The following is a 144,179-nucleotide window of genomic DNA, read 5'->3' as shown; positions in this document are numbered from 1 at the left end:
AGGTAATGATATGAACAATCGTATGCCAACAAATTAAGTGTGTAGATGAAATGGACAAATTTCTAGAAACAGAAAAACTACATAAATTTACTGAAGAAAAATAGAAAATCTGAACAGACCTGTAACAAGAGTTTGAAACAGTAATAAAAAACATTTCAATAAAAAAAGCCCAAGACCAGATGTTTTCAATGGTTAATAATACCAAACATTTAAAGAAAAATTAACACCAGTTATTCTCAAAGTCTTCCAAAAAATAAAAGAATCGGAACACTTCATAACTCATTCTATGAGGCCAGCATTAACCTGATAACAAAAAAGGATAAAGACGCTACAAGAAAACTACAGAGCAGTATGAATTATAGACACAAAATCCTCTATAAAATATTAGCAGATCATATCCAGAAGCATATTAAAAGATATATTGTGACTAAATGGGATTTATCCCAGGAATTAAAGAGTGGTTCAATATTCAAAAAGCAATATAATGCACCACATGACAAAAACAAATTAGGAATAGAAGGAAACTTTCTTAACATGATAAAGGGCAACCTACAGAACTCCCACAGCTAATATCAAATTTAATGATGAAAAACTGAAAGCTTAGCCCCCTAGGATGAGGAACGTGGTAATGATGCACTCTCGCCACTAGTATGCAACGTGGTGCTGGAGGGTGTAGCCAGAGCAATTAGGCCAGGAAAAAAAAAAGAATTCAAATTGGAAAGGAAGAACTAAAATTATCTCTATTTTCAAGTGACATTATAGAAAATCCTAGGATCCTAGGGAATCCACACAAACACAGAAAAAAGCTATTGGAGCTAGTAAATGAATTCAGCAAAGTTGTAGGCAACAAGATCAAGACACAGAAATCAGTTTCATTTCTATACAGTAGCAATGAACAATCCAAAAAGGAAATTTAGCAAACAATTCAATTTACAATAGCATCAAAAAGAATACATAGTGAAAAGTTTAACTAAGGAGATGTAAGACTTGTACACTGAAAACCAAAAAGCACGCTAAAGAAATTAAAGACTTGAATAAATAAAAAGACATCTTATGTTTATGAACTGGAAGACTTAATATTGTTAATATGTCAGAACTTTCCAAAGCAATCTACAGAGCCTGTGAAATCACTATCAAAATCCCATGGCAGTTTTAAAAAATTATTTATTTTTAGTTATAACTGACATAAACATAGTGCTTCAACATTTATATACCTTACAAAGTGATCACCACAGTAAGTTTAGTAACCATCTGTCACAGTATGTAGTTATTACAATGTTGTTGGCTCTATGCCCTATGTTATACATTACATCCCCATGATTCATTTTATAAGTAGAAGTTTGTACCCTCCCCTACCTCCCTCCCTTCTAGGGACCATCAATTTATTCTGTTTATCTATGATTTTATTTCTGTTTTGTTTTGTTTGTTTGTTTTGCTTTTTCAGATTCCACATATAGGTGAAATCATATGGTATTTGTCATTCTCTGCCTGACTTATTTCATTTAACATAATACTCTCTAGGGCCTTTCATATTGTTGCAAATGGCAAGATGTCATTCCTTTTTATGGCTGAGTATATATGTACATTCTTTATCCATTCATCTATCAAAGGACATCTAAGTTATTTTCATGTCTTGGTTATTGTAAACTGTTACAATGAACATAGGGGTGCATATATCTTTTCAAATTATTGTTTTTATTTCTTTGGATAAATACCAAGAAATAGAATTACCAGGTTGTATGGTAGTTCTATTTTTAATGTTTTGAGGAATCTCTATATTGTTTTTCACCACAGTTACACTAATTTACAATCCCACTAACAGTGCACAAGGGTTCCCATTTATCATTAATCTTGCCAACACTTGTTATTTGTTATCTTTTTTATAATAGCCATTCAGACAGGTGTGAGGTGATAGCTCACTGTGGTTTTGATTTGCATTTCCCTGATGATTACTGATGTTGAGCATCTTTTCATGTGTTTGTTGGTTGTCTGTATGTGTCTTTGGAGAAATGTCTACTCAGGTCCTTTGTCCATTTTTTAATTCAATTACTTTTTAATGCTGAGTTGTATGAGTTCTTTATATATTTTGGATATTAATCCCTTATCTTATATATCATCTGCAAATATCTTCTCCCATTCAACAGGTTGCCTTTTTATGTAGTTGATTATTTCCTTCACTGTGAAAAATCTTTTTAGTTTGATATAGTCCCATTTGTTTATTTTTGCTTTTGTTGTCATTGCCCAAGGAAACATCCAGAAAGATATTGCTAAGACCAATGTCAAAGTGTTCACTGCCTATGTTTTTTCTAGGAGTTTTATGGTTTCAGGTCTTATATTTAAGTCTTTAGTTCATTTTGAATTTAATTTTTCATATCATGTAAGGAAATGAAGTCTGACTTCATTTTTTTTTTGCATGTATCTGTCCAGTTTTCCCAATACAATTTATAAAAAAACTGTCTTTTTCCCCATTGCATATCCCTGCATCCTTTTTCATAGATTACTTAACCATATAAACATGGGTTTATTTCTGGGCTCTGTATTCTGTTCCATTTATGTGTCTGTTTTTGAGTCTGTTTTTGTGCCAGTACCATAGATTACTATAACTTTGTAGTGTAGTTTGAAACCAGGTAGTGTGACACCAACTTTGTTCTTTCTCAAGATTTCTTTGGTTGTTCAGGGTCTTTTGTGGTTTCGTGTAAAATTTAAGCTTATTTGTTCTTGCTTTGTGAAAAATGCCATTGGTTTATATATATATATATATATATGGATTGCATTGAATCTGTAGATAGCTTTGGGTAGTATAGCCATTTCAACTATATTAATTCTTCCAGTCCATAAGCAGGGTATATCCTTCCATTTATTTGTGTCCTCTTCAATTTCTTTCATCAATGTCATAGTTTTAAGGTCTTTTACCTCTTTAGCTAAATTTATTCCTAAGTATTTTATTCTTTTTGGTGCAATTATAAATGGGATTGTTTTCTTAATTTTTATTTCTGTTATTTTGCTATTTGTATATAGAAACATAACAGATTTCTGAGTATTAGTTTTGTACCCTGCAACTTTATAGAATTCATTTATTAGTTCTAATCATTTTTTTGGTGGAATCATTATCATTAGGTTTTCTATATATAGTATCATGTAATCTGCAAATAGTGACAATTTTAATTCTTCCTTTCCAGTTTGGATGCCTTTTTTTTCCTTGTCTGATTGCTGTGGCTAAGACTTCAAATACTGTGTTAAATAAAGGTGGTGAAGTGGGAATCCTTGTCTTGTTCCTGATCTTAGAGAAAAAGCTTTTAGCTTTTCACTACGGAGTAGGAGGTTAGCTGTGGGCTTGTCATATATGGTCTTTATAAGGTTGAGGTAAGTTCCTTCTATACTCACTTTGTTGAGAGTTTTTGTCATAAATGAATGTTGAATTTTGTCAAATGATTTTTAAGCATCTATTGAGATGATCATATAATTTTTATCCTTTATTTTGTTAAAGTGGTGCATCATATTGATTGATTTGTGGAGTTTTGAACCATCTTGCATTCCTGGATTAAATCCCACTTGGTCATGGTGTATGATTTTTTAATGCATTGCTGAATTCAGTTTGCTATGATTTTGTTGAGGATTTGTGCATCTTGCTCATCAGGGATGTTGGCCTGTAATTTTCTTTTTTTGTAGTGTCTTTGGTTTTGGTATCAGAGTAATACTGACCTTGTAGAATGAGTTTGGACCATGGCAATTTTTTAAAGAAATGGAAAAGCCAATTCTAAAGTCATATGGAATTGCGAGGGAACGTAAATGGACAAATAATCTTGAAGCAAAAAAAAAGTTGGAAGAGTCACACTTTCTGATTTCAAAACTTACTACAAAACAGCAGTAATCAAGACAGTGTGGTACTGACAGAAGGATAGATATAGAGATCAGTGAAATAGAATTTAGAGTCCAGAAAGGAACTCATGCACCTACGGTTCATTGATTTTCAACCTGGGTACCCAAGATAATTCAGTGGCAAAAAAAAAAAAAAAAAAAGTCTTTTCAACAAATGGTATTGAGACAACTAGATATCCAACATGTGAAAGAATTACATTGGATCCCAGTGTCACACAATAAATAAAAATGAATTCAAAATGGATCAAAGACCTAAATGTAAGAGCTAAAACTATAAAACTCAGAATAAAAGATATTGGTAAACCTTTGTGACTTTGGATTTAACTATGGCTTCTTAGATATGACATCTAAAGTATAAGAAACAAAGAAAAAATAAACTGGACTTAATCAAAATTAAAATTTTTTGTATTTCAAAGTATACTATCAAGAAAGTGAAAAGACAAGCCACAGAATGGGAAAAAATATTTGTAAATTATATATTTGATAAAGTTCTAGTATCCAGAATATATATTATAACTCCTACAAATCAATAACAAAAAGACAAACTACTCAATTAAAAAATGGGCAAGGGACATGAATAGACATTTTTCGAAAGAAGATACACAAATGGCCAACCAGCACATAAAAAGATGTTCAATGAGATTAATCATTTGGGAGATGCAAATCAAAACCACAATGAGAGTGACGTCATAGGAATGGCGGCAACGGGGCGCACTTTTTGAGTTCTCCGTCCGATCTTATCAGAAACGGGAAGCTTATAACCCATCAAAGGACTCTCTGCTCATCACGCAGAACAGCGAAGAGACTCGCGCAGGGATTACTTGCAGGGCCCAGCTTAAGAGGCACAAGATTCAACATACCCAGAGGCCAACTCCAGACCAAACCAGAGTACTACCGGGTTTGACCTACAAGTGACACACCCAGAGGGGATTCTTTACAGGCACATAGAGGCCAAACCACATCTAAGCAGTCAACCCTCACGTAGCAGAACACCCTGTGTGGGCAGAGCCAAGTCTCACAACTAGTCAGCCTAGGAGTTAACCCCACCTACTCACAAGCGAAAAGCAATTAAAGATCTTCTTTAACAGGACAATATACGCAACACAAGAGTCACTTTTGGAGCACACGCAGGGGAGAAGAACGAAGTAGTGCAAGTGAAATATAAAGGACATTTATTACATACTAATCCAGCAAGAACTAAGAACTCCAGGGCATCTACCTAATACATCGAAGCAAACACAGAGAGTCAGCCAGAATGAGGAAACAAAGAAACATATCCCAAATAAAAGAACAGAAGAAACCTCCAGAAATGGAACTAAATGAAGCAGAGGTAACCAAACTATCAGAGACAGAGTTCAGAATACTGATGATAAGAATGTTTAAGGAGCTTAGAGAGGACATCAAGAAGGATGTAGAAATCATAACGAACAACCAGTTAGAACTAAAGAACACAGTTACCGAAATAAAGAACTCACTTGAAGGAATTAACAGCAGGTTAGATGAAGCAGAGGATCGAATTAGCGACTTAGAAGACAAGTTAGCAGAGATCAACAGAACAACAGAAAGAAAAAGAAAAAAAAAAAAATGAATGAAGTTTAAGAGAGAGATGGATAACATCAAGCGCAAACAAACAACATGCATCATAGGAATACCAGAAGGTGAAGAGAAGAAACAAGGGATTGAGAACATATTTGAAGTAATAATGAAAAAAAATTTCCCCTGATGAAGGAAACCAACATACATACCCAGGAAGTGCAGAGAGTTCCAACCAGGATAAACCCAAACAAACAGGTCCCAAGACACATTATAGTTAAAATGGCAAAGATTAAAGACAAAGAGAGAATCCTAAAAGCAGCAAGAGAAAGACAGAGGGTTACATACAAGGGAACTCCCATAAGACTATCAAATGACTTTTCTGCAGAAACATTGAAGGCCAGGAGGAGTGGCAGGAGATACTCAAAGTGATGGAAAACAAAGGCCTACAACCTAGGTTGCTTTATCCAGCAAGGCTATCATTTAAAATTGACGGAGAGATAAAGAGCTTCCCACAAAAGAATAAGCTAAAGGAATTCATTACCACCAGGCCAGCATTGCAAGAAATAATAAAAGGCCTTCTGTAAATAGAAGAAAGATGAAAACAATCTAACCACAAATTTAAAATGGCAATAACTATGTACTTATCAATAATCACTTTAAATGTAAATGGTTTAAATGCTCCAATCAAGAGACATAGGGTGGCTGAATGGATAAGAAAGCAAGACCCTTGTATATGCTGTATACAAGAGACTCACCTCAGATCAAAAGACACACACAGGCTGAAAGTGAAGGGTTGGAGTAAGATATTCCATGCAAATGGAAATGAGAAAAAAGCTGGAGTTGCAATACTTATCTCTGACAAAATAGACTTTAAAATGAAGAAAATATTAAAAGACAAAGATGACACTATATAAATAATAAGGGATCAATTCGACAAGAGGGACATAACCTAGTAAACATCTATGCACCCAACATAGGAGCACCTAAATATATAAAACAGATATTGACTGACATAAAGACAGAGATCAACAGTAACACTATCATAGTAGGGGACTTCAACACACCTCTGACAACAAGGGACAGGTCTTCCAGACAGAAAATCAATACGGAAACAACAGCCTTAAATGACACATTGGACCACTTGGATTTAATCGATATTTTCAGAGCATTCCACCCCAATGCTGCAGAATACACGTTCTTCTCAAGCGCACATGGAACATTCTCCAAGATAGACCATATGTTAGGCCACAAAGCAAGTCTGGATAAATTTAAGAAAATTGAAATCATACCAATTGTCTTCTCTGACCACAGTGCTATGAAATTAGAAATGAACTACAGGGGAAAAAACTGGAAGACACACAAATTCATGGAGGCTGAATAATATGTTACTAAATAATGAATGGGTCAAACAGGAGATCAAGGAAGAAATCAAAAGATATCTCGAGACAAACGAAAATGAAAATACAACGACCCAAAATCTATGGGATGCCGTGAAAGCAGTCCTAAGAGGGAAGTTCATAGCACTGCAGGCCTACCTAAAGAAACAAGAAACATCACTAATCAACAGTTTATCTTCACACTTAAGGGATCTGGAAAAAGAACAACAAAATAAGCCCAAAGGGAGTACAAGGAAGGAGATAATAAAGATCAGAGCGGAAATAAATGAAATAGAAACCAGAAAAACAATACAAAAGATCAATGAATCCAAGAGTTGGTTCTTAGAGAAGATAAACAAAATTGACAAACCTTTAGCGAGACCCATTAAAAAAAGAGAGAGAGAGGGCCCAAATTAATAAAATCAGTAATGAAAGAGGAGAAGTGACAACAGACACCGCAGAGATACATAAAATTTTAAGAAATTACTATGAGCAACTGTATGCCAACAAATTTGACAACCTGGAAGAAATGGACAATTTCCTAGATGCATACAACCTTCCAAGGCTAACTCAAGAAGAGACAGAAAACCTGAATAGACTGATTACCACCAAGGAAATTGAATCAGTAATCAACAATCTCCCAACAAACAAAAGCCCTGGACCAGATGGCTTTACAGGTGAATTTTACAGAACGTTCAAAAAGAATTGTCACCTATTCTCCTCAAACTCTTCCAAAAATCCAGAGGAGGGAAGACTCCCAAACACTTTTACGAAGCCACTATCACCCTGATCCCAAAATCAGACAAAGACACCACAAAAAAAGAAAACTACAGGCCGATATCGCTAATGAACATAGATGCAAAAATCCTCAACAAAATACTAGCGAACAGAATTCAGCAATACATTAAAAAGATCATACACCATGATCAAGTGGGATTCATCCCTGGTATGCAAGGGTGGTTCAACATCCGCAAATCAATTAATGTGATACACCACATTAACAAAATGAAAAATAAAAATCATATGATCATATCAATTGACGCAGAAAAAGCATTTGATAAAATTCAGCAGCCATTCATGATAAAAACCCTTAAGAAAGTGGGAATAGAGGGATCATATCTCAACATAATAAAGGCCATATATGATAGACCCACAGCTAACATCATACTCAATGGGGAAAAGCTAAAACCATTTCCCTTAAAATCAGGAACAAGGCAAGGTTGCCCACTTTCTCCACTTCTATTCAACATAGTGCTGGAAGTTCTAGCCACAGCAATCAGACAAGAAAAAGAAATAAAAGGCATCCAAATCGGTAAGGAGGAAGTAAAACTGTCATTATATGCAGATGATATGATACTATATTTAGAGAACCCTAAAGACTCCACCAAGAAACTATTAGAGCTGATAGATGAATTTAGTAAAGTAGCAGGATACAAAATTAATATTCAGAAATCAGTTGCATTTGTATATACCAATAATAAAACATCAGAAGGAGAAATTAAAAAAGCAATTCCATTTACAATTGCTCCAAAGACTATAAAATACCTGGGAATAAATTTAACCAAAGAAGTAAAAGATCTGTACTCAGAAAATTATAAGACACTGAAGAAAGAAATGAAAGAAGATACAAATAGATGGAAACACATACCATGTTCATGGATAGGAAGAATTAATATAGTTAAAATGTCCATACTGCCTAAGGCAATATACATATTCAACGCAATTCCTATCAAACTACCAATGACATTTTTCACAGAAATAGAACATATAATCCTAAAATTTATATGGGATAACAAAAGACCCCGGATATCTTCAACAATCTTGAGAAATAAGAACAAAGTGGGAGGTATAACAATACCTGACTTCAAATTATACTACAAGGCTACAGTAATCAAAACAGCATGGTACTGGCATAAAAACAGACCCATAGATCAATGGAACAGAATAGAGAGTCCAGAAATAAATCCATGCCTATATGGCCATTTAATCTATGACAATGGAAGCAAGAATGTACGGTGGGGTAAAGACAGTCTATTCAATAAATGGTGCTGGGAAACTTGGACAGACACATGCAAAAAGATGAAGCTGGATCACCTCCTTACACCACATACAAAAATAAATTCAAAATGGCTTAAAGATTTAAATGTAAGATCTGAAACCATAAAATTCCTAGAAGAAAATATAGGAAGAAACTTCACAGACATTACCCGGAGTAAGATTTTTACTGATATATCCCTCGCAAGAGAAGTAAGAGAAAAAATAAACATGTGGGATTACATCAAACTAAAAAGCTTTTTCACAGCAAAGGAAACCATCAATAAAACAAAAAGGGATCCTACTGAATGGGAAAAGATATTTGCCAATGATATATCTGATAAGGGGTTAATATCACAAATTTATAAAAAACTCACTCAACTCAACTCCAAAAAAACAAACAACCCAATTAAAAAATGGGCAGAGGACATGAAGAGACATTTTTCTAAAAAGGACATACAGATGGCAAACAGACATATGAAGAAATGTTCAACCTCACTAACCATCAGAGAAATGCAAATAAAAACCACAATGAGATACCACCTCACCCCAGTCAAGATGGCTATCATCAATAAATCAACAAACAACAAGTGCTGGCGTGGATGTGGAGAAAAGGGAACGCTGGTGCACTGTTGGTGGGAATGCAGATTGGTGCAGCCACTATGGAAAACAGTTTGGAGGTATCTCAAAAATCTGAAAATGGAACTACCTTATGATCCAGCAATCCCACTCCTAGGTATCTATCCGGAGAAATCCAAAACTCCAATTCAAAAATCTTTATGCACTCCTATGTTTATTGCAGCACTATACACAATAGCCAAGACCTGGAAACAACCGAAATGCCCATCAGTAGATGACTGGATTAAGAAACTGTGGTACATTTATACAATGGAGTATTACGCAGCCATAAAGAAGAAAGAAATCTTACCATTTGCAACAACATGGATGGACCTAGAGAACATTATGTTAAGTGAAATAAGTCAGAAAGAGAAAGACAAATACCATATGATCTCACTTATATGCGGAATCTAAAGAAAAGAATAAGTGAATGAACTAATCAGAGACAGTTTTGGAAACATGGAGGAAAAACAGGGTTGCTAGAGGGGCGGGGGGGTGGGGATAAGGGGAAGGTGAGAGGTTTAGAAAATAGTCGGTAACCACAAGATGGTTGTGGGGTTTTGAAAATTAATTTGGGGAACGTACAGAGGGATAGTGGATGGGGGGAGGGGGGTTCACACAGTATGAGGGATATAAATGATAAACGTCTAAGTTTTGCTTTGTCTTGTGCACCTCAAACTAAAAAAAGAAAAAAAAAAGAAAAACCACAATGAGATTCCACTTCACATCCACTAGGATGGCCATAATCAACAAAACAAAAAATAAAAACTGTTGTCCAAGACATGGGGATTTTGGAGCTCCCGTTCATTGCAGGTAGGAATGTAAAATGGTGCAGTTGCTATGGAAAACAGTTTGGCAGTTCCTCAACAAATTAAGTTAGAATTACCATATGACACAGCAATTCCACTACTAAGTATGTATCATAAAAACTGAAAACAGGTACTAAACACATACCTGTACACACATGTTCATAGAAGCACTATTCACAACAGCCAGAAGGTGGAGACACCATAAACGTCCATCAACCAATGAATGGATAAGAAATATGTGGTCTGTTCACACAATGCAATATTATCCAGTCAAAAAAAGGAGTAGAGTGTTGACACAGGCTACACCATGGATCAACCTCAAAAACATCATGCTAAGTAAAAGAAGCCAGACACAAGAGCACATATTGTATGGTTTTATCTATACAAATGATATAGGTGAATTACAGAGACCAAAAGCAGATCTGTGGTTGCCAGGGGATAAAGAGGGGGGGAATGGGCTTGCCTGCATTATAAGTAAAGCATCTCCTTTTGGGAAGAAGAAAATGTTCTGAAACTAAATAGTGATAATGGTTGCACAACATTATAGAGTCCTAAATCCCACTAAACAGTATACTTTAAAACAGAATAGTAAACTTTGTTATGTGAATTCTACCTCAATAGAAAGGAACTAATTATTGTTACAATAATTTAGATGAATCTCAAAAGCATTGTGCTAAGTAAAAGAAGTCACTCCGAAAGGCAACCCACCTACTGCATGATTATATTTATACGATGTTCTGTAAAGGGCAAATCAGACTAGTTGTTGCCAGGGGTTGGGGCTGGGGGACAGCGTGAAGGAATTTTGGGGAGTGATGGAATTATTGTGTATCTTGATTATGGATTATGGTAGTTGATTCACCCATCTATGCATTTGACGAAAATTATGAAACTGTGAAACAGATTATTGTATTATAAGTAAATTTAAAACACATTTTTAAGTGGATACAGTATTAATCATGTCTTTCATTTTCTGGATTCTGACACTGTGACATCTGGGGCCTCGCTGACTCTGGAGGGACTGCCCTTGCCAGGGTCAGCCAATTCCTGGAGATAATAACCAACTAACCTGAGAGCGTGCCTTTCACGCAAACCACCTAATCCAGAGCCCCACCCCAACCACCTCCTTTACAGACTCTCACACTCCGGGCCTCTGCCCCTAATCACCCAGACACAGGTGCCAGAGGACCCCTATGCCCCAGAGCCCACTTGTCATGTCCAGCGCAACACGGGCAGTGAGGGTGCGAGAAGGGGCAGCGTTGGGTTAGGTTTTAAGAAAGAAACAGAGATTTAATGCAGTTAAATCTCAGAAGGCCAGGGGATCTCACAGTCATCAGAGACTGGAGCCTCGAATCGGGCCAACTGGTGGCTTTTATTGATAATCATGCAAGGAAGTAGCATTATCTTTTCCACAGTCTGTGAATCTCATATATCATATCACAAAACTGAATCAAACCAATTATCTTTGTCCCCAAGCAGCTGGAGCAGAAAGTCCTATGATGACTTAGGTGAGGTATGCACCTCCCTGGGGGGCAAGTCTCTCATGTTGGAACAGTTCCGTTGAGATAAGCGGAGAGAGCTGATCTTTATCGCTCTCATGACTTGTCTCACAATCAGGTGAGAGAGGAAAGCCAGAGTCAGCAATGGCTTTTCCCAGGCAGGGGGAAGGGGAGGCAAGGCCCCTTCCCAGATCTTCCAAGGCAGCTCACTGGGGTTCCCCACTCAGTTCCGCCTGGCTTAGGTTGTATCTCACGTGAGATCGCTTACCCATCTTTGGCTGCAAACCATCTTTTGGGGACCAAACAGAGAGACATAAGGTGTAAAACATTGAGATAAGCAAAGCCCCAAAAAGGCACAGTCTCACAGACTTTTCTTTCCTCAAGGGAAGACATAGGGGGACAGTCGGCTAGGCTGCTGTGTGACAACACCCACTGAAATCATTCTCACCGGCCAGTCCTAAGCCAGCTTACCCAGCCTCACCTGCTTCTTCCTGCAGAAACCACAGTAAAGGCTCTTGCCCACAGTTCCCCCTCTCCGTCTGCCTCTTGCCTGACCCTCATGCTTACCTGTATAACCCCTATAGTGGGGTAGCATTTTCCCTCCTCCTGGAATCTTTTCAATGGTAGTTGTCTCATCACCTGTTGGCCTAGCCATACCTAATAATAATAAAGCCTATAATAAAACAGACACGAAATTTACTTGGAATCACCAAGACATTTCCAAAAGAGAAAAATACAGAGGTGTGATTTGTTATACTAGGTATCAGGATTTATTCTGAAGCTGTAATAATTACGATAGTGTGGTACTGGCACAGAGGTAGATGAATAGACAAATGGAATAGAGCAGAGAACTCAGAAACAAACCTAGTTCAAATGCAACTCTAAAATATGTTGTAGGTGACAGAGCTTGACAGTTTCGAGGATCTGGGGGGCTACTCAATATATATGTTTTAAGTACTTGATACTTTTGGCAAAGAAATACCTTACTTAATTTCATGAGTGGATAAAATATTAATTGAAAATGAAGATACACTTTGTGAGACTCCTCTCTTTTCTTCCAATATAAAGGGAAGCTTGGCTTGTTTCACCAGCTGCTTTACAAGGGCTGAGCTCCCTGTTACCGGCCGAAGCAGAGGCCTCCTGAGGAGGGTGCTGTGCTAGGCTGGAGGGAAAGCTGGATCTCCTCTCAAGGCCCTTCCAGCTTAGTTTCCTCTCGGTAGCCCTAATGGGTTGGGCATATGTGTCTCCATGAGCTCCTTGCTTATACAGGACTCGTGTGTTCCTGCTGAGTGGGTGCATGCAAGGAACATCCTCAGATGATGGACGGATGCAGGTATCTCTAGCACGCCAGGAAGCGCTCCTAAATCTGCGGCCTTTCCTGCCCACATGATGCATCCCCCAAGAGATGGCTTCTACTGGGGACCACGGATGGCAGAGGCATCTCCAAATTATTGACCCAAGTCATACCATGTGGCAAGTTGGTTCACCGCTCCATGACTCAGTTTCCCAATATGAAAAGGGAGGACGGACATGGTACCTACCTCACAGGGTTGTGGTGAGGCCTTTAGATTATATAGGAGCAATAGCGCCTGCTCTTTCACTCTATATCCTGAGTGCCTGCCACGTGGTAGGAGTGCAAGAAATAACTGTTGAATGATTAAGTAAATAATTAAGTAAACGTATGGAGTGCTCAGCACAGAGGCTGGTCACAGTCAGTACCAGGTAAATATAACGACTATTACTATATCTGTCACTCGCTCTAAAGAGAGGTTTTCTTCTCTGGGCACAAGCCCCCCAGCACAAGAGAAAAGAGGAAAGACAGACCCTTTTGACTTACATTGTCTAAACAGCTCTTCCTCACAGTAGTTCAGCTCAAGTCTCTCCTGATATGTGAACTGGAAATTGCGTGCGAAAAATCATTCATAAAACTTCACCTTGTGCACAATTTTTGAAGATAATGTGAATCCCTCTAAATTAAAAAAATTAGGTGGGGCAGCAGATTTTAAAGATGATCGGTAGCACACCATGGCCACACGGTGGCGCCATTTAGGTAGTAACCAAATTGTTGCTGTGGTTGCTGGGTATCTTGTAACGGAGGCTGCACTCATCTCACCTGCAAGTGGTTTCTGTGACTGTGCTCTTTTAAAATTCTTGTCACAATGCAAACTTGTTATCCTTTAGGTGGCAGTATTAGTGCTAGAGCTGAGAAACACAAACAAGTATCCGAGCTTGAAATTACACGTGGTGAAACGTTAGGAAACAGACAAACTTCCAGCACCGTAAGCCATGCTGCAATCCAGGAGTGTCTGTGGGGTGGGAGGGACGACGTGGAGAAGAGGAAAGACACTGTATGTGTGGAAATGCACGACAGTAGCCACAGAGTGATGGGCCAAGAAATACACAGGTCAAAGGGGGAAATTAGTCTTCATAAATGTACGTTTTCAATTATGCACGGTCTTCAGAAGCACATTACTTCAAACAAAATGGAACCACTTGAAATTTTGACTGTGTTCCTAAACCTGTCCCCCAGAGAAAGACAGAAGGAATCAAATCCTGTTCCCACAATAGCCATTACATATTTGAGGACAGGGACTGTCGCCATGTGGGCCAGTCTTGAGGAAATGAAGTCGCAGTCATACCGTGCGCACTGGGAGGGAATGAGGACGAACAGGTCAGGTGGCCTGTGAGGGTGGGGTCAGCGCTGCTGGTGGTGGGCAGAGGCTTTGCCTGAGGGGTCTGGCTTATCCTCCGTTCAGATGGGCCCTGAGGCCTAGAGCAACAGAGCCTGAGTAAGACGCAGGGCCCAGCCGCAGGTCCCTTGACCTATTCCCCCTGTGTGCCTGTGTCCCGTCCTGCATTCCTTTCTTTTCACCTAACAATATCTTATGGGCATCTCTCCACATCAGTGCTTAAAAAGCAATCACTCCTTTTTAAAAACATATTTTAATTTTTCAATTACAGTTGACATTCAACATTATATTGGTTTCAGGTATACAGAGCAGTGGTTAGACATTTATATAATTTATGCAATCAGTGATCCCCCTGATTAGTCTAGTACCCACCTGACACCATACATAGTTTTTATGGTATTATTGACTATATTTCCCAAAGTGTGCTTTACATCCCCATGACTATTTTGTAATTGCCAATTTGTACTTCTTAACCCCTTCACCTTTTCCACCCAATCCCCCAACACCCCTCCCGTCAGTTTGTTCTCTGAATCTATGAGTTTGTTTCTGTTTTGTTTGTTGGTACTTTGTTTTTCAGATTCCACATATAAATGAAATTGTGTGGTATTTGTCTTCCTCTGTCCTACTGATTTCACTTAGCATAATATCTTCTATATAGGTCCATCCATGTTGTCACAAATGGTAAGATTTCATTCTTTCTTATGGCTGAGTAATATTCATTGTATATATGTACCACTTCTTTATCCATCTTTTGATTGGAGCATGTAATCTATTTACATTTAAAATAATTATGGGTAGGTATGTAGTCATTGATTTTTATTAATTGTTTTCTGATTGTTTTTGTAGTTCTTCTCTGTTCCTTTCTTATTCTCTTGCTCTCTTCTCTTGTATGTTGATGGCTTTCCATAGTGCTGTGTTTGGATCCCTTTCTCTTTATTTCTTTGTATATCTCTTATAGATTTTTGGTTTGTGGGTACCATGTGCTTCCTACATACCAAGCTATGGTTATGTCTATTTTACGTTGGTGGTTGCTTAAGTTCCAACACATTCTAAAATCATTACTATTTTTATTCACCCCCTCCACATTTATGTTTTTGTCATTATTTTTTACTTCTTTTGTGTGTATTTGTGTGTATCCCTTAATTTGCTGTAGTAATTACACATAATCGTCCTACTTTTGCTTTTTAGACTTTGTACTAGCTTTAGCATTGATTGATTCATTGCTTTTATTATGTGTTTGCCTTTTTTTCTTTGCAATAGTCTCTTATTCATAATTTTAAATTTTTTCCTCTTCTTGAAGAAGTCCCTCTAAGATTCCTTATAATTCTGCTTTGGCGGTGAACTCCTTTAACTTTTTCTTGTTTAGGAAGCTCTTTATCTGTTCTTTGATTCTAAAGGATAGCTTTGCTGTGTAGAGTAGTCTTTGTTGTAGTTCATTGCTTTTCATTACTTTGAATATTTCCTGTCAATCCCTTCTGGTCTGCAAAGTTTCTATTGAGAAATCAGTTGACAATCTTATGGGAGTTCTCTTGTAGGTAACTAACTGATTTTCTCTTGCTGCTCTTAAGACTCTTTGTCTTTAACCTTTGGCATTTTAATTATGATGTGTCTTGGTATGGCCCTCTTTGGGTTCATCTTGTTTGGGACTCTGCTTTTCCTGGTCTTGAATATCCATTTCCTTCGCCACATTAGGGAAGGAAATGGATATTCATTAGGGAAGTTTTCAGTCATTATTTCTTCAAATAGGCCTTCAGTCCTTTGCTCTCTCTCATCTCCTTCAGGCACCCCAATGATGCAAATATTGTTACACTTGATGTTGTCCTAGAGGCCCCTTAAACTATCCTCATTTTTTAACTTATTTTTTCTTTTTGCTGTTCCAATTGGATGTTTTCCACTACTTGTCTTCCAAACTGCTGATTGGATCCTCTGCTTTATCTAATCTGCTGTTGATTCCCTCTAATATGTTCTTCATTTCATTTATTGTATTCTTCATTTCTGACTGTTTTAATGTTTTCTCTTTCCTTTTTATGTTCTCTCTTTGTTGAAGTTCTCCCTGAGATCATTGAGCATCCTTATAACCAGTGTTTTGAATTCTCCATCTGGTAGATTGCTTGTTTCTATTTTGTTTAGGTCTTTTTCTGGAGTTTTGTTCTGTTTTTTTGGGGGACATGTTTCTTTGTCTCCTCATTTTGGCTGCCTCCCTGTGTTTGTTTCTATGTATTAGGTAGATCTGCTATGTCTTCCAGTCTTGGCAGAGTGGACTTATAGTAGGGGTCCTATGGGACCCACTGGCACAGCCTTCCTGGTCACCTGAGCCGGGTACTCCATGTGTGTCCCTTGGTGGGTTGTGCGTACCCTCCTGTTGTAGTTGAGCTTTGATTTCTGTTGGCATATCAGTGGGTAGGATCGGCCCTCAGGATGATTTGTTGTGAGGCTTGACCGTGACTTCAGCAAAAAAGCTTTTGTGTGAGGGCTGATCCCATGGAGCAGGATTCGCTTTAGTGGGGCTATGGAGCCTGCATAGTCTACCCTTTGTATATATAATTTGTGATGCTAATTGGGTGGTGCTCTGGTGTAGTCTGAAGCCAGCCACCAGGAGTTAGAGGGGCTCTGATTCAGGCCAAGTTCAGCTGCTGCCTATGCCCCACCTGAGGCCACCTGGTAGGAGATACAAAGTGATCTAAAGTTAGTTGCTGCCTGGGCCAGGAGGCACCTGGGAAAGGCTATGCTGGAACCAGTTGCCACTAGTTCTGGGCCTGGAGCTGCTTGGCAAGAAGTACAGGGCAGGCCAGAGTCTAGCCGCTGCTTGTTTAGGGTGGACCGTTGAGAGTTTTTAGGAAAAGTCTGCAGCCCAGGCCCAGGCCAGCCACTTGTGTGGATTAGCCTCTGAAAGAGGTTTGGCCCAGGCATATGAATTGGGATCTCAGAAAATCACCAGGGTGTGGCAAGCACAGAATCATTCTTTTAATGGCTGTCTGGGATTACACGCTGTGTAGCCACATCAATTTATTTAATCAAATCCCTTCTTGGGACTTTTCTCTCTCACACAAATGTGGAAGTTTTGACATACACACATTGTAACACAAAGGCACAGAAATAAATGTTCCTGAATCCAAAACTGAATGAAATTACTCTCAGGCACCATCCCCCAGTTCCATACGTGGTGTAAACAAAGAAACTTATGTCTACATATTTGTTTCACCTTTTCTAGATTGAATCTCAGATCCTCCCAAGCTAACTCAGGCTCCTTTGCGTAAACACTTGGTCTGTCATGGTTGCCCCCACTCTCCATGGTCTCTCTTCCTTCCTAAGGGTGACGTAATTTTGGATGTCTCCGAGGCTCCCCAAAGTTCACTCTCTACCCTCAACAGCTCCAGGCAGGGCTAGGATCTCTGCTGTCTTGAACCAGTGGTGTGTGGCTGGCTGACCTGGTGCAATGGCCCTGCTATGACCTCCCATGTGACTGTGGTTCCTCCAGGTCATACCTGCAGGGTGTGTGTTGTGGGAACCAGTTCTGGAACCTCTCTTCAGCCTTCCTGGTATGCACTTGTGCAGGGCCCTCTCTCAGAGGGTGCCTTGGCCTGTCACTCTGGCAACTCCCTCAGCCCTTGCTTGCTTATTTTCCACAGGCCAGGGGGCTCCACCACAGTGCTGGAAAGGGGCTTCTCTGTGGTGCCCAGGTTATTCCTGGGAACCCCCTAAGCAAACAAGGCACTGAGGTATCCCCCAACCATCATCACAAGATCCCCTTCCCTGGCCAAGGAAGACACCAAGTCCCTCTGACGGACTACTCGTGTCCCTACTCTTCTTCCTGTCTACCTATGACACACATGTTGTCACCAGGGGAAATGGGTCTTGTATTATGGTTACTTCCCTAATTTATGGCTTAATTTTATAAACTGAGTGATCTGAGTCCATCACACTTAGCCTTTTCTGGAGTTCAACCCAAAATCTCTTTCTATCACTTGCGAATAAAAAGCCCTCTAGGGGGCCGGCCCGGTGGCTCAGGGGGTTAGAGTTCCATGCTCCTAACTCTGAAGGCTGCCGATTCGATTCCCACATGGGCCAGTGGGATCCCAACCACAAGGTTGCCAGTTCAATTCCTCGACAACTGCAAGGGATGGTGGGCAGTGCCCCTTGCAACTAAGATTGAACACGGCACCTTGAGCTGAGCTGCCGCTGAGCTGCTGCTGAGCTGCCGCTGAGCTGCCGAGTGGCTCAGTTGGTTGGAGCGCATCCTCTCAACCACAAGGTTGCCAGTTCTATTCCTCAACTCCCGCAAGGGATGGTGGGTTGTGCCCCTTGCAACTAGCAACGGCAACTGGACCTGGAGCTGAGCTGCGCCCTCCACAACTAAGACTAAAAAGACAACAACTTGAAGCTGAATGGCACCCTCCACAACTAAGACTGAAAGGACAACAACTTGACTTGGAAAACAGTCCTGGAAGTACACACTGTTCCCCAATAAAGTCCTGTTCCCCTTCCCCAATAAAAAAAGAAAAAAAAAGCCCTCTACTTTTCAGACTGTTTTCTCTGCTCTGTGCATTAAAACATTTAATCTGAAAGTCTAAATAGAGTCATTACTTGTTGGTGATCCCTCTGCTTCCTGTCCTCCAGGAAGTTGCTCTGGGCATGTACCTGTGGTAGTGACAAGAGTGCAAAGGAACAAGGTCTTCACACTGTCACTTTTGCCAATTCTCTTGGCTAAAGGAACACAATAAATTATCTCATAATGAAGGGAAGAAGAAATCAACTTCAACTCTTGATAGGAGAAGGTGCAAAGTCATTTTATGTAAATGCATGGACATGGGGACAAGTAAGGGATGGTGGCCATCTTTGCAGTCTACTACATTAATAAAAGAGGAAAAAATGTAATAATAAAAAATGCTTAATCCAACTTGAGCTGTAGCTTCAATACAATCCAAATCAAACTTCCAGCAAATCATCTGTGGATATGGACAAACTGATTCTAAACTTTCAAGTGGAGAGGCAAAAGACTCAGACTAGCCAACCCAATACTGAAGGAAAAGAACAAAGTCAGAGGTCTGACACTACCTGTCTTCAAGACTTACTATAAAGACACAGTAATCAAGACAGGGTGGTATTGGCAAAAATAACAGACAAATAAGTCAATGGAACACAATAAAGAGCCCAGAAATAGGCTCACACAAATATAGTCAACTGATCTTTGACAAAATGTAAAAAGTGGAAAAAATCTTTTCAATAAACAGTGCTGGAATAATTGACATCCATATGCACATATAAATAAATTCAGACACAGACCTTACACCTTCACAAAAATTGACTCAAAATGGATTATAGACCTGAATGTAAAATGCAAAAGTATAAAACTCCTAGAAGATAACATAGAAGTAAACGTAGATGACCTTGGTTACCACAATGGCTTTTTAGATACAGCACCAAAGGCATGATCCATAAAAGAAATAACCAGACTTCATTAAAATTAAAAACTTCTGCTCTATGAAAGACAGTGTCAAAAGAACAATAAGACAAGCCATAGACTGGGAGACAATATTTGCAAAAGACACAAATGATAAATGACTGTTACCCAAAATACACAAAGAACACTTAAAACTCAACAATCAGAAAACAGCCCAATTTATAAATGGGCAAAAGACCTTAACAGAAAACTGACCCAAATTGATATGCAGATAGTAAATAAGCACATGAAAAGATGCTCTTAATCATATGTCATCAGGTAAATGCAAGTTAAAATGACATACCACTACACACCAATTAGAATGGCCCAAATCTGGAACACTGATACAGGAGATGATATGGAGCAACAGGAACTCTCATTCCTGCTGGCAAGTCACTTTAGAAGACAATTTGGTGGTTTCTTATAAACTAAACATACACTTGCCATCTGATCCAGCAAGGAGTTGAAAATTTATGTCCTCACAAAAACCTACACACGGATGTTTACAGCAGCTTTATTCATAATTGCCAAAACTTGGGAGTGACCAAGATGCTCCTCAGTAGGTGAATGAATAAACTGTGGGCCATCCAGACAATGGAATATCCTTTAGCACTAAAAATAAATTAGCTATTAAGCTATGAAAAGACATGGAGAAAACTTAAATGCATATTACTAAGTAAAAGAAGTCAATATGAAAAGGCTACATACTGTATGATTCCAGCTGTATGACTTTTTGGAAAAGGTAAAACTATGGAGACAGTAAAAGATCAGGCATGCAGAGAGAGGGAAGGAGGAATAAGTTGACCAAGCATAGAGGATTTTCAGAGCAGTGAAAATACGCTATATGATACTGTAAAGGTAGATATGTGTCAATCATTTGTCTAAACCTACAGCATGTACAACACCAAGAGTGAATCCTAATGTAAACTATGGACTCAGGGTGACTATAATGTGTCAGTGTATATTTGATGAGCAAATGTACTTGTCTGGTGGGGGACATTGATAATGGGGGTAGCTTTGCATGTGTGGGAGCAGGAGGTATACAGGAAATCTCTGTATCTTCTGCTCAATTTTGCTGTGAACTTAAAACTACTCTAAAAAATAAAGTCTACTGAAAAATACTTGATTGATCCATGAAACATAAGAAAGAATAAATAAATTAACAACAAAAAGATGAGACAAACAGCAAACAGCAATATGGTGGATGTAAACCCAAATGTCTTAGTAATTACATTAAATGTAAATGGACTAAAGTCAAAGATTGTCAGTTTAGTTAGTTGTTTGTTTTTTTAAGTCAACTATATGCTGTTTACCAGAGACATTTTAAATATAAGGAAAGAGCTATAGTCAGTTGTGCTATAATGATTGTTTTGAATATTTAAATTTTATCCAATGCAATTAATATATTAGAGAACATTTTGAACATAACATGGATTTGCATTTGTTCATGATGATTCCGTTTGCAAGAAACATGAGTGAATGCAGAAAATTGTACCCAGTTTCAGCTGATGAGTCATGAAGAAGTACACAGAAAGCACAAATGCACATACCTCCAACACCTACCAGCTACCTCATGTCACCATGGGTGTGTTATGAGCCATACCCATCCACATTTGGTATAACAACTTTTCATCCCATCTGACTTCAAATAACCTCCCTTCCACAATGACTGATAAGCTGCAACCCTTCCAACAACCATTTCCACAAGCAACGTTGAAGTTTTGTTCAGGATAAAACGCCATATTTATTTTAGTGTTTGTGTATTTCTTAACCATTTAACATCTGTAAAACTGTGCTACTAATTCATATGCCATACAATCCATCTATTTAAAGTGTATAATTCAGTGGTTCTTCATATAGTCAGATAGTTCAATCAGCACCACAATACATTTTAGAAAGTTTCATCACTTTAAAAAGAAACCTCTGAGAGGTCATCAAAATGGCGGCGTGAGGTGAGCCTCTGTAAAGCTCCCCTGGAATTTACAACCAATCGAACAACAATAACTCCACAAAGGACTCCCTGCACATCAGACAGGCAAGACGAAGAGGCCCATTACTGAATTCACCTACAGGTGGGAGATTCGCGCGAGTGGAGGGAGAAGTGCGCGGAGACGGAGCCGCGCAGGCGCGGGACGCAGACCTAGCTCAGTGCTCCAAGCTTGCTGCTTCCCGGAACTACCGCAGCTGCGGGAGAGGAAGAACTCAGACTGCTAGGGCTCCGCTTATGGCCCACAGGGCTGAGGGGGCAGCATATAACACGGCTGAACCCAGCACTCACGGCAGAGACCTCGGAGAAAAGACTGAGGGAAGAGGCTGAAAACGGTGGTTTAAGCCCTCACTGCCGAGCAGAGAACGGAAGCCTTAGGCACTGAGACTAGCCGCCCCCTCCCTACCCTCCCAGAGCTCGCCCACCCCCACCTGCCTGGTGCTAGAAGCAGAACAGTAGCAGTGTCAGATCAAAAGAACAGAATATTTGCTGTTCTGAGAACTGTGGTCTGCAGACACAGATTCGCAGCCCAACTAGTTCCGGCAAAGGGGAGGGAGCTGTGGAAGCAGGACCGGCTGTGGTGGTGGTCGCTGCCATTGCTCTTGACCACCTCTCACAACTCACCCCGCCCCTGGACCCATCTATCTGGGCGGATCCCTGCAGGAGTAAACAGAACTGCTGAGACATACGGCTCTGAATCTGGTGCAGGAAGAGTTTTGGAACTTCAAAAGCTCTCCGCATAACCGCACGGACACTGCGCCCTATGACCCAGGCGAACTATTAACAGAGGAGAAGCCCATCTTCCAGGGAATCCCCCCATTGTGTGAGAAGCTGGAATAGTGCAGAGAAAACATAGCACTACCATGTGAGAGAGAAAAAAAAGGCTGCAGTCGGAGAGAAAATAAAACATTCTACCAACAAGTACTGGAAAACAAAAGAAAGACCTCTTCCTATTAACCTGTTGCAGAAGCCACTCCTGTAGATGTCTAGGAAGAGAAATAATAAATCAGTAATTGCCATGAATAACCACTCTTTGCCGATGACATGATGCTATATATAGAAAACCCTAAAGACTCCAGCAAAAAGCTATTAGAAACAACAACGAATACAGTAAAGTTGCTGGCTACAAAATCAACGTACAAAAGTCCATTGCATTCCTATATACTAACAATGAAATCTCAGAGAAAGAAATACATAAAACAATTCCTTTTGCAATTGCAGCAGAAAGAATAAAATACCTAGGAATAAACTTAACCAAGGATGTGAAGGACCTATATGCTGAAAACTATAAGACATTTTTGAAAGAAATTGAAGAAGACACAAAGAAATGGAAAGACATTCCATGCTCATGGATTGGAAGAATCAACATAGTTAAAATGGCCATATTACCCAAAGCAATATACAGATTTAATGCAATCCCCATCAAAATCCCAATGGCATTTTTTAAAGAAATAGAACAAAAAATCATCAGATTTGTTTGGAACCACAAAAGACCCTGAATAGCCAAAGCAATCTTAAGAAAAAAGAACAATACTGGAGATGTCACACTCCCTGACGTTAGCTTGTACTACAGGGCTACAATAATCAAAATAGCATGGTATTGGCAGAAAAACAGACAAACAGACCAATGGAATAGAATTGAGAACCCAGAAATAAAACCACATAAATATGGACAGATAAGTTTTGATAAAGAAGCTAAAAACATACAATGGAGGAAAGACAGCCTCTTCAATAAATGGTGCTGGGAGAATTGGATATCCACGTGCAAAAGAATGAAACTGGATTGCTATCTGTCACCATGTACCAAAATTAATTCAAAATGGATCAAAGACTTAAGCATAAGACCTGACACAATAAACTGCATAGAAGAAAACATAGGTACTAAAGTTATGGACCTTGGGTTCAAAGAGCATTTTATGAATTTGACTCCAAAGGCAATGGAAGTAAAAGCTAAAATAAACAAATGGGACTATATGAAACTTAAAAGCTTCTGCACAGCAAAAGAAACCACGACAAAATAAAGAGGCAACCAACTGAATGGGAGAAGTTTTTTGCAAATAGTGCCTCCGATAAGGGACTAATATCCAAAATACACAAGGAACTCATGCAACTCAACAACAAAAAAACAAACAACCCAATTGAAAAATGGGCAGAGGACCTGAAGAGACATTTCTCCAAAGAGGACATACAAATGGCAAATAGACATATGAAAAAATGCTCAACATCACTAATCATCAGAGAAATGCAAATAAAAACCACAATGAGATATCACCTCACCCCAGTCAGAATGGCTATCATCAACAAGACAAATAATAACAAATGTTGGAGAGGCTGTGGAGAAAAAGGAACCCTCATACACTGTTGGTGGGAATGCAGACTGGTGCAGCCGTTATGGAAGGCAATGTGGAGGTTCCTCAAAAAATTACGACTAGAATTACCATATGACCCGGCAATCCCTCTCCTGGGTATCTACCCAAAAAATCTGAAAACATTTGTACATAAAGACACGTGTGCTCCAATGTTCATTGCAGCTTTGTTTACAGTGGCCAAGACATGGAAACAACCAAAATGTCCTTCGATAGATGAATGGATAAAGAAGTTGTGGTATATATACACAATGCAATACTATTCAGCGATAAGAAAAGATGATATAGGAACATTTGTGACAACATGGATGGATCTTGAGAGTATAATGCTAAGCGAAATAAGTCAGACTGAAAAAGCAGAGAACCATGTGATTTCACTGATATGTGGTATATAAACCAAAAACAACAAAAGAACAAGACAAACAAATGAGAAACAAAAACTCATAGACACAGACAATAGTTTAGTGGTTGCCAGAGGGTAAGGGGGGTGGGGGGTGGGAGATGAGGGTAAGGGGGATGAAATATATGGTGATGGAAGGAGAACTGACTCTGAGTGGCGAACACACAATGGGATTTATAGATGATGTAATACAGAATTGTACACCTGAAATCTACGTAATTTTACTAACAATTGTCACCCCAATAAATTTTTAAAAATAAATAAATAGTAAAAAATGAAAAAGAAACCTCATACTCTTTACCTATTACTGCCCTATGCTTTCATGTCCCCCAGTTCCAAGCAACCACTAATATACCTTCTGTTGCTATATATTTGTCTATGTTGGCTATTTCATATAAATGGAGTCATATAAAATATATGGTCTTTTGTGACTGATTTCTTTCATTTAGTATGTTTCAAGGTTCATCCAGGTATATCAGTGCTTCATTCCTTTCTATAGCAGAATAATATTCCATTGAAAGGATATACCACATTTTACTTATACATTATCAGTTGGTGGAAATTTGAGTTGTTTCTACCTTTGAGCTATTCTGAATATGCTTTTATGAACATCTGTATGCACATTTTTGTGTGAACATGTTTTCATTTATCTTGGAGATTTATAGATAGATAGATAGATAGATAGATAGATAGATAGATAGATAGATAGATAGATAGATCTCTATCTATATCTATCTATAGATCTAGGAGTGAAATTGCTGGGTCAAACAGTAAAAAGTTAACCATAGACCCAGTGAAATTGCTTTTCTTTTTGAGGAATTGTCAGACTGTTTCCAAAGTGACCGTGCCATTTAACATTTCCACCAGCAGTTTATGATGGTTCCTATTTTTCCACTTCCTCACCAAAACTTGTTATTTCCATTGTTTTGATTATGGCCATCCTAGTAGGCATGACATGGCATCTCATTGTGATTTTGAGTTGTATTACCTTAATGGCTTGTGACATTGAGCATCTTCTCATGTTCTTATTGGCCATTTGTAGCTCTTCTTTGAAGAAGTGTTTATTCAGCTCCTTTGCCCATGTTTAATTGGATTATTTATCTTTTTTATTGAGTTTTTAACAGATTCTAGATATAAAGATCTTTTCAGATATACGACTTGTAAATATTTTCTCACATTCTGTGTGCTCTTTTCACTCTCTTGATAGTACCTTCTGATGGCACAAAATTTCTAATTTGGATGAACTCAAATTTATCCATGTTTTTTTTTCTGTTGCTTGTGGGTTTTTTTGTTTTGTTGCTTTTTTAAAAAAGATTTTATTAGGGAACAGGACTTTTATTGGGCAACAGTGTATATTTCCAGGACTTTTTTTAAATTGGGGAACAGTAGTGTGTTTTTTCCCAGGACTCATCAGCTCCATCCAAGTCAAGTTGTTGTCCTTTCAGTCTTAGTTGTGGAGGGTGCATCTCGGCTCCAGGTCCAGTCACTGTTGTTAGTTGCAGTGGGCACAGCCCACCATCCCTTGCAGGAGGGAGTAAAACAGGCAGCCTTGTGGTTGAGAGCCTGCGCTCCAATCAACTGAGTCATTAGGGAGCTCAGCGGCAGCTCAGCTCAAGATGCCCTGTTCAATCTTAGTTGCAGGGGCACAGCCCACCATCCCTTGCAGCAGGAGTCAAACCAGCAACCTTGTGGTTGAGAGCTTATGCTCCAACCAACAGCCATTTTGGCCCCGCCCCTGGAGCTCAGCAGCAGCTCATTGATCTCATTCCAGTTGCAGAGGGTGCAGCTTGCTGGCCCATGTGGGAATCGAACCGGCAGCCCCGTTGCCCAGAGCTTGCACTCTAACCAACTGAGCCACCCCTCTGCCCCTGTTGCTTGTGTTTTTGGTGTCACATCTAAGAATCCATTGCCAAATCCAAGGTCACAAAGACCTACCCTTATGTTTTATCTTAAGAGTTTTGTAGTTTTGGGATCTTACATTTAGTTCTTGGTACATTTGAGTTAATTTTTGTATATGCTGTGAGGTATCCAACTTTATTTTTCTGTGTGTGGCTATCTGAACACCATTTGTTGAAGAGACTATTTCTTCTCCCACTGAATGTGCTTGGCAACCTTGTAAAAACTCAACTGACCATGGATAAGTAGGTTTATTTCTGGACTCTCAATTCTGTTCTTTTGACCTTTATGTCTACCTTATGCCAGTTCCACACTGTCTGGATTACTGTTACTTTGTGGTAACTTTTGAAAACAGAAAGTTGTGAGTCCTCCAGGTTTGCTGTTCTTTTTCAAGATTGTTTGGTGATTCTGGGTACTTTGGGTTTTCATATGAATTTTAGAATCAGCTTATTCATTTCTGCAAAAAGGCCATTTGGATTTTGATAGGAATTACATTGAATCTGTAGATCAGTTTGGGGACTATTGCCATTTTAACAACATTAAGTCTTCCAATCCCAAAACATGAAATCTTTATTTCCATCTTCTTTAAAGTTTCAGTCATGTCTTGTAGTTTGATCATAGTGTATAGTTATTTTTATATGTTGGCAGGTATGGTATGCTAGTATTTTGTTGAGGATTTTTACATCTATATTCATAAAAGACATTGGGGTGTAGTTTTTCTTTCCTTGTGCTAATTTTGTCTGGTTTTTGTTATCGGGGTAATGATGACTTCATAGTATGAATTGGGACATATTCTTTTCTCTCCTGTATTTCAGAATAGTTTGTGAACAATTAAACATTCTTTAAATGTTTAATTGAATTTAGTAGTGAAGCCATCTTGGCCTGGGTTTTTTCTTTGGGGGTAGTTTTTTGAGTCTTAATTCAATCTCTTTACTTATTATATAGGTCTCTTCATATTATCTATTCCTTTTTGAGTCAGTTTTTGTAGTTTGTGTCTTTCTAGAAATTTTTCCATTTCATCTAAGTTATTTAATTTAGTGTGATACAATTGTTGATAGTATTCCTTTATAATCCTTTTTATTCTTGTAAGGTCAATGGTAATGTCCCATTTTTTATTTCTGATGTTACTAATTTGTATTTCCTCTCTTTTTTTCTTGATCAATCTAGCTAAAGTTCTGTCAATATTGCTGATCTTTTCAAAGGATTAACTTTTGGTTTCATTAATTTTTCTGTTGTTTTTATCTTCTCAATTTTATCAATTTCCTCCCTAATCTTTATTATGTCTTTTTGTCTTCTTTCTTTAAGCTTAATGTGCTCTTCTTTTTCTTGTGTCTTAGGGTGGAAGGTTAGGTTACTGATAAAATCTTTCTTCTTTTCTAATATGGGCATTTACAGCTATAAATTTCCCTCTAAGTATTGCTTTAGCTGCACCCAATAAGTTTTAGTATATTGTGCTTCAATTTTCACTTATCTCAAAGTATTTCCTAATTTCCCTTTTGATTTTTTCTTTGACCCATTGGATATTTAGGAATGTGTTGTTTAATTTCCACATGTTTGTGAGTTTCCCAAATTTCTTTCTGTGATTGATTTTCAGTTTCTTTCTACTGTGGTCAGAGAACATACTTCATATAATTTTAATCTTTTTAAAATTACAAAGGCTTTATCTGTTTTATGGCCTAGCATATGGTCTCTTCTGGAGAATCTTACTTGAGAAGAATGTATATTTTTGCTGTTGTTGGGTGGAACATTCTACAGGTTCCATGGGTTGGGTTGGTTTACAGTATTGTTCAGGTCTTCCTTGTTGATCTTGTGCCTAATTGTTTCATCTGTCATTGAAAGTAGGGTATTAAAGTTTCCAACCCATGTTGGATAGTTTCCAAGTGAATAGTCTATTTCTCCCTTTACTGCTGAATAGTTTTGATTCACGTATTTTAATGCTCTGTTGTTAGGTGCATATACATCTGTAATTGTTATATCTTCCTATGGATTGATCTTTTTATCATTATAAAATATTCCTCTTTATCTCTGGTAACATTATTTGTTTTAAAGTCTACTTTGTCTGATAATTGCATGGTTACTCCAGCTTTCTTATGGTTGCTGTTTGAATGATATGTATTTTTCTATCTTTTTACTGTCAATCTATTTGTATCTTTGAATCTAAAGTGTGTCTTCTGTAGACAGCACATAGCTGGATCTTGTTTTTGTGCAGTATAACAATCTCTATCTTTTTATTGGATTATTTAATCCATTCCCATTTAATGATATTATTGATACAGATGGATTTACATCTGCTATCTTATATTTTTTGTTTTCTATATGTCTCATGTCTTTTTTGTTCTTCTATTGCTCCTATATTTTCCTTTGCAGTCAGTGAATATTTCTTTTGTAACATTTTAATTTCTTTAATGATGATTTTTGAATTTTATTTTTGTTATTTCCTTAGTGATTGTTCTTGGGCTTTACCAATCAGAATCATTACCAATCAGAATCGACTCATACATTTTTACCATCTTTACATACATCTTTACCAATCAGAATCTACTCATATTTACACTACCTTAATTCCAGTAAATATAGAAATGTTACTACTGTATAGCTCTATTTCATTTTCCCCTTTTTGTGGTATTACTGTATACATATTTCATTCATGTTATAAATGCAGTGCATTGTTATAACTTTACACAATTTTATGTATTTTAAAGAAGTTTAGAGAGGAAAGGATAACAAGTATATAGTTATATCTTTTGTTATATCAGCCTTCTTACTTACTGTTTGTGGTTCTCTTCATTTGTTCCTGTGGCTTCAAGATACTATCTGGAATCATTTCCTTAACTCAAAACAGCTTTGCTCCCACCCTCCTCTTTTGTGTTATTATTGGAAATATACTGCATTTCTATATGTTAAAGGCCCAACACAATTATATACATACTGTTTTATACAATTGTCTTTTATATTTGTTAGAAGTAGAAAAGAAAAGAAATATGCATTTATACTGTCTTTTATAGTTCTCTTTACTGGTGTTCTTTGATTTTTTCATGTGGATTGAATTACTGTCTGGGATCATTTGCTTCTAGTTTGAAGAACTTCCTTTAATATTTTTTGTAAGGTGGATTATCTAGCAACAAATTCTGTCAGTTTTTGTTTATCTGAGAGTGTCTATTATGACTTCGTTTTCAAGAAAGTTTTATTGGATATAAGATTCTTGGCTGACAATTTTTTCTTTTCTCTGAACACTTTGCATATGTCATCCAAGTGCCCTCTGACATCCCCCCCTTTTTTTTTTCTAAGAATTCAGCTTTTAATCTTACTGGGGTTACCTTGTAGGCAATGATTCATTTTTTCTCTAACTGTTTTAAAGATTTTCTTTTTTTCTCTGTCTTTCATCACTTTTACTAGAATGTGTCTGCTTGTGGATCTCTTTGTTTTTCCTACTTGCAGTTCATTGAGCTTCTCGAATGTGTAGGTCAAAGCTTTTTCTCAAATTTGGGGGAATTTTAGCCATTGGTTCTTCAAATATTTCTTTCTGTTTTCACAGTCTCCTAACTTTCTGGTACTCTCATTATACATATGCTTGTGCACTTAATCATGTCCCACATTTCTATAAGACTCTGTTTATTTTTCTTCATTCTTTTTTCTCTCTGTTCTTTAGATTATATGATCTTCATTGGTCTATCTTCAAGTTCACTAATTCTTTCTTTTGATAGTTCAAATCTATTGTCAAACCAACTATGGTGAATTTTTCATTTCAGTTACTATACTTTTTTTCTCTAGAATTTCCATTTGATTCTTTTCAATCATTTATACCTCTTATTGATATTCTCTATTTAATTATACATTGTCATCATACCTCTTTTACTTTAAGCATGGTTAAGTTTAGTTCTTTGAAGACATTTATGACTACGTTGAAGTCTTTGTTAAGTCAGACACTGGGTCTTTCTCACAGGAAGTTTCTGTTGACTGAATTTTTTTCTCCATGTATGGGTCAGACTTTCCTGGAGTTTTGCATGTCTTGTTTTTTGTTTTTTTCTTAGAAACTAAGCATTTATATAATATATTACAGCAATTCTAGGTACTGATCTTTATGCTCCCATTCCCAAGGATTTATTGTTGTTATTTGCAGTTTATCGCTTTAGTGATTCACTACATTGTTTTAGTGACATCAATTTCTCCCAGCAGCATGAAGCCTATGTTGGCAGGTACAGACTTTAACATGTGCAGTCACCCTGGGATCACAGTAATTTTGGCTTCTTTGATTGGCTCTCTCCCTGCCCACACCCAGATGTTAAGCTCCACTAATTGTTGACTGATTGCTCTATTTTTTCTGACAGTGCCTTGGAGCTTAAATTGCTGCACAGATTGATCAAATTAAATTTGGGCTCCTTTACAGGGATAGATTTTGAAGTCAGTGTTTGAGATTTGTTCTGGCCCTAGGAGGCCTCTTCTTAGCTGTTTCATTTCCTAGTTCTCTCTGGTAAACTAGATACCCTATGGTTTAGCTTATATCGCTAATAAATCTACCATTGTCCCTTTTATTATTTTCCATCACAACATCCATTGTTTTCGAGCATATCCTTAGGCTTGAACATTCCTACCCTTTATTGAAAACAAATTTAGTTCTTTACAGAAAAGCTTCAAAGTATTCTGTTTTAGGCCTACCTCTCCCTCTTGACAAAAATCTCTGAGCCACTCCTCTAGATCAGGAAGTGGTACCAGTGGCATTGTTCTCTCTGGGAGAAACACCTGCTTTAGGATCTGGATGCTCCATAAAAGAATGGAAGCTGCAGTCTCTGGTTTCTTGGCTTGCATCTCCTGGCATTTGTCCTCTGCTTTACAAACTAGCTGGGGTGAGGATAATCAGGACCCCCCCACCTAAGATAGAGTCTCTTTCCCATGAGTGGGGACTGGACAGAAGATAAGAGCCCCACCTCTTGGCCACATTCACTCAGAACTTAGCCTCTACAATGGGTATCCAGGGGCAGAATGAGAAATTCTGATGCCCTGCCCCTTCTGGAAAGATACCATGGGCCTCCAATTGAGGGCTGGAGGAGAGGATGCCTTGTGCTCTTGGCCACACTTGTGTGGAGTGGAGTTTCTATCACCCTGAGTTGAAGGAAGGGAAGGAGGGAGCATGTTGTAGTTCAGTTGCCAAAGACTTTCACTGTTCTTACTGCATTTTAGTAGTTTTGTTTCTGAATAAATGTTTCTTTATTTTCTGTGTGCCTTTAGAACCATTTCCAGAGGCTTTGAATGGTAATTTAAAAATAATTTTCCACCAGTGTTCACATAGCTTCTTATGTTGCAATGCCAGAAATAGAATCTGCACTAGTATTTTTCCTAAGTTCCTATCTTTTTTTAATGTGTTGCTGATAAAATTTTTGAGTGCTGTGCCCCTGGTCTCATTTCCCCCATATGCTCTGTGCTTTTTATTGTGAGATTTTGAGTATTACAATAATTTTAAGGAATGCATATGTTGAATTAGAGCATAAATGACTATGGGTTGGAAGTAAAAGGATGGTAAAAGATGGGCCAAACATATAATAACCAACAGAAACCTGGTGTGGCTATAATAATGTCAAACCAAGTAGACTTTAAGTTATTGTGTATTACAAGATATAAAAGTTAAAAATACTGCATACAACTAAAAGAGTCAACTCAACAGGAAAACATATCAATCTTAAATATGCATATCCCTAATAATTTTCTATCAAAATATATAAAATTGATAAGAAGAACTGCCAAGTCACATAGTGAAGGGCATGTATACAGACAGAAGTAAAGGATTGTTGACTGAAAAATAATATTAACTAGGCGTTTCATCACCTAAAAGGATTTATTTGGGAAAAAGAAAGAGTTGCAACCCAGTTCATGCACATATGGCAAGCCATGTGCATAGTCTAGTCTGTGTGCCAAGACGGAGGGGTATTTATAAAAGGAAAATGAAGAAAATGGAAGGGGAAGTTAGAACAGTAAAGCTTTATTATACACATAGAGTTCTTCTTGTAGGGCTCTCTCATGTAGGGTTCTTGTGATTACGTATAGTGCAGGAACTCACATAAATCCTAGCTCCTCCCATAGACCCTCCCAAATTATTATATTTGCTTAAAGTTCCGGTTAATCTTTATCAGGATGGTGGCTATCTTTGTAATCTACCTCATTAATAGAAGAAAGAAAGGTGTGACAATAAAAAATACTTGATTAATCTATTGAAAAGCAAAAAAAAAAAAAAGCTCTTAATTAACCCATGGAGAGAAAATATATAAATAGATAATAATACATTCAAATTACATAAAGTAAAAATTAACAAAACTAAAACTGAAAAATCCAAATTATAGTTAGAATTTTAACATACTGCTGTCAGTAATTGACAGAAGAAGAAAACAAACAAACAAAATTTAAAGATGTAGGAGATTTGGACAACATGATGAGCCAACTTGATTTAGGTTCCATGTATATTGCCATGCTACACTAAACAATCTTTCAAGTATATTATTTTCAAGTACACATCAGACATTTACCAAGATAAACCATATGCTGAGACTAAAAGCAAGTTTCAGTAAATTTCATAGGATTGAACTCAGTGAGACTACAGTCTCTGATCACAGGCAAATTAAACTAGAAATCAAAGATAACACAAAAATCCCCAAATATTTGTAAAATTAGCAATATATTTCTAAATAACCCATAATTCAAAACAGAAATTATACTCAAAATTGAAAATGCTATGATATGAATTATAATAAAATATAGCAAATAAAAACTACAAAATATTACAGACAAAAATGGAAGATAAACTAGATAAAAGGATGGGCATAGCATATGCATGGTTGAAAATTGTTAAGATGGTAATTCCTTCAAATCCATTCAGTGTAATTCCAATAAAAGTTACAGTAAATTTTTCATTTTTGAAAATTACCAAGCTGATTCTAAAGTTAATATGGAAATGCAAAGGGCCAATAAAAAGTAAGACACTCTGGAAAAAAGAAGCATAAATTTCAAAAATTGACACTCCCAAATATTAAAAGTTATCATAAAACTATGGTAATTACAACTGTGTGGAATGAAAACAAGAATAGGCAAGTAGACAGATGAAACATAACAGTCCAGAAATAGACCCATCCATAGAAGGTGACAAGGTTTATGACAAATATAGCTTGGCAATGCAGTGGGGAAAGACTGGCTATTTTAATAAATTATACTAAGTCAATTAAACAACATGATGAAAATGTGAATATTGATACCTGTCTTACATTATACACAGAAATCAATTCTAGATGAATTGTCAATCTAACTTTGCAAAGGGAAAACTAACACACTGAGAAAAAAAGCAGAGAAAAACATCTTTATGACTTTGGAGTAAGAAGAAACATTTTAGAATAGAACACAAAAAAGATTATGCATAAAAGGAAAAGATTATAAAATGGACTATATTGAAAATGATTAAAAAAAAAAGAAAGAAAATGATAACTTCCACTTATCAGTGACAGCATTAAAATAATGCAAAGGCAAGTCATTGAATCGATGATTTTTGCAATGCATATGCACATCAAAATATGTAAAGACATTCTACAGATTAACAATAAAAATAAAATCAACTAGAAAATAGACCAAAGAACTGAATAGACAGCTGGCTTCTGGTCAAGATGGCAGAGTAGGTAAACACTGTACTCACCTCCTCCCATGACCACCTCAAAATTACAACCAAACTACAGAACAACCATCATTGAGAACCACCTGAACTTGAGCTGAACATAAAACCAATAAGTAAGAATATTCAGAAGAAGCCACATCAAGACTGGTAGGAGGGGCAGAGATGCAGAACACGCTGTCCCCACAGCCATGTGTGGAGGTTAAAAATGGAGGGGGGGTATCTTTACTGCAGAGGTCCTCCCTGAGGAGTGAGGGGTCTCAACCCCACACCAGGATCCCCAGCCCAGGGTTCCAATGCCAGGAAGAGAAGTTCCCATAAATTCTGGCTGTGGAAACCAGCAGAGATTATGGCTGAGTGAGACAAGGGCAGTGGGAGCCCCATGCACTCCTCTTAAAGGGCCTGTGCATGGACTTACTGATGGACTCACTCACTCTGAGCTCCAGCACTGGGGTAGCAGCTAGAAAGACATCAAGGATATAAGGAGAGGAACTGAATTATCTGGCTTCAGGGAGAGGGCTAGAGAGGCACCTTTGCTCCCAGACAGAAGTGCCAGCAGAAACCATACTTTTTTTTTTCCTTTTGTTAAGCCCTCCCCTCACCCAGCCTGCAGGTGCAGGCAGGTGCCCTATCTGAGTCTCCATCACCTGGCTAACACCAATTTGCCCCACCCTGGTGATACCCTGAGATGCCACCCCACTCAACTCATGGGCCCACCCAAGTCAATTCCAGCAGCATTTCCATACAAATTGCCTGTCTTGGCTCATGCTGCAGACTTTCCTACAATTTCTCAAAGGTTCACAAACTCAAAACAAGCAGCATCTGGCCTTGTCATGTCCTGTACCTTTTGTTAAGCAGCCCCAAGCCTGGTACTAGCAGCAGCTGGCCTCACTTTGCAGCTTAGCCTCTCCCAGGCACCTCCAAGCCCAGCACAAGTGGAATCCACGTGCATATCACTTTGTATCTCATACTAAGTGGCCCCAGGCAGAGCACAGGCAGAAGCTGACCTTGACTTGCACCAGAGACTCTCCCAATATGCCCCCAAGCCAACACTCCTGGTAGCTGGCTTCAGACTACACCAAAGCACCACTCAATTAGTGCTACAAATGACATACCCAAAGGGTAGACTTGGCAGGCACCAGAGCCCCACTAAAGCAAATACTACTCTGTGTGGTCAGCCCTCACACAACAGCTTTTCCACTGAAGTTGCAGCTATTCCTCACAGTCAATCAGCCTAAGAATCAATCCCACCCACTGACATGCCAAAAGAAAGCAAGGTCAACTACAACAGGAGGGCACATACAACCCACAGAAGGGACACCCCTGGAGCACCCAGCTCAGGAGACCAGAGAGACTGTGCCACTGGGCCCCACAGGACACCTACTACATAAGGCCACCCTACTAAGACTAGGAGACATAGCAGCTCTACCGAATACATGGAAACAAACAAACAAACAAACAAACAAACAAACAAATATGTTCTGAATGAAAGACTAGAATAAAACTGCAGAAAAAGAACTAAATAAAATGGAGACAAGCAATCTACCAGATGCAGAGTTCAAAATACTGGCTATAAGGATATTCGATGATCTCAGTGATGACTTCAACAAAGAGGTAGAGAACATAAAAATGGAGATTAAAAAAAAAAACATTAAAAAGAACCAGTTAGAAATAAAGAATACAATAACTGAAATAAAGAATACATTGGAGGGAATCAAGAGCAGATTAGATGAAGCAGAGGACTGAATTAGTGATTTGAAGATAAGGTAGCAGGAAACACCCAATCAGAAAAGCAAAAAGAAATTTTAAAAATGAGGATAGTTTAAGGGTCCTGTAGGACAACATCAAGCATACCAACATTCATATCACAGGGGTGATATGAGAGAAGAGAGTTCAAGGAATTGAAAACTTATTAGAAGAAATGATGACTGAATACTTCTCTAAGCTGGTGAAGGAAATACATATACAAGCTCAGGTTGTACAGAGAGTCCCAAACAAGATGAACCCAAAGAGGTCCACACTAAGACACATCATAATTAAAATGCCAAAGGTTAAAGACAAAGAGAGAATGTTAAAAGCAGCAAGAGAAAAACAATTAGTTACCTACAAGGGAGTTCCCATAAGACTGTCAGCTGATTTCTCAACAGAAATTTTGCAGGTCAGAAAGGAATGGTAGGAAATATTCAAAGTGATGAAAAGTGAGGACCTACAGCCAAGATTACTCTACCCAGCAAAACTATCCTTTAGCATCAAAGAACAGATGAAGAACTTCCCAGATAAGAAAAATTAAATGAGTTCATAGCCACCAAACCAGTATTACAAGAAGTGTTAAAGGGACTTCTTTAAGAAGAAGAAAAAGAAGAAAAATGCTTTTAAATATTAATAATAAAATGGAAATAACTACATATTTATCAACAATTACTTTAAATGTAGGTGGGTTAAATGCTCCAACCAAAAGATGTAGGGTGGCTGAATGGACAAAAAAAAACCATGATCCTTACACTTGCTGCCTACAAGAGACTCATTTCAGATTGAAAGACACACAGAGACTGAAAGTAAAGGGCTGGAAAAAGATATTTCATGAAAATGGAAAAAACAAACAAAAAAGTTGGGGCAGCAATACTTATACCAGACAAATAGACTTTAAAACAGAGGCTATACCAAGAGACAAAGAAGGGCCCAGCAATTCCACTTCTGGGTATCTATCAAAAAAAAAAAAAAAAAACCAAAACACTACTTCAAAAAGACATGTGTATCCATAATCACTGCAGCATTATTTATAATAGCCAAAATATGGAGGCAACCTGAGTGTCCATCAATGGATGAATGAATAAAGAAGAGGTGGTACATGTATTCAATGGAATCTTGCTCAGCCATAAAAATGAATGAAATCTTGCCATCTGCAACAACATGCATGGACTAAGAGTATTATGCTAAATGAAATAAGCCAGACAGAGAAAGAAAAATACCATATGATTTCACTTATATGTGGAATCTAAAAAGCAAAATATAGCTACAGGCAAAACAGAAACAAGCTCATAGATATAGAGAATAAAGTAAAGGTTGCCAGATTAGATGGGGGTAGAGGGATGGAGGGATGGGTGAAAAGGGGGAAAGGGTTAAAAAGTACAACTAGGTAGTTACAAAACATTCATGGGGATGTAAAGTATAGCTTAGGGAATATAGCCAATAATATTGTAATAACTGTATGGTGTCAGGTGGGTACTAGAGTTATCGGGGTGACCACTTCATCAGTTATATAAATGTTGTATACCTGAAACTAATATAATATGGTATGTCAACTGTAATTGAAAAAAATTTTTAAACATTTTTAAAAAGAATCACAGAGTTCTATTGCATTGTAAGCTTGTTCTAAAACCTAATATAGCAAAATTTTAATATTGTTTAAAATTTGAACTGGTTTTTAAAAATTAAGATTTGGATAAGCTGAGTCACTGTTAACATATACAAAACATAATAAATGTTATTGACGATGTGTTTCTTCCGAGAAAAGCATTCTAAATGTATTTAACATCCCTTCCCCAATATATTCAAATCTATGAGTACAATTGCACAGAAACAAAACAAGCAGAGGATTCCTGGACATATGAAATATTATGAAGTGACTCTTATTTTTTACTTCCTGAAGAAGCCTACCTGCTAGTGTGATATTTATAAAAAATTATGAGTATTTCATAATTCTTTGGGAAGCCATTAAAAGGAATTGAACAGACACTTCAAAACTAAAAATATCCAAATAGCCAAAATACATATAAGTGCAAATTCAACCAAAATGAGAAGACTTCCATTCTCACCATGACAAATTTTCCCTCCTACCATAAACAGCTGGAAAACTGGACAAATCATATGAAACAATGCTTTTCAGATATTGAACAACAAACCAAGTGATTCCTATATATATTTCAACTTTCTGGCTGGGTGTGTCCTACAAATTTTTCAACTTTCTAGATCAATAATGCATGGTAGACCGGCTGAATTGAGATAACAGAGCTTAGAATTCAGAAGACGAAGGCAGCTGGAATTTTTGGTAAGGGTATAGGACAAGATTAAGTTATACAGAAAAAAGGCTCCCGTATCTGAAAATGAGTCACCTTAAGTTTTTTGCTGAGTGCTAAGCTATATTTGCCTTCACACAAGGCAAAACTCCAAGAGGCTGGGCAAAGTTCTACAGGCTGAGAAATTCCAACAACTCAAAAAGCGCTGGAAGCAAGAATCAAAATGGAGAGACCTTGTTGCACACCTGAGGCATTCAGTAGAAACCCCAAAAGAATAAAGACTTAATAAGAGAGCACCAGATTTCCACAACAAAGCTTTAAAAAAGTGGCAAAAGAAACAAGCTGATCTACAAGTAAGTTAACTTTCTGCCTGAACAAATATTAGTACCCTTTGAAGGAAAAAACAAACCCAGACATTCATTAGTGTTAAAAATGTCAAATAGTCAATAGAAATTATTAGGCATTCAAAGAAGCAGGAAAATGTGACACAGAACCAAGAGAAAAACCAGTTAACAGAAAGAAACCTGTAAACAATAGAGATGATGGAGTTAGTAGACAATGACTTTAAAACAGTTGTGGATATGTTGAAGAATTTTAAAATAAAACAAATGAACTTTATTTATTTATTTATTTTCCCCTTCTTCCACCTCTACCTGCCCCACTTCTCACTCTAGTTGTGTAGGACCCAGCTCCCTGGCCCATACTGGTATTATGAGCCTTGCGCTCCACACAGCCCCCCCCCGCCCCCCCCCCGCCCCCCGCTGAGGCAGTCGGTGGCCAGTCACCAGTGGGCTGCTCACAGCACACCGCAGCTCACTCTGGCTGCGGGCCACTCATGCTGGCCGCCAGCCACTCACACTGGCCACTGGCTGCTCATGGCAGCACACGGTAGCGCACGGCAGCACACAGTAGCTCACACTGGCTGCCGGCTGCTCATGCTGGCTGCCGGCAGCTCACACTGAGCTCCGACTGCTCATGGCAGCCCAGCTCCAGGGAGAGCCATTGTTCACAATCTTAGCTGTAGAAGGCGCAGCTCACTGGCCCAGGTGGGAATCAAACTGGCAACCTCGGCGCTGGGAGCAAGGTGCTCCAACCACCTGAGCCACCGGGCTCGCCATCGATGAACTTTATGAACATTAAAATTGAAGATATATAAAAAGATCAAATGGAATCCTGGAGCTAAAAATTATAATATTGGAAATGAAAAATTCATTGGCAGGGCTTAATAACAGATTAGCAGAAGCAAAAAACAGAGAACCTGAAAAACGTTCCCCGAAAAATAGCAATAGAAACTATTCAACTGAAACACACTAGGAAAAAAGGATGCAAGGAGAAAAACAAAACTCATTTTAAAAATGGGCAAAGCACTTGAATAAACATTTCTCCAAAGATGTACAAATGACCAAGAGGAAGTTAAAGATGCTCAACATCACTAATACTGGGGAAACGCAAATCAAAATCACAAGAAGATACTACTTCACAATGCTTAGGATGGTTACTATCAGGGGGAAAAAACAACAGAAAATAACTAGTGTCGGTGAGGATCTGGAGCGATTGGAGTCTTTGTACACTGTTGGTGGGAGTGCGAAATGGTACAGCTATTGTGGAAACTGTATGGAAGTTTCCTTAGAAATTACAAATAGATTTACCATATGATATAGCAATTCCTTTAGGTATATACCCAAAGGAATTCAAATCAGGAACTTGGAGAGATATTTGTACACCCATGTTCATAGCAGCATTATTCACACTAACCAAAAGGTAGAAGCAACCCAAGTGTCCATCAACAGATGAATGGATAAAAATAATGTGGTCTACACAAATGACAAAATATTGTACAGCTTTTAAAAGTCAGGAAATTCTAATATGCTACATGGATGAATACTGTGGACATTGTGCTAAGTGAAATAAGTCAGCTATGAAACTACAAATACTGTATGATTCCACTTACCTGAAGTACCTAGGGTAGTGAAATTCATACAGACAGAAAGTACAATGGTGGTTGCCAGGGAATGGGGTGAGGAAGAATGGGGGGTTATTGTTTAATGGGAGTAGAGTGTCAGAATTGCAAGATGAAAAGAGTTCTGGGGATGAATGGTGGTGATCCTTGCACTATAGTGTGAGTGTACTTAACACCACTGAACTGTATGCTTAAAAATAGTTAAGATGGTACATTTTCTGTTATGTGCATTTTACCACAATTTTTTTAAAAACAGAAAGTGTAAAAAATAATGAAAAGAGTCTCAGGAAACTCTGGGACAATATAGAGTGGTCTAATATTCTTATAATTGGAGTCCTAGAAGAAGAGAGAAATGAAGACTTTTCAGATATACAAAAGCTGAAAGAATTCATCACTAGCATACCCATACTAAAAAAATGTTAAAAGAAGTCCTCCAGGTAGAAGGAAAATGAGACCTGATGAAAGTATGAAATAAAAAATGATAAATATACAATATTTTTTCTTATTATTTAAATGTCTTTAAAAGATATGTGACTGCTTAGACAAAAGTAATGACAATGTATTGTGGGGTTTATGATATGTACAAGTGAAATAAATGGCAACAATACCTTACAAGCTGAGAGGGGAGAATGTTGGTAAACTATTGTAAGGTTTTTACATTATGCATTATTTACATTATGCATTATCACTTGAGGGTAAGATATTATGAGTTAAAGATGTATACCATAAATGAGAAAGCACCCTCTAAAGTCAGAAAACAAAGAGATATAGCTAATAATCCAACAAAGGAGATAAAATTAAACCATAAAAAAAATAACAAAAAAGAAGTAAGATAGAAGAGGAAAAAGGGAATAAAGCATGGGTAGAACACATAACAAACAATTATCAAGATAACAAATTAAAAACTGACCATGTCAATAATCACTTTTAGTGTAAGTGGACTAACCACCCCAATTAAAAGGCAGAAATTGTCAAATTGAATAAAAAAGCAAGACCCAACTAAATGCAGCCTATAAGAAACACACTTAAAGTATACAAACACAAATAGGTTAAAAATAAAAGGTTGGAAAAACATGTGTCATGCTAACATTAATCTATATTAATATCAGACAAAGTACAATCCACAACAGAAAAAAATTCATAAATTGGACTTCCTCAAAATTAAAAACTTGCTGTTCAAAAGACATTGTTAAGAGAATGAAAAGATGGCTCACAGCCAGGGAGAAAATATCTGAAAATCATATTTCTGATAAAAGACTTGTATCTAGAATATATAAAGAATGCTAAAAACTCAGTAATAAGAAAATGAACAACCTGATTTTTAAAAATAAATTGTATTTTTATATACAAAGAGAAAACAATTAGAAAAATGAAGTATCAACATGCAATTATCTTTACAATAGCATAAGAATATTACATACACAGGCATAAATCTAAGCAAAAATGTCTAAGAGCTCTACACAGAAAACAATAAAACATTATAGAGATTACTAGAATACCTAAAAATGGAGAGTTATATACCATGTTTATTAATTGAAAGAAAGTAAGTTTTCCCCAGATTGGTCACAGATTAATTGTAACGCTAATCAAATCCCAGAATATCATGTGTGTGTGTAAACTCACAAGGTGACTTTAAATTTTAAATGGAAATGTCAATTTTGAAGAATTACAAAGTCAGTTCTGAAGAATAAGTCCAAAGGACTTGCACTTCTAGGTATGAAGATTTTTATAAAGTTAAGCAATTAAGACATGATATCAGTACAAAAACAGACAACTAGCCCCATGGACAACTAGATAAAGCCCAGAAAATGACCTAAGCAGTGTAGATTTATGATCATAATTTATGACCAGTGTGGAACTAGAGAACAGTGTGAAAAGAATGGTCTTTTCATAAACAGTCATGGGACAATCAGATAACCTTATAGGGAAAAAAAGAAACTTGACTCCTTTACTTCATAAGACACAGAAAGCAATTACAGGTGCCTGAAGAGCTAAATGTAAGAGACAATATAATTAAAATTTGTACATGATAAAAAATATCTTCATGACATCAAGATAAAGATTTATTTAAAGGATACAAATAGCACCAACCATAAGGAAAATAATTCATAAGGTTCTGTATTAAAATGGAGATCTTCTGTCCACCATCACTCTCCCCAAAAAAGATACTATAAAGAGAATAAAAAGTAAGACTCTGAATGGGAGAGGGGATTCACAGCACATTGCAGTCAAGCGTATTTTCCAAAGATGGCCTCAACAATATCTCCCGTCCCACATGCTCTTCTGCATTGTCACCTCGCCTCTCCCTATCCTAGAGCTATGTCATACCCAGGTATGTCTCCTTGGCGAGCTGTGACTACTTCTTTGAAAACATGTTCTACCTGGTCCTCCTGGAAGGCTCACTGGGGGTAAGCTAGTTCACCCTCCCTGAGATTGCCATGCTGGAAAGGCCATAAATGGATTCTCCAGTTGACAGCCCCAGCTGAGCTCCCGGATAACAGCCAGCATCAACTGCCAGCCATCCAACCCAGTCAAGCCTTCAGGTAGCTGACAGCAACTGCATGAGAGACCCAAGAGAGAATTACCCAGCCAAACCCTTCTCAAATTCTGATTCTCAAAAGCATGAGCAAAAACAAAAAGCATTTGTGTTTTATACCACTACATTTTGGAATATTTGTTGCACAGCAATAATAATCGGAACTGGCAAGGACTCATATCCAGAATATATAAAAAACTCCTACAAATCAATAAGAAAGCCACAACAGGCAGTAATAAGGAGTAAAAGACTTGAAATCCAAATGGCCAATTATAAAAATGTACTCAACCTCAACAGTAATTAGGGAAAAGCTAACGAAAACCATAATGAGATATCACTATAAACCAACTAAAATAGCTAAATTTAAAAAATCAAAAGTGACAATACTGTGTTGGTGAAGATGTGGAGCACAGGGAACAAGTTACACTGGTATGGACTGCAATATAGTACGAATAATGAAGAAATAGTTGGCACTATCTACATAGTTGAAGGTACACGTTCTAAGACTTAGCAATGTCACTCCTAGAAACATACCCTAGAGAACGGGGCACATGTACACCAAGAAACCTATACAAGAGTGTTCATAGCAGCAAAAGTTGGAAATGGTTAACAACCCAAACTTTCATCAGCACAGTAGATGGACAAATAAATTGTTGTTTTCACCCAATGGGAGACTATGCAGCAATGAAAATGAGCGAAATATAGGTCAGCACAGCAGTACACAGGAATCTCACCAAAGAGGTCAAACAAAATATATATGAGATGAATCTATTTAAATAAGGTTAAAAAAAACATATATTTGGGTAGTAAAATAATAAAGAAAAGCAGAGGAATGATAAAGCCAGGATTTGGGGATTGGGGAGGGGTTTGTGATGAGAAAGAGGGATTTCTGATACTCCAGTGCCATTCTATATCCCTTCATCTGAGGGTGGATTCGTAGGTGTTTGCCTTAAAATTTGCATTTATAATACATTGAGATATATATTTTCCATATTGTGTTACATCTCATAAGAATTTTTTAAATTTCAGAACAAAAATTTTTCTTACCCATCAATATGCAGGTGAGAAAAAAAAAACTAACTTAATTATTTTGTTGCCTAGTTTCCCCCACTGTAGTTATTAAATCAGCAAAATTATCCCCACGGATTTGTGATTCCAACTTAAGAATATATTCAATTCTTACTTGAGAGTTGGTAATGGTTGTTATCAACAATCTGGTCTTGGTTTTTGGCAAGGATGATCGGATTGGGGGTCGGGGGGGTGTGTGGGAAACGTGTGAATGAAGTAGAATAAAAGCAAGGGAGGGAGATAGACATCGTCATGGGATTTATTTTTAAATAGGAAAATTCTAGAGACAGAACTGAAAAGAGAAAGGAAGTCAGTGGGACGGTTGCCAAGTCAGAGAGTAAAGTGTCACCTGATAAAAGGGCTTATGAATGAGCTCAGAGCAAAAATATTTAGGGGAGATCTAAAGAGGAGGCAATGTCTGCAGGGTGGAGGTGGATTACATCGGGTGCCTGGCCCAATATAATACAGCCTCCATCCACACCATGTAGGTGGTAAGATAAAGTCTGCGGAATGTACTCAAAGATTTGATGTACAGCTATTTTAAACTTTATTTATTTATTTATTTATACTTTAAACGTAATATTTATTGATTGAAGAAAATTACAGAAAAATACGCGCTGCCACATTTTGTTCAACCTTGACCGCCGGACTCCATTCCGGTTTAAGCGCACAACCAAGGACATGTGCGTTACCTTTCTTCTCTGCCCGCCGGGAGCCGCCCCGATGACCCCAAGAACCGCAGTTAACTCGGAAGAGGGCACTGACCAGCCTCCAACCATCGGTGCACAGCAGGCACGGTCTTTCGAGGCTGGACGTCCTCTCGGCCGGGGGCGGGGCTGAGAGATGCACGGGGCGGTCCGAGGGGGCCTGGCCCCTCCCTGGAGCCCCGTCCCGGCCCCGCCCCACCCTCTCCAGAGCTCACATCGCGACCCCCCAGCGGCGGCTTTGCAGGTCCGACCCGCGCTGCAGGGGCCGGAGATGCAGTGGGGCGCCGCGTTGTGCCTGCGCCTGTGGCTCTGCCTCGGACTCCTCCACGGCAAGCACGGTAAGCCCTCCTCCCTCCCGGGTGCGCGGCTGGCGGCGAGGGGGACGCTCTCACAGGGCGAGTGTGGGATTGCACCGACGGGTACGGACGGGGGATAGGGCATCCGTCATCTTGGGGCACCAGGGGAGACAGGGCCGGGAGACAGGGGTACCGACACCGGACGAAGCACGGCGGGTCCGGCCCGGGCCGGCCGGGATGAGGAAAGGGCGGGCGGGGACTGCAGCCGGGTCAGGGACTGGGCTCCGGCTGCACCGCAACGCAGGAATCGTGCCCGGGTTCCCGAACTCGCTCCACCATCGATGGCTCAGCTGCTTTGGAACCCGGCCGGCGCGCTTCATTCTTTTTCTGATCTTTTGCTTCCTTACTCCCCCGCGGAGCCCCGGTGCTCCGACCCGCGCGCGCCCGGGGTCGTCTCGGCGCCGAGGCCGCTATTCCCGCCGGGCCGCAGACCTGGGTGCGTACTTCCCTGCCGTCTGCGCTCGAGATAGGTCCCCCAGAGGGCGCTCGGGGAGGGCGCCCACCTTCCTCGGGCCAGGGACTCCGGGGCGGGTGTTCAGGGACTGCTAGAAACAGGCGCCGTCCGTAGGATTGCGCGCAGGTGCGTGTTGGAACTTGAGGCGAATCTGAAGTCGGCAACTTGTGAGCGATCCGCACGGCAGAAGAGGCAGGAGACCTGCCCTCCCCGTATTGGGGGTGCAGGGGTCTTGAAGACTGAACTAAGGAGCCTGGGCCATAAGGCAGGGGCCACCACAGAAGGATCTTAAGTTCAGGAGAGGCTGGATCGGGTTTGTGATGGGAACACCACGGGAGGTTGCCTCTGTGGAGTTGGAGAGAAACGGAGGATGGGGGATGAGGAGGGAGCAGAGCGGTATGGTTGGCTGAAGATGGCAGGGATAAAGCGTCAGGAGTGGAAAGGGAATGAGCTGGAAGTCCACGCTGGAAATCAGAGGGTAAGAGGGATGGCTGTGGGGCAGTGGGAGGAGTGCTGGGAGGTCTGAAGGAAGAGATGGGAACCTCACCATTTGGAACACGGTGGGCTCTGAATACTGGCTTTCGCGTGCTTCATCTCTTAATCCTCACACGGGAGTGCTAGACCCACTTTTCAGATGGAGATGCTTAGACCAAAGACATATGTAACTTCTCCAAGGTCCCCAGGAGGCCAATAGTAAGGAAAGTGGTCAACCCAGGTCTTGGGGGTAACAAAGCCCTGGTTTTCTGTGCCTTCGTGGGCTGACAGAGTGTGGACGAACCTCAAGGCATGTGGGAGGAGGGCATGTGTCTGTGCCTGGAATTGGGCTGATCTGAACTGATCCTGCCTCCCCTGGGCCTTTCCCCTGCACCCAGCTCAGGGCCAGGCTCTCACAGGTGCTCAGTATTGTTTGTTGAGTGACTGAATGAGTGTGGGAGAAGTGAATGGGGCCTTGGTTGGACTGCGGGGCTGAAGGGTGGGAGACCCTGCCTTGAGGAGACATCTGGCAGGCAGCTGGGTGTAATATCAGAAAGAGGCTGGGCTGGGGAACTGGAGAGGGAGCAGAGCAAAGGGTCCAGGATGGGACATCCCTCCGCAGAGGGGCCAGAGAGAGAGGCTTCCAAGGAGATGGGAACATTCTTCAGGGTGTAAGAACCAAGAGAGGTTGGCGTCCTGGTGCTCGGGAAGTGGAGGAGGGGAGGTGGGTGAGGCCTGCCATCAGTGCAAGTGAGTCTTTCCAAAGTTCGGCAGTGAAGGGGAGAAGAGAGGATGTCATCTGCAGGCGCCCATAGGAAGGGTGGCCCAGGCTGGATCAGGGAGATGCCCACAGAGAGGAGAGGACATCATTGCTACCCCCCACCCCACCCCCCGAGCCCTGCATTTGTCGCACCCACACTGCTGGGTGAGGAGGACTCTGCAGCCTGATGGGGATGCTGGAGCAGAAGTGTATACACTTCAGCTGAGTGTCAGCACAGCCAAAGGAGGAGGCCAGGTGATGGCAGGTGCGAAGCCTGGGGACCCTGAAGTTGATCCTCAAATGTGTGCTATTGGTTGTAGAACCAGACCCTTGTTCCAGCTCTCCCCCTAAGTCATTTGCTGTACCGCCTGCACCGCTCTCTTCCTTTCCCTGCACCTCAGTTTCCCCAGGTAGAGCAGTGTGACAGGCTGGCAAGTACTGTGGACTGTGCTTGGGCTGGACTTCATGGCTCGGTGTCTCAGTCCAGTTCCGAAAAGCCTTGCCCAGGCAGTGTCCCTGTAGAGAGGGCAAATGGCAGAAGTCAGTCCCGAGAGGCTTTGTCTAGAGAGGCTGTTTGTGTCTCTGGACAGTGGGCACTCAGCTCAGGGACATGCAGAGGAGGCAGGTGACAGCTGGGCAGCTACATTGGCCTGGCCTGAGGATGCTGGCCCCTGCCGTGGGCTGAGTCGCACAAGGCCATCCCACTCTCCACTGTCCCAGCTACTCAGCCCTGAGCCAGACCCAGGTATGGGACAGAGGTGTGGGGGTGGAGTGGTCCAGGCTGGATGTGGGAGCTGGGCTCACCTTACTTGGTGCCTGTGGACCACTGGCCTCAGCTCAGTGCTGCGGGGATTCCAGTGCAGGTGCTGTTCACGTGCCTGCCAGTCCAGAGGCACAGGGTCAGTGTGGCTGAGGGGCTCTGCCTCCTCAGAGCACGGTGGGCATGAGGTGTCACAATTGGACTGTCCGGTCGTTTCCCAGCTGTGCCTTCTCCACCCTGCCCTCAGGCAATGGCACCCTGACGGAGGGAAGGCGACTGCAGTTCTGTGCAAGTCACAAGCTATGGTGCTCAGCGTGGTCCAGGGGGAATTTGGACCCGGCCCCATCCTGCAGGGGTTTCCTGAATGCCAGACTAGCAGGGACACAAATGTGGCATCAGACGTCTGTAACACAGGAACAAAAGTGCTCAGTGACCCCAGTGAGGCCCAGCTGGTGGCTGTGGCTGCACAGGAAGGCAGTGGCACTTCCAGCTTGGGGCTTCCTGGAGGATCTGCAGGCTTCAGGGCAGGGAATTCCAAGCAGGGCAAAGAACCCCTCAGAGGCAGGAAAGTCCAGATTGTGTATGGGACACACTGTGTATGGGGACTCGTGGGTGGTCAGATGAGGCTGGCTAGGGTCTGGGGTGGGGGAGACGAGGCAGGTAGAGGTGGCAGGAGCCAGCAGCACTTCTGGAAAGGGGACATTCTGAGCAGGGAGCCACCTGGTTGGGGCCCATGAAGGCATCACCAGAGGCACAAGACCAGATGCAAGCCCACAGCAAGGAGGATGTGGGTGAACCCAGGAGCTGCACTCGAGGGGCAGGCAGCCATAACTGGGAATGGTGGGGAGAGTGTGACGAGGGCCAGTCTCTGGCTTAAGCAACAGAATGGGTCATGAGGTTGTTTACCAGATGGGGACCCTGGGAGGAGTAGCAGATGTGGAGAAAGGTGAAGGCAGGTCTTCTGGGCGGAGGTGTCCAACAGGACTTTCCGGGAGACCCTAGTTGATACAACTTGACCAGATAAGGAAGGAGGAAAATTAGGAGCACTTGAGTATGATGGGGCTGAGGGGACCCCAGGGAAATTAAGTGGGGTCTTAGCCATGAGGGGAAGTTCTTCTCTCGGTATAGCTTACACCCCTCCTGCTGTTGTCTGGGTGTTTTCCTCCACGTGGCAGATTTCCTTCCACGGGGGCCTAGCCTGTGCCCCATAGCCCTCTGAGATGCCACTTGGAGGGGTGGGATGGAGAGAGGGGTACGGACAGCGGCTCACACTCCCTGCACCGACCTCTGAGTGAGGCCTGGCTGACGTGTCCAGCTGGAGCGGGCATTCCTGAGTTTCGATCCTCTGCAGACACTGGCTTCCTCTGGGATCTTGGTTTTCCGGTCACGCCGAAGGCTGAAGTCTGGGAGAGGAAGGTGCAGGTCTGCATGGTGGCAGCAGCTGAGGCTGGGCAGGCAGACAGCAGGCACACCCTGCCCCAGGCCAGGCTGGGTGTGGGTGGCCCAGCGAGCAGGCACAGGTCAGGGTGGTGAGTGGGGGAGCCCCGCCACGTGGTCAGCGAGGTCAGCAGGGGTTCATGGGAAAGGACTTGTCGGCCACAGGAAAGGACATCCTGCCTGCGTTTCCCTCTTCCTGCAGCAGGAGCCCACGGCCCCGATATAGCAGTGCTGGGGGGCCACCTCTGAGCCAGCTGGGCAGTCTGATAACACCGCCCGTGCTGACCCCAGGCAGGCGGGGGCAACTGCCCAGCACAGCTGGCTGTACCTGCAGCTGTGCAGTGCTGGGAGGTCAGCATCTGCCAGGGTTTCCCTCCTTCCCACCCCCTGGGGGTACTCAGGCAGCCCCCACTCCCACTCAGACTCACCATCGGCCCCTGCTTCCTGAAATTGCCTCTGCACTGCCCCCAGAGGGACTCTAAAACAGAGACCTGAACCTTCAGCAGCCCCCCAGTGGTCAGCACCAGCTTCCTGGGTGGGGGGTAGAGGTCCTCATGCTGGGGTCTCCAGGGCACCCCTCGGCCCGTGTCCACCTAGCCCACGCCCACCATGCACCCCAGCCCCAGTGCAGGACATTTCTCCTGCTCCAGATCCGTGCTGCCCTTCACCCTGCCTTCCCGAGCCTGCATAGAACCCCGGACAGAAGGCCAGGGTGCTGCCCTAAGTAAGTGGGAGGACCCTATGAGGAGGGAGGGGGCTTCATTCCCACTGCTGTGTACCCTGAGAGCCTGGAATCCAGGTGTTCAGGTGGGCTTGGAGGAAGCTTTTATCCTCACCCATCCTAAAGGACTCTCCTCAGAGCTACCCTAATCTCATCCTGATGAAGACGTTTGTGCAGAGTAGTCTGAGCAAGCACGCACACTCACACGCACACTTGTAGTGTCTGGCAGAGAGCCACACCTCTGTGAAATGGTCAATCAAATTGCTTCACACTAGGTGTGTGAAGTTTTACCTTGTGACATAGGCTTCCTGTGCCCATTCTGGAGACTAGGAAATTGAGGCCAGAGGGGTAAAGTGGCTCATTAGATGCTAGAGCAGCTTTGAGGGGGTGACAGGTGTCTGATTCCAGATGGCATGGGGGTGGAAGGGGTCAGAGGGGCAGGCATGCAGGCAGTTGTCCGCACTCCCGGGGAAATCTCTAGACAGGTGGGCATGTGGGCTCCTATATTTCTGACCACCTCAGGGACATTTTTACCTTGATGTCCCAGAGACCTTTTCAAAGGTCATGCCCCACAGGTGCATTGCCTTCCCCAGGCCTACCCCTGGCCAATGTGCCTACCTCTGTGTAAGACATCTGCACCTTCATCCCTCACCTTTACACCTGCCCACACACTGTGTGCTGTCCCTTTGTCCCCCAGATCCTTAAAGCCAGTCAGGGGCAATCACTGGATAAGTCCCAAGCTGATGATGACACCTGAAAAGGCCTTGTCAAGTGCCATGAGCCAGTCCCTGCCCAGAGCTGCAGGCTGTGGGAATATGCACAGGGGTCCCCAGGAGAGAGCCTCAGCTTTCCATTCCAGGGCTGGAATAGGCACCAGGCAGGTAGCAGGTGACAAAGCTGGCTGGAGGGTCATGGCGGAGCTCAGATTCTGCCCCCAAACAGAGGGGAAGCAGGGAATGCTTTTAGGCAAGAGAGGGACTTGTGTTCTAGAAAGATCCTCTGACCACCGGGTAAGGTCTGGACCAGTGGGGAGACTCTGGTGTGCTAAGCCAGGGATGGGACATTGAGGCTGGCCAGATAGTGGGGAGGAGGGGAAGGGACCTGTAGAGGGGGCAGCCCGGAATGTCTAGAGTGGCTCTCTGGCCAGAAGGTGTCCACTGTAAGATGTCTGAGTGCTGTGATTGCCAGGGTGACAGGGAGAGGAGAAGGGCGGGCCTGGCACTCCTGGCCATCCTGACTTTGATGCTGGATATAAGAATGGATGCGATGTGGTGACCAATTGGTTGTGGGGGATGAGTGGAATCAGGTGTGACTTGCAGGTGACGCCACTAGGATGGTGAACCTCACAGGAGGGAGAGCAGTGTTTCCAGGGCTGGTGGAAGAAGGATGACTCCATGGGCTTAAGGGTGTTACATTCTGTAAACTGCAGAAATGTAGGCCTGTATGGAGTAAACAGTAGCGTCCCATAATCCTGCTCCCAAAGATAATCTCTGACGAGCAAGTTAACCTCTGTGCTTTAGTTTTCTCATCTGCAGAATGACAAGAATAGTATCCCCCACGGGGGGGGGGGGGGGCATTAGAGGAGTGTGGTGTGTACAGCAGGCCAGCCCACAGAAAAGTGCTAAATACACATTTGCTGTTATTGTAACAGGATGTATCAGCGTAAGCAAAATTTTGGGTCAAAGTGTGTGAGCATTTTTTTTATCACTGTGAGACCTGTTTGCCCATAGCCTTGCCAACACTGGGAATTCTCTGTCCTTTTAACACTTGCTCACCTAGATGGTGGGCAGTGTGTGCCCGTAGCTCCAGTTGTCCTCCCTAATGGGAGGTGTGGTCTGCTCTGGGTCTGAGGGCTGGGGGCGGCCAGCAGACGACATCTGGGAAGCAGGGCACCCAAGGACTGGTGCTCAGGAGGGCTGCCAGGGACAATGGGGAGGTCAGAGGTGGCCTTGAAACCCCATGGGTGGGTCACGGCTAAGAGGAGGGAGCACATTGGTGAGCAGAACAGGGCCCCGGATACAAGGAGCTGGCCATGAGCCTGAGGCTGGGCCTATGACTGGGGGCCTCTTTGTGGCCTCATCGCCCCACACCATGCTCCATTTGTTCCATCTACCTGACAGTCCAAGGTCACCCACACTCTGGCTTTTGCACCAGTCCCTCTGTCCTGTGTGTCCTCCTCCTGGGGCAGCAAACTCCTCCTCAGTCTACAAAGCCCATTTTAGCTCACGTGAACACTCGACCCACCAGCAAGGCTTTCTCTGACGCTCCACCTCCACATTGTGACCATGGCACAGAGTCACGGTGAGATGTAGCAGCTGTGACTGCAAAGAGCTCAGCAGTCTGTGACAAAGAAGGGCTCAGTGTGCGGGAGTCAGTAACTGCTTTTATGATGGTTCTTAATGTAGTATTATGTTATTTGTGGTCTGTGATACCTAGTAATCCTGGGGACAATTCATACTTCACATGTGGGAAAACTGGGGCTTGAAGGAAGTGACTTGCCCAAGGCCACACAGCCAGAGGGTGGCATTGTGGTATACACTGTGGTAACAGCTCCTCCCACCCCAGCCATCTCAGTCTTGCAGGGTGGGGGTAGGGGGACTGAGGCCTCTTGACCTTCACCCTTCAACTCTGGAGGCTCAGAGGCTGCTAGCCAGGTGGGGGGAATTCCAGGACAGAACACCCCTTCATCTCCCCCCAGGACTATACATAGGCCTGACCCCAAGAGTGAAGGGCAAGGGCTCTGGAGCAGGTCTTCTCCCTCTTCCCAGCCCTAGGACCGATGCAGGGAGACCCCAAGGCCAGCCCCACCTGGCCATCTGTCCCCCAGTGTTTCTCACTCTGCTCATCCCTGATCTGTAGCCACTGGCCTGCCCCTAACTGCTTCTGTCCTCATGTGCACAGCTGCTAAGGAGAGTATGGACCAGACTGGCAGGGCCACCACACAGCCCTATCTCCCTCAGCTGACTACAACAGGGATTGTCAAATGCAATAACTGCTACTGCCACATGCTGCCAGGGCATGGAGGAACGGTCCTGAGCTCACAGGCCATCCTGATGTCACCCCTGGTCAGCCCTGCTGGACCTGGGGACAGTCATGGGCCAATGACATCCTGATCCCCAGGAGCTGCCCAGTGACACAGTTGCTCCCCATATGGCATTCAGGGGTGCGGTGGGGTGATGCTGTCAGCTCCTGGTCTCAGGCTTGCTGCTTGGGCCCTGGTGCAGGAGCAGCAGTTCTCCAGGCACAGGGAGCGGGGAGGGGCAAAGGACCCCGCCTGAGCCCCTGGGGGGCAAGCAAGGGCCTGGTGGGATCCGCAAGGGGACAGCAGCTGTGGCTGGTTGTTGGGAGGTGAAGCAGGCTAGCAGCGTGGGGCCTGTTGGGTGGGCGTCACCCTGGAGGCCAGGCCAAGGTCATGCACAGCTCTAGGGGGCCACAAAGTCAGTAAAGGTGTTCTCAGACCATGACACTCCTCTAGGCTGAGGGACAGGTTGGTGGCCAAGAAGGGGACTACTGGGGGACAGGGAGGCTCTCAGGGTAGTAGTGGGAGAGAAGGGATGGAGAGATGAGAGGGCTGGGCCCGGGCAGGGAGAGGCCTAAGCTGGGCCAGACCTGGGCTCCCGCACAGCTGCCAGCCAGCGCTGCTGTGGGGCCCGGAACTTCAGTCTCCTTGTTGACTGGACCCGGGATCCCTCCTACCCTCCCAGGCTGTGACTGCTGGTCAGTGCCTAACCCACGAGACTTCCCGCCCCTCCTGCCCGCCCCTCACCTAGGATCCCAGTGTGCTGCTCCCACAATCAGCCTCCTGTGGCTGACACCAAGGTCCCTGCTGCCCAAGGCTGCTGACAGCACAGAGAAGTGTACACTCTGGCCTCCCTGACCTCGGCCCGGCGCCTGGCCCGACTGCTCTGCTACAAGCTGGGGGGCCAGGGCCGCTGGCCAGGGGAAGGAAGAAGCCAGTTCCTGGGCCAGGAACAGGAAGGCAGGGGGAGTGCAGCAGAGGCCAGGATGACAGCGCTTCCTGCTGCGGAAGGGAAGGACAGCAGGGACAGACAACAGCCAGGCAGGAAGGATGCGCCTTCTCCAGGGTTGCAGGTGGGGGCTGGGCAGCATGGAGCCTCTGGACATGGCAGCCCTCAGGCCCTGGTGTACACACGGTCACCAGGGAGACTGGCCTTTAAAACGGGAACATCATCTTCAAAGGAGCAACAGGGTGACACAGTTTTAACCCAAAGGAAACCCTCAGTAGTTCCTTTAGCCAGCCAGTCAGCCATCCACCTATCCTTCCACCCACCCTCCATCCTGTCCTTCTGTCCATCTGTCCTTCCATCTTTCCATCCTTCCATCATGTATCCATCCACCCATCTATCCTTCCTTCCTTCCTTTCATCCTTCCTTTTTTCCTTCCTTCCCTCCTCCCTTCCTTCCTCCCTCTCTCCCTCCCTCCCTCCCTCCCTCCCTCCCTCCCTCCCTTCCTTCCTTCCTTCCATTCATCCATCCATCTATCCATCTGTCTGTTTATTCATTAAACAAGTATGTGTAGAGCCTTGCCTCTGTGCCAGGTGCTGTGCCAGGCGTGGGGGTAGAAAAGAGGACTGCCTTGGTCGTTACCACATTGACATTTATGATCTAGTTGAGGAAATGGAAAAACATAAGTTAAACGAATAAGTAAATAAGGTAATTACAAATTGTGACAAGAAGGATGTAGTGAGCCACCAGGAGGCTGAGATAAAGTTGAAAGGGACTTAGGTTTTAGAGCGGTGAGGAGGTCACGCCTAAGCTAACGATGAAAAGAAGCCAGCTGTGCAGAGCATGTGAGAGGAGGCAAATCAGGAGGAAAGGTGTGTGCAAAAGCCTGGGGTAGGAAGAAGAAGCCTGGAATGTTATGGAACAGCCCAGAGGCCATGGTGGCTGGAGGACGTGCACGTGTGGTGAGACTGGACCAAGAGAGTATGGAGACGGGCGGGGACCAACCCGAAGCCAGGAGTTTGACTTTTCCTGAAAGTACAGTGGGAGCTCACTAACAGGAAAACACAAGCTTTTAAAACTATCACTAACAACTGCGCGAGGAGTAGAGGAGGGCAAGAGTGGGCCCAGGGAGCCATGCTGGAGCCTAGTGCAGTGGGCAGGCCCCAGTCCTCAGGCGGCGAGCAGGAGCTGGCTCTGAGATGCTTTGGTGGTGACAGAAGGGCTGGGGCAGGAGAGGAGGGCGTCCACAGCCACTCCCATCTGGGGAGATGGAAGCTATCAAGGAGGAGCCTTTGGCAGGGGTGGAGAGGGTGCGAGTCTGAAATTCAGCATCAAAAGTGTGGAACTTGGAGTCTATGGGGTGCCTAAGTGCAGTGGCAGCTGGATCCTTTAAGCTGGAGTTGAGAGAAGGGATGTGGGTGGGAGATAAAGATTTTGGAGGTATCTGGACACTTAGGAGAGAGATCAGTGGAGAACAGAGAGTGAGGAACACAGCATTTGGTGCTGGACAGAGTGGGAGGAGGAAGACAGAGGAGAGCGAGCTCACAGAAGGCCCATAGAAAGGACAGCTCTGCTCGCTGCCCGCAAGAGCCCATGGGTCCTGCAGCCTGGAGGTCCTGGGAGGCCATGAAGCAGGGCACAGAGCTGCACCCCAATGGGAGGATGAGCAAATGAGAAAGGAGGGAAACAATGAGCAGAGCTTTTGCTATGAAGGGGAATGGGAAAGGGGGCAGTGGCTAGAAGGGAATATAAGGTCAAGGAATTGGAGTTTTATTTTTGTTTATGAAACAGGAGATGATTGCATAGAGAAATGTTAGTGTTCAGAAGTGAAAGAAATTATCTGCAGGAGTCATGTCCAGGGTCTGGGATCCTCGGCACGATGGAGTGCTTTACCTTGGGAGTAGGAGTGTCAGAGAGTTTTAGGGCTCAGGCTGGGGGTGTGGGGTCTGGATGTGGGATGATGAGATATCTCCATCTGATGGTTTCACTTAGTTAATACTGAGAGGGCAACAGCGGGGTGTGGGTGGGGAGAGTGCCCTGAACTGCAGCCCCAAGGCCCGGTAGGTCTGCTAACAAAAAAAGAAAGGGGAGGCTTCAGTGTGGGGCTCTGCCACTGAGGGGCTGGTGATGCCAGCTGCAGGGTTGGCATGGAGGGCAAGAGACAAGGGACCGAACAGAATAATGGGCCATGGGACACTCTGTGTCAGGATAAGGGTGAGGCCAGGAGGGGGTGAATGGGGAGGCGTCCCTGGCCTGGGAGTTTTGATGCAGCTGAAGAACTTAGTGGTGGGACAAGGACACCCAGCAGGAGCCAGAGGAGGCAGGAGAGAAGCTCAGGGAGGCAGACACTTGGTGATGGTACAGCTTCCGGCAAGGACCAGGTCCAGGGTGTGTCCGGGAGTGAGGGTCCCAGGGGAGTGGGGCAGAGGAGAGTGGAGATGAGGACTGGAAAGGCCAGGGTGCTGGTGAGTCATCTGTGTGGGTGCTGAAGTCATGGCGAATGGCCCGCGTTGAGTGGAGGGGGCTGGAGAGCCGGGAGCAGAGAATGAGGGGACGTGACCAAGACAACCGCTGATGACAGCTTTAGTGGGGAGTGGGTCATGCCCTCAGAGAAGGGGAGGTGGCCACGAGGAGTTCTCTGATGTCAGGCGTGTGCGGTGGAGAGCAGTACCCACCCTAGGGGCAGCGGCATCCTCAGAAAGCCAGATCTCAGTTAAGGCAGTAAGGACAGCGGTGGACAATGAGTCTGCAGGGAGGTCTGCTTATCATGCAGGTCTCAGTGGAAGTGAGTGAAGACAGAGGGGCACTGGGGGCAAGTCAGGGCAGCTGGCAGCACAGGAGGGGGTCAAATGGTTGGGTGAAAGGATTGGCAAGCACAATGGATGGCCCCCCTTTAATACAACGTTGGTACAGTGGTGTAGATGCTTCCTTTGGTTGTGCGGTGGCCTCTAAGGAGGAAGCTCCTGTAGGCTTCATTCCCCTATCCACCCATCCACCCACCCACCCACCCACTCTTCATCAATCCATCTACCCACCCTCCATCCATCCATCCACCCACCCACCCTCCATCCATCCATCCATCCATCCACCCACCCACCCACCCACCCATCCACCTATCCCCCGTCCATCCCATCCATCCATCCACCCACCTTCCATCTATCCATCCACCCACCTTCCATCCATCTATCCACCCACCCACCCATCCATCCATCCACCCACCCACCCATCCACCTATCCCCCGTCCATCCCATCCATCCATCCACCCACCTTCCATCCATCCATCCACCCACCCACCTATCCATCTATCCACCCACCCACCCATTCACCTAGAGTTAGACTCTAAAAAGTTAGACTCTAAAAAGACAGCATCTCAGGAGGGAAGGAGTACAAATGTCCTGGGTGAAAAGATGAGTAAAGACTTCAAGATATGAAAAGCCTGGCACTTTGGGATGCTAGTGAGAGGCCTGTGACTAGGAGATGTGTCACAAAATCAAGCTGGAGAGAAGGGGAGTCAGAAGAAAGGAGAGGCCTGGCGTGCCCTGCTTTATCTTGGAAGCAAAGAGGAGCTGCCCAAGGAGGCTGGGCTAACGTCTGTCACAGCTCCATAGCTAGGGGTACCAGGTGTGCCCTGGATGTGCATCCCAGAGAAGGGACGCTCAGTCTCCCTTGGGCAACACTGCAGGCCTCACCGTGGGCATGCACAGTCCCAGGGCAGGTGGGTGCTGGCCGAGGAGGCTCTACCCTGTGCTTACATCCGTCTCAGGCCTGACCCCTAACTGGTCCATCAGGAGGGCCAGTTCTTTCATCCTCCACAGGTCCAAACCCAAGTCCATCATCGCCCCTCTTCTGTAGCTCAGAGGCCAGTTGTCTGCCTGGCATGGCTTTATTCACTTTCCACTGCCTGGAAAATGCTGCTTCTGCGAGATCCAGCTCAGAGCTGCCCTCTCAGGTTCCTTCCCAGCCCCTCACAACCCCAGGCGAGCCTCCCCATGCAGGGTGCCCCCTCTCCAGGGGGTGCAAGGTGGGGGGCAGAGGTGTATGGAGGGCCAGGCACCCACCTGGAGATGAGTGGACCTGGCAGCAGAGCCCACATGGAGAAGACCCCTGGGAGAAGAGCCTGGGCCACCTTCCCATTTTGGGGGCTTGAGGCCAAGGGTTCTGGCCTGAGTGCCAGGCAGGGGCACACTGGGTTCAGGCTAAGGATGGAGTTTGCAGCTGTCACAGCACCAGCCAGGTGAGACGTGGTGGTGCAGTGCAATCCAGGGGGCGGGCCTCAATTTTCCTGTCTGTACAGTGGGACTAGATGCTTGGTGAGGACTTTCCAGCCATCTTGTCTGTGTGATGTTGAAACAAGATCTTGGTGTGTGGAAGGTGCCACCCTGGTATCTCTTCCTAGTAGTCAGGGAGTAGAGGTAGGTCAGGGTGGTGTAGAACCAACTAGGGTAGGGCCCCGGCCTTGGGGAGCTGGGTTTGGAAGGACAGAGGAGCCCAACCTGTGGGGCTGGAAGGGACTGGGGCTGGGGCAGGGTAGTGGGCTGTGCCCCCTGGGGGACAAGGCCTTGGGGAAAAGGACAGGACACAGCCCTGGGCCTCCAACCATGCAATCCTCTCTTCCTGTTGTCTCAGGATGGTCTTGGCAGGAAGCATCTGCCAGAGTCCCAGGTCCAGACCTCCCTGGGGCCTGCTCCCACCCCCACCGGGATCACACACACACAAGGCCATGTGCACCCACACACTGACATGTCAAAGACTTGTCACACATACACCAGCCTCACAAACACACAGATCCACACCTGAGATAGAGACAGACACACACACAGAGGCACATTTATGGACACACACACACATGCCTTCCCGCTGGTAGGAGGATGGTAGGCAAGGGCCAGGGTACTGGAGGGCTGTGGGAGGGTTTTCAACCAGGTGAGGTGGAGTTATTTGTGTGTTTGAGGACGAACCCTGTGGGGGAAATGGGGGAATGAGGTGGGGGAGCCGGGAGGAGCTGGGGCAGTCATGGGGGTGTGGAGGGCAGACAAGCTGGTGGACACAGGGCACATGCAGTAGACTCCATGGAGAGCACTAGGTCATAGGCATCGTTCGGGGGTGAGGCCGAGGCCCTCAGCTCTGGGCGTGTTTGGGGATGATCTGTGCTGTGCAGGACACTCTCACAAGCAGTGGCTGTGGGTGTGAAGTTCAAGAGGGAGGGGCCTTCAGGCAGGTATGTGGGGGTCACAAAGCCGAGGTGACATGCTCCAGGCCTCCCCAATGTAGGATGAGGTTTGCAGTCTCCCTGTCAACATGCTGGCAGCTCAGCTCCTGTGGGGCCAGAGGTCTGTGCTCGGTCCTGGCCTTCATCAGGCCTCACTTGGGGGGCCCTGGCCAGGGGCAGGGTGGAGGCTACTGCTTGTCTTTGGGGCCTTTGTCCATGCTGTCAGGGCCCCTGCCCGGGGAGGGCTCTGTGCCTGATGAACTCACGACCCAGTGCCACCCTAACCCTGTCTCCCACTCCAGGCCTGGTGAGTGGCTACTCCATGACCCCACCGACCCTGAATATCACGGAGGAGACACACGTCATTGACTCTAGAGACAGCCTATCTATCTCCTGCAGGTACTCAGCCCCGGGCAGAGGCCAGGGTACCTCCTACCTGGCAGCCAAGGAGACTACAGAGCTGAGGCAGGAAATGGTGGCCAAGGGCCCAGAAGGCAGAGCCTCCCCAGGGCAGAGAGGCCCCGAAACTTAGTGGGGTTCCTGGGAGCCCGAGTGTGGGAGCCTGTGGACCCTTCAGACACAGGCACCCTGTACCCCACTCACCCACAGCCACCCCGGTCATTTCACATGTCCCATAGAGCGGTCACTCTGCACTCACCCCTGGGTCACCCCACACTGAGCAGAGGTCACCCCATGCCCACCACCCAGGTCACCCTGCACCCACTTCAGCTGCCCTCACCCCAGGCCAGTTACTCTGTCACAGGCCCCAGACGTGTTATCCGCCCTGCAGCCCAGCTAGACTGAGACTCCAGCTTCTCTGTAGGCCAGCCTGCCGCACGGGGGCCTAGGAGCCAGGCAGAGGCCCCAGGGGACTCAGAGTGCCCCCCGGCTGGGTCCATGGCGTGTGGCCCAGCGCTGGGCTGTCCTGATCTCTGGCTGAGACAACCCGTGGGCAAGCTGTGGCCCTTGGGGCTGCAGTGGGGCCCCTCTTGACCTCCGTGTCCTCTGCCAGGGGGCAGCACCCTCTTGAGTGGGCCTGGCCTGGGGCTCAGGAGGCACCAGCCACGGGGGCAAAGGACAGTGAGGACACGGGGTTTGTGCGAGACTGCGAGGGCACAGACGCCAGGCCCTACTGCAAGGTGGTGCTGCTGCGGGAGGCCCATGCCAATGACACGGGCAGCTACCGCTGCTACTACAAATACATCAAGGCCCGCATCGAGGGCATGACCGCTGCCAGCACCTACGTGTTCGTGAGAGGTGAGGGGCCCAGACCGCGTGCTTCTGCAGCCGTCCAGGTGGTGCAGGCAGGGTCCTGAGTCCCGGAGGGGCAGCCAGTACCCACACCGTCACTCCCCGCCTAGGGACCCCATGGGACTGTCCTACTGCCCCCCACCTGGACAGAGACCCCTGAGCCCCACCTGCTCTTCCCACAGCCTGCTCCCTCTTTGCAGACTTGGAGCAGCCATTCATCAACAAGCCGGGCACACTCCTGGTCAATAGGAAGGACTCCATGTGGGTGCCCTGCCTGGTGTCCATGCCCGGCCTCAACGTCACGCTGCGCTCGGTACAGCCCCAGCCCCACTCCACCCTGGGATCTACTCCTGTCCTGTCCCTGGGAAAGGTGGCCATTGACCTGGCCGGGGGGAGGGGGCCACGGGTGCTGACAGCCACCGTGTCCGGCAGCAAAGCTCGGTGCTGCAGCCCGACGGCCAGGAGGTGGTGTGGGATGACCGCCGAGGCGTGCTTGTGCCCACCCCACTGCTGCGCGACGCCCTGTACCTGCAGTGCGAGGCCACCTGGGGCGGCCAGACCTTCTTATCCAACCCTTTCGTCGTGCACATCACAGGTAGGGGTCGCCCACCGCCTCGGGGTCCTGGCCCAGTGCCTGCTCCCCATGTCCTGGGAGTACCTCAGGAGGAGAATGGGGCCCCCAATTCCCAGTCATGGGGCTGTAGGTGCCACGGTTGGTCTTGGTGGGTGCCCTGTGTCCTGTACTCTGTGTGCGCTGTCCAGTGAGGGGCTTGGGGGTCACTGTTCGTGTGTCACCAGGCAACGAGCTCTATGACATCCAGCTGTTCCCCAAGAAGTCGCTGGAGCTTCTGGTCGGGGAGAAGCTGGTCCTGAATTGCACCGTGTGGGCCGAGTTCAACTCTGGTGTCACCTTCGACTGGGACTATCCAGGGAAGCAGGTGAGGCCAGCAGCCCTGCCAGAGGCTGTGCCTGAGCCACCCCCAGGAGTCCCCGTCACTGCCCACGCCCGCCCTGTGCCCACACTGTCCCCAGGAGTCCCCGTCACTGCCCACGCCCGCCCTGTGCCCACACTGTCCCCAGGAGTCCCCGTTACTGCCTACGCCCACCCTGTGCCCACAGTGTCCCCAGGAGTCGCCATCACTGCCCACGCCCGCCCTGACCTGGCACACACTGGCCTCTATATAGAGGAGGCACAGACTCAGCTCTCCTCTCAGAGTCCCAGTCTGATGCGGAAGTTTTCCTACCCTAAGCACCACTCTGGGTCTGGGCCCCAGGCTCCCGGAGGCACTGCTGGCTGGGCTGGGTGTGTGCCTCTGGTGGTCAGCTCTGCCGGAGCCCGCCTGTTCTGACCCTGGGCTTCCCCTGGGTGTGGGCAGGCAGAGCGGGGGAAGTGGGTGCCGGAGCGGCGCTCCCAGCAGACGCACACAGAGCTCTCCAGCATCCTGACTATCCACAATGTCAGCCAGCACGACCTGGGCCCATACGTGTGCGAGGCCAACAACGGCATCCAGCGCTTCCGGGACAGCACCGAGGTCATTGTGCACGGTAAGGCTGGGGTTGTTAGGTTGGTGTGCCCAGCAGGGCCTGGCTGCATTGGGGCTCAGTCATCAAGCCTGGGCCACAGGGGTCCTTGTGCAGTCTGGGCCCAGGGTCAGAGGTCATAGTGCACCAAGCAGTGTGGAGTCCAGCCCGAGGGAAGGGAGGGCTGTGTGTGGACAGCCTGCCTGGTCTCCACACCCTGAAGGGTAGGGCCAGCCCCAGTCTGCAGGTGTCTGGCTCCTGGGGGTGTGGGGCCGTGCCTGGGAGTCTTTGGGCAGTGATGGGTCAGCGACACTGGGACCCAGATTTACGCTAATGCCTTCCAACTGGCAGAAAAGCCCTTCATCAGCGTCGAGTGGCTCAAGGATCCCGTCCTGGAGGCCACGGCAGGAGACGAGCTGGTGAAGCTGCCCGTGAAGCTGGCAGCATACCCCCCGCCGGAGTTCCAATGGTACAGCCCTGGCTCCCGCCCCTCGCTACCTGCCAGACCCAGCTTGAGAATGGGCCTGGGGTGGGAAGGGCAGCATGTTCCCTGGCAGGGCCTGCGCCCAGAGACCCCGTGGGGACCCCCTCTGAAGACACTCTAAGGAACCTGCACATAATGTAATACCTCAGCCAGAGGGAAGGTTGGCCTGGGTTGCTGCTAAACTGTGAAAGCTCATACATGCCTCCTGTTATGTGCACGTGTGGTGGGCACAGCCTGGGGCTCTAACTGCTTCTTGCACCCACTCAGCATTTCTGAGGGCCTTGCCACTTGGAGTGTGTCACAGAGCTCTGGCATGCCCTGCAGCAATGGCTTCAGGTTTTCCTCTGAACAAATTGCCATCCCAGGACCCTTCTACCCAGAAATTCAGAGGTGCCACAGGGGTTTCACAAGCTATTATGGAGCCGGGCCCTGGGCAGGGCCTGACCTACGTGGTGGTGAGCAAGAGCTTCCTGGAGGCCCGCAGGCTGCGAAAGCCCTGGCTCTGCTCTGTAACCTGAGAGTAAGGCCACCCCTGCAGGGTATGCGAGGGTCAGTGAGGGGGGGGTCTCTCAGTGGTGGGTCACCCTGGCCAGGCACTGAGAGCTCCCCCAGAGCTGGAGAAAGCGCAGTACCCCCCATGCACCCTCAGGCCATCTGAGCAGTTCATGTAGCCTAACTGGCTGGTCACAATCTGTATGTTTCCTCATACAGATGAGGAAACAGGCCAGGAAAGGGAAGGACATTCCTCCCTGGGCCCAGTCTCTTGGGAGGACCCTGCTCTGTCCTTTTCCAGTTGGCCAGACGAGCGTTACCCTTCCCAGCCTGGGCATCTCTCTTCAGGCAGAACAATCTGTTCTGAAAGCCTGGATATGGGCAAGCAGAAGCCCCAGACATTCTCAGCTAGGAACCCACCTCACTGACCGTAGGCTGGAAGTGGCTTCTCCTGGTCCTGTGACCCTGTCTCTGAGGCCACAGACTTTGAGGTCCATTGGGGATATGTGGTATAAGACCAGCGCCCTTTAGACAGGGTCCTGAAGGGCACTGATGCAGCCTGGAATTTCCCTCATAGGTGCAGCCTCCTGGAGACACCTGGGGCCCTGTCCCCTGTCCTCCAAGCCCAGCAGGACTGCTCTGCTCTGGATGGGTGGCCGGCTCTGGTGCATCTGGGGTCTGACCAGGCCTGATACTCTTGTCACCATTCCCACCACATCTGGCCTTTCTCTTGGCCAATGTCTCTGTCCAAGAAGTGCTCATCTGGCCCCATTGTCCACTGAGACACCTGCCCCAGGGCACTAGTGGTCACCACAGCCCCACAGGGGCCCATTCTTCTCGGTGTGTGATGATTATAAGTGAACTGATTGGAACCGAGTGGACAGACAGGCTGGTCCTCAGCTCCCGAAGCACCCTCCGTGTGTATGGCGGAGGGCTGACCCTAAGTGCCAGACCTCGGGTAGACCATGACCCCTGCCAGGTGCATTGCATTTCCCCAGTTTTCAGATGAGGACTGGGGTTTGGGGTGGTGAAGGGATTTGCTAGGATCACAGACGGGGCAGGCGGCAGGCAGGATTCTGCATCAGAATCCTGTAGGCTGCAGTGCCCTGATGTGTGACCCCGGGCCGGTCACATCCCTCCCAGTCTGGCTATGGTGTTACCGTCAAGAGCAGGGCCCTTGTACCCCCCTCACTGTTGGTGTCTGCCCAAGGACTGTACCTAGTACACCCGGGAAAGTATATGTCTGGGGCCTGCCTGAGGTGGAGTCCAGAACTGGGTTTCAGAGGCAGCACTGCCAGCTCAGGATTGGGGAGAGGCCACCCTCTGGGTATGAGGCACCCATCTGTTCACACATGCAGCAGACATGCAGTGGGCACCTACACGAGCCCGGGACTGCTCTCTGTCACAGCAGTAAGACAGAGACGGGGACACAGCAGTAAGGGGATAGTCCCTGTGGGACTCACGGCTCAGTGGGGGAGACAGGCAGCCACTAGACGTGTATGAAAACCAGAGTGGGGATGAGTAGGCAGCAGAATCGGCTGAGGGTCATGCTGGTTCACAGGACCCAGGAAGGCTTGTCTGATGAGTGGGTGCTTGACTTCATACAGGATGGAGGGAGCCCTGCAAGCAGTGGGGAGGGGGAGCAGTAAATGCAGGTTGTAGGAAGGCAGAGCCAGGAGAGAGTGAGGCAGCGCCCTGGGGTGGTCAGGGTTGGGGGTGCTCCTCCCGCAGGCACAGACAGGGCCTATGGGGGGGGCAGTATCCTCCTGGGCTTGGCCTCTGAGCCTGGCGGCCGAAGGCCAGCCCTGGCCACAGGCTGACCAGAGATGGTGGCTGCACTGAGCTATAACACACTACCTGTGGGAAGACCTTGGGGGTGGCGAGCGTGCTGTCGCAGATGTGCAGTGTTCCTGTCAGGTGGTCACGCCTGGAGACCACCCCATAGCCTTTAGGCCACCTACTCCCCAGTGCAGAGTCGGCTGCCCCAGCCTGTACGTCTGCAGGCCCTTCCTAGCAGCCTCCTGGTCTGGTCTGTAGAGGTCCTGCCTCCTGACGGACATTCTGGTTGTAGGGGCTGTGGTGTAGCAGGAAAGGAGTGGCAGGATGGGCTGGGTGGGCCCATGCAGTCCCCTGAACTCCCTTCCCGGGCCAGGTACAAGGACAGAAAGGCTGTGTCAGGGCGCCACAGTCCACATGCCCTGGTCCTCAAGGAGGTGACAGAGGCCAGTGCAGGCATCTACACCCTCGCCCTGTGGAACTCCGCGGCTGGTCTGAGACGCAACATCAGCCTGGAGCTGGTGGTGAACGGTAGGATAGGGGTGGGCAGGCAGGAGAGGGGATGGCGGGTGGGCGGGCGGGCGGACTGCTGGCTGACCAGCTGCCTGCGTGTGCTTCTAGTGCCCCCCCACATCCATGAGAAGGAGGCCTCCTCCCCCAGCATCTACTCCCACCACAGTCGCCAGGCCCTCACCTGTACTGCCTACGGGGTGCCCGCTCCTCTCAGCGTCCAGTGGCACTGGCGGCCGTGGACACCCTGCAAGACCTTCACCCAGCGCAGCACGTGAGTATGGTTCTAAGCTGTCCTTCCTACTTCCCAGCCCTGCCCCAGCCTCGGCCATGACCCCTACTCACTGCCCGCTCCCCTCCCCAGAGCCCTGCTCTAAACTCAAACCTTGTCACAAAAGAACTGTACCCAGTCCCTGACCTCACCCCATCCCAGCGAAGCTCAGACCCTCCCAGTATCAGTCAGGACCCACCCACCTCCCTCACCAGCAGAGGCCCCAGACACACACTGGCATCATCGGAGAGGACCACGGGACATGCCTCGGCACCCAGGACACCTTCCGCTAAGCAGGCAGACCTAGGCCAGTTTCATGAGACTTGCACTGAGCCCCAGGGCACACCAAGCATGCCCACGCACTCATGAGCTCATCTGTGTAGCGCTTACTGTCACCTCTTACAGAAAAGGAAACTGAGGGTGCGAGGAGGGACATGACTTTCCCAAGGTCATGTCTTGCCCAACTGCTGGGCCACACTCCCCTACACGGAGTTGGGTGCCAGCAAGACAGGCTAGGGAGAACACTCAGAGACAACTTGGACAAGCAGGGGACAGGAGAGGAGGGTGCCTGGGGGGCCAGAGGACTGGGAAGCCAGGGAAAGGTGCTCAGCAGAAGAGTGACAGATTTGCCATTGTGGGCAGGGTGGATGGTCACAAGCTGGGGAGGGACGGAAGCTGGGAACCCAGGGAGGAGACAGGGCAGCGGCGCTGGTAGAAAGTCTGTCGCCTCAGCGTGGTCAGTGAGGGAGGCTCAGTAGGGGTGGCCTGTGGGCCTGAGCTGGCCCCAAATGTGTAAGGCTCATAAGGCCATGGGTCACTGTGGGCCCCTTCAAATTTGCTTGCCTTTGAAGATCTACTATTATGCTCTTTACCAGCTGACAGGCTCTTGGGGCCGCTCTGCCTTGCTAGGGGCAGACAAGAACCTCCCTTGGGGTCCCAGACTCTAATGGGAGACCCATAAATGCCACCTGGCCCAGGGAGGGGATGCAGCTCTGGAAGGGGGCAGGAGGGAGGAAAGAAGGGAGGGTGAGGGCTTCCTGGAGCAGGAGTGGTGTCTTTGCTGCCCCTGGAGATCTGGGTGGACTTTGCAAGAGAGGCATATAAGACCAGGAGATGGTAAGCACAGCAGGCTGGTGGGTGACCACAGAGCCACGCTGTGTGCTACTCAGCAGGCTGTCTGACAGTCCCCGCAGCAGGGGTTACAAGGCCCTGAGCATAAAGAGTGGGAGACAGTGTTCCAGAATCAAGTCCCCCGCCCCCTTGCTCACCCCTCACCCACCATGATATAGAAGGTGACCCAGAGTATGACAAAGGCTCAACCCAATGTAGGCCCTCCCCACCCACACCTCTGACCTGCCCTTCTTTGTCCTTGACCCCAGCAGCCGGCGGCAACAGCGAGACCGCATGCCACAGTGCCAGGACTGGAGGGAGGTGACCATGCAGGACGCCGTGAACCCCATTGAGAGCCTGGAGACCTGGACCGAGTTTGTGGAGGGGAAGAATAAGGTATGGCTTAGCCATGCCACTGACTGGCAGAGAAGAAGGGGAAGGGAGGAGGGGAGGGGCCCTCTCCTGGCCTTCTTGGTTTGCGCCAGACCTTCAGGGCTCTGGGGATGGCAGCTGAGTCATTGACCTTTCTGCAGTGTCTCGGGGCTTCAGCTCCCTGGCCCTGTGGGTGGGAGGCCAGACCTCCAGCTGTTTCCCAAACAGGGAAGCTGAGATTCAAGGCCACCTGTCCAGGCCGTGGGCCCCAGCTGCCCACAGGCTCCAGACTGCTAAGCGCTGACCCAGCCTGGGGGCAATGCCTAGAAGGGGCCAGGCGGGGGAGGTGACCGAACAAAGGCACCCACTTCCTACAGTCACTTCCTGTTTTCCTACACACCTCCAGAGCCTCTTCCTGTTCCAGGCCTGGCCAGGAAGTACCCGGCTTGGTGCTGGGGGGTGGAGGGGTGTCTTTGGATGGTAGGCAGGGCCTGTGGCCCTTTCTGCTCCCCTGTTTCCAAGCTTACTACTCCCTCAGGCCAGATTCCTTCTGGAGATCTAGGACCCAGCCCCTCCCCGTGTCACCACCCAGGGCACTGAGTGAGGTGCTGTAGGCAAGTCTAGAGCCCATGTGAGCATATCACAAGGGTCTCACACAGTGACCAGCTGCTCATCTTAGGCCACAGCCTGACCTTTGATGTAAGCGCAGCCTAAATCCTGACCCACAACCACCAGGTGGTGTCCCCTCCTCAACATGGACACAGCCTGAGCCCATCCACAGCCAGAAGTTTTTCTGGCCCTGTCTAACGCCACTCTCTGACCCCAGCTGCTGCTGATGCCAGCTGTCCACAGTGCTGTCCCTTGACTTTTCAGAAGAGCCCCCTCCCTCTGCTGCCCGAAGGCCTCACCTTCTCTTCCCTGCCTCACATTCCTGACCCTGTGTCTGAGCACTATCACCTCCAGCCCAGAGCCTCAGTTTCCCCCATTACTCTGGTGGGCATAGCAGCCTCCTTGCAGAAAGGGGATGTCGGGTGGGGGGATTCAGGCAGCAAATGGATCCTCTGCCTGTGCTCTGCCCAGACGGTGAGCAAGCTGGTGATCCAGGATGCCAATGTATCTGCCATGTACAAGTGCGTGGTCTTCAACAAGGTGGGCCAGGACGAGCGGCTCATCTACTTCTACGTGACCAGTGAGTGACCTGGGTGGGCCTGGCGGACGTCAGAGACCAGGTGGACACAGGAGGAGAGCAGGCCTGGGAGAGGAGGATGAGACCAGGTTGGGGCAAGGTTCCGGTGACTGTGGGACACCCAGGAGAAACATGAGAGGGATAGATTTGGAGGCCATAGCATATGGACTGGGGTGCTGGACCACCAGGATGGAGTAGCACCCTCTGCCCTCAGCCCAGGGGTGGCATCCTGCTCCCTGCAGCTCCACTCCCATCTCCTTCCCAAACCCTGGATGAGAAAAGGCAGCTCAAGGTGTGTTTTGCCCTGGGGAGAAAGTTCGTAGGTTTCGCAGATTCTCAGCCATGTTAGTGAGCTCAGAAAAGCTAAGAAGCTCACAAAAAGAAAGTCACTGGGCCCAGGGGTGTTGGGGGGCGGGGGTGTACATCTGATAGAGAGATGGAGCTAGAGAGAACACTTGAGGTAGGGGAGGAGGGAGAGGAGGCCACAGGAACCTGAGAAGGAGTGGCCAGAGGAAATTGGAGTAAGAAGGCCACTGCTGAAAGCTAATGAAACAATGAGATTGTGTCAAGGAGAGGACAGTGGTGGGGTGTGGTCAGCAGCAAGGGAGGATCGGGACTCAGGCTGCCACTGAATCTGGTGACAAGGAACTCACCGATGACTGGGCTCCTGGGAGAGGTGGGGACAGCAGCCTACTGGGGGCTTGTCCAGGAGAGAGCTACAGGGAGGCAGGCAGGAGGAGAGCCCGTGGAGCCGACTTTGGTCGGCTGGCCCTGGTGGTCAGTGAGAGGGAGAGATGGGGGTGAAGAGGTCTCCTGGTGGTGGGCCTGGCCAAGATTCACATGATGCACACCTTTGGTTGAGAGCTGAGTGAGTCCAAAGGCCCATGGGAAAGGGAGAGCAAGCACCTGGCAGGTGAAGCACAATGTCATTGGTATGATGTCACAGCGATTCCTCCTCCCACCCCAGCTATCCCTGATGGCTTCAGCATTGAATGGGAGCCATCAGAGGAGCCCCTAGAGGGCCAGGCTGTGCGCCTGAGCTGCCGGGCCGATAACTACACTTATGAGCACCTGCGTTGGTACCGCCTCAACCTGTCTACGTTGCACGATGCCCACGGGAACCCACTGCTGCTTGACTGCAAGAACGTGCACCTATTCGCCACGCCCCTGGCCGCCAGCCTGGAGGAGGCAGCGCCAGGTACACGCCACACCACACTCAGCCTGACCATCCCCCACGTGGCACCCGAGCACGAAGGAGACTATGTGTGCGAGGTGCAAGACCGTCGCAGCCATGACAAGCACTGCCACAAGAAGTACCTGTCAGTGCAGGGTGAGGCGGGCAGGGCCGGCGGGAGAGGGTGGGCAGTGCTTCCCAAGGAGCCCTCGCCCCCAGTCCATCAGTTGCCTGGGCAGTCCGACCATGAACCCGAGTCTGCACGAGTGTCCCCTTCCCACCCCACACCCAAACCCTGCCCCTTCTTTCAGCTTCGTGCAGTCTGCTCCCCCCACCCTCCACTCCGTGGAGGGCCCCTTCCCAGTGCCCTCTGGCTTTGAGCATTCCACTTAGCTCCCTCTTGACTCCTGCCCCCAGCCCTGGAAGCTCCAAGGCTCACGCAAAACTTGACTGATCTCCTGGTGAACGTGAGCGACTCCCTGGAGATGCGGTGCCCAGTGGCTGGGACACACGTGCCCAGCATCGTGTGGTACAAAGACGAGAGGCTGCTGGAGGAAGAGTCCGGTAGGGGGTGGACCTGAGAAAAGGGCGGAGTGTGGAGGCTCATGAGGCCAAGGCTCCAAGCCCATCTGAACTCCAACCTCCACCCCGCCCCCTGCAGGAATCGACCTGGCAGACTCGAACCAGAAGCTGAGCATCCAGCGCGTGCGCGAGGAGGACGCGGGGCATTACCTGTGCAGTGTGTGCAACGCCAAGGGCTGTGTCAACTCTTCTGCCAGCGTGGCTGTAGAAGGTCTGGCCTCCCTCTCGCGCCCCTGTGCCCACCTCCTGCCCTCACTTGGTGCCTTGTTGTGGCCACCTTGTGCAAGTCATGCCCACCAGAAGGGGTACTTCCCGCGGGGTGCACCCTCTCCCCCTACACGCACGCAAGCACGCACGCACGCACGCACTCACACTCGCCTTTCTGCCCACGCAGGCTCCCAGGATAAAGGCAGCATGGAGATCATAATCCTCGTGGGCACCGGGGTCATCGCGGTCTTCTTCTGGTTGCTGCTCCTCCTTATCTTCTGTAACATGAGGAGGGTGAGTGCTGCTCTCCCCAGCTCCTCATGAGGTTTCTCTTCACCCTGGCCAGCCTGTAAGATAAGGAATCTGTCCTGGCTCCCCTGGAAGCACCTTCTCCCTGGAAGTCTCCCTGACTCCTCCATGCTGGGCTCTTACGCAACCATAGGTTATTTGTCCCACTGTCCCCTCCTTGATTGAGAGCCCTGAGGAGATCCCATCTGTCCTGGGCAAAGTTTTACCCAGGCCACAGCAGCACGGCCTACGCAGTGAGCTGTCTCCACCCCCACCTCCAGCCAGCCCACGCAGACATCAAGACCGGCTACCTGTCCATTATCATGGACCCCGGGGAGGTGCCTCTGGAGGAGCAGTGTGAATACCTGTCCTATGATGCCAGCCAGTGGGAGTTCCCCCGGGAGCGGCTGCACCTCGGTGAGGCCAGCACCCAGTCTGCCCCACCCACCCTGTCCTATCTGGCAGAGGCAGTTCCAGCTGCTGTGGGGCCAGCAGGCTGGAGCCCTGAAATACATCCATTTTCAGAACTCATGCCAGAAAGTCCTGCCTGGCCCTCACCTGGCCTGACCTGACCATCTGGGAGTGAATCCCCAGAACCACAGCCAGGGCTCCCAGTTCCCAGGCCCCAGAGGTCACCATGTCCTGCTGCTCTGAGCTGGGTGGACCTACCACACCTGCTGGGAGAGGATGCAGGCCTTCCTGTCTGCCTCTCCTCTCCCTTTGCCCGCTCAGCTCTCCAGGCTCTTCCTGTTTGGCAGAGAGGCTCCTGACCTTCCTCCCCCTCCTGGGCCTTCCTTCCTGGCCCTCCACACGGGTTGCCCCTGCTGCCCATCTCTCTCCACCCTCATCTCCATGCAACTCACCTGGAACTGGCTCCCTGCCCCCACAGGGAGAGTCCTGGGCCATGGGGCCTTCGGGAAGGTGGTGGAAGCCTCTGCTTTCGGAATCAACAAGGGCAGCAGCTGTGACACTGTGGCCGTGAAAATGCTGAAAGGTCAGCAGGGTCAGCAGGGGCTGCTGTTCTGGTGAGAAGCAGTGGCTCTGGGTGGGCTGGTGATGCTGTGGTGCAAGAAGAGACACTGAGGCTCAGAGCCAGTGTTTCACCCAAGGTTCTACAGGGAGTTCATGGAAGTCAGAGCCTGGCCCGGGGCTCAGGTTTGAGTAATCCTTCCCAATTCCAACTGAAACCCCTGCCTCAGAGGGGCGGCTGGGTGGTGCTGGGGACCCTGCGCCAGCACGGGCAAGAGCGCTGACGCTGCTGTAGATAACTAAGCGCAGGTATTGGGTCCGACGCGGGGCTGGCCTGGCAGCACGTGCATCCCCTCTGTCCCCTCTAGAGGGCGCCACAGCTAGCGAGCACCGCGCTCTGATGTCCGAGCTCAAGATCCTGATCCACATCGGTAACCACCTCAACGTGGTCAACCTTCTGGGGGCGTGCACCAAGCCTAACGGTACCGAGCTCGGGCGCCCTGGGGGGAGGGAAAAGCTCTTGGGCGCACTGGTCTGCGGGGGCGAAGGGTGGGCCGACCTTGGAGAGGGCGGGGGCGGGCCGGGGCGCAGGGTGACTGGGGAGCAGCGGCGTTGCTTTGGTGTTGGTCCACCTGCGTGTCCTCGGTCACATCGCGCCCGGCTTCTGCCCTGCCCCAGGACCCCTCATGGTGATTGTGGAGTTCTGCAAGTACGGCAACCTCTCCAACTTCTTGCGCGCCAAGCGGGAGGCCTTCAGCCCCTACGCGGTAGGTGGGCACCCAGCCAGGGCCAGAGCTCTACCGTGAGCTGGCCGCCAAAGTGGGCTGGGGGGATGCCTCTGTCGTGGGCGGCGGAGCCCCCTTCGGACCTGCTTTGTGCACCCGCAGGAGAAATCCCCTGAACAACGAAGGCGCTTCCGCGCCATGGTGGAGGGCGCCAAGGCCGACAGGAGGAGGCCTGGGAGCAGCGACAGGGCCCTCTTCACACGGCTGCTGATGGGCAAGGGCGGGGCGGGGCGGGCCCCTCGGGTCCAAGAAGGTAAGAGTCTGGCTTCCCCTTGTCCAAGATGTCTGGCAGGCACCGTGATACCTTATGATCAGGGGAGTGGGATAATGCAGCCTGGCTCTCGTGGAGGGGGTTACACGGGAGAGCAAGTAATGGGTTCTGCCTTAGGAAGGGAGGACGCCTCAGGGACAGTTTTCATAGAGACTTTTGACATTTGATTTGGGCATCATTGGATAAATAAGAGTTTGCTTTGCAGACAGGGAGGGAGAGCAGACATAGCAGTTGCAAAGGTCCAGTGGTGCAGCAGTATTCACTGACCTGAAGTATTTAGTGGGTATTGCAGAGAGTGGGCGCTGAACGGTGGAGAGGGGGACCGCATGCTTGTTAGCTAATGCCAGGGGCCTCAGAGGCCCCACCAAGAGAGATGCAGCCAGGGTTGGGTGAACAAACACTTCCTTTGGGGCAGCATGGAAGATGGGGGTCATGGAGGGGAGCCCTCCCGAGCTTACCTTGCTCCTTTGTGCAGCTGAGGACCTGTGGCTGAGCCCGCTGACCATGGAAGACTTGGTCTGCTACAGCTTCCAGGTGGCCCGAGGGATGGAGTTCCTGGCCTCCCGAAAGGTGACTGCGCCAGCAGACCCTTCAGAGTGGAGAAGGGCACAGACCCACCGGCATGGTGCATGTTCCTAGCTAACCCTACAGTGATCCTGTGGTGGAGGCACAACTCTCCCACTTGGCAGAGAAGGAAACAGTCCAAAGCCTGGAAATGACTTCCCAAGATTTCCGGCTAGTCAGTGGAAGAACTGAACGTGGACTCAGTGTCTGTCCCACCTACAGCCTCCTTTGCCACAACTCCATGAGTCCGCTCTATGGAGAGTCCTGGGGGTGCACAAATCTGTGCTGGAAGGAGCAGAGCAGGGCCCCAGCATGGGTATGGCCTGAGGGGCCTGTGCTGACTGCCCCTCCACCTCCTCTGGCCCCCAGTGCATCCACAGAGACCTAGCTGCTCGGAACATTTTGCTATCTGAAAGCGACGTGGTGAAGATCTGTGACTTCGGCCTGGCCCGGGACATCTATAAGGACCCCGACTACGTGCGCAAAGGCAGCGTGAGTACAGGCTACATGCCTCCTTCCAGGAGCAGGTGGGGTGCTCACCAGCGGCAACATGGAAAGTCTGAGGGAACCCAAAATACCTGCAGGAACCCAAATACCCCCCCCCCCCCCACACACACACACACACCTGGTTGAAGTGGTGTTTGTCAGGTTTCTCCACTGTAGAGTGTTGGAATGTTCTGGTAAGAATATTCTAGTTAGGTGAATTACTGTGATAATTGCTTGGGCTTTAGGTATTGAAGTAAGATGTCAGTATAGTGCTCATTGAATGTTAAGTGTTTTTACAAATAGTATATCCAGAGCTAAGCATTAAATTTTTAAAATGTTCACGTTTTATACATTTTCAAGTTTTATATATTTAAATTTCTCTTTGGTGAAAACCTTGAAGTAGGATTGCTGAGTTATATGATTAAGTATGTTTAACTTTGTAAGAAACTGCCAAATTGTTTTCCAAAGTGACTCTATCATTTTACATTCTTACCAGTAAGATAGGAGTTTCAGAGGCTGCATGCACATTTTCCTCAATACTTGGTATTATCAGTCTTTTTAATGTTAGTCATTTTCAGTGGGTATGAGGAGTGGGGACAAGGGCTGAAGAGCAGGGAACTTGGTGCTCTGATTGGAGCTGTTCTGGCCCACGTCTTGGTTCGTTAGTGGGACACTGACTCCCATGCCTGCCCTGTGGGGGCTGCACAAGAAGAGGTGGACCCTGCATTGTGTCCATCCTGGAAATGGACCAGCCAGGTGTAGGACAGTCATAGAAAAGTCCATGGGTGCTAGGTGAAGTGTGTGTCTTGGCGCTCAGAGGCAGCCAGACAGGTACTTGAATGAGCACCCACAGTGGATTAAGGGTTTGCCCTGAAAGAGGAAGGAAGAGGACTAGAGGGAGGGAGGCAATGGCCAGGATGGGTCCAGGCTGTGACAGGACAATAGGTAGAAGACTTTTGTCTTTCACTCGAACTCACAAGATATATGGGGGAGTGTGGAGGGGAGAGGCAGGTGTGTGAGGCGTGTGGAGGGGAGGGGCAGGTGTGTGGGGCGTGTGAAGGTGAAGGTCAGGTGTTGGGGTGTGTGGAGGTGAGGGACAGGTGTGTGGGGCATGTGGAGGGGAGGGGCAGGTGTGTGGGGCGTGGTGAGGTGAGGGGCAGGTGTGTGGGGTGTGTGGAGGGGAGGAGCAGGAGTGCATCCAGAAGGCCCCTCGGTGGTTGTGAGGAAACAGGAGTGGAGGTGCTGGCGTGAAGGGAGAGGCCATGGTGCTCAGGGCTCCCAGGTGGAGGCCATCAGTGGGAGAGACGGATGATGGGGAGCACGTCAGGAGCCACAGGAGGAGGGATCAGGAGTGCCATCAAGCTTTCAGTGTGGGGACCAAGTGAGTAGATGAGGTGGGAGGAGGAGGACCTGCAGGGACCTGGATCCTCCAGAGAGAGTGCAGGGGCAGAGAGGGCCACAGGGACCCAGGCCAGCATCAGGGAAGAAGCCTCCAAGGAGGTGACAGGCACCTGGGGGTGGGACGTGGGCAAATTACAGGAGCCACCTGAAGGAGCACACAGGTAGGTGTGGCCAGCAAGCCTTCCTGGGGTGCTGGCCCCAGTGTCCTGGGGAAATTAGGACTGGAGGGCGGCTGCCTGGGGGTTCACCTCCTCCATTTCTTCCCTCCCCGAGGGGACACACTTACTTTGCCTCCTGCAGGCCCGGCTGCCCCTGAAGTGGATGGCGCCTGAGAGCATCTTTGACAAGGTGTACACCACGCAGAGCGATGTGTGGTCCTTTGGGGTGCTGCTCTGGGAGATCTTCTCCCTGGGTGAGTGCAGGGAGGGCAGGAGAGGCACAGATGCGGTTACAGGCTACAGGTTGCACTGCCAGCCCCTGTGGTGCCAGGGGCTGGGTGGCCCAGAGGTGTGCCCTGAAGCAAGCAGCCTAGGCCCTTCTGAGGCAGATGGTTCGAGAGTCTCCTTCCTACCCCCCAACACGGGACACCCTGGCGGGGTGGCATGCTCCAGCCTGTGCCAAGACAGAGCCCATGTTCACTCTGCAGGTCCCAGGCCCTCCCTCACCGCTGTGGGGGTGCTGCTCCTTCTCCAAGGGCCAGGAGCAGACCGCAGGGAGCTGGGTGCTCACTCTAGGATCCCATTTCTACAAGCCCCAAGTGGGAACCTGGGCCCCACTGGGACCAAGATGAAGCACATACGCTAGGGATGGGGCAAGGCAGTGAACAAGTGGGAAAGGGACAGTGGTCACTGTGATGAGTGCTATTGCTAAAGTGAGGAGGGTGGTAGTGTGAGCTGGAGGGGCCGGATGGGCTGGGCGTGGCCCGGCTGGTGAAGGGGTGGGATAAGCAGATGGGCCTGGGAGGACAGTGATCTGGAGGGGTGGGCAGCCAGATCCAGGGTCCCCACATGCTGGAGGTTGGCAGGCTCGGTAGGGCTGGAGTCAGGAGATGCAGGACAGGTAGCAGAGATGGCCCCGTCAGGTGGGGTGAGGACCTGGAATTTAATGGGAGCCATGCAGGGATTTGAGAGAGGGCGGGAGCTGTCTGACTCATGTTTTAAGAAGGTGGCTGCTGAAGGGCAGAGGGAGACGAAAAGGCCCTTAGGACCCTGATGATTCGGAAACCTGTTTTCACTAATATGTCTCTAACGAGTATATGTTCACGGCAAGCCTAATAGCTAGTGTTACCATCCTCTTTAAACCAAATGAAGCACTGGCACTGGGGGAGGGAGCGCCTTCCCAGGCCCTGCCAGGAGCTGTGGGACCTGCACCCTACCATGGGGCCAGCAGAGGCGATTTGGAGGCTGGGCTGAGCATCAGGTGGCTGCTCCCCTCACCCACCACCCATTCCTGCCATCAGGGGCCTCCCCGTACCCTGGAGTGCAGATCAATGAGGAGTTCTGCCAGCGGCTGAAAGAGGGCACCCGGATGAGGGCCCCAGAGCTGGCCACTCCTGCCATGTGAGTCTCTTGCTGGCCAAGCAGTCTTTGGGGGACAGGAAAGGTGGGCATTAGGAGCGGTGTGGGCATGAGAGGGTGTGTGCAGGCGCAGGAAGGAGGGAGTAGGGAGGTGTGCAGGCAGGGCTGGGGGTGGATGCCTTCAGACATATTCTCTCACTCTACCCCTCTCCTCTGCCAGGCAGGAGGGACACCAATGCCTGAGCCCTGGGGGTGGGGGCAGGTGGGCGTGAGGACAGAGGTTCGGGGCTGGGCCTGTGGGTACAGGGTGCGGCCCTCTGACCCCAGTCTAGCCACTTTCCTGCAGACGCCGCCTCATGCTGAGCTGCTGGTCCGGAGACCCCAAGGAGAGGCCTGCATTCTCAGAGCTCGTGGACATCCTGGGCAACCTGCTCCAGGGTGGGGGCCAGCAGGTAAGCCCCTCTTGGCCCTGTCCTGCTGCAGCAAGCTCTGGCCCCCACCCTGGGACCATGATTTGGATGGTCAGAGCCCATCTTGGCCCACCAGGAGCCCCCATCTCCCGACGGAAGGGTGGCATGTCCCTCCACCCCCCTCTCCACACCTCCACCTGCCCAGCCCTGCCTTCACCTTGTGTGTCTGTCCCGATTGGGACATGCTGCCCAGCCTCAAGGGCTGGGGATGGGCACTTGGCATCCAGTGCTGCCTCAAGAAGAGGGCAAGAAGAGCTGGCGCTGGTTCCTGAGGCTGCAGAGTAGGGGCCTTGGGGAAGGTGCTCCTGCCTGCCGCCTCCTCTGGGGCCCTCAGAGCCCAGAACTTCTCAGGTCAGGAACCTCAGCAGTCTCCAGTGCCAGGGCGCTGAAGTGACAGCCTCTGATCCTGGCCGCCTCTCCCATTCCTGCCACCAGGGGGAGGAGGAGGACTGCTTGGCGCCCTGCAGCTCAAGCTTGGAGGAGGGCAGCTTCCTGCAGGCGTCCACCATGGCCCTCCACGTCCCCGAGGTCGATGCCCCCAAGGAGAGCAGCACACGGAGCCTGCACAGCCTGGCCGCCAGGTCAGCGGCCCTCCCTGGGTCCAGGGGTTCCCCGAGGCAGGCAAGGAGAAAACAGTTATTCTCGTCAGTCATCAAGAAGAAAGCAAACTGCAAAGACTTAAGAGAACACTGTTCACCAACTCAAAGAGTCAATGATCTTAGAGGGCAGTGCTGGTGTTGGTGACGCTCTCCTGGGCAGGCTTAGGGAGCTGCAGGGCCACATGGCCTTGTGGATTTGCTTCTCACTGTGCCTTCTGGCTCCTTCTCTCTGCCCTCCAGCATCCTTGCACCCCCTCCCAGACTCTCCAGTTTTGAAAGAGTGCCCATCTGGGGTACAGTGCCCAGGCCATCTCCACATTGCAGGGAAAGAAAAAGGCGGGGGTATGAGTCCCAAGGGACCCTGGGAGCAGGGCAAGCCATCCACTCACCGGAATCCAGGATTGAGAACGTAGCTGCATCAGAGGTCTCTTGTGATGGCTGTTTACACTCCACATTCCGCTGGTGTCACTGAGAGGAAGGCACTGAGACACCTGCCCATTTGCCCCAATGCAGAACAGGGCCAGGCCTGGGGACAGGAATGGCCAACTGGCTCTTGCCAGGCTCTTTCCACCAACCCTTCAACATGCACGTACATATATGTGTGTGCACACACACACAACACATGTATGTACATATATATGTATACACACAGTACACATGTACACACATTGTGTACATGCACACACATGCACAGCACATAAATACACACACGCACATACACACACACGAAAATGTACACATACACATGTGTGCATACACACAACACACATGCACGCACATACACACATACACACAGCGGACACATACATGCATATATGCATATATATACACATGCACACACATACACACATACAGACATGCACACGTGCATACACATAGCACCCACATACACACACAGATGCACATATGCACATATACATACACATACACACATACACATTTACTCACGCACACACATACATATACACACATACTACACATGCACACACACATGCACGTATACACACATAAATACACATACACACACATACACACACGCGCGCATGCACGCACACAGGCCTGGAGGTAGAACTGCCTGCCTTGCACAGGGCCACCCATCCTAGGGCAAAGTCCTCACCGGTCTCTCTCCTTACCCGGCTGGGTGCACTCCCTTCCCTTCTGCACCCTCCCTAGCAGGAGAGGAGAAATAGCTCAGTGAGGGGTTGCTAAGTGTGGGGCCACCCGGGGAGGAACCTGGAGCAGCACTCCAGCCCCAGACTTGGGGGCCTTCCCAAGAGGGTGCGGGAGTTGAGGGGAAAGGTGGCTAGAGCTTTCAGGAGGGCTGCTGGGGTGGGTTTCTTCAGCACCCTCTGTTTTCCTCCACAGATATTACAATTGTGTGTCCTTTCCCGGGTATCTGGCCAGAGAGACCCAGGGTTCCTCCAGGATGAAAACATTCGAAGAATTTCCCATGACTGCAACGACCTACAAGGCCTCTGGGGTAAGTGGGAAGGGTTGTGCACCCCAGATCGTGGTCTCTGGGCTCTGCCTGCAGGCAGGCGCATGTCAGGAACTGCTGAGGCAAGCAGCAGAAATCAGGTCAGAAAAGAGGGTTGACTGTCCCTTGAAATGTCCCGGTTGTACCTCAGTATATGATGCCAGAGTCTCTTAACAGCTTTGGCTGTGTCCTCCTTACTCATCAGTCCCAGCCCTCTCTCCCAGCAGGGTAGAAACCCCAATGACAAGACGGCTCCTCCTTCCAGATGGCTCTTGTAGGGTCACCCTTTGGTGGCCACCAAGCCTCATGGCCAGAGGAAAGGGGACAGTGTCACTGGAGGAGGATGCTGGGATACAGGGCACAGGAAAACCACCTGTGTCCTCAGATGCAGTCAAGGGCAGTGCAGCTTTCACAGCTCCGTGTGGCTGGAGCCAGGCTGTCCATTTGGTAAAAGCACAGGCTGAGCCTTGAGTTCCAATAGACACAGCCAGGATCCCCCAGTCCCAGCCTCCCTCACAGGGGCCTGCTCAGTGAGCACTGGCCTGGGACGACTGGGCTAGAGCCACACACACCCCGCTCACGTCCCCAGGGACCCTCAGCTCTGAGAAGCATGCAGTTGTCCTCCATGTAATTCAGAATGAAAACCACGCCAAGTCACACATGATTGAAGGGTGACAAGGCCCTCTAAACCTGGGACGTGTCTGCATGAGGATCATTTTCCTACACAAGGAGCTGCCAGAGTCCTTCGACACTTTCCCTGTCCCTTGGGGGGTGCCTGCTCTGCCTGTTCCCTGAGCACATGCACAGCCGCCTTGTAGGCCCCCCAGTGTGCCTGCCTCCTGAGCATGGGCCAGGTGCAGCCCCCAGGCCTCAGTTTCTCCCTCTGTGCCAGGGCATGTGACCCTCACCTGCATGCTCCAGTGAGGGAACAGATGCCCATTTCCTGCTCACTTCCCACAGGACAGGTGTCAGGTCGGCAGCAGTGCAGGCCCACGTGGCCCCATTCTGCCTGGGGGCAGCTGCCTGCAGCCTGGCCTCGTGGGGCCCACAGCCTTGTCTTATTCTCTCCACACAGGATAACCAGACAGACAGTGGAATGGTGCTGGCCTCTGAGGAGTTTGAGCGGCTGGAGAGCAGGCACAGACAAGAAGGCGGGCTCAGGTAGGGCTTCCGAGCTTTCCCCCTGCGAGGGGCCTGGGGAGATAGGCTAGGCCTGCGCGTGCCTGTCACTCTCTTACTTGGAACTTTTCATGGCTCCCTATTGCTTTTTCCTGTGTTCAAGGCAAGCCACTCTGGAACTCCAGGCCTTTGGCTACCAGCCTTCCCAAAGGAGCCACTTGCTCCATCACCTCCGTGACCCAGCACACCTGGTTCTGGTCCCCATACCTCCCTTCCATTTGACAGATACTCAGACACCACCTGTTCGTAAAGTATGATTGACCATGTGGAGTGCACATACACAACCCTCCCCCAGCCAGGGAGGGCCACCACCATCCCCAGGGCCCCCAGAACTTAGCCCAGTGGTCTCAGGAGCCAGACAGATCACATGACCTGGAGCTGGCTAGTGTCATGTGATAAGAATACAGTTACAGAGAAATCTTCACTCGTGTGCCTATACAGTGGGTGACCTGGATCAGTGACCACCATTGGCCCAAGAAAATAGTCACCCCCCAAAAAAAACCATGAATATTTAAACTATAGATAGTTAAATATCTACTGATTCACTTTATTAATTGACTTGCACATAATTGTTTAAATGACAGGACCTACAATATTGTATGAAACAGGGCTCTTTCCTGCTTTCTTCAGACCGCTCTCTTCCACCGTTGACATCTGCATCTTTGCCAGGAGCCCCTTTTTGAGTCGCCTGACACAGTTGCCCAAAGCCAATCTTGCTTGGCTTCTGCCTATGCTGTTTTGGAATCAATTTATATGTCATCACTGAACATTTTGCCCTAAACAACAAGTATTTATTTGTGTCACATAAGGATAATTGATGTCTTTTCTCACCTCTCTGGTAGGTGTATTTATGACCTTTCCAACTTAACCAATGTCAACCGATGGTGGTTGGCACCAATTCAACACCAACAGGAATCCCCAATTTGGGATGCAGTGAAGAGAAGGAAATTTTATTCCTTGAGTGCAAATAGCTCAATTGTGATACAGCACAGCTGCAGAAGAGTGGGGCTGTGAGGCAGCTCAATATTGTTGCAGCTCAATTACAATACAGTGTTGCGGTGGTACAGCATGGCTGGCGACCTCGGGCATGAGGCAGAAGGGTGCGAAGCCCCTTTCCAGCTAGTCCACTCTGCTCTGCTCCACTCTGTTCGGTTCCACTCCAGTCAGTCAAGCCAGGACAGCTCTACTCCACTCTGGTCCACTGAGACAGCTCTGATGTTCAGCCCCAGCCAGGGAACCACAGTCTGCAGTCTTTAGTGGAAAGGGAAAGTGTGGTCATTGAGCCAGAGGGGAGCTGACTTACACAGAGAGAAGTCCCTGTCCTTGGTCCCTTATTGGGGACTCCAAATCCTCACAGATTGATTGGTCCAGAAAACACTGTCCTGATCAGTCAAAATTGAGCCTCTCTGATTGGTTGGTGAGTGAAAATACTTATGAGGATATAGCTGCACAGCTCTAATTGGACAGGGAAAGCCTGTCCTTTTGGTTAAAATAGGATTTCAGGAAATCCTTTGGAAGGGCTGGCTCAGGTGGCAGGAACACACAGCAGGCAGGCTTCTCCCTGCAGTGCAGCTTGTGTGAGAGGCCCTTGTTTAGCAATGGCTGCTAGGCTCTGTTTATAAATTTGAGCCCAGTTAGCCACTAGAAACCCTTCTCAACAGGTACATTTATCCTTGGGGTCAACACCAATTATCGGTTGTTTTCCCAGCAGCCTATAAAGGGTGAGTTTGCATGACTGTGAACACTGGCATTTGTGGGGCCATATGCCCAGGCCGTGTGAGGCTTGGGCATCCTCTTTTGTTTTTGTTGATTATCAGGTGGCCTCTATTAGTGACCTGTTTCTGGAAAATTAATGCTACTTGCATTGACAGAAATAGTTTTTGGCTGATGTTTCTTTACCAAACAATATTTTATCTTTCAAAAAAAGTACCGTGTTTCCCCGAAAATAAGACCTAGCCAGACCATCAGCTCTAATGCATGTTTTGGAGCAAAAATTAATATAGGACCTGGTCTTATTTTACTATAATATAAGACCAGGTCTAATAATATAATATAATATAATATAATATAATATAATATAATACCAGTCTTATATTAATTTTTGCTCCAAAAGACACATTAGGCTGATGGTCTGGCTAGGTCTTATTTTTAGGGAAACATGGTAATTCAGTAACAGGGTAAGCCAGGGGATGATAACTACTTAAATTCAAATCTCCACACAGCTTCCTAAAAATAACACATGGAATAAGGCCTCTCAGAGCCTGTGCCTGTGACTCACCAGGAGAGAGACTCCGGTTTATGTGTGAGGATGGAACTCAGCACCAGGAGCAGCAGAGCCAAACCTGAGCCATGGCGGGAGGAGAGTCCGATGGGAACTGCCCCGGGAGGGGGGCTGTGACGAGGTCCTTAGCATAGTGGCTCCAGACCGGGGAGCTTATGAGAGGCTGAGACCTGGTGGGAAAAGCAGGGCTCCCGGGGCCAGTCTGGGGCACAGGGGCCACCATCTTGGGAAGGCATTGCTTCTGAAGGGTAGTGAGCAGGAAGGCAGTATAACCTCAGATGCTTGCTGGTGAAGGAAGAAGAAAGTTGCAGGTGATGAGAATCCTACGAAGCAAGATCTTACCAAGACCAGAAGACAGACACATACCCAGGGAGCTGATCATTACAAAAACTTCTCACAGCAATGGCAACATTCTGTGCACGAGGTCTTTTGGAAACACATATGATGAGCCACAAATAGGTCACTTGTGGTCACTTGTCAGGTGCATTCACTTGGCATATGGAACGTTCTCCAAATAAGTGCAAGCACAGAACGTGCCTCAGAGGGGTCTGAGGGGTGAGGAAAGAAGGAGAGTGTTTATCTTCCCAGTCCTTTCCTGTCTGCTGTTAACCACTGGTCAGCATTCACCCCATGGGGAGTTAACTTGTCCTCACCTCCAGGTTGCTCAACGGGCCCTTTCAGTGGCCACTCAGGATGCCAGATCCCATATCCTGCAGTGTGCCATTTCATCTATGTCTGTAGGTGAAAGAAAGGTCTGGAATCCCTGGGCTTGTGGCAGGTCAGCATGGCACCAGCACTCCCAGCTAAGTGACTGGCTGGTCCTCGGTGGCGATACGATACGATATGGCACATAAATGGAGCCTTTGGAAAGGACACAGTTGAAGGGATTCAAGTTGACACCAAAGACGTGGGTCTGATACGCTCTCCTTAGTGAAGAAAGCTAGGAAGCCGCCGCAGATCCCTAGTCCCTTACAGAGGGTCACCAGCTATTTCTGGTCTGGGAAGTCCTGACATGAATAATTATGAGCAGAAAAAATATAAGCATGATCCATACAGAGAACAAAAGAGAAAATTAAGATGACAACTTTTCGGTGGATGTAAAGACTCAAAACAATGAAGCAGAGAAAAACTGATACAACACGAGTTAAACATATAATTAGACACGCAGCTGCACCTTGAATCAGAAATTCAAAAATTTAGAATAGAAATGGACAGTGTGAAGATATCAAATGGAAACTGACTAAATTCAGGAAAGAAGTTGAAATATGAAGACCAGGGTACCTAAGAAAAAATAAATGTGATCAGACTTACAATGGAGGCAGAAAATGGGGATCAAGAGTCAATAGAAATAAATAAAGAGATAAAAAATACAAAAAAGAAAGTGATACAGAAGTTGAGTAGAAAAGGTCCACTATGTATTAGGTTGGTGCAAAAGTAGTGGCAGTTTTTGCAATTATTTTTAACCTTTTAAACTGCAATTACTTTTGCACGAACCTAATATAAAATTCCGTGTTTCCTCGAAAATAAGACCTAGCTGGACCATTAGCTCTAATGCGTCTTTTGGAGCAAAAATTAACATAAGACCCAGTATTATATTATATTATAAAGACCCGGTCTTATATTATAGTAAAATAAGACGAGGTCTTATATTAATTTTTGCTCCAAAAGACCCATTAGAGCTAACGGGCATGCTAGGTCTTAATTTCGGGGAAATACGGTTGGAGTCTCTGAGGAAGAAAATGCTGACAGTGGAATATAACTGATCTTTTAAACTTGTAATTCAAGATAACTCCTAAATAAAAGAAGACCTGAGTCTACATCTGAGAAAACTGGCCCAGACACTAAACTTTGAGATGTATCTTAGTCAAACTATTAGACTTTAAAGATAAACATTCTGGGAATTCAGGCAGAAAGATCAACTCACAAAGGAAAAAAGGGGGGGGGTCAGATTGGCAAAAACAAAAGCAATGAAGCCACATTTTCAAAGCACTGAAAGAACGAGTGCTGAGGAGGGAGCATCGTAAGGCCCTCAGAGGGGGTGACGGCTGGAATTCAGGGCCTGCGAGGCCAGGGTGAGAACTTCATGCCGAGACTGATGGGAGGCCATGGGGGGCGGTTGGGAGGAGGAGGACATCTTCTAACTTTAAGGATCTCTGAGGAGTGGGCTGGAGGGAGGGGGCTGTGCTGGGAGGAGATGCACAGAGCATGATGGTGGCTGCTTGCTCCAGACAGGGCAGGACATGGAGACGGGCAGGGCTCCATTTCTAGTTAGGACGGACAGGACTTCCGGATGGATTGGACATGAGGGATGAGGGGAAAGGAGGAAGTAAGGATGACAGCCAGGTGTGTGAACCAGAGTCAGTGCTGGTGTCATTTACGGAGATGGCAAGACTGGGCGAGAAGCAGGTTTGGGGGCATGAAGTTGGATGTTTTCCATTGTCCCACACCCAGGCTTGGGACAGAGAAAATTCCAGTGTTTGCCAACAATCACATCAACCTGGTTTGCTATTTAAGTGGAGTCTGTGTGTTGCTGTTGGCTTTGCACTCAGGTGTGTCCTTGATGATTCCAATCAGACCTGCCCCAGGTCCTGTCCCTCCTTTCCTCACGTCCAACTGACGTCACATTCTCTGTCTCAGCAGCTGTAAAGGACCCAGCTGGAATGTGGACGTGACCAGGGTGCATGCTGACCCCCAGGGGCAGCAGCGACGGCCTGACTGGGGCGCCCAGGGAGGCCAGGTGTTCTACAACAGCGAGTACGGGGAACTGGCCGGACCACGTGGGGAGGGCGACTGCACCCCATCGGCCCGAGCGCCCTTCTTTGAAGACAACAGCTACTAGGGAGGCCCAGGGAGGGCCCACAGGGCCCTGGCCTCCCACAGTTGGGGGGCTGTGCCTGGCAGGGTGAGCAGAGGTCTGAAGGCCCAGGCTGGGAACTCATCTCCTTTGGTTCAGCTGGGAGGTGTTTCCTCATTCCTTTCTACACCCTTCCAAGCTACGCAGAGCAAAACCCAGGTTCCAGGGCTCCCTGGACACTGTCACCACACCTGCCCAGGGCCACCCACGGACCCCCAGGACCCTTCTCCTTTCAGATCACATTCCATTTAGTTCCATGTGTACAGAGCCCACGCTGGGCCAGGCACTCCCACAGGAATGTCCCTCTGGCCTGCGCTCACCATGGTGGGTGGTGGCGGGACCCGTTTCTTAACAGTCACATGTGATCGAGGTGGATCCAGACCTGAGCTGCAGCCTCCCAGCCCCTTCCCCAAACACTGTCCCTTCCACGCAGTCCTTCCTTCCCTTAGAGAGGCCTTCACTTGCCTCTCCAGGGCTGAAGAGAATGTGCCATATCCCTGTCTCAAAGTACAAATGAGGGATGGAAGGGGGGTGGGGGAGTCCTTCCCTGAGCCCAGCCAAATAGCCATCTAGGGGCAGTGGTCCCTGCAGCGCTGCCAGTGACAACTGCCTTCCCCTGACTGTGAGAACGCTTCTACAGATGTTTTTCATTAGAACTTCAGAGACTGTTTGAGCTGCTGTGAATTTACTTTTCAGAACTTCAGTCTGGAGGGAGCCCAGGGAAGGTCTTTCTGAATCTAAGCGATTCTTGCCCCTGACCTGTAGTTGGTGCCATCAGAGCAGATGCAGACTTGGCCCCAGCCCCTTTGCCTGGCCTGGAATTGGAAGGAGCAGCTGACGGTCTAGAGCAACCCCATTTGAGAGACTCCTGGTTCTTCCCTCTGGGGCTTGGGTCTGCCACCCAAGGCACATCCCACACTGTGAACGTCCTTATGAGGGGTGAACACCATGGATTCCACCCAGGAAGGCTTCAGGGTGGGCCCAGAAGACCCACCCAGCATTGCTCCATGTCGTGAGGCAGAGGCCATTCTCGTGGCCTCAGGGGGACCCATCTTCTGCCCTCTGATGTGAGATCGGTGAGCTGGCATTTCAAGCCTCTGCCCTCACAGGAGAGCAGCCCAGAACGCTCTGGAGATTGAAGCCAGTCTGCTCAGCACCCCCCATCCCAGCTCACACTGCCCAGCCACCCCCACCCCGGCAGGAGAAAGACCCTCTTCCCGGTTAGCAGCACAGAGATTGACACCCCACCCCCACCCCACGAGACGCTTGCAGGACAGGCGGCCGTGCAGCGAGCAGGGGCTTGCCCACAGACACACCCCCCCCCTTGTGTATTGTCCTTGAGTTTATGTCCAGTGCACCTGTGACTGATCCTCGCTGTCCCCAGGACCTGCTCCTTTGGAGTCACCTGACTGTGAGACTTGGGTCTCAGGTTTGCTGGTGGAGGGGTCCAGAGGCTGTTAGAGGAGCCACGCGCGTGATGGAGGCACCGGGCCTGGCCTCCACGCCTCTGCCCCGGTGCGCACCAGTTGTCTGTCACCTGCCGTTCTGTCACATCTGCACACATAGAAATGTACTGGGAAGGAAACCTAAAGAAAGCCCTTGTAAACATGTACTCCGAAAAGATCTAAAATATTTAACAGGATAATAATAAATTTGATGCCAGTCTTTGAGTTACAATGAATGGGTTCTCACTTAAGTCCCAGCTCTCTGCAAACATTTGATTTCACCTTCCTCCTGCCCGATCATCAGCCCCACGCGGCCACTGGACAACCGGCCAAACAAAGGGTGTGAGAGGCCACCGAGCCTGAACTCCCTCCCCCCAAAGCCACCAGCAGAGGACGCTGGATGCTAGGGAAGCACCAGGACACCAGGAAGTGCCCAGCTCTGTGATGGTGCTCCCCTAATGTTTATGTCAAAAGTGACATGGTACTTTGTCACCTCCTACTAAAGCCAAATGCTGCCCTAGGCTCTCAGCATCGGTGGCCCATAGGCCTGGGAGCACAGCCCAGGCTGGGTCCCTGCTGCCAGCTCCCCACGTCTCCTTTCATGAAGCAGGTGCCTGCGATCACTCGGGTTGCCCAGAGGGGTGCAGTGCATGTCCAGGGTCACCTCACTGGTGGAGCATGCTCCTGGACGCCGAGATTGAGGTCTGAGCTGGGACCCCAGGGAGATGAACTCCAGCCAGCAGAGTGTGGCAGGGACCTCCACAGCCCTGCCCAGTAATGTCTGTGTGACGTCCCTTCACAAGCGAGCAGTTGGTGCAGTGGTAGCTGTAGATTGGGGTATGACACTGGCCGTCTGGGTGCAGCCTTAGCAGGCTTCTCAGGAAGGGCTGCCTCAGCAGCAGCCCCAAAGGCTCAGGAGGGAAAGCCAGAGATGACCCCTGGATCAGGCATGTGGAGGCCAGACAGGACTGTCAGCACAGGCCTATGGGCACGTCACCCAGGGGAGCAGACAGAGCCAAGGGAGCTCAGGCGCCAGAGGCCACCTTTGGGCCAGGCCCTGTACCTGCCCCATCCAGGGCCTCAAGCCTGCTGGGTGCCTGCACCCCATCACCCCTTGGCTGTTCAAGTCTCGTTTTCAACTCAAGTGGGAAGAGCCCCTCCCGACAAAGGCAGTTGGTAATGATGGGTTTGTTGTTGCTACTTCTATAATAAATCTAAACGTGAAAGAAAAGAACCCCCCCTCCTGTTGGGTTTGGACATTTTAACTCTACAATATTATTGGTTGAATTTAGCCACTTTCCCTGGATGAATGCCTCAACCCAGGTGTTGGCCATCCCCACAGAGCTCTCAGGCCAGAGTCCCTGCTGGAAGGAGGGCCATGGGCAGACCTCTGCGCAAGAGGAAGATGGGCGGCAAAGTCCCTGCTCAGGAGGAAGGAGGGAGCTGAAAGAAGGGTCAGGACATGAGGAAAGGTTGGCGGGGGCCCCTCCTGTAGGGCCTAGAAGCCCAAAAGTAGGAGTTGGATTTTTACTTTAAGGTCAGAGGGAAGTTTGGGGGAAGGGGTGATGTGCTGCAACTTACATTTGTGCCCTGAGAAGCATGCATCGTGAAGGAGCAGAGGAGGGCCAGCTGGGGCCCAGGTGGGGAGGGGAGCGGTAGAGGACAGAGGAGGGCAGAGGAGACACGGAAGAGGACGAGGAGTTGGTGTTAGCTGGTCCTTATCCATATTGGATACACAGAAAAAACCCTTTTCCTAACAGTCCCACAAGAGCAGTCCTCCTGCACAAGCACTGGCCTCCTCCGCCCCCCAGGCCACTCCTCTCCAGCAGGTCCAGGCCGACTCTTGAGGCCGACTGCTCACTCAGCCAGTAATCGGGCATAGAGTGTCCAAGGTGCAGGCGGTGCCCACAGGGACCTGCCCCAGCAGGTGTCCACATGTAGGTGCAGAGAGAGGACCGCAGCCTTGCCGAGAGGGACATCTGCCCTGGGGACGACTGAGCTGCCAGGCAGACAGCCTGAGCCAGCCTAGGCTCTGGGGACTGCTCAGGGCTAAGAGTGGAGGATGTGGCACCTGACGCTGGGTGACCCTGGGACAGGCACTGCCCCTAAGGGCCTCATTTTCCCATCTGTGACTTGCCACCTTGCAGAGCTTTGGTGATGAGATAACAGTTGAAATGCTCCTAAGAGTGACCACACCGAGGAGGCAGCCCTGCCCCCACCAAGTCATGTCCTTCAAAAGCAACATTAAAAGTCAACTGGGAAAGACACTGTCTGCAGTGGCATCCAACCCCGATCCCTCCCCTGCATTGACTCACCCATCTACCATCCCCCATATACCCATCACTTCATCCATCTATCATCCATCCATCCATCCATCCATCCATCCATCCATCCATTTCTCTATCCACAGACACCCCTGTTGGGGATCACAGAGAGATCTTTTGGGGCTGCAGCCATTGAGAATGGCGACAGAGGTATTCTCAGCTAATGTGGGGCTTTCAGTGAGGATAACAGGCAGGGAAGATGGGAAGCCTGTTTTTAGAAGTGATGTTAGCAGGAGAAAACAAATCTCCTGTATGAGATATCCCTCGTATGGGAGTTCTGGATCAGGAGCACCCGCTTCATTAGTGCAGGAGCAATTGTCTGCAGCCATCTCTGCAGGGCGAGTGAGCTCCTGTCCTGGACCTCAGTGCTCACCGCTCATCCTTGCAGAGCCAGCATTTGCAGGGGGAGACAGACACCCCTGTACTTTCTAACTAGAGCCAGAGGTGACAAAGGTTGCCATAAAGCAGACGTGGGGGCTGGATATACTATAGGGGTGATGACAGGGGCCAAGGGAGAAATGCAGCAAGGCCGGGAAGCAGTGAGGGGCTCAGAAAACCATGGGAGAGCATCATGAAGGTGCACTTGGCCAGATGGCTGAAGCTCCCAGGGTGACGTCTCTGCACTGCTCTGAGACGCTGCCAGAGTCCATCTGAGCTGGGTTTTGTGCAGCTGAGCAGCTAGGCAGGTATCTCTGTTAAGACGCAGCTCCCCCTCCCTAGAAAAGAGGGCCTGGCCCCCTTGGGCACAACCAGGTATCATGGTCATCCATGGCCTCTGAGAAACAGGAGTAACAGAAGGCATTGCTATTAAACCCTTGGGTTTTAAGTGTTCAATCAGCTTTGAGGAGGCCTCACTTTGGGGTGGCAGTGAGTACGTCTCTGGTAGTGGTGCCCTGTTCTTGAGTCTGGGCTGGGACATCCCCTGGGGTCTCATCCAACCCCCTTCCCTCCCCTGACAGGTGGCTGAGCCCTGGTGCACAGAGGCAGCACAGGGTGCCGGCCAGTGAGGGGTCTTCCAGGCCTCAGGGGCACCAGGCCTGGGAAGAGGCCCGGGGAAGCATGTAGACCCACCTAGAACTGGCCAGGGGACATTAGTAGGTCACTGCTGCTCTCCGAGGTATGTTTCTTCTGGCTGAGAGAGTGACACTGTCCATGCCCTCAATCCCATTCCATTTAGGGAACCACCTGGCCTCACGGTCAGTCCATCAGTGGTGAGGCCCCACTCTAGCCCTAAAGTGGCTTGATGAAGAGCAGGCCAGGGCCAGGGCCAGAGCAGAAGGGTGACTGGACTCACCTGCCAGCTGACACCCGGAAACTGGACCTAATTATATAGGACATGACTTGGCCACAGCTGCTGTGCTCAGCACAGCCACTCAGAGCAGTGGGACCCTGTGAAAACACATGGGAGGCCCCTGAGGACAGCAGCTTGGCTCCCTGAGCCAGAATCAGTGTCTGAGGTTTGCTGGCTGCCAGTTTATAACCCCAGGGAAGTCTCCTCTCTGAAACAACAAAACAACAACAACAACAGAATTTCCGTCTTTGCGTAATTTAAGGCATGCAGTCCAGCTTTCCCATCACTTTTACCCAGAGCCCACACAGCAAAAGCCATGTGGATGGCAGCTGACCCTGCCCACCCTCCCACCCTCCCAGGGACAGGAAAGGGATAAAAGGAAGTGCTCAATGGGGCCAGATCAATATTGACCCAAGGGAAGATACCCACAGAGGAAGGAACAGGACCGGCTGGTGCCGCTGCCCAGAGCCTCAGGGCCTAGAGGACTGAGTTATGAGGAAGAGGAAGGATCTGGGGTGGGTGCTGGCAGAGATCATGGTGTGACCCCTGGGCAGGACACTGGCTACGCACCTGGCAGGTGAGTCCAGTCACCCTTCGGCTCTGGCCCTGGCCCTGGCCTGCTCTTCCTCAAGCCACTTTAGGGCTCCAATGGGATGGCCTCATCTCAGCTCCCAGAAGAGTCCTAGACGTGCCCACCTGTTCTCCTGGTGACCACTCATGGCAGGAGAGGGAGGGGTCTTCTACTGGCTGGTGTGTGGTCCTGGCCTAGAAGGACTCCACTGTGACGGCGGCCGTGACGGCCAGGGGGTGTCTCAGACCAGGTTATTAGGGGGCCCCAGGAAGCTGGGGACCCCCTCAGGGCTGCCCACCTGTGCCTACCTCCATGGCACCAGATCTGCAAGTGCCCCAGCTGCATAGATCGGAATAGGAGCAGTTTATACTTGAGCAACACCACAGACACATCCTAGAGCATAAGATTGTCATGCTGCCCAGGGCTGGCCAAACCAGCCCCCAAACTTCAGTAACCACGGGGAGACTACACGACAGTGCGTTACCGTAGAAAGCTAGCAAAAGATGGGCACTGAGAATCCCCCGAGAGAACACTGGTGATGCTCAGTAACCAAGACAACAGCCCAGAATGGGGACTCCTGCTGTGCACAAGGCGGCCCAGGGCGGCCCCGCCCTCACTGAGGCCCACAGTCTGCTGCAGGCCACTTAGTGGGTTCTCAGACAGGACTCGGAAGCACAGGCACTGGTCTGGCCAAAAGGAAAGAGAGGTTAAGGGAGCCCCCGAAACCTCAGGGGTGGGGTGCCGTGTGTGGCGGCTCCAGCCAGACCCAGAGGGGCTGCTGGCCTTGCTGCCTGTGTCGCTGCGGGGGACAATGGCCAGACACCCTGTACAGGTGTTTGTTGGAGTCAGAGCCATGAGGGAGGCCCAGGCAGAGGCCGCTGCCAGGTGCCCCTTGGCTTCTGGCCACAGCACCCCACCTGAGCGCCTGGTTGCCAGGCCTGGTGAGCTTTGTGGTCCTTGCACAGCTCAGATTCGGAATTTGGCCCATGCCCTGTGGCCACCAAAGTTCTTGTCTATGTTCAGCACTTTATTCCCGAAAGAGCAGGCCAGGTGCCAATGTTTGCTTTGGCCCAAAGGACGTCCTGCAAACATTGCCCAGGACAGGCTGACCGTGTCATCTATAGGAGGGGCACCTCAGTGTCACCCTAGCTCTTTCCCAGCAGGAAGTGGGTCTACAGGAGTGGCTCAGGGAAGCCCAGGTGGATGCTGATGGCCACTGCCCATCCCTGCATCCTCTCCCTGTGCCAGCTGGGCTCTGACAGCATTCTGGGCACCTCAGCTGGTCTGTCATGGAAGGAGGCCATGCAGAACTTGGGGGTTTGGTGGGCTTAGAACCCCACAGCTATCTATGTCCTAAATCCTGAATCTTGAAATGTTACCTTATGTGGAAAAAGAATCTTGGCAGATATGATGAAGTTAATTATCTAAGATGACGAGATTATGTCCTGCAATACCCAGCGAGCTCTGCACACAAGCACATGTAATGTGAGAGGGAGGCTGAGCGATTTCAGACAGAAGAGGCCATGTGACCACGGAGGCAAACTGGAGTGATGCGGCCACAAGTCAAGGAATGCCAGCAGCCAGCAGAAGCTGGGAGAGGCCACAGAGCCCGTGGAGGGAGCCCAACCCTGACAACACCTCGATTTCAGCCCAGTGATAAGGGACCTTTGGCCTCCAGAACCGTGAGTGAATAAATGTGTGTTGTTTTCAGTCACCAAGTATGTGGTGACTTATTAGTCATGCCAGGAAATTAATACAGAGGTGTCCCCTGGCCCACCACGCTGGCCACCTGGGCTCAGGCCAGACCGTCACCCACCCCACTGCCCTGCTCAGAAGGGGCAGCACTGAGACCCAGTATCAGATGAAGGGTTGGGCTGGCCTTGAACATTACGACTTGGGGACCTGAAGTAAGTCCTTTGGCCTCCTCAGTGGAGAATGGGGACACAATGACACACACTTTGCTGGGTAGCTGTGGGGATGTACTTTTAAGGTTGGAAATCTTGGGGTGCACATGAGGAGGACTACTGTCACTGTGCAGGCTCACAGGAAGCCAGGGACAGGTCCTTCCAGCCACCAGAGGCCAGGAGGGGGTTTGGGGGATTTTAAGGATAAAGAGCACCAGGAAGGGAATGCAGGGTGACCTCTGGAACGCCTGCACCCAGGAAGCAGTGCTGCAGGGAACACACAGATGGCAGCCTCCACTTCCTCTTGGCCTCCGGCTCCATTCTGGTCTGTCCCTGCGGTGAGCACTCTGTGGTCCTGTCTGCATGGTGGAAAGTGCCCCAGGGCGGCTCCCAAGATCTGCCTATGCTGAGCACTTGGGTCAGTGACCCAGCTTGGAAGGGTCCCTGCCCAGCCAGTGTTTGATCAGCAGAAGAGTGGTCCCGCCCACAATTCCCACAACCAAATTCTCATTGATGAAAGTGTGACTTGAGTCCCCACAGCAAATGGCAATGTGACCTCAGCCCTCCTGGGAGACCCCATGCCCACCACAGGCCCCAGTGGGTCTGGGGTCCTGTGGCTGCAGCTGGACCTCAGTGGTCCAGCAGCTCTAGGAGCTGCCAATGCTTCTCCCCATCCCCACGCCTGCTCTTGCAAGACTGCTGTCCCCAAGTCTCAAAGGGACAAGAGGACAACCCCATGCTGTTGTCTTCTTCACCCCGGAACCAGTGTCCCCTTTGGGGAGCCCTCAGGTCTTCTTCCAGCTCCAGCACCCTCTGCCCGTAGGGGAGGCAGCCTTACCTGACTGATGGGAGGAGGCAACCCCCCCCCCCCCAGCTCGCCCAGGTTTCTCAGGAGGGGGCTGGCTAGGGCAGCGTCCTTCAGCAAGTGTGCCCCTGAGAGGACGAGGCTTGGGCACTATGGGTGTGGCCACAGGGCAGCCGCCTCTGCCACCCTGCTGCACCCACAGTGATGCAGACGTCTTATCCCTGCCTTGTGAGCAGGCTTCCTTCTAGAAAATTCCTTAGAAGGTGAATTTTCACAAGCTGAAAATGGATGTCCTATTGAAATTACTTCCACAATGGCCAACAAAACATACATTTATAATGCAAACCTCCCAAACCAGTCAAGGAAAATATCTAAGAAATGAATGGAGACCACATGCACGTGCACATGTGTGATCACGGATACACAAGCCACACGCTGTCTGAGTGTGGGAGAGCAGGAAGCCCCTGCAGAGGTGAATGTGGTCTCAGGGGCTCAGGAGGCCTGAAGAGCTGCCAGGCTGCAAAGCTCAAGACCTGCTTGTAACCCAGGGTGGGTATTCCAGACTCTCCCTGAAAAGTCAGGTCTTCCCCTGCTAAGACTGTGTCATAGGCTATTTTGTTTGTTCTCCATGTCATGCTCTGCAGATGACAGATATGTGAATCTCCTGCGTCAAGACTGGTTTCAAAGATGGAAAAATGTCCAGGGCCTTCTGTTGGCATGGGTAGCTGCCCGTGGCCCCACCAGGGAGATGGCCAGGACTGAGACCTGAGCACTCAACCTCCCTGGCCTCTCCAGGACCAGAAGGATCCAGGGGGACTCAACTGCATGACATTTCCAGGTGCTGGGAACAGGGGAAGGCCTGGGGTCACAGCCCTGCCCCTTCCTCACCCACAGCACTGTAGGAGGCCAGGGGGACCCAGGCCAGAAAGCTCTCGGGAAAGGCAGAGGCCTGGGTGGGCCCGGTGCAGACAAAGCGCAGCCACATTCCTGCACTCAGGGAGGGCCCTGCCAAGAGGAAGTGCTGAGACCGGGCAGGGTTGGGGGCATGGGCTTCCCAGGGCCCACCGGCCTGAGCAGGAAGTTGGCCAGGGCTGTGCCTATTAGCTGAGCAAACAGCGACTTTCTCAGGAGGACAGAGTGGGTGAGGCCCAGCCCTGGGGAGGGGTGAGGATGGGGTATATGAAGCCCTCAGGATCGAGCTCTAGAAAGGGTGTCTTTGGTTCCACGAGCATCCACTGAGCTGCTGCCCGGCATGAAGCTCACCGCAGCTTTCCTGGTCCTCGGCGTGGCCCTGCTCAGCCACTCTGGTGAGTGCCCACGGGCCCCACTCCAGCTGTCCTGACCCTGCTGCCTTTGTCCCTGGGTCACCAGGCTACTAAATGCTCGTCCATCCAGTGCCCCTGAGGGAGCAAGCCAGTCCTCTGGGGCCCCGCTCCTCGACCCTCAGCCTGCAGGCCTTCTCTCAGGCCCTTGCCTGCTCCAGTTCTCTTCTTCACCCACTAACTCCAGGACCTCCCAGCCTCAGGCTAGTGTGAACACTGGCCTGGTCTGGGAACATCCATCGACTTCCTGCATCCTCCTCCAAGACACAACCCAGGTGTCCCTTCCTCTGGGAAGCCTGCCTGGGACCCCACACAGAGCTTGACTCTCCTCCCTCCACCCTCAGGCCACCTCCTAAGACCCCCTGACCAGCCAGCTCCTTGCTGGGCCACAGCTCTCTGGTCAGCAAGGGAGGGAGTGAATAAGCTGGGGTCTGGCCGGTTGTCAAGGCCCTGGGCACCTCCTGAGGGAGATGGGTCCTCAGCAGTTCTCCTTGGGGGCCTGGGCATAGGTGGGTAACTCTTCTCTACTGTGTTTGCAGCTGTGGCCTTCTTTATGAACTTGGCGAAGCCTGTGGCCCCGGTTGCAGCTGTCCTCACCCCTGACCTGGGGGTCGGGGCTGGGGCTCTGGAGGCGGGGGCTGGGGCCCTGGAGGCTGGAGCTGGGGCCCTGGAGGCCGGGGTTGGGGCTGTGGCACACCCCTTTTTCAGGGGCTTCAACCCCCTGACGTTCATACTGGCCAGCCTGGGCATCCCAGTGGAGCATCTGGTGGAAGGTTCCAGGAAGTGTGTGACTGAGCTGGGCCCTGAGGCCGTGGGGGCCGTGAAGTCTTTGCTGGTAAAGGGGACACCTGACACCACCCCCTTCCCCGCCCCCGTCCCCTGTGCGTGCTGCCCTCCTAGCCGGCCTCCCCAGTATGGAAGCACCCCATCCACTCTTCTAAACCCTACCCAGGGGTCCCGGCACCATGACAAGGGGCCATTTCCTGCCCCCAGGAGAACCACAGTGGCCTTGGGTGGGAACTGGGTGAGCCATATCTGACCGGCATGGGGTTGCAGAGGGCCCGAGTGGTAAGAAAGGGACCCACCTGTCAAGAGGATTCCGCCCATGCGTGTTCCAGCAGAGCAGGCGTCATGACCTGCACAGGATCCCAGCCAGAGAGAAAACTGTGCCTTCCCCCAAGGTCCCTCACTGCTCTCAGGGGGACACACTCAAGCCTGGCTTCTCCTCTCCAGGGGGCCCTGACATTCTTTGGCTGAGCAGAGGCCAGAGTATCCCTGCCTGGGGAAAAGATGCTGCCACCTACAGGATGGGGACCTGCGCCACCCCTTGCCCCTCTCAATAAACATGGTTAAAAGCAGCTTTGGGCTGACTGACGTCTTCTTGCCTCATTGCCAGTCGGGTTCCTCCCCTTGCTCTGACCCACAGTGCTGAGGAAGGGGGTCCTGGGGAGGGCTGACATGGTATGTGCACCTCAGAAGGGCCACGTGCCCCAATTGTGTGTGAGAGGCGAGAGAGAGGGAAAGAGAGAGAGAGGAGAGAGAGGAGACACTACTGACATTTGGTAGGTGGCATAGAACCAGCAAGTAAAGGCGACAGGGATCAGGCAAGTATTGAGTTAGACTCGATTTGAAAACTCAACTTGGAATTTTTTCCCCGTTATGGTCTGTAGTTGTTTATGAACTATGGGAATTCTCTAACTATTGAAGATTGGCGAGAACTCTCCAAACAAACAAAGCCATTTGTTGCTGATATTTGAAAGTGTTTGTTTTCCCCCCTTAATCTAGATTTCTGCCCTGGTTGGGGCAGAGTTGAGGGCCACAGGGAGTCTTCTGATGTGTTTGCTTTCCCTGTGGTTTCACTGAAATAACATCATGGCTGTGATTCCTTCTATGCCACCAGAGGTCTGATCCCCAGGGTTGGTGGGGGGGGCCCGGAACGTGAAAGCTGACATCCATCTCCAGAGCAGCCCAGCAAACTTCTTGGTCATTGATACAATACAACCCTAGAAGCATCCTCTGCTTCTGTCTCCTGGAAGGGGGCTCCCTGGCGTCACTATCAACACATTAGACAAACCGAATCCATTTTCATCTATTTTCTATTAAAACATGGCTCTGGCCTTTTTCTGTTCCTATTTTGATAAGGATATTCAGGGATTAATTTTTGGTCGTTTTGACACATTCATAGTCAAACTAGAACAAGGAGGAGGCCACCTGGATCCAGATTCATTTAAATCTCATTGTGACACATTGCTCCCAAGATTCTCAAGGATTCTGAATCTTTGTGTAAAGCTGTGTCTGGACAAAAATGAAGCAGTATGAGATTACTCATTATGCATCTCTCCTGAAGAAAGCAGTGGGGACATGACTTCATCTGGCCAATTGCTCCCAACATTACATATCCAGGCTCCTTGCAGGGTGTCTGGTAATAGTTGCTTGGCTAATGCACGGAGTGAAAATACTGACTGGAATCACTGGGAGAACTTTGTGTGCCAGAGGACGTGGTTGGAAGTGATGGCGGGCTCGGGGGCCAGAGCAAGTTCCCCATCCTGCGATGGCCCTGCTACCTGTCACCTGGGGAGCCTTCCTAGGAAAATCCTGGAGGGGAAATCAGAGAGCTTACAAGAGCAGGAAGACCATTTGAAGGCCCAAGGCTAACTGAAATGGCTCGCTCCCCCACTCCTGCAGGTTCCTGGGAAAAGAGACCATAATCCTGAGAGAAGAGGGAATATGGTGGAAAAAAAGCTAGATTTCTTTAAATATCTTTTTTTTTTTTGCCAACTTGACTTTGTAACCATATAAAGATTTTACATGATACAAGACCAAATTAAAAAATTTTAAAGCAACCTTAAAAGCATTAAAGTTATAAAAAATCCTTAACTTTATTTCCAGTGATGGTGCTCACCCAATAGGCACTGTTCCAAGTAACATGGAACTATAGTCCTCTAACTCTACCTCCTGGGGGCGGGTACAGCACAGAACAATAAGAACGGTAAAAACAACCTTCTCTTGTTGGTGGCACTGCTGTATCAGGCCATTCTCTGCATATTCTGTGATGTCAAATGAGTCATTACGTTAGTGTCATTGAAACAAGATTTCTGACAAAGTTGAAATGAGATGCTGATATAAGATCATTAAGCTTAAATAAAAACCTATAACTCAATCAACTTGGAAGTATAATTATAATTGCCTGATATATTTTATATCTAGAGAAAAAAATCTTTTATCTGTCTCGTGAAGGGACCTAGATGCTGACCGATCCTGTGGCAATGAGAATCCTTGCATCTGGGGGCCTCTAGACACCATTTCCCACCAAAGGAACCAGGAATCTTAGGAGCAATGGCCAGTTCCAGGTCTGGAGCAGCAAATATAAAAGATGAACCTGAAACACTGTTTCATACCAGGATAGAGGAGGTGGCCAAAGGCTATGAGGAGAGTGCCGAAAAGACACGGGGACCAGTTTGAATAAAGCTCCCACTGGCCAAAGATGGGGCAATTCGAACATCAGTAATAGTAATATGAGCGCAAGGGATGAAAGTCATCAAATTTGGCTAAACCCATACAGGGGAAAATCTTCTGTATGGTTATCTTTGGAGGACACAGGGGAATCAACCCATGACTTTGAAAACTGATAATTTTTTTTTAAGACTGATTATCACTTTGAAGCATATATTGAAATATTTAGAGCTGAAATGATGTCTGGACTTGGCTTCAAAATAACCCAGTGTGTGCATAACAGGTGGACTAGTTGAGTCAAAACTGATAACTAAAGCTTGGTGATGGGTAAATCGAATCCATTCAATTGTTCTCTGCACTTTAGTGTGTGTCAGAAACACTTCTAAATATAAAGTTTAAAAGAGAAAGATTAAAAGGAAACTCAGGCCGGCCCGGTGGCTCAATGGTTAGAGCTCCGTGCTCCTAACTCCGAGGGCTGCTGGTTCAATTCCCAAATGGGCCAGTGGGCTCTCAACCTACAAGGTTGCCTGTACAACTCCTTGAATCCCACAAGGGATGGTGGCCTCCGCCCCCTGCAACTAAGATTGAACACGGCACCTTGAGTTGAGCTGCCGCTGAGCTGCCGCTGGAGCTCCCGGAGGGCTCAGTTGGTTGGAGCGTGAACTCTCAACCACAAAGTTGCCGGTTTGACTCCTGCAAGGGATGGTGGGCTGCACCCCCTGCAACTAGCAATGGCAACTGGACCTGGAGCTGAGCTGCGCCTTCCACAACTAAGGCTGAAAGGACAACAACTTGAAGCTAAACGGCACCCTCCACAACTAAGATTGACACACTGTTCCCCAATAAAGTCCTATTCCCCTTCCCCAATAAAATCTTTAAAAAGAAAAAAAGAAACTCAGAGAATATATGCAACACACAAAACTGATAAAGAATAAGTATTCTGAGAATGTAAAGAATTATGAGTCAGTTGGAAGACAGCAAAAATCCTCATTAGGCATAACATAATAAGGGGAACCTGAAATAGCCAAAAATAAAACCTGCCTCTTATTAATAAGGGGAATATAAATTGAAACCACAATGAAATACCATTATACCTACCAGATTGCCAAAAATTAAAAGTTGGACAAAAACAAGCACTGGCAAAGTTGTGGAACTATGAAAAAAATCTCATGAACTGCTGGTGGGAGTCAGTGGGAAGACACACTGTGGACAGGGAGAAGCACATCTCAGCACACACAAGCACGCCCACCACCCAGCAAGTACGGCCTTGAACTCAGACTCCAGAGAAGCTCGCACACTCTGGCACCAACCAGAATGTTCTGAGCAGAATGGTTTGTAAGGGGAGCAGAGAGGAAAAAAACTAGAAACAAAGATTCTTGCAGAGACGAATGGATATTTTGGAATATTCATACAATGCCAATATTCATACAACACTAAAGTGAAAACAAATTAGCTACAGCTATTACAACTGCATGCATTTACATGAATGAATCTCAAGAACATATTGACCAAATAACCCAGATGACTTCCTACAAAATTCTGTATGTTTTTTGATAATTCATATAACATTAAAATTCACCCCTTCAAAGTGAGTTCAGAGGTTTTAGACCATTCAGTGTTGTATAACCATTATCACTATTTAATTTCAGAACATTTTATCACCCCAAAAAGAAATTCCATACCCACCAGAAGTCACTCTTCTTTGGAGAATGTCTTTTCAAATCTTTTTTTTTCTTTAAAGTTTATTGCGGCGACAATTGTTAGTAAATTACATAAATTTCAGGTGTACAATTCTGTAATACATTACCTATATCTCACATTGTGTGTTCACCACCCAGAGTCAGTTCTCTTTCCATCACCATATATGAGATCCCGTTTACCCTCTTCTAGAGCCCTGCTCCCCCACTCCCGTTTGAATATTTAACCCATTTTTTTAAACTGGGTTATTTGTCTTTTCATTGTTGGGTGGTAAGAGTTCTTTATATATTCTGGAGACTAGACTCGTCAGATATATGATTTGGAAATCTAATATTTTCTCCCATTCTATGGGTCGTTTTTTTTCCTTTGAAACACAGGTTTTTAATTTTGATAAAGTCTAATTAATCTACTTTTTTGTTTGTGCTTTAAGATGTCTTATTAAGAAACTATTGCCTAAAGCAAGGTCATGAAGATTTATATCTATGTATTTTTCTAAGGTTTTTAAAAAACAGTTTTAGCTCTCGACATTTAGATTTTTGATTAATTTTGACTTAATTTTTATACATGGTGAGAGGTAGGGATCCAACTTCCTTCTTTTGCTTGTGAACATTCAGTTGTCCCAGCACCATTTGTTGAAGACACTATTCTTTCCGCTATTGAGATGTCTTGGCACTTTCATCATAAATCAACTGACCGTAAATGTAAGGGTTTATTTCTGGGCGCTAATTTCAATTTCATTGATCTGCCATCCTTATGCCACTACCACAGTCTTATAATGCTGTACCTTTGTAAGTTTTGAAACCAGGAAGTTTGAGTCCTCCAACTTTTGCTTTTTTCAAGATTATTTGGGGTCCCATATGAACTTTAAGATCAGCTTGTCAATTTCTTCAACAAACAAAAAGCCAGGTGGAATTCTGATACCGATTGCATTCAATTTGTAGATCAATTTGGGGAATATCATCACCTTCTTAGCAGCATTGTGTTTCAATCCAGGAACATGAAATGTCTTTTTATTTACGTCTTCTTTCAATGTTTTATAACTTTCAGTGTACAAGTCTTGTATTTCTTTCATTTAGTCCTAAGTATTTTATTCTGTTTAATGTTATTGTAAATAAAATTGTTTTCTTAATTTTGTTTTCGGTTTGTTCATTGCTGGTGAACAGAAATACATCTGATTTTTGTACATTGATCTTGTATCCTCAAACCTTACTGAACTCAGTGCTAACAGGGTTTTTGGTGTGTGGATTACTTACAATTTTCTATCAAGAACATGTCATCTGCAAATAGTTTTACTTCACTTCTTTCTGATCTGGATACCTTTTATTTTGTTTTCTTGCTTAATTTCCCTGACTAGAACTTCTAGTACAATGTTGAATAGAAGTGGCAAGAGTGGACATCTTGTCTGTTTTCTGATCTTAGGAAAAAGCCTACAGGTTTTCACCATTAAGTAGGATATTAGCTGCGGATTCTTGATAAATGCCCTTTATCAGGGTGAAGTTCTCCTTCATTCCTAGTTTGGTGTTTTTGTTATTTTTAAATGAAGGATTGTAGGATTTTGTCAAATGCCTTTCCTGTGTCTAATGAGATGATCCTGTCACTTTGTCCTTTCATTAAGTGGGGTACTAAGCCAAACTTGCATCCTGGGATACATTCCACTTGTCATGGTGGATAATCTCTTTTTACATATTGCTGGATTCAGTTTTGCTAGCATTTTATGGAGGATTTTTGCATCTACATTCACAAACGATATTAGTGTGTAGTTTTCTCTCCTTGTGATATCTTTGTCTGGTTTAGATATCAGGGTAATATTGGCCTCATAGCGTTAAGAAGTGTTCCCTCTTCTAATTTTTGGAAGAGTTTGTGAAGAATTCATATTTATTCTTCTTAAGTATTTGATAGAACTCACTAGTGAATCCATCTGGGCCTGGGCTTTTCTTTCCATATACAGTGGTACCTGGGTTTTCGAATGTAATCCGTTCCGGAAGACCGTTAGAGTTCTGAAACGTTAGGAAACCGAGTTGTGGTTCCCCCATAGAAAGTAACCAAAATGGATTAATCCATTTCAGACCTTTAAAATCAACCTCTAAAACAGCAATTTAGCATGAATTTTACTATCTAATGATACCATAGATCCATAAAATTTACGGTGTTCGTAAATCGAAATGTTCGTCAACGGAGACGTTCAAAAACCAAGGTACTACCGTAGTTTTTTTCATTCCGAATGCAACTCATTATAAATTTATTCAGGTTTTCAATTTTCAAGAGTCAGTTTTGACAGTTTGTGTCTTTCCATGAATTTGTCTACTTCATTTATGTAATCTAATTCATTAGTATACAATTGTCCATAGAATTTCATAATAATCCTTTTTATTTTGTAAGGTTGGTAGCAATGTCCCCTTCCCCTTTTCATTTCTCTTTTAGTAATCTGTTCTATTTTCTTTGTTCCGTCTAGTTAAAGGCTCATCTATTTTGCGGATCTTTCCGAAGATTTGGTTTTGTTGATTTTTCTACTATTTTTCTATTTTCTATTTCATTATTTTATGCTCTGATCCTTACTGTTTCCCTTCTGCTTGGGTTTACCTTGCTCTTTGTTTTCCAGTGTCTTAAAGTGGAAGGTTAAGTTATTGATTTGAGATCTTTTTAAAGCAGGTATTTATAGCTACAAACATCCTTTTAAGTACTGCTTTCATTGCATCTCCTAAGTGTTGGTATGTCGTGTCTTCATTTACTTCCAAGTTTTCCTAATTTCTCTTGTGATATTTTTCTTTGACTCATTGGTTATTTAGGAGTGTATAATTTCCACATATTTCCAAATTTCCAACTTCCCTTCTATTTTCACTTCCTTATAATTGGAAAATATGCTTTGCACAATTTCAATTCTTTTAAACTTATCGAAGCTCGTTTTATGGTATCGCCCATAATCTACTGGAGCATGTCCATACATGCACTTGAGAAGAATGCGTATTCTGCTGTTATTAAGGTAGTGTTTTCCATACATGTCCGTTAGGTCTAGCTGGTTTAGTGTTGTTCAAGCCTACTTCCTTTTTGCCTAGTTGTTTTATCCACTGACAGTGGGATATTGAAGTGTCCAATTGTCTATTTCCTTCCATTCTGTCAGTTTCTAGTTTGGAGTTGCTTATCACTGTTTAGTGTTGATCATCGTTATGAAATGACCCTCTTTATTTCTAGAAACAGTTTTTGTTTTCAAGTTTATTTTGTCTATTAGTTTAGTCAAACTTTATAAGTTTGCTTGAAACTTTTTTCCATCCTTTGACTTTCAACCTATTTGTATCTTTGAATCTACAGTGTGTCTCCCATAGACAGCGTATAGTTGGACTGCTTTTTATCCAGTCTAGTCTGTCTTTTATTAGATTAATCCATTCACATTTAACGTTATTAGATTTATGACTGTCATTTTAGTTTTTCAATGTCTTTTTTCTCTATTCTTCCTTTACTACTTTTTTGCATTAATATTTTCTAGTAACATTTTAATGATTTTGCACTCAATTTCATAAAATAGAATAGAAAAAATAGATTTATGTATCCAAATTGTTCCAAATATACCTATTTTCCCATAACTGAATCAAATCATCAAAAATCATTAAAACTATTTTTGGATCCACATCAAAATTTTTTTAGATGAATCTATGTAACTTTATAGTAAAAACTTATCAAATTATCTCCAGGTTAAGAACTTTTTTATCCAAGTACTAATTTCTGTGTCAACTTTAGATTAACATCAAATTCAAAGAGGTATTTGCATAATTTGAAAAGCAACTCTAATCTTATCAAGTGTTCAAATTTTTCTTGTAGTTTTTGCAGCAATTTACAAAATGCTATTAAAATTTGTAAATATTGGAAACGGGCAAAAATCAGTATTCATGATTTGTATTATGAAGTTTCAACATAAATTCAATTTTAGCTCATTCATATGCAGTGTGATCAATGAGAAAATGTGTATCACCCTGACAAGTTTTACTTTTGATTACAGAATATTTGGCAATCATTCCTTTTGTTGCAAAATCTTAAATTGGAATTGTGGAGAAAAAAGGAGCCACATGCTAAACCTGACAAGCTCAGGCCAGCATGGCGGGCCTTACAAACTCAGAGACTGAAATTAATCACACAGGATGGTTTAAACATAAAGATCCCTAACTAAAAATGAGTCATGGCAGGTAGTCACTTTCAGGCCTGTAGCTTGACAAAGGTCATTCTTTAAGTGAGCCTGTCTATTGTCTTTTTGCATCTAAGATAACATACCTTTGAAATGTCAGAGTAATCTCCTTTTCCAGATCTGTCAGGGAATAACCACCACCAGATCATGAGACCACCAGAGGCCCTCATTGTTATCTTGTTTCCTGAATACCATTTCCATATGCTTTGAATGTTATTAACTATCGTATACCTACCAATGTAAAAGTATGTGTCTGTTTTAATTTTTTATCCAATCCTTGAGATCCCCGTTTGCTTTCTCCCACCCCCTTAATCTACCACCAATGGATTTCATGTACCCCCCCCCCCCCCGTCTTCTCCTTTGATTCTATCATATAAAATAGGCTGTCAAACTACCATTCTCTGGAGCATTTTCTCAATCCACAGAGATCTCGCTTCCCAGCAATTGTCAGTTTGGCTCAAATAAATTCATAAAAATTCTCTACAGGTTAGGCATTTCTTACATCAACAGAATAGAACAGTAAGCCATTGTTAAAAATTCCTTCATAATTCAACCAATGAGCATTAGTAAAAAAGACAATTATCATTAAATTGTCTTCTATTTCTAGTCTTCTGAGCAGTTTTCGTAAACTGGTGATGGTTCCTTGATTTGAATCTATATATACTGAATAATTTTAACAACTGTGACACTTTTCAGTCTGGTTCAGAGAAATGAGTGCAACAATTTTCAATAAGCATCATAAGGTAAAACAACGTAAGGGAAATACAGGCACCTTTAAAAATTCCAGTAAATCCCAATTTTTGACCTAACATAGCTGGAGCACTATTTGTAGTGATAGAAACTCTTCCCCTGCCCACCTCCCACATCCAACAGAAATTCTTTGGCAGGTGTGAAAGATGCAAAAATACCTGTTTATTTTAGGATGAGAATTCGCATTTCTTTGTAAATGTGGAAGTCCTTTAAGACTAGGTGTACACAAAGTGCTAACTGGGCAGCGTCTTTCATATCACACAACTCATCTAAACCTAACAAGTACTTCCAAGTTTTCAAATTCTGAATCAACTGATCTTCAATATTAGGTCTTGTCTTCTATAGGTTAACTGTTAGCTTAAAGAAATTTCATTTTTGTGAAACATTTTCTTTTCCTCATAATTTTTCAACAAAATTTCCCCATATTTAAAAAAAACATATTGTCATTAAAATTTTGTTTTTCTATGCAGGAATACAAACTTTTATAACTGGCTAAATATACAAGCTCTTATCGTCTTATAAACTGTTTAAAAACTGTTGGACATTTCAGGTGATTAATTTCATCAATTCTTTTTAAATTACTGAGAGGAAACATTAAATTCAATATGCATTTGAAGAAAATGTATCTTAATATTGTTCACTTTACTATGTTTCTCCCCCACATTTTTCCTTTCGCTCTGGTGCAGCAAATTGCAATTATCATTCCTCATGAAATTCACAATATGCATTCCAGGCTTTTCCAGTTGTGGTACTAGCTCAGTTCTATATCAGAACTGATTTTAAATTTAGTAATTTGCCCATACTTATTTTTTAAACTAGGAAAATAATTTAAATATATTAAAATGTTATCTCAACTTATACTAATTATGACTTACATAGGTACAGTTCACTCATGCTGTTTGCATAAAATATTCAACTAACACATGTTACTTTGGTTAGTAAAACATTATTAGAGTGGAATTATTTGACATCAACTGGTGACATTTATGTGCAATATAAACAAGCAATACACTGGTTCCACATCTTATACAATGTGACAGATCAGGGGAAATATGGTCCCATCAAAATAATGTTTCACTTAATAGAAAAACAGTTCCAGTCACACTAATCATATTTTAAGTATTCAAAATCCACATGTGGCTAAAGGCTACCATATTGAACCATCTAATCCTTTGCGTGAGGGAAAAATTAACTGGATTTAGAATCTTGGATCTTTTCCATTTGTGGTGTGTTGCTCTATTAAAGTACCTTCTAACGCTTAGTTTAACCTAGTAATCCCTGATGGGCAGTCTGTTTACACTTAAACCATTTTGAAGAATATGAAAAAGTCCAAAGGAAATAAGCTGAAAGAATTAAGTTAGCATCAAATGCTATCTTTTAGTATTTTCTGGATTTATTCAACTATTTAGTAGGGGCACACTGGATCTCCTTTCCAAACTGAAATCTGAATGAAAAATAATGGGAAATGAAGTTAAAATGCACCTCGAGAAACAAAATTCTTTGACCTAGTGTTCTTGCCAGGTCAATAGAAGAAAAAATTAGGGTCTTGCTGGTAAAGACATGAGATGTGGAATCAGGAAACAATGAGTGATTGAACAAAAGACACTTACCTGCCTCTTCTCCCACAAGTGAGTGAGGTAGGAATCAAGGTTCTTAATGATTCTATTTCCCAAAAACTTCAAATTCTCCTTCCTTTCTATTCTTCCTGCCCTGCAAGCTGTCCTCAGCTTATCATCTGTCAGCTGGACCACGCCAGAACCCAGCTAACTAGTCTTACTCTTTCAATCCATGCTCCAGTGTTGCTAGCACTAACCTAGTAATGCTGCTCCCATTTAAAACCGTGTGGCTCTTTACCGCCACCTACAGGATGGAGTTCCAACTTGAGCATATGGTTCAAGGTTCAGAAGGCACCACCCTTGGGGTTCCCGCCACTCCAGTGCTCTCCGGGCTGCAAGTCCTCCGGCATGCACACATCCTGACTCCCCACTAACGCTCAGGATGAGGCATCCACACCCCATTCCTGCACCACCGCCTGACAGATGGCTACCTGCATCGTGTGAATATTCAAAGGAAAGCAAGTCCTGCATTTTGCAGATTTCTCCTACCTGGACGATGGGGACACCATGGTCCCCTTTTCAATGTTTCTCCCGGACCGGGTTTAAGAATTTCAACAAGCTGGGAAAAGACCGGCACTAGCAGGACTGCCATGAAGGAGAGATGCTGAACTCAGCAGGGCTGCAGGGCTGGCAGTGAGAAGTCGCTACCTGACGAGGCCACCAGGCTGGTGGGATCTCCAGGACCACGGCTCAGACTCACTGTGCTAGGAAGGCTGGAAGGTTCTGGCATTAAGGTCAAACTGGTGTAGTGAGCAAAGTTTCCCATGACAGGCCCCAAATAATTAATATGCTTTTGAATAGATTAGAGGGATTTGAAGTTTGCAGTTCAAAGACAATGAGAAAACTAAAACCTCATTCGTTTGAATTAAAAATGTTAACGCTGATAAGAAAACTGTAGAAACCAGTCTACAGGCCTGTAATCCAGCAGTCTCCCAATTCCTAGCTTTAGACTAGTTAGTTAGATTCATTTGAAGAACAAATCTACTTAGAACATTTTGTATTTTATTATTGGGAGGAAATTAACTTAGAAATATTTCTCAAATTCTTGTAAAATTCTAGTAAAAACTATCTTCTCTCAGAGTCTTCTAATATATAACCTTATACTAAAATTTTCTTTACAGTATTTGCAAAAGCTTAGTTTTAAAATCAATTTAAACTTGAATAATACTCCAACGCCAAAAGGGGAATCCTCAGTATATATAACATTGTTACCTGAAACCTAAAAACTATTCTAAATATATTTCAGTTCATGTTTCCTTAGGTACTTGTTCCTCTAAAGAACATTAATGAGAATTTATACAGTAATACAGGCAACTTCGTTAACTTTTTTACATGTACTTTTTGACAATAAGGAAGAACAAGACTTCTGTTACAGAGAGAGATAAAATTACAAATTAAGGTATAGGTAGAATATGCCTTCTTTAAAAACATCTCAGCAAACATTCATTTTATCTAAATTGTTTTCTGATTTTAGATAACTTTTCCGGCATCTACATAAAACTTTACATTCATTATAGAAGTAGTTCCTAAAAAGCAAATGGGAAGGAGAGCTGGGAAGTCATGCATTTTTAAAGTATGTATGTGTATGTGTGTTTATTATATGTAATAAAATATACATGTAACAAGTAAAACATTTAATGAGTTAGTATAACCCCACCAACACAATGTTTGCTACTGTATTTAAAAGCATTGATCTAAAACATGTCAGCCTCCTCCAAGACAGAAGACACACGAGCTCATCATGAGGTCTCTGGTAACAACAGCGATCCTGAAGGCAAAAGGACCTTCAGTTGCCTAAATATAAAACTGAACTTTGGCAAAGGTACGAGTGTTACAGAGAACAGCACAGCCACCAAGGAAACCCTACGTTTACACCATCTCTACAACAGCACGCCCTGTCCCGTCACTTCCCCCCTTCCCCGTTCAAAGGGTGAGTCAGGCCTAGACTACGCAGGATTTTACATATGTGGTCTGCTGAATAACACTTCTTTTTCTCAAGCCTCAGTACTACAGCTATACAAATTACACTTTTAAAATATTTGAAACAGATATTGAATTTATTGGTTGGCTATGAGTAGGAAAATACATCGGTAAAGAAAAGAGACCCTGTATATAAATATAATACTAGCTAGTTACAATTTGACCGAGAAGGTTCCACTGAAAAGAACAGTAAAAAGCCCTTGTCACCTCCAGTCCATAGGTACATGTTCAGTTTCCCGTTAACCCTTATCAAAGAGCTGCCTAGGCAAATGCGACATTCTCTGAGCTTAATGCAGATCATGCGCTGGGTTTTGTTACATGAATGGCAAACAAAATTTAGTCCAGTGCATTACACAACATAATGTACTGTGAAGAAAAATAAAACGCTCTATTTTAGATACAACTTCAACATACCAGTTATTAAAATTGACGGAACCAAAAAGAACAAAGTGAACATCTTGAAATACTGTTTAGGAACGGGGGTGGGGGGAGAACTTGCTAAGGGTGTCTTTGAATTATCTGCAGCATTTGTACCGGGTATTCTGATTGGTTCATCAAAAGAACGGCTGGAATTGTACTGCCTAGGTTGGCTTTGCCCTAACACGACATGACCCCAAAACCTTAAAAGTCACTATGGAGACAAATCCCATGAGTTTAAACAGTAAAAAATGGAATACTAAAACTGGAATTTATTATTGAAAACCTGAATTTAGAAGGGTTGTGAAATTTCAATGTCAACATTTAGAAGTGCATTCCACTCAGTTTAACAATATCCTTAGCTTTCAAAGTGCTAACTCCAATAAGTTTTCCTGGTTGTCACCAAAGCAGGTAAAAAGAACGCATTCCTTGGAGGTGTTCCCTGCCTATCTTCTAGGATGATTAAAGTTGCGATCAATGTTTTATATCTACAACTTTAGTTTAAATTATGCCATAAATTAATTTTGATGAACATAATTTAAATTCTTAAAGCATAAATAATTACCACTAGTACGGGTAAACTGTACTTCAAGAGATTTACAACAAGGAATCGAGTGCCTCCAAATTTCAGATCATTAAAATAGAAAACATACATCAAATTTTCTGTAAAATATTCGTAAGATGGATTTACCCAGCAAGAACACTGAAATTACATTATGGCAACACCACATTAAATGTATTTATTACAAATTTTTTTAAAAAAACCTATGTGAAAACATACTAGTTTTTATTGCATGTATGGATTATTGGAAATTATTCAGGACACAGAAATATTTAAAACCCAAACCTTGCTTAACAAAAGTATCACAGTCTATTTTGGTGTGACCATTTATTCCCTATAGATCCAAATGATTTCTTTCTCTTCTGAAGGTTTTAGTTGTCAAGCTGCACTCTGGGTTCAATTTATCACTATCTATCTCAGTAAGGTGGAGAAGCTGTTCAAACTGACCCACAGAAGGCAGTATTCCGAGAAGAGGCAAAAACAAGTATTTTCAAGACAATATATCCTGTCCCCCAGTTCAAAGATCTTACAGACCGTAACAACTACAGATGAAAACATTTTCTGTAAAGCTCAAACCTTTAGCATCTAACAAGTGCACTCTAGTTCCAGCATCTATGAGAAGAATACATCGTCCACTAACAAACACAAACGAGTAAGTGCTGTTCCCCCCCCTCCACAAAGCTCCCTGGACCTGTTATTAGCACATAACGCAGATCAGAGGAAAAGCAGTCCCCTTGTCTCATCAGTCCAACCAGCTCCAGCTCGCTCTCACTGGAAATTGTCATGATGCACATCACCAACACAGTGTTTAGGAAAAATGAGTAAACACACCTTTTATTCACACTTTACAAAAAATAAAGTAAAACAAAAACCCCATAAAAAGTTATGCATTGGTTCTACATCAATGCTGCCAGCTTTCCAATGTACTGATTATAAACTGGACGTTTTTGGTGTCAGCACAACTTAAACAAAAAGCAAAAAATAAAAATCCATCACAGTAAAATCTTTAAAAAAAAAAACCTCAAAGGAGAAACCAGGTCCCAGACAAAGAGTCAAGATCAAAATCTTTCGGAAAATTTTTTTTAAAAAAAGAAAAAAAAAATCATTTATTTAAACAGCATGTAAATTTTATTCTCTCTTAAAAACAGAATAAGCACATATAAGTGCTAAACATTTGTCATAAAATTTTAAGTCATCATCCAAAATGACTCATTCTCTGTATAAAAATTGTTAATTAACACCCAACAGCAATTGTCTTAATGCTCACATGGGGTTCTGCTCCCCTGCCTGCAGTCGAAACAAAAGCAGTCAGACCAAGTTCCCTCTGAATTCATTTGATTTTTGAGATAAGAATGAATGAATGAGACCAGAATATATATGAATTAACTTTGCAAAGTTAACACTGGCTTTAATTTCTACTCTACTAATGGCACTATGGGCAAAATACACAGGGTACAATGTAATTTTTATCTTGGTCGACACATTAAAATGACTTAGTCACTTTAAAAATGATCTGAAGAATGTCTTAGGGACCTGTTTTGAAAATACATCTCAATTTATACTGCTTCATAAATGGAAAATTTTTTTTTTCAAAGGAATGATTTTAAAAGAGACATGGAGACTAAGGAATACCTGGAAAACAGAAAGCGTTCACATGATAGTAGTATTCTGGGTGACAGCACTGTGCAGTGACACCGAGAGGCAGTGCTTGGGTCTGGTGAGCAAAGACCTGGGGACCACCCTCCCAACAATTCCTAAAGGTGATAGCCCATGCTTCACAATGGAAAAAAGCCACAGTTTTTTCCAAAAGCATCTTTGTAATATTCTCACAAATGTTAGACAGTATTTCAAAACCATAAAAGAGGACGCACAGATTTTCTCTGCATGCACAGGCAGTGCTTGGTGAGAACAACTTCAGGCAGGCACAGTGGAGACTGGACAGGAGGTGTCTCAAAAAGGAGTTAAAAAGCTGTACCTAAGCAGCTGTCATTTTTTAACTTAAAAAAGTTAAAGATTTAAAAATATCAGAATGTACATATATCAACCATTGCATTCACTCCATTAATGCCTACAGATCATTCACTGCTTAGCTCATCTGTCCCGGTAGGTAGACAGTTTTCGTGAAAACCCAGGAATTCATAGATAAGTTGCCTCTGGTCCAAAAACATGTCCTAAGCTTTAAACAGATTTAAAAAGCAATGTTCTCAATTTAAAAATAAAGTAGTACAAAAGGGCCAACAAAACCCCGAACAGTGCAAACCATCAGCAGAGAAAGTCTGTTGCAACTTCTTTTACAAGCTTGGCCTTTCTAACACATGGAATAGGTAAAAAAAACTTAGCCTAACTTTACAATACAATCATTTCCAAATCTGATTTTATTTTAGTACAAAATTTCATAAATCAGGTGTTCTGTGGATCTATACAATCATAAAGGCTAAATTCAAATTCTATTTTACAAACACGTCTGAAAAAGGAGGAAGTAAAGTATGGAAGAATGGTCTCTGGATGTTATTACTGGCCTCAAAAGAGTAGTGCTACAGATTTCTGTGCAAAGAGAATATGCTATTCATTTTCCTATTTCAAGGCATGAAAATATATTGGATAGAAGAAACAGGAAAATTACTTGTAACAAATTAAAGATAGGTGCAAACACACCGATCCCTGTCTAATAGTATATAAAGCATATTGGGCTCAGAATTTGTCTGTTGCTAGCACCTGGCTTTCATACCATATCCTTATCAAATAATCAGACTGAAAAATCATCATTAAGGAAAAACACCCCTAGTGGCCATACCTCACTCCCCTATATGCAGATTTTTAAAATGAGTTGACAAATGAAATTGAGGTCGTCCTCTGAAGGTACTTGACTACCTCCTGCAAGGAAGGTGAATGCCGTTAACCTGGGGCAGGAAAGGCAGGAGGAGCTCCAGTTGTGCAAAAAGTGAGAAGTGGTCGGAGGGGATTAGAGGGTGTGGGCAGCCACTGATGTTGTTCTCCACTAGCCAGTGGTGGTCCAGAGGGCCCAGGATGCCTAACGTGTTCAGCTGCGGCTTAGAGTAGAAGATGTAGTCAATTATACCCTGAAGAACAAAAGGGGGGAAAAAAAAGACAAGACTCCACATAAGATAACATTAAAATACTGACAGCTTTCAAGACATACCCTTGCAGTCAGGTTTGGTAAAGAAAGGTACTTAATAGCATGTCAGAAGAGGCAGGACTACGTAAACCAAATGGTCCCCCAAATGTCCAATCTCGCAGAATGAGAAAACTTTAGGGGTGGTAGTAACCATTCATTCTTCCTGTCTGGATCTTTGGAGGCTTTTTAATGCGACCTACAGGATCCTTCATGATATGGCCTCTGCTTCTCTTCCCTCCCTCCGTCTCTGCCACTTTCCCTTGCTCACCACCCCCTCGGCATACTAGCCCTTTGGAGGTGGACGAACTGGGGTGCACTGTTTCTATGTGCCAGTCTCTGTCCTGCCCCAGGGCTTCCACACATGCCGGACCCCTGCCTAAAACATTCCTGTACTTGTCATCTGATTAACTCCTTCCCAACCTTCACATGTCCAGTTCAATCACCTTCCTAAGACCTCCATCACCCACTAATACCTCCTCCCATCTCCACTTTTCTTCTCTTGCTGATGCGTACCCCATGACACACTACTTCACGTGGTCGGGACCCGTCTCCCATCGCACCGTGAGCTTCAGGAGTGCCCCCAGCAGCACCCACCCAGGCACAGCGTGTGTCTTTTGGTTTGCTCTGTCCTCCCTATAACTTCAGGTGGTCCTTCACACTCTCTTGGCCAAAGTATCTAAGCACACTCAAGTGTCTTCTTCCCATTTCTGTATCAGCAACAGGAACAAGAGAAAAACTCCTTCATCTCTCCCACCTCTGGTTACCACCCTCCCCTCTTATTTAGTCCATGTGCTTGAAGGAAGAATCTCAAAGGTGGCCCTTACTACCTCCTCGCTCAGTTACTCTTCAACACCCCATTCTAGGCTCTACTCAGCTCTTCAGCGACACATCTCTCACCAGCATCTTCCTGACGCTCACTCCTCCTTCTCCAGAAAGGCCTTCTTTCCTTGGCGGTTAAGCTCCTACACCGTCCTGGTTTGCCTCCTCTCTGGTTATTCTACTTACATGTCAGTCTTCCTCAGTCTATTCCAGACTCTCTTTAACTCGACACCCTCATCTGTTCTCAGGGTTAAGTCATTATCTACAGCACTGGGGACCCCCCAAAGTCAAATAAAAAGTTGTCATAGTTCTAACAATTTCTGTAAAGTCTACAAAGCCCTCCCCTCTAAAATTAAGAACCAGTGAACACTAGTATTTGCACTCTAGTGGACAATCTAACCTGAATGATTATTCTTCCAGCAGGTTAGAAAAAGAAAACCAGGATTTAAGAGCATAAATGCAAAAGGGACAGCTGAACACAAGCCCTAAACAACCAATGATATTGAAAAATGAGGAGACGCACTAAGGAAAAGATCATTGCAAGCTAACTGTGTAAGAAGGCACACAAATATATTTTAGCAATTTAAAAATGGTCAATAGTAAACCACATTTTGGCACTCAAGGAATACAGTTTCAGTTAAATTTACATGAAAGATAGAACACCTCACCCCAAATTAGACACAGTAAGTCCTCACTTAATGTGTCCACAGGTTCTGCGACTTTAAGCAAAACGATGTCTAATGAAACCAGTTTTACCACAGGCTAGCTGATAAAGAGTTAAATTCCTATGGCATCTCATCAACATTATAATGAAACAATGTTAAAAGAAACATTATTTGAGGACCTGCTGTATTTAGGAATGAGCCTATAAGAAACATAATGGCCTCCCCAAAGCAACAGTTAACCCAGGGTTTACTATTATTATTTCATCGGATTTTTTACCCTGAAAATGATTTTAACAGGTGTCTCTAAGTAAGGATGGAGCACTACTCACATGGATTCTACAGAAGAGAGATAGAAGAAAACCGCTGCCAACTAATTCAAGATGCTTAATTCCATTCTGAATACGTTTGCAAATTTTAAAGACATGACAAAGTAACAAGACTCTTTCTTTAAAAAATGGAAGTTTTAAAAGTTTCTCAATTTCACACTCACCTTGAAATCAAATGTGTAGTTTGTATAAGGCATCAGGCCGCTCTCGTAGGCACTCTTTAACTTGAAACCATGGGTGATCCTTCCATTGGTTGTCCCATTTTTACCATTACAGCTGAAGTTTGTAAGACTTTCATTGTATCTCAGTTCCTTAAAGTCTTTATGATTTGTTTCTACTCCACCAGTGCTCAAATATTCTACAACACCTAGAATGAAAATAAATGGACTTTTTAATGGTTGCATAATACAACAGTCTGGTATATATGTTAACTAGTTTTTTTTAATCTTTTTAAATTCAAGCTGTTGCCACTTTTTGAAAAGAATTAACACCACAATCAACATCTTAGTATGACGGTTTCTACTTATGCTAAATGATTTACTTGGTATAAAACACCAAGATTAGGGCTCATTGTCCCATTCTAAATACTGGCAACTCTGGCAAAGAATGCCACCACCTAGTTGCAGAGGAAGTTCACCAGCCCGGACACAATTTCCCCAGCTTCCTAAGCATGAGATGGACTCTGCAAATACTTATTTTAATTTTCATTTAGTCAGCAAGGTTGGACACTTTCCCTTGTTTGCTATTAAAACACTGTTGTTGTTCAACATGGAAATAGGTGTTAAGATCTGTATGATTTGACAAGTCTCTTTGTCCCTCAGATACTTTGTAGCTAAATAGAGGGCAGAAAGCATGTAGAGCAATTGCCAGAGAATAATCCTCAACTGCTTCAGTCAGTAGCAGTAATCCCCAGACAGCTTGATGAGATGGACTAAAGAGCTTTGGATCTTAGATATCTTTATTTTCCCTGAAAACAAATTTTAACATAGTTTCTATCTTATTAATGGCTTCCCTCCATTGTGATGGCAGGACGTGCTGATGTGCTACTGAATTTAACCATTGCAACAGTGTGTGCGAGCACGTGCTCATGCATGCATGCAAGTTCAAGGAAAAGTATTGCGAACATGGAAGAGTATATATGAGCTGAAATTCAAGAGAAAATAGTGGTACCTCGGTTACCCCATAGAAAGTAATGCAAAATGGGTTAATCCGTTCCAGACCTTTAAAATCAACCCTAAAAACTCCAAATTTAGCATGAAATTTTACTATCTAATGATACCATAGATCCATAAAATTTACAGCGTTCGTAAACCAAAATGTTCCTCAACGGAGACGTTCGAAAACCGAGGTACTACTGTACTTAGTTTCCATATTACAAGAGCTATGGTTTATTCACTGCATCATCAGTGGAAAAGTATTCAAGAATAAGGCTTTCTACAGTCTACTTTGTAATACAAATTAAAATCCTTGTTTTTTGTCAAAATCACTTGCATGATCTGTGTAAATGAAGGATTTCAATTTCCACCTGAGGAATATATTTTCTAATCAAGCCCACCAAAATTTGAGATCCTGCAAATATATGGTCAAATGTAAACTGGATTATATTACCACATGGTGCAATCTCAAAGAAGCTGTCTTAAAACCCTTTCAGAGTCTGCACTATACGTAACCTGGGGATAATGAAATATATTTATGTTCTTTAAGGAGTTATTTCAAGTTATCATCTATGTGTTTATTGAAGATGATTAATGCCCTTCCTTCCTCCTGAGGTTTTCATACCATTTCAGTTTCAAAATGGTCCCCCTACTCCACACAAAATTTTTTTATACAAACTGAATTTGTTCACTAAATTTGGAATTATCAGAAACAATACATTATAAAAACATTTTAGCCTTTTTTGAGCCTTGCTTTTGCTCAGGGTCTGCTCCAAACCCTTTGGAGTGTACTTTTTCTTCTAATAAACTGCTTTTTCACTAAAAAGAAACAAACAAAACAAACAAAAACATTTTAAGTCAGAAAGCATTCTGCATAAACTAACAACATTCTTTTCTTACCAGAGTCTGGCAAAGAATTAAGATCTGCACACAACACCAGTGGAATATTTCCACACTCTCCCACCACACTGGACTGGAGGCTCCGCGAGGCTTTATCAATAATGTTCTTCACTTCGGAGAGAAACATCATCGTCTGAACCAACTTCACATCAGAGTACTCAGGGTCCCAATGCATATGAGCATTAGCCACGAGAATAAGTTGTTTTTCTGTTCCAAGATGTGGCTTTCCAGCTACATTAGATAAAAAGAACACAGACAAAACCTGTCCAATCAGCCCACAGATTTTTAGTGTCTGAAAGTAACTCATTATCTCAGAGTCTTGGGAATACAAAAAGACCCTAACAACCTCCCACCTGATGACTTAATCTACCCTGCAACAAACCTGAGAAACAGACATCTAAACCTCAGGTTGTGTATTTCCAGCACAGGGTCTTCATTACTTGATCAAAACAGCCTATTCTATTTGGGACAGACTGGTGTTTAAACAGTTCTGTCTTCCTGAAACTTCTGCTCTTAGTTCAGATGTACTAAGTCGGGCCTCACAAAATTAAATCTACACTCTTCCTTAGATATATTTAACAGTCATTAAGTTCCATCTTTCCTATTTCCTATCCTTCACATTATCAGGTTAAATATCCCCAGTTCTAACTGTTCCTCAAGTGACAGAAATTTAATTTCTTGGCATGATGGTCACTCTGAATATATTTTTTAATTTGAAATAAGCAGTCAATTTCTCCCAAATTCGAGACCTCTAAAATAATCATTACCGTACAAGTAGGTCAGGAAGAGAAGTTAGCTTACAGAATATCCCTGCTGCCAAGAAATTACAGAAGATCATGGAGTTCTTCTCTCTGAGCAGCTATTTGAACTAATACATACTTCAACCTTTCTTTTATGTGAAACATTCTCAGGAGCAAAAAACTGTTTTCTTCTTTGGCTTTATGCCTTTCAGTGTTTGAAATGTTTTTCTTGGCAATGCTTTCTCATCTTAAGCTTTGTGACAGAGAAAACAGGATTTGATATTTTAGAAAAGATTTAAATTCTGAGTTTCTTCAGGTGTTAGACAAGACTATTATTACACACAAATTTTCTGTTTTCTAGTAAATTTTGGGGGGTCAATTTCACAGGAAGTGAAAAGGTCACTCACATGACATTTCAATCAATTCCTTTCGAAGTTCCAGCAGGACTGCAACTCCAATGTTATCTTTTGTCATGACTCTGTTCAGCATAGCTTCAGATCCTTCTGAATTTGCCATTGCTAGCTGATTAAATTCAACAGTGTGTTTCTGAACCAAAGTAAATCTAAAACGAAAACAAAAACACACACACAAACATAACACTGGGAATACAAGGATATTAGCTTTGTGGGAAATGCAGTTTTTCCAAACTTCCTTAACAGACATGATGGCATGTAAATCACACCATAGAAAATCCTCCACACTTAACACCAAGCTTCCCACACCCATTTAAAGTTGTTCTTAGTCTGTTAGTGATACAAATAACATCTTGAAATACTTTTACAACTGAAGATAATATAGTCATCTTCTGCTCAGGTTTTTTGTTGGAATAGCCCATCTTGTAATTTTTAAATAATTCTTTCCCAAAGTATCGGTTTACGAATCCCTCTACCATCCTGGAGGGAACGTCAATTACAAGATGTTTCAATTAACAATTGGAGTTAAATCCCACTGAACACCCAACAAACAGCAGCAGCCCTTTCAACACATCCCCAAAGCAAAATTATTTCTGATGAGTCAAAACAAAACCTCCAAATCAAAAGCATTATTTTCTTGAGTAGTAATACAATGCCTCATTCTCTTATATGCCAACTAATTTCCATACCCCTGGTCCCCACCCTGCAAATAGAGATAATTTATTTTTTTTAAAAAAGGTAACTTACTTCTCCGTCTTGAAGAATATTGCACAGCCATCAACATGCTTTCTTTCTTGCTCTGACATTGTCCTAGCTCTAGATTTAGGACTAAAGAATCCATTATAGCCACGTTCTTTCAGTTCTACCAGAAAAAAACTATAATACTGTTCTGTTTCAACTTCCTGAAAAATTGTAAACAGCCAAGTTATTTCATAAGACAAAAATCAGTCCTACGCATTAACTTTATATACACAGTTTGAGAGCTTAAAATCATTTCAAAAGGCTGATCTGCAAAATAAAGAATGTTATATCTTTTCAGTGTCATTTATCTGAAACTAATCAGAACACCTAGTTGTTATTTGACAGATACCAGGTGACAAGGTCAACTCTTTGTAGTTTAGGAGTAAAAGCTGGAAATGACACACACCTCTCAGCATGGGTATTTCCTCACATTTTAGAACTCATGTGGAAATAAGAATCAGAGAGGGAGAAGGAACTTCACAGATAATTTCAGTCTGCGGGGGAGAAAGTGGCTTGCCCAAGGTCATGTATGTTATGAGAGATGGACTAAGAACCTGCAATTACTGTGCACCCAGGTTCAACGCTCTTTCCACTATGCCCTAATTATTCTATTACCACAGCTGGTAAAGCCAAATCACACCTTGACAACGCCACAATTTCAGTAACATGCCACCCAAATGAAAAACAGTGTGCAGGGGTATTAGGGAGGGAAAGGTGAGTATTTAACTCATAGCAAATGCTTAAAACCCAGTTTAACCCATTTGCTTAATTAGGCAGCACAGTGCTGCAAAACACAGCAGGTAGGAAGGGAATGCTCCCAGGGGTCACGAAAACAGAAAAGCCAGTATTTTAAGAACTGCTAAAGGTGGACTTCCAATGCGTCAGTGAGATGCATTCCCAGGTTGCTCCTTGCTTTATCAATATTGGGGCATTTGTGCAATTTAAACAAACACTCGCCCGGTGACTTACCTGAAGACTTATGATATCAGCATTGCAGCTCAAGATTTCTTGAATAATGGCCTTTTTCCTGTAGTCCCAATTTAGTGCCCATGATGGACAGTAGCCGTACAACTGCCGGGTCGCATATTTATCACAAAGAACATTATAGCACATGACAGAAAACAAGGCTGTAGGAAAGATAACTTTACTTATTCACACACGTGGTAGGAAAAAACACACAATTAATTTCAATAGTCTTCACTTAAATGTTAAGTTTGACTTTATTCATTCAATACATATTCATTGAAAAGCTACAACAGGCCAGACATGGTGGATATAAATAAAGTAAAAAAAAAAGGATAGATACATGAGCAACTTATGAAACAATGTGCTACCTGCTACAGAGGTGCGCACAAAAGGTTCAAAGCTCAAAGGCTAAGATCTTGAGCCCTTAGCCTCTAAGACCAGGGCTCCTCCTTTCTGTGCTCCTTCTACCATTTCACCAATTGTTCATGCAGAATGTGGAAAACTGACAGGTCTCCTTCTATAGAGCAATGATTCACATGAAAGGAAAGGTTATCACAGACCAAATCCTGTTACACATATCATAGAAGTTCCCTATTTCCATACAATTTAAGTTAAAAGGAAATTAGGTCATTAGTTCAATTTCTCTCTCATGTAAGTGTTTTAGCTGTCTTACAATTTTGTAGTATCAAATACACTTGGAACATACTAAGGTTTAGAAACTTCCAATAAGAAAGATTTTTGTATATTCATTATAACTGAATTTGATCAATACTTTATAGCAGTGGCACCACTGAGATGTGGGTGGGTAGATTCTCTTGTTATGTGGGCTTAGCAGCATCACCGATCTCTAGCCCTGAGATGCCAGTAGCACTCCCTTGGCTATGACAATCAACAAATGTCTCCAGATATTGCCACATGTCCCCCGGGGGATAAATATCACCTGGCTGAGCAGCACTGCTTTACAGAGTACTTTCTATCGCACAGCACAGAGGCCTGGTGAGCAAGCAGTTGGTCTTTATCAGTAGCTCCCAAACCAACTCAAGCACAAGCATTCTACTGTAACACGGCCCATAATCTAAATACACCACGCCAACAGTACAGGTAGGTTTAGGAAGAGCAAGTAAAAGTAAGAGTTAAAAAATAAGGCTACCAACCAGTTGGCCTTGTTCTGTCTGGTTCTTGTAACATAATCCAAGATCTTGGAGGTGGCTGTTCTGTTGAAACTAATTGAATATAAAACACAAAATTAAGCAACGTTTTTACATGGCTTCCTAAAACAATGGTTTAAACAAATGACCACTTACTTCTTTTTGCAGTACCTGCCAAATTATCAAGCAAATAGTTCAGTAGCCTTCTTGTTCCATCTGGTTCCTGATAGAGGTTCAATATATCCTGGGTAAGTGGATTTCCTGGAAATATTTTTAAAATAGGTAAAATGGAACCAAGACAAGTACTATAATATTTCAAAATTGAAAAGTATATCAAAATTATCAGATCATCTATAACAATGTAGTTACTAGTAACATCAAACTCACGAAAGTATTTTTTTCAGTTTTTGAGTGAAGAGTAAAAATGATTTATATTATGTTCTATAGAGGGATCCAAAAATGATTATTAATGGATTGCTGTCAACATAGAAGATAAGTGCCCTGGCTCACCAACGCTTTCATAATGATCCAAAGTGAGTGAAACTGGACTGGGGAAGAGTGGGAGGAAGGACTAGACAAAGGAAGGATAACAGCCAATACAATACATCAGAGAATCAAGATTGAAGAACATGACAAAGCTAACAAGAAAACTTCCCAATGACAAGTGTAGTCAAGCACTTACATTTTTATAAATTCTACTGAATGAAGTAACAAGATGGGGCAGGCTTGGTTTAAGATTAAGTCACTAAGGAAGGCAGAAAACCCCAGAACTGTGACCATTTGTAAATTCAGTAACTGTTTAATGGGTGCCAACAATGAAAGCGAAAGCAACGATTTACATGTGTCTGTAAGAGCCTCGTACTCTCAAAAGGACTTCTGATGCACATGTGAGAAAAAACAGTCCAGGGAACTGTTCTAAACAGCTCCGGTCCACGCCACACAAGTGGTATGCGTTGTTCTGGAAGCCACAGCACCACTGTAAAAGAGATAAATTCTACGGAGTGAAGGCAGCGGCGAAAATGATGAACAATCTTAATTAACCATGCCAAATAAAAAAAGGGAAAGGATATGGAATAGAAGAATGATCACAGCCCAGACAAATATGTGGTTTTTTCCTATTCTCTTGTGAAAGACTAGACTCAAATGGCAGAACAAGGACCAAGGGACAGCATCTAAGAGGAAAGCCAGTTCAGAATAGAAGAGGCTGGTAAACATCAGAACTATTGAAGATGAAATGCCCTACCCTGTGAGGTAGTAAAGTGTCCTTCATAACAGCTGAATTACATGGATGGCAAGAAGAGCTACGTTAGTAACCTTTAAGATCTATTAATTTTAGGATTCTAGGAATTATAAGGTAAAAATGTGCTCCTCTAAGTGTAAAGTATGTCTTTGCAGGAAGACAAGTTGATACAATAGTATCATCCCCTCATATGTGTACAGTTATTGATAGCTACCAAAACCCTGAAATTTTTATTTAGTCACAATCCCATGAGACGGGTATAGTTATAACCTAAAAGTTATCAGAACCCATTGTTAAAGGCAGCTTGAGAAAATGAAGTCAACTAAAAACTTCTCAGTATCAGTTAAGCAGCGCGTTCTAACTACACTACATTAATGCTATCTTTTTACTACTTCCTAGTGCGAAAATATTTAGAGGCAACCACTGACTACTTATAACTATGTGATCCTCCCTTCTGAGATCCTTCTTTATAAATTAAAAACTATCCCCAAACATCTACTTATGACTCTAATAAATGCAGCTGAAGCCAAATGGTGTAGTTTCCCCAATGTCTGCTTGCTTTTTGGAATTCCTTTAAATTTAATCTGCTCTTCATTGCCTGGAAAAATAATATACAAAGTATATACAAAGTATATATACAAAGTATATTATTTGGGTAAAAAAATATAATGTACCCAAATAGGGTAAAGTTAACACAATTCTGGAATTAAAACATGATATTGAGTTATTAGAAGGAACAAACATAAGAGCAGTTGCTTCTGGAAAGATGGAGCTGACATACTTTTCCCTCTTCCTCCTGCTAAGTACAACTAAAACCCCTGTAAGCTTCTGTGTGAACAAACGCAAGACTCTGAAATATGGTGAGAAGCAGAATGGCCAGGGCCCTCGGGACCTGAGGGGCGACAGTAGAGAATTCCTTGGGTTTAGTATCTGCCTCAGACATCCGGGACACAGAGCTGAGGAAGTCAGCAACACGGAAATGGGCACAGAAAGAAAACTCGCAACAAAAGCCAGAGGCCCAGGAAAGGACAGACTAAGACAAAACCTTTAGGTAATAACAGCTCTGCTCCACCTAAACACCAAAGAAACATACATGGTACCTCCTCCATCCATGTCAGCAAAGGCTAATAAACAGGAAACCTAGACTTCTACCCTTGGGAGGAAGTAAGGAGGTGGGAATCCCCACAGCCGGAGTGGGGTAGTGTCAGAAGGCCAGGTGGGGAGGTGGGACTTTTGTCCCCTCTAGGCAGTCGGACCTCCTCCGTCTCCATCCTGTGGTGTCACGGTGTCAGCACAGACCGTGAAGGGAGCTGTGACTTCCCCCTCAACCCACAGTGATGAGGTGCCCTCCACAGCCCTTCTGGGAATGATGGCACAGGAGGCCGAAGAGAGTCAAGACTTTTACCATCTCCCAGCGGTAATGAGGTCGCCTCAATGCAGTAACTGTGGAAACTACACAAAAAGCCCAAACCGCCACTTCCATCCAGTGACCCTTAGATGTCAACAGAGGCTAAGGGCAATCTGAACTCCTGCCTCCTTTGGAAGGAGATGGTGCCACCTCCCAACTCCCAACGTTCCCTGCCAGTGCAGTGTTAGAAAATAGCAGCAAAACAGAATATTTAAATAAGATCCAGAGTTTTATAATACAAATATGTCCACTTTCAAGTGAAAAATCACTCATTATACCAAGAACCAGGAATATTTCAAATTGAATGAAAAAAGATATATATAAAAGTATCCAACACTGAGATGACAGTAAGATAAGAATCTGATCAAAATAGAGCAAGCATAATAAAAATGCTTGAATAAGAAATTATAAACATACTTGAAATAAATTAAAAAATATACTCAGCAAAGAAAATTTTGACAAACATAAAAACAAATGGAAATAGTGAAACAAAAATAGAATAATTGAAATAAAAAGCTCAGTGGATAGGTTCAACAGAATACAAGGTGAAATGAAAGAACTGGTGAATTGGAATACAGACTAATGGGAATCACCCAATCTGAACCACAGAAAGGAAACAGATTGAAAAAATAAAGAACAGAGCCTCAGGGGCCTGTGGAACAAATAATTTAATGTGCATGTCCTAGGAGTCATGGAAGCAGAGGCCAAAGAGCACAGGGCTGAAAAGGTACTCAAAGAAATAATGGCTGAAAACTCCCCCAATTTGGCAAGAAACAGAATCCTACAGGTTTAAGAAGCTGGTAACACCAAAACAGGACAAACCCAAAGGAATCCATACCAAGCCACATCATAACTAAACTTCTAAAAACTAAAGACAGAAGAAATCTTGAAGAGAGGCAGAGAAAAAGACACCTTACCTGCTGGAGGAAAACAATGTGAATAACAGCTGATTTCTCATCACAAATCACAGTGGCCAGAAAAAAGTGGCACTATTGTTTTCAAGTGCTGGAAACAAAAAAGTGTCAACCCAGAATTCTATACCAGGTGAAAAAACATCCCTTAGGAATGAAGGAAAAATAAAGACGTTCCCAGATGACAGAAAATTAAGAGAATCTGTTGCCAGCAGACCTACCCTGAAAGAACCACTAAAAGAGGTTCTCTAAATAGAAATGAAGTAATATAAGAAGGAACCCTGGACTATTAGGAAGAAGGAAAGAATATGATTGGGGAGAGGGTGGAATTTAATAGGCTTTCCTTCTTTTCAATTTTCTAAATCATCTTTGGTAGTTAATTTTTTCTTTTTGTAAGTTTTGTTTCTAAATGTATGTAGAGAAAATATTTAAGACAATTGTATCATAAATAGGGGGGAATAAAAGAGTTAATTCTATACTTCATTCAGACTGATAAAATAACTCTAGTAGTCTGTGATAAGTTGTGTAGATATAAAGTAATACCTAGAGCAACCACTAAAAAAGATATACAGATAAATAATTCAAACACACTACAGACAATGTAAAAAGATGTTCAACTAACCCACAGAAAGGCAGGAAAAAGAAAACAAGGAAATAAAAAAGCACAAATAGAAAACAATACATAAAATGTAGACATAAGCCCTAACATATCAATAATTACATTAAGTGTAAATGGTCTAAATACACCAATTAAAAGAGACTGGCAGAGTTTATTTGAAAATTATATGCTATCCATAAGACACTTATTTCAAATAACAATATAAGCAGGCTGAAAGGAAAAAGATACAAATCATACAAACATTAATCAAAAGAAAGCAGAAATGACTACATTAATAGCAGTTAACATGAATTTCAGAGGAAGTAAAATTACCATAGACAGACAGTGCCACTATGTAATGTTAAAAGGTCAATCCGCCGAGAAGACATAGCAATTCTTAAAGTGTATCCACCAACAGAACTGTAAAATATTTTATGCAAAAACTGACAGAACTGAAAGGACAATAGAGAAATCTACAATTATAGTTGGAGATTTCACTACCCCTCTCTCAACAATTGACAGAACTAGAAAAAAACGTCCATAACACCATCAATCTAATAGACACTAGATTAATATATAGGATCTAATCAAGATTTATAGAACATTCTATCCAATAAGAGATGAATACATATTCTTGTCCAGTGCCCAAGGGACAAACACTAGGATAGACAATATCCTGGGCCATAAACCAAACCTCAACCAATTTAAAAGATTGGAAACCATACAAAATGTATTCTTTCACCACAACAGAATCACACTAAAAATCAATAACTGAAAGACAGTAGCAGAATCTGCAAACACTGGGAAAATTCTAAATAATTCATGCGTCAAAGATAAAGTCTCACAGGAAAATTTAAAAGGCACTGAGCTAGTGAAAATGAAAATGCAACATATCAAAATTTGTGGCTGGACACAACTAAATCAGTGCCAATAGGGAAATTAATAGCACTAAACGTATACATCAGAAGAGAAAAAGTCTTAAATCAATAATTCAAGCTGCCATCCTAAGAACCTAGAGAAATAGAGCAAAATAAATACAAAGCAAAAAGGACAGAAATACTAAAGAGCAGAAATCAATGATATTGAAAACAGAAAAAAAAATGTTTAAGCCATTTCTTTGAAAAGATCAAAATAATTGGCAAATCTCTACCAAGACTGACAAATAAAAGAGAAGACAAAATTTAACAATATCAAAAATAAAAGGGGCTATCACTATGGGCCCTACAGAAATAAAAAAGATAAGGAAAACTATGAACAACGCTACATACAAAAATCTAACAACACAGAGGAAATAAGCCACTTCCCTGAAAAACACAAAGTGTCATAACTCACCCAGTAGATAATTTGAATAACCTTACACCTATTAAAAGAATTAATTCCAATTCTATGGAATCTCTTCCAGAAAAAAGACGAGGGAACACTTTCAAATTTATTTTATAAAGCTAATATCACTGTAACGACAGGGACGTGTTTTGAGAAAAGTGTTCTTAGGTGATTTTGTCATTGTGTGGACATCACAGAGTGCACATACATAAACCCAGGCCATATGGTTACCACCGCTGTGGAAGTGCTCCACAATCTACCAAAAAGTTGTTATGTGGTATATTACTGGAGTGGAGAAAAAGTCTATATCGTATTTCACAACATTATTTCAGGACTTACTACCCAAGTAACTATGTGGTACTGGCAAAGGGATAGACACACACCGTAGATCAATTTAACAGAATAGAGATTCCAGAAATAGTTATGTCCAACTGATTTTTGAAGAAGGTACGAAAGCAAAAGCCATTCAATGGAGGACAGACTTTTCAACAAACGGTGCTGGAACAACTGGACATCCATCCACAGGCAAAAAAAAACAAAACAAACATGCAAACAAACAAAACCCTTAAACTAAACCCTCACTTCTTTTAACTAAAATGGATCACAGACTTAAATGTAAAACAAAAGCATAAAACTTTTAGTGTAAAACACAGGAAAAAATCTTTGGGATCTAGAGCTATTCAGAGTTCTCAGACTTAACACCCAAAGCAGGATCCATAAAAGGAAAAACTGATAAACTGGACTTGATCAAAATTAAAAACTTTTGCTACGTAAAAGACACTCCTTTACACTGTAATTTGTAAGAAATACACCTTTGGTCTTCAGGCAATGTTCCTGGCAAGGAGCTCCTAAAACCCTCGGAATTTCCTAAGTGGTGTGAGCAATTAAGGTGCCTCTTGTTATGTTAATGAGGTGACTGGGACCCTACCTAGGGATGGGGGCAGGCTGCCAGGATTACCAGAGGGGTAGAAATTTCAGTCCCACCCTAAGGAGACAAGGGTTGGGAGTTGAAATCAATCACCAATGTTAATTTAATCAATCATACCCACGCAAAGAATCATCCATAAAAACCCCAAAGGACAGGGTTCAAAGAACTTCCAGGTTGGTGAACATGTGGAGATTCAGTGAGAGCTAGAGTAGCACACCTGGACAGGGCATGGAAGCTAAGGGCCCCTTCCCCTAGCTCACCCTATGCATCTCTTCCATCTGGCTGTTCCTAAGTTCCTGGTTTACAATAAACCAGTAAACTAGTGAGTAAACGGGTTTCCTGAATTCTGTGCACCACGCTAGCAAATTAATTGTACCCAAAGAGGGGAATGTAGAAAACTCCAATCTGCAAGCAGAAGCACAGGTGACAGCAGACAACCTGGGTTTGCAAATGGCATCTGAAGTTGGAGGGATGGGGCATGGCAGTCTTGTAGGACTGAGTCCTTTACTTGGGGAATCTGATGCTATTATCCCCAGGTAGGTAATGTCAGAACAGAGTTGAATGGTAGGACACCCAGCTGGTGTCCTAGAATTGCTTGTTAGTGTGGAGGGGAAACACCCACCCCACACACATGTTGGAATCCTTTTACTTCATTATATAGATAGAAAAACAAGCTACACATTGGGAGAAAGCATTTGCAAATCAAGTATTTGACAAAGGTTCAGTAGCTAGATTACATATAGGACTCCCAAAACTCAACAGTGAAAATGCAGACAATCCAATTAGATAGAACATGGGCAAAAATATGAAGAGATGTTTTACAGATGATATGCAGGTGGTAAATAAGCACACGCAAAGATGTTCAGTATCTTTAGCTACCAGGGAAAAGTAAAGTAAAACCACACAAGATCTCACTACAGATCTCAGAAAGGCTAAAATAAAAGTAGTAACAATACCAAATATTGATGAGGACGCAAACCCCCCCCCCCCCCAAAACTGGATTATTTATTAGTTGCGAAAACGTAAAATAGCACAGCCACTCTGGAAAAACCGTTTGGCAGTTTCTTTAAAAACTAAACACAAAACATATGACCCACTAATTGCACTCCTGGACATTTATCCTAGAACAATGAAGCTTATGTTCCCACAGTAACCTGTAAACAGAATGTTCACAGCAGCTTCATCAGTAATAACCAAATACAGTGGTACCTCAGTTTTCGAACATAATCTGTTCCGGAGTACCTTTCAGAATTCAAAAACAGCCGATGCCTAGGCCTCAGGATCTTGCACTCATACTCAGCGGAATCGCGTGACATGTTTGACTTCCAGGCGTGCTGGAAAACCGAAGCATTTACTTCTGGGTTTACGGCGTTCATAAACCAAAATGTTCGTCAACAGAGATGTTCGAAAACCGAGGTACTACTATACTAGAAACGACCCAGATGTACTTCACCGGGTGAGATGCTAAACAAATTGTGGTACTTCTGCACCATGGAACACCACTCATCAACAGAAAGGAGCAAACATGCAACAACCTGGGTGCATCTGCAAAGAATTAACCCAAGTGAAAAAACTCGATCTTAAAAGGTTACATACAGAATGAATAATGATATATTTAAAATAATATTACAGAGATGGTTGTCAGAGGTCAAGGGAGTGAGCTGAGACAAGAAGTAAGTGGGTGTGGCTAGTAAGGGCTCAGTGAGGGATCTCCCGGGGACGGAGCTCTTCTCTATCTCGACTCATGGATGTCAGTGTACTGGCTGTGATACTGTAGTAGTCTTGGAAGATGTCACTATGGGGGAAACTGGGCAAAGGGCGCATGAACTATTCAGCAGTATTTCTTACAGGTTCATGTGAATGAATCTCTAAGGATTGCAAAATAAAAAATAAAAGAAGTGAATGTGAATCTAAAGTAATAATCCTACCTTTCACTGTCTAACAATTTTGAAGAACAAGGAAAATGTGAAAAAAAAGTAAATGAAGCATGCTAGCCCTATGCAATCAACTTTAAAGAAAGGATGATATGAACTGATACATGAGGCAGAAATATTCTGGCTCTGTATAAATGGATGATGTAGAAAATAGACATGATTTTTGAACTTAAGTGATACATTTTCTCTCTTCCAGATAATAGGTGCCATAAGAAATCAATGACAGAAGTTTTCAGAGAGCAAGGATGATGTAACTGCTTTAAGAAGTAGCTGGCACTTTAGAGTTAAAGCGTAACTTGCAAAGCTCAGGAAAACAACATAGGATTTGTCCAAAAAAGGTGAAATCAGTGAAAAGACAGCTGTTACAGACAGATGGGTAAAAATGTCTAACAGGGTATCTGAGATAAACAAATATCTCTGTGAAACTACACTTCCAAGAAAGAAACACAAAAGCCTAGATGTCAAACAGTAGAGGATCTTTCTGAAATGAAAGAGCAAAGGATCATCAAAAATGAAGGTAACACAGAGACTGTCCTACATCTCCCAAGCATTTACTTTCAGAGGCACATTAGTGTGAAAATCTATGACTGATGACCCTAACTTCAAATAACGTTTGTAAATCCTTAGAGAAATGAATACAGATGAAGGCTTGTAAAATATACATTGTAAAATGACAAAACCTTGAACCAATAAAACACAACAGTAGCTGCCTCTGGGATGAGAAAGGGACTACAAGAGGAAGGAACAAAGAGGGTCTTAATTCCACAACGTTCTATTTCTTTTGTATTAAAAAGCTGATACAAAAGTAACAAAATTTTGGGGCGGCTGGCTCAGTTGGTTAGAGTGCAGTGCTCGTAACACCCATGTGGCTGGTTCGATTCCCACATGGGCCAGTGAGATGTGCCCTCCACAACTAGAGTGAAAACATGACTTGACTTGGATGGGTCCTGGAAAAACATACTGTTTCCCAATATTCCCCAGTTAAAAAAACAAACAAACAAAACACACAAATTTAAAAAAAAGTGTATACATTAAAAAAGTAACAAAATTTTTAATTAATTCTGGTGGTCAGCACATGGATACACTTTGCTACATTTTATATTTTCATCAAATTTAAAAACATAAAATAAACTAGGTTTACCCTAGGGAAATGTAACAGAATAAGGTATCTGCAGCTCACATTTCCCTGATCTCTACTTTAATCCAGCAAATCCAGCCCCCATAGAAAAAAACTTTTCAAAGAACCATTTTTAAGGCTGTTTGTTCAATATGGTTTTACATATATTTGTAAATGTGTTATTTTTGTTTTTCCATTTAATTTGTTTTTGTGATATGAAATAGATTTACAGGAATAAAACCTCATTTTATAACTATTTTAAAGAAATAAAAGTACAGTTCGTGAAGACTTTCATTATGTGACTTTTTAAAGAATCAATTATAAAGTACAAGACTGGTGAAGACAAAACATTTATAGGTATTGACATATTATTAAAATGTGACTTATAATCTTGCTGGTCTAAAAAAAATATTTTCCAATGGTTTTTAATGGATCAATTACGCCCCACAATTCTAATATATTCAGGAAGTCCTCATAAATCAAGTTGTTTTTTTTTAAAAAAAAAATGGTCAAATATGTAACTTCATTAACATGTCCAAATTCTCTGTTTTCTGCACTTATTAGACTCCATTTTTTGGAATTTGAACATAAGGAAAAGAGCTGTTTATATCATGATGATATAGAAGTAAAGTATAACCTCAGGAATGTATCACCAGAACATAGAGGCAAATGAAACAAAGGCTAGCTAGGAGTAAGAAAATACAAAAACCAGTAGACAATTTACAGGTGGACAAAAGAGAAAACTGCTTGGATGTACCTAAGAAACTGAGTGAGCCTGCAAATCCCCCGACAAAAAGATTCCCTCAGATGGCTTCTTTAGATTCACAGACATATATACAAACCGAAAGAAGTACAAATACGGGAAGTCATACCTTTCAGGCCTAAAGTCTGCAACTGAAACAGTTTTCCCAGCTCAAAAGGTAGAACTCGTAACTGGTTGTTATTTAAATGGAGTTCCCTGTTGATGTAAAAATTCCAGGAAGTCAGAAGATATATTAACCTTTCACAGCTAAAATCAACAATATAATTTCTAGGAATATAAGCTCCTAAGAATAACAAAATTTTATATTATAGTCCAATGTCTAGTACAGTGCTTCTCAAATCATACGTGGTAAAAAACAAAACACAACTAAAACCCCAAACTTCCACACACCGATACATTTGTAAAATACAGGAAAACAATGAATTATTAGAAAAATAAAATGAGAAAAAAAGACCAAGAAAACACAAGCCCCAGTTCTGTAAGAGTATTCGACTCAACAGACACAAAATCACTCTCACATGCTGTGTATCTCTCTGCAGGCTGGTCCACAGACCACCCTGAGAGTGGCACTGGTCTAACACACGTAGGGACTATTACACGTTTAAGTGGGAACAATGGATTGTAGAAATGTCCACTTGAAACCTATGTAATTTTACTAACCATTGTCACCCCAATAAATTTAAAAACAAAAAAGCAAAATAAAAGCCTTCAACACTAAAAAAAAAAAGAATGATAAAATAGCCCAATATGTAAATTGTTAAAATGAAAATTATCATGTAGTACCAACTCAAAACTGCTTATCATAGCTACACAATTAATTTTATGACTAACATTTCTCCAAATGTACTGAAGATTCATTTTAGAAATACTAGCAACTACACTAACTACTAATGATTATTTAATGATTTGTTTTGTATAGATAACCATAATATAAACATAAAAGGATTATTCAGTACGAAAAAAATAAAAACAAAGACCCAACCTTGAATAATACTGGCAATTTCCTACAAGAAGTTTCATTTATCAACTTTTACATGTGAATGAGAACTATTTCTATAATCCTTGTTTCTTAGAATTTAAATGAACCTTGGTTACTACTGAGTAAACCAGAGGGTATGAGGCCATATAGTGAACAAAAAACACATTCTGAGTCATGGGTTCCTGTTTATTTCCAAATATATCACATGGGAAAGGAGGTCCTTTAAGTAAATTTGGTTCAGGGGATTAAAAATGGTCCTAGTACATACTCAATAACTAAGCCTAAAAAAATGTCAAGAGGCTGGACTAGGAGCAACAGACGTAAAGAAACTCTTATGAGGGCCTCACTCCTTTTTACTATGTAAGCTGCAAATGGTAGAAGGCAGCAGAAAAGCCAGTGGAACCACAGACAAAAGGTCGGTAGTACAGACGGGCAAGGTTTTCCATTGAGATTAACATAACAGCTGGAAATTAGCTTTATATTCAACTTAGGTGGATCTCATCTACTTTATAAAACAGAGGAAATAAAAAAAATAGTAATTTGTTGTTAAATACAATATGTGCCAGGCAGCAGGCAGGGTACTAGTTTTTTAGTTATTATCTTGAATATCTCTAATCTCATCCTTGGTAGGGTAGGTATTACAGCAACTTCACAGATGAGGAAACATGCCGTGAGGTTAAGAACCTCGCCCCAACTCACACAGGTTGCCAAGTCGGGATCCAGTCTGAACTGTGTGTGATGCCACAGCCTATCCACATCCTGCACTCCCACTACAGGCCCCCAATTCCATGACTAATTCTAGCTTCTTTCAGTCCAGGCTTTATTACTATCATGCATACAAGCCCTGGAAGGACCAAAAAGGTTTCAGTAACTGGCAATGGTTTCCTGGGCCCTGCTTTAAGGATGGTATGGAGCCGAGTTTAGTGGGGGGGAAGCACAACTGTCTGTCAAAGGTAGGTGCGTATGTGGGATAACATGAGTGCCTTCTGTTTGTTTACCCCCCATTTGTTCAGAAATTTTGGTTCAAGAATAAAGTATATTACACAAAACATAGCAATAAAACAAATTTTAGGCAATGGATCTAGTTGTTTATTACTTATTAGACATTTAATTTTTTTATTATTGACATTCAATTTTCCAAGAAAGTTTCATATAAAAGATATAGTTATGTTTACTTTTGGTTAGATACTGTCAAATCGACAGTGTTGTTTTCCAACAAAATGAACGCTCTCTTCTCTTTTAGGGGGTGTACAGTTATGCACTAAGCTGAACCTGCATACCTGAGTGATACCATGTTTCCGAGTTCTGCCGGTAAACTCTGGATCTGGTTCGAGGACAGGTCCAGATACACTAGATTGTGAAGCTTGGCAATGTCTGAAGGAATGCGGGACAGGAAATTGTCACTCAGATGCAAAGCTGTCAGGTGAGTTAGTGACCACAAAGATGAGCTTAAGCTTCTTACTCTTCCTGTAAGAGAAGAAAAAATAGGGCAAAGATTAGTGTTTTCTACAGGTTGGTCCCTAGATTAAAGAACATTTAGATATTTTGATAAGTAATAATTTATCATACAAAAAATTGTGAGAAAGTGATTAACAGGAGAAACCATACTTATTCTAGGACAATTCGCCGGAATGATCAAGTTATAAACTCTACACTTATTAGCAGACTAAACTCATTCAAGGCAATACATCAATATTTAGGTTGTATTATTATTTTTAAGAGCACAATAGTTAAGACTATCCTTTAAAGTGCCTCAATTATGACATGAAAAAAAATTATGAATAATTTATACTAATGATAAATCCACTATTTCAACATGGCTGATTTGGACTTATGCCAAAAGAAAAAACAAATCCAGCATCTCAGAGGCTGTTCATACCTCTACTCCAGAAAACAATAATTATGCCTGCAAAGCTTAGCGAAGTTTTAAGACAAGGGTATCTAAGTAATGGTTCCATCAAGAATCATGTAACTGAACAAAAGCTGTACTGTATAGTTACAAATAAAAATACTTGCCCAGACACATTTCAGATATTAAGTCATAACTATGCATATAATCAAACAGCAATAGACACAGGACTCAATGACTAAGAACAGAATAATTTCTATCAATGCAGTATTAAATCTGTACTTTGGCGCTTCAATGTAAGATGCCAATCATTTCTACAATCCATCTAAGAACTTCCCTATAATCTCTTTACTAGTCCAGGATCTAGTCTGAGAAAATGAAACAAACAGGTGTCATGTAAATACACCAGTCTTTGAGGAGTGATTTTCTATTAGCTGAAAAGCAATCTTGAGACTTTTATTTCTAATCAAGATGGAGTAACAGGGACCAAATTTACCATCCCACCTGAACAACTACAAAATCAGACAATACACATGAATCAAAAAATTTCAAAGATCAGACATCAACCACTGCAGGAGAGTGATCCCCGCAGGATGGGAAGCAAACACTGTGGGCCCTACAACTGTTTTGTCTCAGCTGACTTCCTGGACAGCAGCACAAGGAAGGCGTTCCAGAGGAAACATGACCCCCCACCCACTCACCCACCCAGTTCAGGAGACAGAACAAAGGTTTAGGGAAGCCAAGATGACTAGAGTTTACAAAGGGAGAGTACTAGAGAGGAGAGAGATAAGCAGACAGAGGTCTGAAGATACAAAAAAGGTCCCCTCAAGTTTTCAACTGAGTACTGATCAGCGTATGCATGTGAGAAACTGGCTGAGCCAGAAGGAAGAAACACCCAAAGGAGTAGAACAACAATCCCAGGTTTACATTCAACTGAGGCTACCGGTGTTCCCAGCTGCCAGAGGGAAAACCGTGGCACTCACAAGGCGTTTAGCAGTGGAAAATCAACCCTAGGCTAAAGGCTGCTCTCTTCTCCCCTAAGAAAGTTTAAGAGTATCGCTTCTCAGCCTTTTGGCTGAGATCAAGTGTAGAAAGTTTAAGAGCAAACCTCAAAAGACTCAAACTGTTTCCAAGTAACTGCACCAGTTACAGAAATACAAAAATGTGCATCACCTCACGAAGGTAAAATTCACAATATCTGGTACCCAGTAACATCCATAATGAAGAGAAATATCAATCATGACTAGTCCACAAGAGATAATGATGATAAAATTAGTAGACAGACATTAAAAGTTACTATAACTGTATTCCATGTGGTTGGAAGCTAGAACATTAAAAAGGTAAGGCAGAGATACAAGACAGCACAGACATCCAAACTGAACTCTGAAGTTGAACACCATGTCTAAAATGAAGACATAGCAATAGAAACTATCCAAGATAAAATAAAGAGGGAAAACATACTGAAAAAAATTGCATCAGTGAACTCCTGAACAACTTTAAACAACCAAACATATATGCAATTAGAAACTCCAACATAAGGATGGTCTGGAGACAAAAAAATCTCTTAAGAAATAAAGGCAAGAGACAACTGGATGTCCACAAGCAAAAGAATGAAGGTGGACACTTATCTCACACCATATACAAAAATTAACTGAAAAACTCTTGGAAGAAAACACAGGCATAAATTTTCATGACCTAGAATTAGGTAATGGTTTGTTAGATGACACTAATAACACAAGCAACTAAAAGAAGTATTAGATAAACTATACTTCATCAAAATTAAAACCTTTTGTGCCTCAAGGGATACCAGTAATCAAGCAAAAAGACAACCACCCCCAAAAAAAGAAAATATCTGAAAATCATAAATCTGATAAGACATTTGTATCTGGAATATATAAAGAACACTTACAACTCAGTAGGAAAAAAAAATAATCCACTTTAAACATGGGCAAAGACTGAATAACTACTTCTCCAAAGACAATAGACAAACGGCCAATAAGCACATGAAAAGCTGCTTCCTATCCTCAGCCTCCTGGGAAACGCAAAGCAAAACCACAATGAGATACTCCTTCACCTCCCCTAGGATGACCACCATCAAAAAGACAGACAATAACAAGTACCGGCAAGGAGCGGAGAAACGGGAACCCTCACATGCGGCTGCTGGAAATGTAAAGTGATGCAGCCAGTGTGGAAAATAGTGTGGCAGTTCCTCAAAACGGTTAAATGCACAATTAAATACCACATGAGCCAGCAATTCACTCCTAGGTATATATATACCCAAACAAAAACATTATGTCCACAAAAAAAGTTATACATGAATGTTCATAGCAGAATTATTCTGAGAGTCAAGAAATGGAAAAAATCCAAATGTCCAGCAACTGATTGATGAATCAAATGTGGTATATTCACACCACAAAGTCTTACATTAATTACCGATACATGCTACAACTTGGATGTGACTGTACAGTATATACCTGCATTTATATGAAATGTCCAAAGGGTCACAAATCCAGACAAGATTAACAGTTTCCAAGGGCTGGCTGGCTGAGAGGAAATGGTAAATGACTGCTAATGTGTACACAACTCTGTGAACATACAAAAAAAACTGAATGTGCATTTTACGGGGTAAAACTGTTGCAAGAAAAAGAGATAGGCAGAAAATTTTCCACACTTGACAAAAACTACTAACCCACAGACACAAAAAGCTCAATGGACCCCAAGCACATGAAAACTCCATGAAGAACAAAAAAGAAACCACATTTAAGCCACATTAATGAAATGGCTTAAAACAAATGATAAAATCCTAAGAGTGATCAGAGGAAAAATAATTACATTTCACACAGAGAAACAAAGATAAAATGCCTGCAGATTTGTAGTTGTAAACAATATAAAAAACAGCAGAGCAAAATCTTTAATTTACTGAAAAAAAATGTTAACATACTGTCAACTTAGCAAACCAGCAAAAATATCTCTCAAAAATAAAGGCAAGTTACAAGATGAAAAGCTGTGGAGATGGATGGTAGTGATAGTTGCACAACATTATGAGTGTATTTGACAAAATCTTTCCCACAAAGAAAATTCTAGAACCAGATGGGTTCACTGATGAATACTTCCAAACATTTAAGGAAGAACTAGTATCAATTCTACAAAAATGTATCCAGAAAGCTGATGACAAGAGGATCCTTTCCAACTCCTTTTATGAGGCCACATCACCCTGATATCCAAACCAGGAAACACCAGTACAAAGAAAACTACAACTCAACATCCCTCATGAATATACGTGAAATTTAACAAAATCTTAATAAATCCAAATCCAATAATATACTAAGGCGTTAACTACCAAGTAAGATTTGTGCCAGGAAATTCAAAGTTTGTTGTACATTAAAAAAAAAACAAAAAAAAAAACAACAACAACAAAAAAACCCACAAAACATTCAAAAATTTTTAGGAAACAAAGCATCTAGTAAAAGTAGAAAAAGCATTTGACAAAGTCAATACTCATTCCTGATTAAAGAAAAAACTCTCAATAAGCTAAAAATAGGAGAACTTCCTCAATATTGATAAACAGTATCTACAAAGACCTAGTGGGAAAGAATGACTGCTTTTTCCCTAAGATCAGAAACAAGGCAAGAGGCTGCCGAGGTTCTGTGCTTGTCTCTCCCCAGCATGGCCTTAGGGTGGTCCCTGCCTGCTGTTTTCCAAGAAATCAACATGACAGCCCAGTCCTCTAGTGCCATAGGACACTGGACAAAAACAGGGCAGCAGGGGTTAGGGGTTGAAAAGAGCAAGTGCAGACTGACCGGCCTGTGGGCATCCCTCCATATCCTCCAAACCCAGGCGACTGAGTCTGGGGTTAGGCAACCTGCTGTACATCCAGCTGGCCCTCTGCCCCCATGTGAGTGCTGTGCCCTGGCAACCTGTGCTCCAGCCTGGACAGAGGGTCCCTTTTTGTAATTCAGCTGCCCAGAGGAGCTGCTTTTGTGGTTGGCACAATATATATGGTGGAGGAAGTCCAGCTGCATAACAAAAAACTCAGTGGCGTAAAACAAGTTTATTATAGCTCACGATAGACATTATAGCTGTGCCCAGCTGGACCATTCTGCTGGTCTCACTTGGGCTCTCATGCCTCTAGTGAGATGGTGGCTTGGGGTTGGATGTCTGGCACCTTGGTGCCCCCAGTGAGGTCTTTTTCTGTGTCGTGTCTCATCCTCAGCTTTTCTTTGTGGTTTCTCTCTCCAGCAGGAGATCTTGGACATCTTGAATGGCAACCCAGGGCTCCACGAGGGAGCAAGTGGAAGCTGCCAGGCCTTCTGAAGAATGTCACTTCAGGAGTCTGTTAGTCATAGCATCAAAGCCCAGTCCAGATTCAAGAGGAGAGGATATAAGCAACACAGGAGCTGCATGTACGTACAGGGAGGGACAACGTTTTGGGGGGCCATCTGATAGATTGGGGGTACCCACAGGGAGAGTACCAGTGGTGGCCCTGCCTGTGCACATCCTGTTCTTTCTGAATATCTGAAGAAAACCCTAGCAAAGCCTCTCACCTTTGCAGATCCAAATCGTGTCTTTCATGTGAGCCAAGACTTCCCATTGCATTGCTATAAAACCCCAACTCAAGTAGACGTTTTGCAGAAAGAGGTCATTTACATATTCAGGTGTCGCATAGCTGAAAAGTTCAGGCATAATAAGATGCCATCCAGAACAATCTCACCCCTCCACCTTTCCCACTGCTCTCCTCCCCACTGGCTTCTGCACACAGGCTGTGTAGCCAGGCAGGAGAGATGGCCACTACTACAGGCAGGCATAGATTCTACCAGCTTCTCCTCTTGAGTAGAGAGAATTTCTTTCCTCATCGTTCTAGCAGGAACCCAGGGCAGCTCTCACTGGCCTGACCAGAGCTCTGCTCTTATACCCTGCAGCCAGGTGTGAGGTCAGCCCTGCATGAAGCAGATGTATTGAGAGCAAGGAAGGGCCATCCCTTGGGGAATTGGGGGTAGACGGAAGGAGGAGCAGATTCCACCTCAGGCCATCTCTGGGAAAGCTTCCCAGCAGAGTTGGTTCCTGTCTCCTCAGGCTCTGGACCCCTTTCCTGCCATCAAGGCACATAGCAAAGATAGTTACCATTCTCCCAGCCAGGCTGTGAGCTGCTCGAATCTAAATCATGTTGCCTCCATGCCGCCAACTGGGGTTGCTTTTGAGTCTTTTCCACTCACAGGCTGCAGCTCCTTCCTCTGTTCTGAACACATTGACCCTCAGGCCCAGGGGTGGGCATGTGACCAACTTGGGATTTGCTATGTGGATGTGGGAAGAGTTCTCATACCATTGGGGTCCTAAACTGGGACAGTACGAGTTGGTGGCAGCCAGTGCATCTTCCCACCACATGGAGAGATGAGAGAGAGATGAAGAGAGATCTTCTTGGTGACAGAGCCTTGGTACCAGGTGCCAAAATCCTGATTTTGATAGTTTTCCCTTTTATCCTATGATCTAGTCCAGGTACATGAACCAATAAGTTCATTTTTTGCTTAAGTTAAAGTTGGGCTTCTGTCACTTGCAATCAAAATACTTCTCATTTGATGCTTAGTAAGTGTATTGGATAGTGGATAGGTGGATAAATAACGAAGATGGACAACTAAAAGGTGGCCATGCCTGTTGATGTGGCTGTGGTGTCTATTTTGCAGGCGTGTCTGGAGCACTGGAATTCAAACTCAAGGTCGATGTAGGATGTGGACCATAACTTTGTGGGTCCAGCAACTGGACTTGCCAAGGTCCCCGGAGATGGGGAGCGTTGCTCAGAGTGGCTGCAATAACTAAAATACACAGGAGATGGCGAACTGAAGCAGGTTCCAAGGTTTATTTGCAAGACAAACCCAACCACTGTGTGACCCGAATGCTTACAGTGGAAGATCCACGTCTCCCAGTAGGAAAGCACATGGCAAACGCCGTCATGCCAGAGGTTGCTTGGTGAGCCTGAACTGTGGACCCTGTGGAGCCACTCAGCTCTGATAGTCTGACGCTTCCTTTCAGGGTTGAGACTTGCTGACCAGGGGCCAGCACTGGTGAGGCCTCCGGTTTTCTTCAGAGAGGACCCCAGTCTAATAGATGAAGTTGCAGGTCCCAGTCAGATCTCCCCAGTGTGTCCTTTGTCTCTGGGTCCACTATATTAGCCTGCAATTGATTGAAAAACCATCTCAAACAGCTTTAAGAAAAGAAAGGAGTTAACTGGGTCTAATCACTGTAAAAGGCCAGAAAGAGTCTATCAGCTTCAGGTGTAGCTTAATCTAGGGGCTAATGCACTCTGCTCCTCTCCATGTTGACTTTATCATCAGGGGCAGTATGGAAGCAGAATGGATGCCAGTTCCTACAAGATTCAAGCCCAGAAGGAAAGAGAGAGCTTCCCTCAGCAGCTGAGCAAATGTCCTGGGACTGACTCATTTCCATCCCTGAACCAAACACCACGTTTAGGGTGATATCCTGCCCTGGCCATGAGGAAGTCATGTGCCCTCTCCTGGAGCTGGATCATCTTTAACTTCACTCAAAGCACATATGGAAAGAGCTGGCGGGGCGGGGGAGGGTGGTCCAGAGAAGAACTGGGGATATTGTTGCTGGAAGAAAGAAAAATAGAGCAGAGAAAAGCAAAGGTCCAAGGGCCACTCTCTGTTAAGCCCCCACCGGCATACACACACAGCCCCTGCCAGCTGCTTCTCCAGGCACCTGTCTGGTCGTGGCTTCACTGCCAAAGTGTGCTGTCGGGAGAAGGTGCCTCGATGCCTCAGCACATGGGAGACAGAGGAGGTATTCCCCTTTCAGCTCAGACGCTCTCCCCAAAGACACCTTAGAGAAGTTAACAGGAATGGGAAAAGGCAGCAAATCCATTTCTGTTTTTAAGCATATGTCATTTTTTCTCTTAGATTAAACCATCTTTTTCAGTGTTAAAAAAATAATTTGTGGTCATGGTTTAAAAACAAATTAAGACTAAGCAGCAGAAAGGCATGAAGAAGAAAGTGGCTACGTCATCCCTGGCCCCACCCCAGCCACAGTCACCAAAGATTTGAATTGATTATGATGCTTTGGCTTTAAATAACAAAAATAAACCATACGCCCTCAAACATGCGTAGTGGATAAGGCTACTTAGGACTCCGATGCCTGAAAGTCCACATGTAGGGCAGCCATTAGGGGTGTTTGATTTAAGCCCTACCTGCAGATTCATCACTGCTACTGCCCTGGTGAAAACCATTTTATTACCTTGCTACTTTTATAGGTTATGGGGTGTTGGAATGATGGCAGAAGGCTGAACTAGGAGGGGAATCTGAAAGATGTTTCTTAAATAGATTGGCCTAAAAAAAGTTTAGGGAAAGTTGACCCTTGTTTGACACAGGTAACATGAGTGAGGCCTGTACAGTTTCCAAAATGGATGTTGTCTGTGGGTCTTCCAGGCCCGTGGGAAACCACAGTCAGCAAACTGAGGAACAGTGTTCATTGCGAGGACAGCGACATGGACACTGCCCCTAGACTGATGGCCCCCTGGGCAACTCCTTTGCCTCCGTGGCATTTTCATCAGCCTAACAGAAAATGTTGGGGATATCTTGAAATATCGCGTTCACTCATTTACTCCTTTGAAAACATATAGACATTAGACCCACCAGTAGATCTTGTTATTTGATAAGGTATTTAAGTGTATAAATACTGTTATGTTGTAACACTTAAATATTTGGGTAACTGGATTTCAATATAGCTAGTTTCCTTTGTAACCCTATGTATTTGTATGTTATGCTTTTAAACAACGTTACTCTGAGCAGGGCTCTATAAGCTTTACCAGACTGCCAAGAGGGCTCATGGAGTAAAAAGTGTCAAGAAGCCCTGCGCTAGGCTTTGGAGCCCTCTGTACCCACTGGTGAAGAGGGTGGAGATGGAGCGGAAAGCACAAGTGCATCTTAGCCAGCTCAGCCTGAAGTCACCCTTCTCGCTTCTTCTCACACTCCTTTGGTGAGAACTAGTCACCTATCCCTTCCGATTGCAAAGAAGACTTGGGAAAGAGTTCCACAAGCTTGGAAATAACTTCCTCAATTCTGTCTGAGCAGCTGCTGCTCAGCAGCAAATCTATCCAGTGGAGGGACAGCAGGAATTTTGTTGAACAGATAACCATCTCTGCCACGGTCCACCTCCCCAACTACCCAATATTCTCATGAACACTTGGTCCAATAAGTGACAGCTGCTCTTCCTGGCCCCCCACCCTTCTCTGCCTCTTTCCCCTGGCCCTTCCTCCACCCTGCTGCCATTTTTGACCATGCGAACAAGGCCCACAATATCAGAATAAGAAAGAGCTGGATGAAACCTGGTTTCTGAGCATTTCGTGGAGCAGAGACACACCTCCAGAATCAAGGTATATATTTGGCAGGACATAAGATTGATGCTCTACCATGCAGAAACGAAAAGCTTGCTGGCAGGAAGTAGATTGGGGGTGTTGCCTTCCAAACTAAGTTGATTGTTTCAAAAATAGCCTCAGATTCATTAAGTTGTGAAATTGGGTGGTGAGCCGACCACAAGGCAAATGACCCAAGTATTAAAATTTGAAAACTGTCCAGGCAAGATCTTAGTATCCACCTGGAACTAAGTAGGATGAGAAAAGTCTGAAGCTTACTAGTTTTTGGAGGAAATGTCAAAGAAACCACCAGTGTGGCCTACAATTTCGTGAATATTTAATCCCTAAAGCAACACCCAATCTCCCAAACCTGTACCAGCAGGAAGATCTAATTCCCAAGTCTGTGACCGTGAAAGGGCGATGCCTTCCAGAAGGCAGGGACAAAGCCATAGAGGCCAATGGACAGAGGACTCTCAGGTGGGCTGATCAGTAACTTACTCTGCCTCCAGAGAAGGGAGACTGTTGTGTTCCTGGAAAACCAAATAGGCAACAACCCAAGACGGGTATATCTACCTCCCCCACTTTCTGAATTAGATTGTTGGTTGGTTTGCTGCAATTGTCCTATTCCTACTGCGAATTTATATATTCTGTGTGTTGGAGGCAGTTCCTTTTAGTTCCTAGGTTACTGGGCCCCAAGAAGCCATACTGGTAGCTGCTGGCTACTCTGAGCTGCGAGGGCCCCGTGGGGAAGGATGGGACTGCTCTCTCTCTGTAGCAAGAGGGCTGCACATGGATACGAAAGGCCAGACAATTAAATTCGCAAACTTTCCACTGTGTAAGTGCATGGTGGAAAGTTTGTGAATTTAATTGTCCGACTTTTCATATAGGAGGCCGAAGGAGGAAATTGTACCAGGATGGCAGGACAACTCTTCTTCCAGAATAAAGATGTAATTTCCCAGCTTCCCTTTATTTGCCAACATCCTTACAGCTGAGTAGGAAGAAATATCTAGAAACTCTCTGCTGTACTCTCAACAGAGAACAAACCCCCAGGGTGGAGGAGGGGTAGACATCTGGCTGAGCTGGGTGGGGCAGGGGAGCTGGGGTCTCATTTCTTCTCAGAGTGTGTTCTGTCCTTGGTTTTAGCCTCCCCATGCTTTCAAAAAAAAAAGTGTCACTTTCAGTTGCAGATGTAGCTGATGCCGATTTTTGAGACTTTTGAGGATTTTGTTTTGTTTCGTTTGTTTTCCTTCTCAGGAGTCCCTTTCCTTTAAAAAAAAAAAGAGGGAAGGGGGACCTGTAAATTAAGACAAACCAAATAAAAAGGGGGGGGGCTAAACTATAATGCCTGGTATACATAATCTGGTGTTAAAGCTCTAATAAAGGAAGTGACTACTATGAAAGTCAGGATAATGGTTACTTGGAGGAGCAGGATGGGTGTTGGGACTGTCTGTGGCATACGGAGGGGATTCTGAGGTAGGTGCAAAGCTTCTAATTTTTGACCTGGGTAGTGGTTACAAGGCTTCTGGCCTTATAATAACTCATTAACATATTTGTCTGCGTGGTTTTCTTTATGTTTCATTTTACAATAAAAAAGGCTTTCTTAAAAGTAACATGATTAAGCCACTTGGCTTATCTGTTTACCTGCAGATGGCACAAGGAACTGAGCATCCACCCCCTTGGACCAGGGAGCACAGGAGGTGACTGCGGGTCCAGGATCAATGACCTCAGACCCCCTAAAATTTGTATCAAAGGGTCTTAAGGAACCGATGCCACAGCATATGCAAAAAATAATGGTCTCAGTATGAAATGATTCGGCCTTGACAATCTCTACACGTAGGAGCTTACAGATTAAGGACCAACTGAGACAATGAAGGGACGTTCCCAATAGTGGCTTTGTTAACTGCAACGTCCTGGTGCAGAGACCGAGTCAGACACAGTCTCTCCTCCTTTACGACTAGTAGAGATCAGACTATTTGTTAAGATCGTTGCTCTAGAGCAGGGGTGTCCAAACTGCAGCCCGCGGGCCAACTGCGGCCTGCAATCCATTTTTAATTGGCCTGCAGCAAATTCCAAAAATATATTTATTTACTTAAATAAACCAGGTGAGGCAATACGTACTTCACCTCGAGTGAGTGGCCCGGCTGTTTGTGTATTTTACCGCATATGGCCCTTGGTGAAAAACGTTGAAAAAAGTTTGGACACCCCTGGTCTAGAGGAACCTCCCCTCTTCCTTCCCATCTTTTATACAGATTGGTTCCCAAAGTTCAGAGCAAGCAGGGAAGAAACAGTGACTTAAAATCTCACTGGCGTGAGTGAGTATTTTCGAACTTATCCTGATGTTGCAAGAAAGAGGAAACTTCTCTACAAGCACAGAACTGTAATTCAAAAACTGCTGGAAAAGAGAAAATATAGTTAAATACCAGTCTTGCAGAAATTAAAAGGGCAAGGTGGGAAGGACTGCCTGTGCTTTGAAGGTAACTGGTAAATGAGAGCAGATTTCTCTTTGGGCATGCCTATTGAAATAAGAAAAGACACCAATCAGTATTATGAAGAATCAAATAACTGAAAGCATCTTTTTAAAAAGTAGACACCTATATTATGATCTCTAAATACTATATCCCACTGAAAAGAGCTAACAGCTCCTTGGAGAAATGGAGGATTGAACAAATTAATTGTTAAAAAACATTTCTGAGAATGAGACAAATTTGAAAAATACAGGACTATTTTGTTCATTTCTCTTGTGGTTTTTTAAAATCCTTATAAACACATTCTGAAATATTT

At 45.1% G+C, this 144,179-nt stretch overlaps 3 protein-coding genes across 11 annotated transcripts; 2 read left to right on the top strand and 1 right to left on the bottom strand.

Moving 5' to 3' along the window:
- The first annotated feature begins 44,580 nt into the window (after window positions 1-44,580).
- FLT4 (fms related receptor tyrosine kinase 4) lies at window positions 44,581-86,350 on the top strand. Of its 8 annotated transcripts, none has more exons than XM_074313364.1 (30): window positions 44,581-44,797; window positions 58,895-58,991; window positions 59,605-59,849; window positions 60,044-60,156; window positions 60,276-60,438; window positions 60,642-60,781; window positions 61,220-61,388; window positions 61,716-61,833; window positions 64,493-64,647; window positions 64,738-64,900; window positions 66,280-66,403; window positions 67,460-67,568; window positions 68,533-68,895; window positions 69,157-69,303; window positions 69,401-69,532; window positions 69,716-69,822; window positions 70,098-70,233; window positions 70,706-70,810; window positions 71,154-71,267; window positions 71,464-71,552; window positions 71,673-71,823; window positions 72,317-72,411; window positions 72,775-72,897; window positions 74,593-74,704; window positions 75,752-75,851; window positions 76,156-76,261; window positions 76,715-76,860; window positions 78,244-78,358; window positions 79,431-79,516; window positions 84,456-86,350. In XM_074313364.1, the coding sequence occupies exons 1-30, from the start codon at window positions 44,596-44,598 to the stop codon at window positions 84,652-84,654; spliced, it is 4,224 nt and encodes a 1,407-aa protein (XP_074169465.1). In that variant the 5' UTR covers window positions 44,581-44,595; the 3' UTR covers window positions 84,655-86,350. The 8 variants fall into 8 exon arrangements, with proteins under 8 accessions (XP_074169465.1, XP_019572548.2, XP_074169464.1 ...); XM_019716989.2 differs by having other exon boundaries at window positions 84,453-86,350; XM_074313363.1 differs by having other exon boundaries at window positions 60,026-60,156; window positions 66,277-66,403; window positions 84,453-86,350.
- Window positions 86,351-94,172: 7,822 nt separating this feature from the next.
- Window positions 94,173-95,689, top strand: SCGB3A1 (secretoglobin family 3A member 1). Its single transcript, XM_019716941.2, has 3 exons — window positions 94,173-94,316; window positions 94,871-95,166; window positions 95,565-95,689. Exons 1-3 carry the CDS (start codon window positions 94,262-94,264, stop codon window positions 95,586-95,588), a joined length of 375 nt encoding a protein of 124 aa, XP_019572500.1. The 5' UTR covers window positions 94,173-94,261; the 3' UTR covers window positions 95,589-95,689.
- Window positions 95,690-108,060: 12,371 nt separating this feature from the next.
- CNOT6 (CCR4-NOT transcription complex subunit 6) lies at window positions 108,061-132,652 on the bottom strand. 2 transcript variants are annotated; one of them, XM_074313355.1, is made up of 10 exons: window positions 132,471-132,652; window positions 130,321-130,406; window positions 120,146-120,250; window positions 119,996-120,064; window positions 118,845-119,002; window positions 117,882-118,036; window positions 117,129-117,283; window positions 115,982-116,212; window positions 114,092-114,294; window positions 108,061-112,061 (listed from the first exon to the last, which is right to left on the bottom strand). In XM_074313355.1, exons 1-10 carry the CDS (start codon window positions 132,482-132,484, stop codon window positions 111,849-111,851), a joined length of 1,389 nt encoding a protein of 462 aa, XP_074169456.1. In that variant the 5' UTR covers window positions 132,485-132,652; the 3' UTR covers window positions 108,061-111,848. The 2 variants fall into 2 exon arrangements, with proteins under 2 accessions (XP_074169456.1, XP_074169457.1); XM_074313356.1 differs by having other exon boundaries at window positions 120,161-120,250.
- Between the last annotated feature and the right edge of the window lie 11,527 nt (window positions 132,653-144,179).

The sequence above is a fragment of the Rhinolophus sinicus genome, linkage group LG10 (assembly GCF_036562045.2).
Source record: "Rhinolophus sinicus isolate RSC01 linkage group LG10, ASM3656204v1, whole genome shotgun sequence".
NCBI classification, from domain to species: domain Eukaryota; kingdom Metazoa; phylum Chordata; class Mammalia; order Chiroptera; family Rhinolophidae; genus Rhinolophus; species Rhinolophus sinicus.
This window is presented reverse-complemented; position numbering and strand designations above follow the sequence as displayed.

Bases quoted from the DNA above. Each gene is read 5' to 3' on its own strand.
- FLT4 (XM_074313357.1), top strand. From the start codon at position 44,993: ATGAGGAAAGGGCGGGCGGGGACTGCAGCCGGGTCAGGGACTGGGCTC. The intron at 45,252-58,894 runs GTGCGTACTTCC...CTCCCACTCCAG, and splicing joins CCGCCGGGCCGCAGACCTGG to GCCTGGTGAGTGGCTACTCC. The intron at 78,359-79,430 runs GTAAGTGGGAAG...CTCTCCACACAG, and splicing joins CGACCTACAAGGCCTCTGGG to GATAACCAGACAGACAGTGG.
- SCGB3A1 (XM_019716941.2), top strand. From the start codon at position 94,262: ATGAAGCTCACCGCAGCTTTCCTGGTCCTCGGCGTGGCCCTGCTCAGC. The intron at 94,317-94,870 runs GTGAGTGCCCAC...CTGTGTTTGCAG, and splicing joins GGCCCTGCTCAGCCACTCTG to CTGTGGCCTTCTTTATGAAC. The intron at 95,167-95,564 runs GTAAAGGGGACA...TCTCCTCTCCAG, and splicing joins GGGCCGTGAAGTCTTTGCTG to GGGGCCCTGACATTCTTTGG.
- CNOT6 (XM_074313355.1), bottom strand. The intron at 120,251-130,320 runs GTATGACTTCCC...AAATATTTCCAG, and splicing joins GCAGACTTTAGGCCTGAAAG to GAAATCCACTTACCCAGGAT. The intron at 116,213-117,128 runs GTGAGTGACCTT...TATCTAATGTAG, and splicing joins GGAATTGATTGAAATGTCAT to CTGGAAAGCCACATCTTGGA.